Raw genomic sequence first — 144,179 nt, 5'->3', positions numbered from 1 at the left:
CCCCTTTCCTCCCGTCTCCCTCTGTTCTTCCCCCTTTCCTCCCGTCTCCCTCTGTTCTTCCCTTTCCTCCCGTCTCCCTCTGTTCTTCCCCCTTTCCTCCCGTCTCCATCTGTTCTTCCCCCTTTCCTCCCGTCTTACTCTGTACTTCCCTTTTTCCTATCGTCTCCCTCTGTTCTTCCCTTTCCTCCCGTCTCCATCTGTTCTTCCCTTTCCTCCCATCTCCCTCTGTTCTTCCCCCTTTCCTCCCGTCTCCCTCTGTTCTTCTCCCTTTCCTCCAGTCTCCCTCTGTTCATCCCCCTTTCCTCCTGTCTCCCTCTGTTCTTCCCCCTTTCCTCCTGTCTCCCTCTGTTCTTCCCCCTTTTCCTCCCGTCTCACTCTGTTCTTCCCTTTTCCCTCCCGTCTCCCTCTGTTCTTCCCCCTTTCCTCCCGTCTCCCTCTGTTCTTCCCTTTCATCCCTCTGTTCTTCCCCCTTTCCTCCCATCTCCCTCTGTTCTTCTCCCTTTCCTCCAGTCTCCCTCTGTTCTTCCCCCTTTCCTCCCATCTCCCTCTGTTCCCCCTTTCCTCCTGTATCCCTCTGTTCTTCCCTTTCCTCCCGTCTCTCTCTGTTCATCCCCCCTTTCCTACAGTCTCCCTCTGTTCATCCCCCTTTCCTCCAGTTTCCCTCTGTTCTTCCCCCTTTCCTCCCGTCTCCCTCTGTTCTTCCCCCTTTCCTCCCGTCTCCCTCTGTTCTTCTCCCTTTCATCCCGTCTCCCTCTGTTCTTCCCCCTTTCATCCCGTCTCCCTCTGTTCTTCCCCCTTTCCTCCCGTCTCCCTCTGTTCTTCCCTTTCCTCCCGTCTCCCTCTGTTCATCCCCCTTTCCTCCCATCTCCTTCTGTTCTTCCCCCTTTCCTCCCGTCTCCCTCTGTTCTTCCCCCTTTCCTCCCATCTCACTCTGTTCTTCCCCCTTTCCTCCGGTCTCCCTCTGTTCTTCCCCCTTTCCTCCCATCTCACTCTGTTCTTCCCTTTTTCCTCCCGTCTCCCTCTGTTCTTCCCCCTTTCCTCCCGTCTCCCTCTGTTCTTCCCCCTTACCTCCCGTCTCCCTCTGTTCTTCCCTTTCCTCCCGTCTTCCTCTGTTCATCCCCCCTTTCCTACAGTCTCCCTCTGTTCATCCCCCTTTCTTCCAGTTTCCCTCTGTTCTTCCCCCTTTCCTCCCATCTCCCTCTGTTCTTCCCCCTTTCCTCCCGTCTCCCTCTGTTCTTCCCCCTTTTATCTCCCTCTGTTCTTCCCTTTCCTCCCGTCTCCCTCTGTTCTTCCCCCTTTACTCCCGTCTCCCTCTGTTCTTCCCTTTCCTCCCGTCTCCCTCTGTCCATCCCCCTTTCCTCCCGTCTCCCTCTGTTCTTCCCCCTTTCCTCCCATCTCCCTCTGTTCATCCCCCTTTTCTCCAGTTTCCCTCTGTTCTTCCCCCTTTCCTCCCATCTCCCTCTGTTCTTCCCCCTTTCCTCCGGTCTCCCTCTGTTCTTCCCCCTTTCCTCCCATCTCACTCTGTTTTTCCCTCTTTCCTCCCGTCTCCCTCTGTTCTTCCCTTTCCTCCCGTCTCCCTCTGTTCTTCCCCCTTTCCTCCCGTCTCCCTCTGTTCTTCTCCCTTTCCTCCCGTCTCCCTCTGTTCTTCCCCCTTTCCTCCCGTCTCCCTCTGTTCTTCCCCCTTACCTCCCGTCTCCCTCTGTTCTTCCCTTTCCTCCTGTCTCCCTCTGTTCATCCCCCCTTCCCTACAGTCTCCCTCTGTTCATCCCCCTTTCCTCCAGTTTCCCTCTGTTCTTCCCCCTTTCCTCCCATCTGCCTCTGTTCTTCCCCCTTTCCTCCCGTCTCCCTCTGTTCTTCCCCCTTTTATCCCGTCTCCCTCTTTTCTTCCCCCTTTCATCCCGTCTCCCTCTGTTCTTCCCCCTTTTATCCCGTCTCCCTCTTTTCTTCCCCCTTTCATCCCGTCTCCCTCTGTTCTTCCCTTTCCTCCCGTCTCCCTCTGTTCATCCCCCCTTTCCTACAGTCTCCCTCTGTTCATCCCCCTTTCCTCCAGTTTCCCTCTGTTCTTCCCCCTTTCCTCCCATCTCCCTCTGTTCTTCCCCCTTTCCTCCCGTCTCCCTCTGTTCTTCCCCCTTTATACCGTCTCCCTCTTTTCTTCCCCCTTTCATCCCATCTCCCTCTGTTCTTCCCCCTTTCCTCCCGTCTACCTCTGTTCTTCCCTTTCCTCCCGTCTACCTCTGTTCATCCCCCTTTCCTCCCGTCTCCCTCTGTTCTTCCCCCTTTCCTCCTGTCTCCCTCTGTTCTTCCCCCTTTCCTCCCGTCTCCCTCTGTTCTTCCCTTTGCTCCCGTCTCCCTCTGTTCATCCCCCTTTCCTCCAGTTTCCCTCTGTTCTTCCCCCTTTCCTCCCATCTCCCTCTGTTCTTCCCCCTTTCCTCCCGTCTCCCTCTGTTCTTCCCCTTTTCTTCCAGTTTCCCTCTGTTCTTGCCCCTTTCTTCCCATCTCCCTCTGTTCATCCCCCTTTTCTCCAGTTTCCCTCTGTTCTTCCCCCTTTCCTCCCGTCTACCTCTGTTCTTCCCTTTCCTCCCGTATCCCTCTGTTCATCCCCCTTTCCTCCCGTCTCCCTCTGTTCTTCCCCCTTTCCTCCTGTCTCCCTCTGTTCTTCCCCCTTTCCTCCCGTCTCCCTCTGTTCTTCCCTTTGCTCCCGTCTCCCTCTGTTCATCCCCCTTTCCTCCCGTCTCCCTCTGTTCATCCCCCTTTCCTCCCGTCTCCCTCTGTTCTTCCCCCTTTCCTCCCGTCTCCCTCTGTTCATCCCCCTTTCCTCCCGTCTCCCTCTGTTCTTCCCCCTTTCCTCCCATCTCCCTCTGTTCATCCCCCTTTTCTCCAGTTTCCCTCTGTTCTTCCCCCTTTCCTCCCATCTCCCTCTGTTCTTCCCCCTTTCCTCCGGTCTCCCTCTGTTCTTCCCCCTTTCCTCCCATCTCACTCTGTTCTTCCCTCTTTCCTCCCGTCTCCCTCTGTTCTTCCCTTTCCTCCCGTCTCCCTCTGTTCTTCCCCCTTTCCTCCCGTCTCCCTCTGTTCTTCTCCCTTTCCTCCCGTCTCCCTCTGTTCTTCCCCCTTTCCTCCCGTCTCCCTCTGTTCTTCCCCCTTACCTCCCGTCTCCCTCTGTTCTTCCCTTTCCTCCTGTCTCCCTCTGTTCATCCCCCCTTCCCTACAGTCTCCCTCTGTTCATCCCCCTTTCCTCCAGTTTCCCTCTGTTCTTCCCCCTTTCCTCCCATCTGCCTCTGTTCTTCCCCCTTTCCTCCCGTCTCCCTCTGTTCTTCCCCCTTTTATCCCGTCTCCCTCTTTTCTTCCCCCTTTCATCCCGTCTCCCTCTGTTCTTCCCCCTTTTATCCCGTCTCCCTCTTTTCTTCCCCCTTTCATCCCATCTCCCTCTGTTCTTCCCTTTCCTCCCGTCTCCCTCTGTTCATCCCCCCTTTCCTACAGTCTCCCTCTGTTCATCCCCCTTTCCTCCAGTTTCCCTCTGTTCTTCCCCCTTTCCTCCCATCTCCCTCTGTTCTTCCCCCTTTCCTCCCGTCTCCCTCTGTTCTTCCCCCTTTATACCGTCTCCCTCTTTTCTTCCCCCTTTCATCCCATCTCCATCTGTTCTTCCCCCTTTCCTCCCGTCTACCTCTGTTCTTCCCTTTCCTCCCGTCTCCCTCTGTTCATCCCCCTTTCCTCCCGTCTCCCTCTGTTCTTCCCCCTTTCCTCCTGTCTCCCTCTGTTCTTCCCCCTTTCCTCCCGTCTCCCTCTGTTCTTCCCTTTGCTCCCGTCTCCCTCTGTTCATCCCCCTTTCCTCCAGTTTCCCTCTGTTCTTCCCCCTTTCCTCCCATCTCCCTCTGTTCTTCCCCCTTTCCTCCCATCTCCCTCTGTTCTTCTTCCAGTTTCCCTCTGTTCTTGCCCCTTTCTTCCCATCTCCCTCTGTTCTTCCCCCTTTCCTCCCGTCTCCCTCTGTTCTTCCGCCTTTCCTCCCGTCTCCCTCTGTTCTTCCCCCTTTCCTCCCGTCTCCCTCTGTTCTTCCCTTTCCTCCCGTCTCCCTCTGTTCATCCCCCTTTCCTCCAGTTTCCCTCTGTTCTTCCCCCTTTCCTCCCATCTCCCTCTGTTCTTCCCTCTTTCCTCCCGTCTCCCTCTGTTCTTCCCCTTTTCATCCAGTTTCCCTCTGTTCTTGCCCCTTTCTTCCCATCTCCCTCTGTTCTTCCGCCTTTCCTCCCATCTCCCTCTGTTCTTCCCTTTCCTCCCGTCTCCCTCTGTTCATCCCCCCTTTTCTACAGTCTCCCTCTGTTCATCGCCCTTTCCTCCAGCTTCCCTCTGTTCTTCCCCCTTTCCTCCCATCTCCCTCTGTTCTTCCCCCTTTCCTCCCTTCTCCCTCTGTTCTTCCCTTTCCTCCAGTCTCCCTCTGTTCTTCCCCCTTTCCTCCAGTTTCCCTCTGTTCTTCCCACTTTCCTCCCATCTCCCTCTGTTCTTCCCCCTTTCATCCCGTCTCCCTCTGTTCTTCCCCCTTTCATCCCGTCTCCCTCTGTTCTTCCCCCTTTCCTCCCGTCTCCCTCTGTTCTTCCCCCTTTCCTCCCGTCTCCCTCTGTTCTTCCCTTTCCTCCCGTCTCCCTCTGTTCTTCCCCCTTTCCTCCCGTCTCCATCTGTTCTTCCCCCTTTCCTCCCGTCTTACTCTGTACTTCCCTTTTTCCTCTCGTCTCCCTCTGTTCTTCCCTTTCCTCCCGTCTCCCTCTGTTCTTCCCTTTCCTCCCATCTCCCTCTGTTCTTCCCCCTTTCCTCCCGTCTCCCTCTGTTCTTCTCCCTTTCCTCCCGTCTCCCTCTGTTCATCCCCCTTTCCTCCCGTCTCCCTCTGTTCATCCCCCTTTCCTCCTGTCTCCCTCTGTTATTCCCCCTTTCCTCCTGTCTCCCTCTGTTCTTCCCCCTTTCCTCCCGTCTCCATCTGTTCTTCCCCCTTTCCTCCCGTCTTACTCTGTACTTCCCTTTTTCCTCTCGTCTCCCTCTGTTCTTCCCTTTCCTCCCGTCTCCCTCTGTTCTTCCCTTTCCTCCCGTCTCCCTCTGTTCTCCCCCTTTCCTCCCGTCTCCCTCTGTTCTTCTCCCTTTCCTCCCGTCTCCCTCTGTTCATCCCCCTTTCCTCCCGTCTCCCTCTGTTCATCCCCCTTTCCTCCAGTTTCCCTCTGTTCTTCCCACTTTCCTCCCATCTCCCTCTGTTCTTCCCCCTTTCATCCCGTCTCCCTCTGTTCTTCCCCCTTTCCTCCCGTCTCCCTCTGTTCTTCCCCCTTTCCTCCCGTCTCCCTCTGTTCTTCCCCCTTTCCTCCCGTCTCCCTCTGTTCTTCCCTTTCCTCCCGTCTCCCTCTGTTCTTCCCCCTTTCCTCCCGTCTCCATCTGTTCTTCCCCCTTTCCTCCCGTCTTACTCTGTACTTCCCTTTTTCCTCTCGTCTCCCTCTGTTCTTCCCTTTCCTCCCGTCTCCCTCTGTTCTTCCCTTTCCTCCCATCTCCCTCTGTTCTTCCCCCTTTCCTCCCGTCTCCCTCTGTTCTTCTCCCTTTCCTCCCGTCTCCCTCTGTTCATCCCCCTTTCCTCCCGTCTCCCTCTGTTCTTCCCCCTTTCCTCCCGTCTTACTCTGTACTTCCCTTTTTCCTCCTGTCTCCCTCTGTTCTTCCCTTTCCTCCCGTCTCCCTCTGTTCTTCCCTTTCCTCCCATCTCCCTCTGTTCTTCCCCCTTTCCTCCCGTCTCCCTCTGTTCTTCTCCCTTTCCTCCCGTCTCCCTCTGTTCATCCCCCTTTCCTCCCGTCTCCCTCTGTTCATTCCCCTTTCCTCCTGTCTCCCTCTGTTCTTCCCCCTTTCCTCCTGTCTCCCTCTGTTCTTCCCCCTTTCCTCCCGTCTCACTCTGTTCTTCCCTTTTCCCTCCCGTCTCCCTCTGTTCTTCCCCCTTTCCTCCCGTCTCCCTCTGTTCTTCCCTTTCATCCCTCTGTTCTTCCCCCTTTCCTCCCATCTCCCTCTGTTCTTCTCCCTTTCCTCCAGTCTCCCTCTGTTCTTCCCCCTTTCCTCTCATCTCCCTCTGTTCCCCCTTTCCTCCTGTATCCCTCTGTTCTTCCCCCCTTTCCTCCCGTCTCCCTCTGTTCTTCCCTTTCCTCCCGTCTCCCTCTGTTCATCCCCCCTTTCCTACAGTCTTCCTCTGTTCATCCCCCTTTCCTCCAGTTTCCCTCTGTCCTTCCCACTTTCCTCCCATCTCCCTCTGTTCTTCCCCCTTTCTTCCCGTCTCCCTCTGTTCTTCCCCCTTTCCTCCCGTCTCCCTCTGTTCTTCCCCCTTTCCTCCCGTCTCCCTCTGTTCTTCCCTTTCCTCCCGTCTCCCTCTGTTCTTCCCCCTTTCCTCCCGTCTCCATCTGTTCTTCCCCCTTTCCTCCCGTCTTACTCTGTACTTCCCTTTTTCCTATCGTCTCCCTCTGTTCTTCCCTTTCCTCCCGTCTCCATCTGTTCTTCCCTTTCCTCCCATCTCCCTCTGTTCTTCCCCCTTTCCTCCCGTCTCCCTCTGTTCTTCTCCCTTTCCTCCAGTCTCCCTCTGTTCATCCCCCTTTCCTCCTGTCTCCCTCTGTTCTTCCCCCTTTCCTCCTGTCTCCCTCTGTTCTTCCCCCTTTTCCTCCCGTCTCACTCTGTTCTTCCCTTTTCCCTCCCGTCTCCCTCTGTTCTTCCCCCTTTCCTCCCGTCTCCCTCTGTTCTTCCCTTTCATCCCTCTGTTCTTCCCCCTTTCCTCCCATCTCCCTCTGTTCTTCTCCCTTTCCTCCAGTCTCCCTCTGTTCTTCCCCCTTTCCTCCCATCTCCCTCTGTTCCCCCTTTCCTCCTGTATCCCTCTGTTCTTCCCTTTCCTCCCGTCTCTCTCTGTTCATCCCCCCTTTCCTACAGTCTCCCTCTGTTCATCCCCCTTTCCTCCAGTTTCCCTCTGTTCTTCCCCCTTTCCTCCCGTCTCCCTCTGTTCTTCCCCCTTTCCTCCCGTCTCCCTCTGTTCTTCTCCCTTTCATCCCGTCTCCCTCTGTTCTTCCCCCTTTCATCCCGTCTCCCTCTGTTCTTCCCCCTTTCCTCCCGTCTCCCTCTGTTCTTCCCTTTCCTCCAGTCTCCCTCTGTTCATCCCCCTTTCCTCCCATCTCCTTCTGTTCTTCCCCCTTTCCTCCCGTCTCCCTCTGTTCTTCCCCCTTTCCTCCCATCTCACTCTGTTCTTCCCCCTTTCCTCCGGTCTCCCTCTGTTCTTCCCCCTTTCCTCCCATCTCACTCTGTTCTTCCCTTTTTCCTCCCGTCTCCCTCTGTTCTTCCCCCTTTCCTCCCGTCTCCCTCTGTTCTTCCCCCTTACCTCCCGTCTCCCTCTGTTCTTCCCTTTCCTCCCGTCTTCCTCTGTTCATCCCCCCTTTCCTACAGTCTCCCTCTGTTCATCCCCCTTTCTTCCAGTTTCCCTCTGTTCTTCCCCCTTTCCTCCCATCTCCCTCTGTTCTTCCCCCTTTCCTCCCGTCTCCCTCTGTTCTTCCCCCTTTTATCTCCCTCTGTTCTTCCCTTTCCTCCCGTCTCCCTCTGTTCTTCCCCCTTTACTCCCGTCTCCCTCTGTTCTTCCCTTTCCTCCCGTCTCCCTCTGTCCATCCCCCTTTCCTCCCGTCTCCCTCTGTTCTTCCCCCTTTCCTCCCATCTCCCTCTGTTCATCCCCCTTTTCTCCAGTTTCCCTCTGTTCTTCCCCCTTTCCTCCCATCTCCCTCTGTTCTTCCCCCTTTCCTCCGGTCTCCCTCTGTTCTTCCCCCTTTCCTCCCATCTCACTCTGTTTTTCCCTCTTTCCTCCCGTCTCCCTCTGTTCTTCCCTTTCCTCCCGTCTCCCTCTGTTCTTCCCCCTTTCCTCCCGTCTCCCTCTGTTCTTCTCCCTTTCCTCCCGTCTCCCTCTGTTCTTCCCCCTTTCCTCCCGTCTCCCTCTGTTCTTCCCCCTTACCTCCCGTCTCCCTCTGTTCTTCCCTTTCCTCCTGTCTCCCTCTGTTCATCCCCCCTTCCCTACAGTCTCCCTCTGTTCATCCCCCTTTCCTCCAGTTTCCCTCTGTTCTTCCCCCTTTCCTCCCATCTGCCTCTGTTCTTCCCCCTTTCCTCCCGTCTCCCTCTGTTCTTCCCCCTTTTATCCCGTCTCCCTCTTTTCTTCCCCCTTTCATCCCGTCTCCCTCTGTTCTTCCCCCTTTTATCCCGTCTCCCTCTTTTCTTCCCCCTTTCATCCCGTCTCCCTCTGTTCTTCCCTTTCCTCCCGTCTCCCTCTGTTCATCCCCCCTTTCCTACAGTCTCCCTCTGTTCATCCCCCTTTCCTCCAGTTTCCCTCTGTTCTTCCCCCTTTCCTCCCATCTCCCTCTGTTCTTCCCCCTTTCCTCCCGTCTCCCTCTGTTCTTCCCCCTTTATACCGTCTCCCTCTTTTCTTCCCCCTTTCATCCCATCTCCCTCTGTTCTTCCCCCTTTCCTCCCGTCTACCTCTGTTCTTCCCTTTCCTCCCGTCTACCTCTGTTCATCCCCCTTTCCTCCCGTCTCCCTCTGTTCTTCCCCCTTTCCTCCTGTCTCCCTCTGTTCTTCCCCCTTTCCTCCCGTCTCCCTCTGTTCTTCCCTTTGCTCCCGTCTCCCTCTGTTCATCCCCCTTTCCTCCAGTTTCCCTCTGTTCTTCCCCCTTTCCTCCCATCTCCCTCTGTTCTTCCCCCTTTCCTCCCGTCTCCCTCTGTTCTTCCCCTTTTCTTCCAGTTTCCCTCTGTTCTTGCCCCTTTCTTCCCATCTCCCTCTGTTCATCCCCCTTTTCTCCAGTTTCCCTCTGTTCTTCCCCCTTTCCTCCCGTCTACCTCTGTTCTTCCCTTTCCTCCCGTATCCCTCTGTTCATCCCCCTTTCCTCCCGTCTCCCTCTGTTCTTCCCCCTTTCCTCCTGTCTCCCTCTGTTCTTCCCCCTTTCCTCCCGTCTCCCTCTGTTCTTCCCTTTGCTCCCGTCTCCCTCTGTTCATCCCCCTTTCCTCCCGTCTCCCTCTGTTCATCCCCCTTTCCTCCCGTCTCCCTCTGTTCTTCCCCCTTTCCTCCCGTCTCCCTCTGTTCATCCCCCTTTCCTCCCGTCTCCCTCTGTTCTTCCCCCTTTCCTCCCATCTCCCTCTGTTCATCCCCCTTTTCTCCAGTTTCCCTCTGTTCTTCCCCCTTTCCTCCCATCTCCCTCTGTTCTTCCCCCTTTCCTCCGGTCTCCCTCTGTTCTTCCCCCTTTCCTCCCATCTCACTCTGTTCTTCCCTCTTTCCTCCCGTCTCCCTCTGTTCTTCCCTTTCCTCCCGTCTCCCTCTGTTCTTCCCCCTTTCCTCCCGTCTCCCTCTGTTCTTCTCCCTTTCCTCCCGTCTCCCTCTGTTCTTCCCCCTTTCCTCCCGTCTCCCTCTGTTCTTCCCCCTTACCTCCCGTCTCCCTCTGTTCTTCCCTTTCCTCCTGTCTCCCTCTGTTCATCCCCCCTTCCCTACAGTCTCCCTCTGTTCATCCCCCTTTCCTCCAGTTTCCCTCTGTTCTTCCCCCTTTCCTCCCATCTGCCTCTGTTCTTCCCCCTTTCCTCCCGTCTCCCTCTGTTCTTCCCCCTTTTATCCCGTCTCCCTCTTTTCTTCCCCCTTTCATCCCGTCTCCCTCTGTTCTTCCCCCTTTTATCCCGTCTCCCTCTTTTCTTCCCCCTTTCATCCCATCTCCCTCTGTTCTTCCCTTTCCTCCCGTCTCCCTCTGTTCATCCCCCCTTTCCTACAGTCTCCCTCTGTTCATCCCCCTTTCCTCCAGTTTCCCTCTGTTCTTCCCCCTTTCCTCCCATCTCCCTCTGTTCTTCCCCCTTTCCTCCCGTCTCCCTCTGTTCTTCCCCCTTTATACCGTCTCCCTCTTTTCTTCCCCCTTTCATCCCATCTCCATCTGTTCTTCCCCCTTTCCTCCCGTCTACCTCTGTTCTTCCCTTTCCTCCCGTCTCCCTCTGTTCATCCCCCTTTCCTCCCGTCTCCCTCTGTTCTTCCCCCTTTCCTCCTGTCTCCCTCTGTTCTTCCCCCTTTCCTCCCGTCTCCCTCTGTTCTTCCCTTTGCTCCCGTCTCCCTCTGTTCATCCCCCTTTCCTCCAGTTTCCCTCTGTTCTTCCCCCTTTCCTCCCATCTCCCTCTGTTCTTCCCCCTTTCCTCCCATCTCCCTCTGTTCTTCTTCCAGTTTCCCTCTGTTCTTGCCCCTTTCTTCCCATCTCCCTCTGTTCTTCCCCCTTTCCTCCCGTCTCCCTCTGTTCTTCCGCCTTTCCTCCTGTCTCCCTCTGTTCTTCCCCCTTTCCTCCCGTCTCCCTCTGTTCTTCCCTTTCCTCCCGTCTCCCTCTGTTCATCCCCCTTTCCTCCAGTTTCCCTCTGTTCTTCCCCCTTTCCTCCCATCTCCCTCTGTTCTTCCCTCTTTCCTCCCGTCTCCCTCTGTTCTTCCCCTTTTCATCCAGTTTCCCTCTGTTCTTGCCCCTTTCTTCCCATCTCCCTCTGTTCTTCCGCCTTTCCTCCCATCTCCCTCTGTTCTTCCCTTTCCTCCCGTCTCCCTCTGTTCATCCCCCCTTTTCTACAGTCTCCCTCTGTTCATCGCCCTTTCCTCCAGCTTCCCTCTGTTCTTCCCCCTTTCCTCCCATCTCCCTCTGTTCTTCCCCCTTTCCTCCCTTCTCCCTCTGTTCTTCCCTTTCCTCCCGTCTCCCTCTGTTCATCCCTCTTTCCTCCAGTTTCCCTCTGTTCTTGCCCCTTTCCTCCCATCTCCCTCTGTTCTTCCCCCTTTCCTCCCGTCTCCCTCTGTTCTTCCCTTTCCTCCCGTCTGCCTCTGTTCATCCCCCTTTCCTCCAGTTTCCCTCTGTTCTTCCCCCTTTACTCCCATCTCCCTCTGTTCTTCCCCCTTTCCTCCCGTCTCCCTCTGTTCTTCCCCTTTTCATCCAGTTTCCCTCTGTTCTTGCCCCTTTCCTCCCATCTCCCTCTGTTCTTCCCCCTTTCCTCCCATCTCCCTCTGTTCTTCCCCCTTTCATCCCGTCTCCCTCTGTTCTTCCCCCTTTCATCCCGTCTCCCTCTGTTCTTCCCTTTCCTCCTGTCTCCCTCTGTTCTTCCTCCTGTCTTCCTCTGTTCATTTGATCCCCTTTCATCCTGTCTCGCCTATCACACTGTATGTATATATGTATACACATACATGCACACTCCTTTCATGTATATATTTGTTACAGGATAGATATATCTCTATTTCTCTATCTATCTATATATGCACAGTATATATATATATATATATATATATATATATATATATATATATATAATGTGATCTAGGAAGACTGTAGTAACTGTGCATATAGTACAGTAGGTATCACTGGAGCAAGATAAGGAAAACCTGGCCCTCCCCGTGTGGAAAACAATAGGCAGCATTCTTTTGTTTTCAAAAAAAGGTGTATTGATCACCGATGGATTAAATACTTAGTCAATGTTTCAAGGCCCTAAGACATTTTCGTCAGGATTAAGAGTGCTGCCTTTTCCTTTCCACAGATCGGACAGGTTTCTTTTGGAGAAATAAAACTATGTGTACAGTATATATATATATATATATATATATATATAATAATGATGCGTATATATAATATGGTGCATGTATATAATATGATGTGTGTGTGTCTTGCTCCAGTGACACCTACTTTAATATATGCACAGGATTGTTTGAGGGAGGGGGCCCCTAACCAATATCTTGCCTAGGGCCCCGTGAGGTCTAAATCCGGCTCTGCTTCTGGTAGTTGAAGTACTAATTATTCTAGTTAACTGATATAGGCTTGCACTTCCAATGAGATATATTATGTTATCACACTTCAGAAGACCAATGGAAAGCTTTCAGTGTTTTAAAAATATATTTCTGCCAGAAGCAAATGATTGTACCAGTGATCCTTTGAACACTGGAAGCCCAATGATGTTTTGTCATTAGGGAGGCCAGTCAGTCTGACCATGATATCTGAAAACAAAACATTTTAATATTTAACTAATGATATCGTGTAGTTAAAAACTATATTTTGTAACTTACAAAATTCACCTGGTGTATAGTGAACATTGTTCACTTGGGGTCAGTGAAATGACGTTTGGCATTGCACAGGGGTGTCCTGCCAGACATAATAACAAAGTAATCTTCAACTATTTAACCTAGCAAAAATATGAATAAATTGTGCAATACTGTAAGAGGGTTCAACAGGGTGAACATCATTTTGCCAAGCACATGCACCAACACTCCTGAAAGACTGAAGTACAGGAGAGGTACACATACAGCCAAAGAGGAGCTGAGTATGGAGGCAACAATCAATTGGACCCAAGAGAAACTCCTCATTCAAACAGATTCTGGATCTAATATAACTGACCACTTATAACTATATAATGCAGCAAATTTTAAAGAAAATGTATGATCTATCGGGACTTGGTCCCCATAATTATAATTTATTATTGCAGCTTACTGTGGCAAAAAGAAATGAAGGAGCACCAGGAGTTAACATTATTCACCTGCAAGGACAGAAGCTCAGTTACAGTAGGATCTCATAATATCCCAGAATAAATGGGATAATGACCCTTGGGGGTAAGTATGCTAAGTTGCTGCTTACAAATCATGCTCCTAGGCATGTTTTTACTTTCAAAGTAAATTTTCCCCTTGGAGTCGCAGTTTAAAAGTTAAGCAACACTGGTTCGGTAGTGAAAGAGATGTCTCATTGGTTGCTTTGTGTTTAGTACAGATTTTCTACTCTGGGCAATGTATATACTGTATATAAGCTGAATAGGCAAATAGCAATGTAATAAATAATAGTATTCTCTGGTAAACAAAAGAATGCACACAGAAATGGCATGAGCCCACCAGAAAAACAAGAAAAGTCCTAAAGTCGTGGTAACATTTTATTATACACAGTCAAGTCACATTATTATGACCACCAGCTAATAGCCAGTGTAACCGCCGTGTGCAGCATGGACAACAACTAGACGGGCTGGGAGTGACTCAATAAGGTGCTGGTAGGTAGGCACAGTTATGTGGAGCCATGCTGACTGTAGTGTGTCCCACAGCTCATGGAGGGTGTGTGGTGAAGTATCCATTGAGCAAACACAACGATTGAGGTGGTCCCACAGATGCTCAATTGGGTTCAAGTCTGGGGAACTAGGGGGCCAGGGAAGTACTTGGAAGTCTCGGTCGTGCTTGTCCAACCACTGTAAGGCATTTCGAGTCATGTGACATGTCGCATTGTCTTGCTGGAAGATCGCATCCACCTCCGCAGTTTCCACGTCGGTTATTCGCAATGGTGCCATTTGACCAGTCACAATACACCTTCACCACAGCAGCACGCGAACAATTTACAAACTGCGTTGTTTCAGAAATTCTGCCACCCTGGCCTGAAAGCCAATAATCATCCCTTTTTTCAACTCTGATAAATCGCCCCTTTTACCCATGACAGCAACAAGTGATATTTGTGCAGACGGCCTTTCGCACACCTTAAATACACACCAAGCCAGCGCACAGCACGTGACGTACTTCATGGGCTACACCCTGCCGACGTTAAATGTAGAAGGTGGTCATAATAATGTGACTCGACTGTGTATCTGATACATAATAAAAATAATTACAGAAGTAAACATACAGTTCTGGCATTGTCTGTAGCATATGATCTGGATGTGATGGTTTCTGGGTGTCACATGTACTTTTGCATCCATAAAGATGTCATTGATGTGCGGTGAGGTCAATGGCTGGGGATGCACACATGGAGATGGGTCTGAGTCAGGGACGTATCTTTAATGGGTGCAGTGTGTGCGGGGCAGGGGGGCCCCGCACCGCAAGCCCTGCACCCATATTATTTTAAACTCACCTGTCCGAGATCCCGTTTCAGGTGTCAGCGCTGCTCAGAACAGCGGAAAATGTCTGCCGTGGCCATTTTTCCGGTGTTCTGCGCATGCGCAGTAGACTCCGGGCACACTCTAGTGCCAAGAGTCTACTGCGCATGCACAGAACACCACAAAATGGCCGCCACGGCCATTTTTCCGGCGTTCTGCTCATGCACAGTAGACTCCGGGCACACACTAGTGCCTGGAGTCTACTAATGCTTCGGTGGCTGGCCAGCCGCATCAATCGGCTGCCGGCCTCCGGGGAGAAAGGAGGGGGCCCTGCACGGGCAGTGCACACGGGCCCCTTCCTTTCTTAAGACGCCCCTGGTCTGAGTGCTGGAAGCCTGTCTCACCCCCTACTCACTATAACTCTCCCCTCACTAAACTAAGATTCAGTGTCCATTTATTCACCTACCTGCATCACTGTGTCTTCTCTTGCTTATGTTGACTGGGCTCTGATCTCTAAATACTGCAATGCACTTCCTGGTCACATGACACATCCAAGGTGTCCATCAGTGCTCAAGCCACACCACCCATGCTCAGAGGCATGTCTTTATTAGCTCTTTCTGTGTAGCTTACTGCCTGTTGCGTGGCCCCGCCCCCAGCTCTGCAAGCAGTGTCTGAATATACAGAAGCAAGGCTGAGCTGTTGCTGCCTCATCTCTCAGCTCCCTGCAGTCCCAGGGAGCTCCACAAAGATGGTGAGTATTAACTATAAATATTATTACAATAAACAAAGAACATTTTTATAAGTTATAAATATCTTCTTTGTATTATTCTAATAATTTTTATGTCAAATCTCAGGAGTATGATTGACAGGGAAAGGTCTGCCTCACTTGCCTACTCTGACTGCACGTCCCTGAAAGATGCAGTGTTTAGAAACTACTACAGTGCTCACAGCAGTGATTGGGACATGTGATTTCACAGCGGAATCACTTCTCATGTGAGTGAGCAAAGGCTGCATGCAAAGAGATCCAAGACAAGATCCAAGGTCCATTGACAAGGAAACCACATTTTCCATTCACTGTTATGTAAAGCTTCAATAATGACTGTTATGCTGAGTAGACACTAGCCGATATATTGTCTGTTTAATTGAACAGCCGATATATTGTGTAGACGTTGGTCAGTGTGTACCAGCGATGTGTCTGTGAACGACGTCATTCACAGACATATTATGTCGGCTGTGCTTAATATATCTGCAGATATACTGATGCATCATGCTGTGTGTACGGGCAGTCAGCCGTCCACCCGTACACTTGCTGCAGAGGCCGCAGGTAAATGACGGCTCAACTGCCCGCCCAGTTGTGACATCAGTCACGATACATTGGGCTGGCAATTGGTAAGTGTGTAGGCACTTACTAATCGTCAGATAGGATGGTGGATTGGCCGGAAGGCCGATCCATCTTCCTTTTGTGTACCCAGCTTTATAGGAATGCCTTTATCTGGTTGGAAGGGCACAGACACAGGCCTAATATGTGAAGTGGAGAGGCAAAGTAAGGCACAACGGGGCTGATTATGATTTGCATGCTGCTGCGACCGCTTTAGCGTCTTTTGATGTATTTCCATCTAAAACTCTGTGCTAATGCTAGTATCAGCCCTTACCCTGTATCAGCATGTGACTCTGTGCTTCAGATGCAACCATTGCTCATATCATCGAAACTTGCACCAGCCCCTTCCTAGATGCAGACTCTCCGTCCAAGTATGGCCTCCAATGTGACCGATTAAGTATCTGAGGGTCTGATTCAGAAACTGACAGTGATGTAATCGCAACTGCATTCTCTCACGGATCGCAGTTGCTAATATATGCAAATGCCTTCCAAAGCACAGCCAAGCATGGGGCGCCTACTGCTGCCTTCTCATACGCATCCGACGATGTGCAACTACGTAAACATCGGTACCATCGACGCACATCAGGCAGCCCGTTAGTCAAGTCTGGCCAACCGCAAACACTGGAGCTCTCCTGACACACAGACAGTTCTCATGCTGCACAGGAGATCGCAATGACTAATTTATGTATGCCCAGGTAACAGGGTTGAAATGGTCAGACACGTCTGCGTTCTTCTACCCACGTTACCACCACCCACAAACGCTGACTACCTGTCACTCACTTTGAGAATTAATCCTCTATACGAATGTAGTCGCAAAACAATTGCTGCATATGCGCAGTACAGGATTCGCACATCTGCATTAGCAATCGTTTGTTCTGTGTAAATATCGGCATTGCGTCCATCTCTGAATCAGGCCCCAAGTTCACAACGACATGCCCGCAACACTCCCATAACATGTACATAAGACAGTGCATCTCTGTGCATCTGAATAGCCAACTCCCAGTCACTGTCCAGGGACGCCCAATAAATTTCTAATACATGGCTGGGGTTGTGCTTCTCAATAGCCACTGCAACTTTGGGCCTGATTCAGACCCAGCGGGTCGATGGTGACCTACTGCGCATGCGCACGATGGAGGGAGTTCCGTCGTGCGCATGCGCGAGACCCGGCTAACGAAGGGGTAGCCGTCGTTCCGGGTCTCGCACCAAAGGGGGCGTGCTGTCGATGTTGATTGACAGCACGCCCCCTTTGGTGGGCGTGCCGGGGGCGTTGCTGCCAGACGGAGGCATTCCCATGGGAACGCCTACCATCTGAAGCCGGCCCCACTGACATCAGTAGTTATGTCAGTGGGAGTGATTTTGGCTCTGATAGAGCCAAAATCACTCCAGGGCTTGCGGCAGCGAGACCCTACCGCAGGGTCTCTGTCGTAAGCCCGATGGTCGCGATGGCCTTGACCATCACGACCATCATGGACGCTCGCTATAGCTGTGGGTGGTCACCCACAGCTATGCGAGCGTCCAAGAGGCCGCTCCATTTTCAGGTAGGAGGGCCCTGATTCAGAGCGAGTGCTCTGGTCATACATCCGGCTTTGAATCAGGCCCTCTGTGTACATACCATGGGACGCATGCGCTGTGCAACTTTTTTACTACTAAGATGCGATGCATGCGCATTTGAAAAACGTAAATAACCATTTTCGTGAATATAGCCGTCTGAATTAGAATCAGGCCCATCTAGTACTTTGACGACTCTAGTGTCAATAGTGAAGTGGTGACAGAAGGACGGTAGGATATGGTTATTGGGTAGCAATAGTTTCACTGATTATGGAAAGGTGCTGATTATGAAAGGCACTAGTTATGGAAAGGCACTGGTTGTGGAAAGGCACTGATTATGTAAAGGCACTAGTTGTGAAAAGGCACTGGTTATGGAAGGCACTAGTTATGGAAAGGCACTGGTTATGTAAAGGCACTAGTTATGTAAAGGCACTGGTTATGGAAGGCACTAGTTATGGACAGGCACTGGTTATGGAAATGCTCTAATTATGGAAATGCTCTAATTATGGAAAGGCACTAGTTATGGAAAGGCACTGGTTATGGAAAGGCACTAGTTATTGAAAAGCACTAGTTATGGAAATGCTCTAATTATTGAAAGGCACTAGTTATGTAAAGGCACTAGTTATGGAAATGCTCTAATTATGGAAAGGCGCTAGTTATGGAAAGGCATTGGTTATGGAAATGCTCTAATTATGGAAAGGCGCTAGTTATGGAAAGGCACTGGTTATGGAAAGACACTAGTTATGGAAAGACACTAGTTACTGAAATGCTCTAATTATAGAAAGGCGCTAGTTATGGAAAGGCACTAGCTATGGAAAGATACTAGTTAAGGAAAGGCACTGGTTCTGGAAAGGCACTAGTTATTGAAAGGCACTAGTTATGGAAATGCTCTAATTATGGAAAGGCACTAGTTATGTAAAGGCACTAGTTATGGAAAGGCACTAGTTATTGAAAAGCACTAGTTATGGAAATGCTCTAATTATGGAAAGGCACTAGTTATGGAAAGGCCCTAGTTATGGAAAGGCACTAGTTATTGAAATGCTCTAATTATGGAAAGGTGCTAGTTATGGAAAGGCACTAGTTATGGAAATGCTCTAATTATGGAAAGGCGCTAGTTATGGAAAGGCACTGGTTATGGAAAGACTCTAGTTATGGAAAGACACTAGTTATGAAAATGCACTAGTTATGGAAATGCTCTAATTATAGAAAGGCGCTAGTTATGGAAAGGCACTAGTTATGGAAAGACACTAGTTATGGAAAGGCACTAGTTATGAAAAGGCACTGGTTATGGAAAGGCACTAGTTATGGAAATGCTCTAGTTATGGAAAGGCATTAGTTATGCAAAGGCACTGGTTATGCAAAGGCACTGGTTATGGAAAGGCACTAGTTATGGAAAGGCTCTAGTTATGGAAAGGCGTTAGTTATGCAAAGGCACTGGTTATGCAAAGGCACTGGTTATGGAAAGACACTAGTTATGGAAATGCTCTAGTTATGGAAAGGCGTTAGTTATACAAAGGCACTGGTTATGGAAATGCTCTAATTATGGAAAGGCACTGGCTATGGAAAGGCACTAGTTATGGAATGGTGTTAGTTATGCAAAGGCATGCTTTTTAGTGTGTGAAGTGGGTACATTTATTATACAGGATAAACTAGGATGTATGTTGGAAAAAATTGCTATACTGTATGAACTGGATGGAGAAAATCGTCCGCAAAAGCCGAAATCTTCACAATTACTTTTGCAACTCGTTTGCCGTGAAACGATGACAGATTTTGTAAAATTCTGAACATTGGATGAAAAGCAAGGGTGAAATGGAACAATCCTGTTTGTTCCCCTGGAACCGTCTCCAAAAGTCCCATTTACAAACAGTGAAGTGGTAGGGAGAGAATAAAAGAACCTAATTAAGGTTTGAAAACTCATTCAAAATCTTCTTTCTAGGATTTCATAATGGTATGGCCAGGATACCGTGTCAAATGTCTTTGTGGGTCATGGTCTAAAAGTTTGGCCGGGGATTTAGGTTGAAGACTGGTGGCTATTAATGTGGTAATAGCCATGCAATGCCCTTCACAGAGTGCCTACCCTTAATGACACTTAACTGATGGCCTGTAGGTACAGAAGAGAAAAAAAATGCAGTCTGTCATTATTAAGTCAACATTCAGCAGGATAATGGGACAGTGCGATGAAGGGAGGGTCAGATTTTTATTTGGTTTCGGGATTAGGTTGGTGAGCACTTGGTTGAAATTAGGGAAATATGGGGTATCCATCTTAATACTGCAAAAAAAAGTGCATGGAGAGCTGGGACAATGTTGTGCTTCAGGAGTGTATAATATTCGGCTACGTAGCCATCAGGCCCTTGAGATCTATTTGAATGCATAGCCGGTATAGCGATATCAATCTCAGACTCAGTGATATCAGCTTCCAAATCATCCCTCTGACAAGGCCTCGTCCAGCAACTTAGTCATTACAGTAGTGTCATATGGGGTAGCTTTATGTAAAATGCGGTAATAATCTTGAAAAGTCTTAGCAATGTCTAAGGTTTTGGTGAGCAAATTAGAGGAGCGTCTGTCACAAAGGGCTGCTACATGGTGCAGACGTTTAAAAGATTTAGGCCCTGATTCAGAGCCAGACGCTCTGACCAGAGCGCTCGCTCTGAATCAGGGCCCACCTCCATAATTATGGAGCGTCCTCCTGGACGCTCGTATAGCTGTGGGTCACCACCCACAGCCTATACGAGCATGCAGGTTGATGGCCGCGATGGTCTTGACCATCGTGACCATCGCCACTGTGAGCCGGAGCCTGCGGTTGAGCTTCTCAACCGCAAGGCCCGGAGTGATTTTGGCTCTATCAGAGCCAAAATCACTCCCACTGACATCACTAGTGATGTCAGTGGGCCGGCTTCTGACGGTAGGCGTTCCCTTGGGAACGCCCCCGTCTGGGAGGCACGCCAACCAAAGGGGGCGTGCTGTCAATCAACATCGACAGCACGCCCCCTTTGATCAGACACAACGAGCGAAGGAAAATCCTTCGCTCGTCGCGTCTGGCGCATGCGCAGTGCACACCATCGACCCACTTGCGAGCGGACAGCCGCTTGCGAGTGGGTCTGAATGAGGCCCTTAGTCATATTTGCTAACAGGGTTCCCATTTTGTTTCCCCAACAAAACTATTTTTGTTTTGTGTTATCCAGTTTTAATTGGGCCTGAGCCAAAACAAAACTGGCCAGTAACTTTCAAGACTGAACATATATGGGTAGTATCATTACGGTTAGAGACTAGCTTACATAGATTGCTATAGTTCAGTATGTTTGGCCCTAATATCTTTGGTAAGTTTTGCAACATATGATAAGATGTGTCCAAAGCAAACATAACAACTTTGGATGGTTCCCAAAACAAGACAGGGTTGTCCCAGTGCTCAAGATTGTTCTGAAAATTCAGCCCATTTTAATTTGAGGAATTTTTTTAATTGCTCAGAGCGAAATAGGTATGAGGAGAAACACAAAAGGAATGGCGCGAACAAGCCAAAGGAGGTTTCAGTATCACCAACACTGGGGCCAGAGCCGGCAACAGAAATCTTGGGGTCCGGTACACTCATATTTATGGGGCCCCTATTCCCTCCCAGTAGGTACATGCAAGTCAGCAATTGTCTCATCCCATGTCTCTCCAGCCTCATCCCCAACTGCATTATCCTCGCCTGTGTATCACCAGCCTCAACCCTCATTCTCCAGCCTCTTCCTCGTCTCTGTCACTCCAGTACCATCCATTTCTCCAGCCTGTATCTCTCAGCATCATTATCCCCCATCTGTGTCTCTCAGGCTCGTCTGCTTCACTGTGTCTGTCAGATTAATTTTACCCAGCCCATGTCTCTCATCTTCATTTCCCAGCCCGTGTCTCTCATTTTTATTCCCCAGCCCCTGTGTCTCTCAGCTTCATTCCCCAGCCCATGTGTCTCTCAGCTTAATTCCCCTGTCCCTGTGTCTCACAGCTTCATTACCCAGCCCCTGTGTCTCTCAGCTTTATTTTCCCCAGCCTGTGTCTCTTATCTTCATTCCATAGCCTGTGTCTCTCAGCTTAATTTTCCCCAACAACTGTGTCTGTCATACCCCTTTTACACAAATGTCCCGGGTTTGACCCAGTATTTGAAACAAGGTTCCAAACTGGGTCAGACACGGGATATAACCACTTCAGACCACGGTGCTGTCCCAAGTTATTCCCAGGTTGGTACCGTTCACGCTACACACAGGTGCAGTGGACTGGCCTTCTGGCACTTGGAGATGACATCATCTTCAAGTGCCGAGAAACCAGGAAGTCCTCATGTTGAAAACGGAACCCGAGTCAGACGACGTGGGTTACCCGTTTTCACTGCAGGGTTACACGGGTCATTCCCATGTTATACCCTGCATGCTACCCAGGTTGGATTGTCAGGTCAGCTTTATATTCCCAAGCCCCTGTGATTCTCAGCTTCTTTTTCCCCAGCCCCTGTGTCTTTCACACACACCTCTTCCCCAGCCCCTGTCACACACACCCCTTTTCCTTAGCCCCTGTGTTTGTCACACCCCCCTTTTCCTTAGCCCCTGTGTTTGTCACACACAACCCCTCTTCCCCAGCCCCTGTGTCTGGAACACACACCCCTCTTCTCCAGCCCCTATGTCTGTCACCCTCCCCCCCCTTCATCTGCAGCTCCCCACGACCTGCCCCGTGACTCTCTAGCCCAGCCTGTGTTCATCTTCCCTGGTGGCTCAGATCCAGTGGCTCATCTATTATTCAGCGGTGCGACGTCATGACATCACGCACGCTGTGCTGGCTGCCGACCTCCCTGTCTCTGTCTATGCTGGGTGGATCTAGCCTCAACCATGCCGGGTGCCCTGCTTACACAGCAGGTGGTAGAGACAAGGAGACACATGAACTGGGCTCTCGAGATTTCATGATGCCCTTTGTACCCCCCTGTCGCCAGGCCTGAATGGGGCATGATCTGATATGGCAATGTCACTTATAGAAGTAGCCGTGGTATCTGAAAGGAGTGTGGTAGATATTAGGATGTAATCATTGCAAGAGAGGGATCCAAGGACTCCCAAGTATAATGTTTAAGATCTATCGGTGAGGTTGACAAGTCACCAAGGGTACACTAATGAGACAAATGGGATATATGATTCCACTGAGGCGATGTAGGATTAGACGGTACTAGGAATTTGTTAATAGAAGGGTCCGATACCATATTAAAGTCTCTGCCAAGAATTAAGCTATTATTCACCCTGCTATGTAAAACTTGGGATATATTCTGATAGAAGGTCTGTAAGTCACAGCTAGGTGCTTATATATTGAGTAGAGTAAATTTTGCGTCATAAATCTGTACATTCAATTAGATGTATCCACTGTCCAGATCTAAGACAGTGTGCAGAATAGTGTATGGAAGATGCCTGGCAAAAACAACTTCAACTCCAAGGGATTTTGAATGATAAGAGGTGGAAAGTAACTCGCCAATCCAGAGTCCTCGTTTGCCTTCCAATAGATCTCTTGTAGATGTCCGGCCTAATCTTTTTAAGGGCTGAAGAGATTTGTTTGCTTTTGATTGGATTGTTCAAGCCTCCTACATTCCAAGAAGTGATTTTGATAGAGTTGGATGTGTGTCTAAGAGTGTGTTTCGGTGTAGATACGAAAGTTGTCATCCTACTCCTGGGGCTGATTCAGTAGAGAACACAGTTTGTAATACTCACGCATATTCACGATTATTGGGAAACTGCGCATGTGTAGAACCTGTTCTTTGCATGTGCAGAACAGGTCCTGTGAGATCGCACACAGGACCCCTATGCCTATGCCTGATTGACAGGCAGAGGCGTTTGTGGGGTGGTGTGGGGGTGAGTCGCTCCCATTTTCTGGGCTAGCTGAGGCTTACTCAGCTGGCCAGTGACGCAGAACATGGTCGCGATGATGATCCTTGGTTGCAGCGCTGCGGTCGCAGATGTTGACAGGAGGCATCCCTTCACTTCAGACGCCTCCTGCAGCAATTGAATTTTAGCAGGACAAAATTGCAAAGCCACTTATGTGTATCTGTACAATTCCGTCCACTGCTGAATCATCCCCCCTTAATGGATATATGTACTTTACAGAAGTAGACTTGAAACCCGTGCTGTATTATGTATTCTTTCATAAACAGAAACCTTTCAATAAAAGTGAGTAAAAGTTGAGTCCCTGACTTCTAAAGTGGTAACAATATTGTATTTTTAGCATTTGAACAAAGAAGAAAGAATTGAAGGCATACAGTAGGGAAAGCTATAAGATGAAAGTTCTGATTATTTCTGACTCTTTGTTTGGCCATCAGAGCTATTTAATACATTCTGAGTTTCAATATTCTCTGACTGTGCTCTAGTAGCTAATTATACACTCTGTTTCATTGGTCGTTAATTTTGTTTCCTGAAATAGTTGAAAAGACTAATTATTAGATTAATATAATTGCTTTTACTCGCTAGCATTTGCTCCAAACCTACATCTGGCTTAAAAGTTTAAGTAAGTGTAGTGTAAGAATTGCATTGAGATGTGGCTAATAAATCATGCAGTAATAGTGCTAAAGTTGCATTAACATTGTACACAAAATAATAATGCAACAAAGTGTTATATACATGATAATGAAAAGTGTCTTGGCAATTATTGATAAATGTGATAGTTCCATTTTCTGAATAAAAAGTATTAACCTGTAGACACAAAGGGCCTGATTGAGAGGTGCACGCAGTACCGATGTTTGCGCAGTTGAGCGATTATTTGCTAATGCGTATGTATAAAAAAAACTAGAGAACCGTTACTGCGCACATGCACAGCAATGTGTGTGATGGTGCACACATTTGCATATGATATCACTATGACTTCAGACAGCGCCTGCGATCCATGGGCATTTCCGGGTCAAGACTGTCATTGTGAGTTCATACATTCAACGGCTAGAACGGAGACAGGAGTCCCGTTTATTTGTAACATCTCATTGTGAGTTCAACATTCTCCGGTTCCCCTAAATCCATGTAAAGGTACTTTGCCCACTTATTTTTCATCTACAGGACTGGAATACATGCAGGGACAATACTGGACCCCCATTCTCATTCATAAATGTGAATTATGGGTCTCAATCAGACCCGCTCGCGAGCGCAGGACGCTCGCAAGCAGGTCGATGTTACCCCAATGCGCATGCGCACGATGGAGGGAGCTCCGTCGTGCGCATGCGCGAGACCCGGACAGCGACAGCCAAGCTGTCACTCCGGGTTTCGCACCAAAGGGGGCGTGCTGTCGATGGTGACTGACAGCACGCCCCCTTTGGTGGGTGTGCCGGGGGTGTGGCTGCCAGACGGAGGCGTTCCCATGGGAACGCCTACCATCTGGGTCCGGCCCCACTGACATCACTAGTGATGTCAGTGGGAGTGATTTTTGCTCTGATAGAGCCAAAATCACTCCAGGGCTTGCGGCAGCGAGACCCTACCGCAGGGTCTTGTCGCAAGCCCGATGGTCGCAATGGTCTTGACCATCGCGACCATCATCATGGACGCTCGCATAAGCTGTGGGTGGTAACCCACAGCTATGCGAGCATCCAAAAGGCAGCTCCACATTTAAATAGGACGGCCCTGATTCAGAGCGAGCGCTCTGGTCAGAGCGTCCGGCTCTGAATCAGGGCCTATGTCCTTATACTATATTTTTTTATATATTTTTTGATTTTTTTTCTTTCTCCTTGCATGTAGGCAAATTGTGCTTATTTCTTATGCAATATTGTCCACTATCCTTTTTTGCATTGAAGTGTATCCAGTTTTAAGAGTGTCATTGCAATTTGTATCTAAATATTCAGCTCTTTTAGATTAGGAACCTGATCAACTCCTTAATCTATTTACAATTTATTTCTGATTTGTTTCTATTTTTGCTACAATATATGACTAATTTTTATATGTATGTTCAAGATGAAATAAAACACTTATTTATATAATACATACTATTGCCTGTGTCCCAGCATAAGTATTAGAGCGCAGTGAAATTTATAAAATTCTTGTTCTCTGATGTGGTTGACAATCACCTTTTATCTTCACTGCTGCACTTTTATTTGACCTTTTTTGACATATTAGCACTTGGTTAATTTTTTCCAAGACTGAGAGGTGATCACAAAAAGAGGAGACACCATGGGCATGCTATGTGAGGGTCATGGGCGTGTTTTGGCATGCAGCTGCCTTCTTTCGCAGTACAGCAGGCACAGTGGCCATACTTTGAGAAAGTGCTGTGCACCAGAGACTGGCTGCTTAAAGGGTCGATGTTGCGACCGATGGTGCGTTGATGGTGAAGTGATCGAATCCACCAGCACAGTTGAGCATTTCTGAAATATGCAAAGAGGGCTTTACAGGGTTTGTTCAGTCCATCACACAACAGAACACAGGGTTAAAGTGGGAGGAACAGGGTGGAACTTAGGGCCTGATTCAGAGCCGCTCGTAAGTGGCCACTCGTTCGTTCCTACCGATGTTCGCAGAACTGCGCATGCGTACGGATTTTAATACGCATGCGTGAACCAGTCAGTGCGGCCGAAAATCGTGTGCTCGCTAAATAGCGAATGCCTGCTATTTTGAGTGACAGAATGAGGCGTTTGTGGGTGGTAACAGGGGAAGGTGCTTGAAAACGGGGAGTGGAGATCCAAACGCAGGCGTGCTTAAAGGTCAAAACGGGCGTTTTAAGGGTGTGCATAATTAACAAAGCAGCGTCATTGACCACGTCACTTGGTTGTTTTATAGTCAGAACTGCTCGCATGATTGTGGTAGGAAAAACCAACCACAAGAATAGCGAGCAGTTCAGACGCCTTTCGATGTACTCGATTAATCTAATAAATAGCGGACATGACGTATGATGCGAGCGGCCAGGGGGCGTTTTTAAATAGCGAATGCCTGCTATTTTGAGTGACAGAATGAGGCGTTTGTGGGTGGTAACAGGGGAAGGTGCTTGAAAACGGGGAGTGGAGATCCAAACGCAGGCGTGCTTAAAGGTCAAAACGGGCGTTTTAAGGGTGTGCATAATTAACAAAGCAGCGTCATTGACCACGTCACTTGGTTGTTTTATAGTCAGAACTGCTCGCATGATTGTGGTAGGAAAAACCAACCACAAGAATAGCGAGCAGTTCAGACGCCTTTCGATGTACTCGATTAATCTAATAAATAGCGGACATGACGTATGATGCGAGCGGCCAGGGGGCGTTTTTTTCAAAATTACGTTAGCATGTTTTGTTCGCTCGTTCAGACAAAGAGGCGTGAACAGACCGCAAAGAGCGAACGGTTCATTTAAATAGCCAGCCCCTTTTTCTGAATGAGCGAGCGCAAATAGTGTACGGCTCTGAATCAGGCCCTGAGTTCCATCACCTCTAAGGGTAAGTGGAACTAGTTCAACCTTCACCAAGTCCCTGCACAAAAGTCACACAATTTCGTAAGAGAAACCAGCATATAGGTAAGGAAAGAATCAAGCGAAGGCAATACATAGGGGTTGTAAAAAAACATTGGGCATCCAAGTGACATAGACTAGTTTGTGGGGACCCCATAAAAAAAACAGAGGCACAGCATAAAAATAACACTGATGATATACAACATTGTTTTTTATTTTTAAGTGATCTAACATTATAGTCTGTGATGGCAGGAGTGCTAAAAAGTGTTTGTGTGTGTGTGTGTGTAAAGAAGTTTTCGCACTTATTTTGGCCCGTGGTGGGGGAGTGGGGAGTAGGCGACGGGAGAGTTGAGTTCCACTACCTCTCTAGGACCACTTTAAGCCCTGGAAGTGCATATATTTCGCACTTGCGAATCCATGAGAAATGGCAGCATTGTATGACCTGCGTGCACCTCTGAATGAGGCCCAAAATTAGCTGGAGGGAACACTACACTTTCAACCAGTGCCATAACAAGTTTTCAATGCGCCCTGTGTAGGTCACGCCTCCTCTGCACGCAGAGGAGTCACTAGGGTTGGTGTCACCCGGTGCTGTAATGCGCGGTGACACCCCTCCCTCCACCAAAAAAAAGGACCAAGGTACACAGCCCCCACGAACTCTTCCCCTTTACCAGTCCAGCAGTCACACTTTGCTCCTCCCAGATGACGCCATGCCCGGTATTCTGGGTAGCAGTGCTTAAAGTGGTCCTAGAGACGTGGTGGAATGACCCCCCATCCACCCTTCCTCGGTGATTTATCAATAAAAGGACAGCGTGCGCCTATGGTCATACAATACTATCCCCAATTCAAATTATGCAACACAGTAGCACAATCTTATTCACATTACATCGCACATTGGACCTCATCCAGAGGCGGTCGTTAATTGCAAGTGGTCGCACTGAATCAGGACGGCCGCTTGCATCCTGAACGGCCGCCTCCTGGTCGTTAGTTAAGCTGTGGGTTACCACCCACTGCTTAACGACCGACCACGTTGATGGTCGCGATAGGGCAAGCTGTCGATCAACATCGACAGCCGCCCCTTTGGTAGCGAGCTCCAGAGCGTCAGAGTTTCCCTGTCACTCCGGGGCTTGCGCAAGCGCAGTGCGGCCGATGCGCGTGCGCAGGACTAACCATTGAGACGGTTAAGAGCAAATCGGCGCTTGTGACCGACTCTGAATAAGGTCCATAGTGCGCAAAGAGAAAAAAGAAAGATTCCTGCACTAGTTAATAATGAGAAATACATATATATTATAGAAAGCCCATATACAGGTTGAGTCTCCCATATCCAAATATTCCGAAATATGGAATATTCCGAAATACGGAATAATTTTGGCATGAATGAGATAATGAAACCTTTGATTTTTGATGGTTCAATGTACACAAACTTTGTCTAAGGCACAAATTATTAAAGATATTGTATAAAATTACCTTCAGGCTGTGTGTATAAGGTGTATATGAAACATAAATAAATTTAATTTCTGTACACAAACTTTGCTTGAGCCACAAAATTATTGAAAATATTGTATAAAATTACCTGTAGGCTGTGTATATAAGGTGTATATAACACATAAATGCATTCTGTGTGTATGTTGGGGTCCTATTCCCAAGATATTTAATTATGATATGCAATTATTCCAAAATACGGAATATTTCATTATCCAAAATACCCCTGGTCCCAAGCATTTTGGATATGGTAGACTCAACCTGTACTTCCAATTATCAGTAAATCTAAATAATGATATTTTATTAATGTAGGGGGTGCAGCCTGATGACAATGAGAGGTACATCAACATATACAAATATACACATAGTGCCCCTGATTCACATTACACCATAAAGTAGTGTCCCTTATTTATGTTATGACACACAGTAATGCCCCTTTTACACAATGCCCACAGTAGTGCCCCTTTTACACAATGTCCACATTAGTAACCCTTATATACAATGCCCACAGTAGTAGTGCCCCTTATACAATGGCCACATTAGTAGTACCCCTTATTCAATGCCCCCAGTAGTAGTGCCCATTATCCAATACCCCCAGTAGTACTGCCCCTTATGCAATGCCCCCTTTAGCTGTGCCCATTATGCAGTTCCCCCTTTAGTAGTGCCCCTTTATGCATTGCTCCCTGTAGTTGTGCCCAATATGCAATGCCCCCTGTATTAAAGCCCTTTATGCAATGCCTCCTGTATTAAAGCCCAGTATGCAATGCTTTCTGTATCAGAGCCCCTTAAATGTATCCCCAGTAGTGTCATATATGCAGTGCCCCAGTATAGCACCCTATAGAGTGCCACCAGTAGCGCTCTTTATGCAGTGCCCCTATTAGTGCCCCTTATACAGTGCCCCCAGTAGTGCCCTTAGACAGTACCCCCAGTAGTGCTCTTATGCAGTGCCCCCAGTACTCCCCCTTATACAATACCCCCAGGAGCTCCCCTTGTGCAGTGCCCCCACTAGTGCCCCCAGACTGTAGTGCCCTTTATGGTGTGCCCCCAGTAGTGCCCTTATACTGTGCCCCCTATACAGTACCCCCAGGAGTGCCCCATGCAGTGGCCCCAGAACGCCCTCAGTAATGCCCCTTATGCTGTGCCCCCTCCCCTGTGCAGTACTACTTACTTCTCTTCATGCAGTCACCTCCTTCTCTCTCCCAGAACCACAAGCAGAGCCGGCGTGCTGCGTGCGTTATGACATTACCGCGGCCGGCGTCCAGAGCTACACACAGGCACAGAGAGATACTCTGTGCCTGTGTGTGGCTCTGGACGCCGGCCGTGTTGAGAGAATGTACTGACCCCTGGCGGCGGTGTGCATGGCCAGCCCGTTTGGGGTCGGCAGGGGTGCGGTGGTGCCCTTCTGTGTGGGCAGCGGATGTGTGCTGATGGGGTGCGGCCCGCGGGTGTGTTTGCTGCTCTTTTAGGTGTCACTCTCTTGAAGGGTGACACCTGGTGCGGGCCACCCCCCCCCCAGTGATGCCACTTTCTGCATGTGTTGTCACTCATAGGGGGAGGGGTCAGCCAGCATCCAAAAGTTTGGCAGTGCACTGAGCATCTAGGAGATTCTTCGTGCAGCTGTAGCAGGTTACCGGCCTGTAGCATCCAAAGTACATTACGGACAGCACTGCTGCAGTGTTACTGGCTGTAGGGTGCCATTCTAGGCACCCTGCTAGCAAAAAGCAAGGGCCATGGGACAGCGATGGTGCAGCCCACAAAGCCCTGCGTTCTGGGTGTCTGCACCGGTCGCACACCTCTAGTTACGGCCCTGCATTCAACAAGCCTGAAATTGCTAGATAGTGCTGCTGATATTCATCATCATTGTGTAACATTGCATCAGACCTCCAACACCAGCATGCACACTCCTAAATGGCACATATACGGATGCATCTATTTCTAATTGTGTTACAATGACATGATTGCACTTTAAGGCTATGTACACACTTAGTGACCTGCCAATGCAATGCCTGTTGGTGCCGATGAACGATATATCGGGCGGGCGGTACACACTGCATGTTCCTGTGAACGAACACTCAGTGTATCACCGGCACCATTGACCTTGCCTGCGTTGGCAGCTGGGTCACGCCATTGGCCGTGCATACAGGCCAATGGAACAACCCCAATGATTGACCCGCGGGAGCGCGCTTATTGGGTACACACTAGACAATGCCATTCCATCTCTCCCAATGTAAGGAGACACAAGTCAACAATCTGCAACAACCTATATATGAATATATGTATTTGTATCTTTGGTGCACATGTACAGAAATGCGTATCTAATGCAAAAAATATTGACTTAAAGATACATCCAAATCTGGGTTACCCCATAAACTCTCTATAGCTGCCAATCTTCAATGAATTCCAGGGCAGTCTCATAAAATGTTGGTGTTCAGTATTGGGGTTATTAATGTAATGTTGTGGGTATATTAATGTAATGTCGCTGATGATTTGAATTATTTATGTAAATGGAGAGCTGGTAAGGGTTATTAATGTATTATGAGTGCTATTGATGTACTGTATTACCAGGTGGAGTCAATCAATGTAAAATGAAATCTCAGTTTATTAAGTGTGGGAATGTGAGGTCTATTTATGTATTATCAAGTTGATGGGGCTATTGGTATATTGTAGGGTCTAATAATGCAATGGGGGTCTTTTTGTGTTGGACAGATAATTTATTGACAGAGCTAGATGGGAGAAAGAGGCTTATTTATTAAATGTCATTAATTTAATGTTGGATGAGCTGGTTAGAGGGAGGTCTAGAGTTTTCACTCATCATTTGGATCAGCATCTGGCTCCTGGCATAGACTCCTCCCCTTACTATACCTGACTCCTATCACTTCTTAGTCTATTCTCTTACAAATATAATTAATATTAGAATAACATACAAGTTATACATCATTCTCTGTATTAAAATACACACAACCAGCGGCGGCTCCTTTCCTCTTAGAGGAGGGTGCGGCCGCCGCAGTGAAGAAATAGTGCACAGTAGTACCCCTCATTCGCATTACGTCACACACTAGTGCCCCTTGTTCATGTTACGTCTCACAGTAATGCCCCTTATTCACGTTATGCCACACAGTAGAGTCCATTCATGTTATGCCACACAGAGCCCATTCATGTTTTACTAAACAGAGCTCATTCACATTATGCCACACAGTAGTACTCCTTATAAACATTATGCCACACAGTAGTAGTGGCCCTTATACCACATTATGCCACGCAGTAGTAGTGCCCCTTATACATTATGCCACACAGTAATGACCCTTACACATTATGCCACACACAATAATGCCCCTTATAACACATTATGCACCACAGTAATGCCCCTTATAACACATTATGCCACACACACAGTAATGCCCCTTATAACACATTATGCCTCACAGTAGTGCTCAGTGGCTGCAAATCCAAAAGCTCTGATTGGCTCAAGACCTGCCCCAGATTAAAATGACAGTGACGCTGTCTCTTGAGGGCTCACTGCATGCCGGTGCGCAACACCTCTGACACCCAGGCCCCCCCTTGGCTCTTCTGGCAGTCCAGCTACGATAACAGGTGTAACAACTATATGCAGAATAAGCTATACTGGAACTCTTGGCAGAGTCAGCATCTTACTGGCTACACTTTCTTCATAAATTTCCCCAATGTAGCATATCTAATGGCCGTGAATAGCCATAAGAGATGTTAATTATAGAGGCAAATTTGCAAATATTAATAGATATGTCCTCTTGTCATATACAGTATATTCCCACACCATTCTCTTCCATGTCACATGTGAGGGGAGAGCAAGCACTACTCAGATCCACTAAATGACCTTGACCTGGGGCCTGATCTATCCCTTTTTAGCTCTCTAGCATTTATTAAGAAAACCAATATTATGGGAGAACCAGATGAATCCCCAGTAGTACAATGACTGTATTAATGTTGGGACATTAGCTTCCACAACTCTAAGTCATGATGAACACAGGAGCTGCAATTTCCATTTGTTTAATTTAATTATGTTTAAATAGTCTACAACATACAATTTACTAAAATATCCATTAGTTGATGTCACATTGTATTGCAGCACTTATGATTATTACAGCTGCTTGCAGGACTTGCTTTTTAATCTAAAGGCAAGGAGCTGCACAGAGCTTCATAAGTGGCTCAGTAACTAATGGTGCATACACACGATCAGATTTTTTCTTCAGATATGGACGATAACGATTTAAAAATCGTTCAGTCGTTCATATCTGAAGGAAAATCGTTCATATCTGACATGCCTGAACGATGGACGATCAACGATGCGCGTTCCCGTTTGTCAGATAACGATATCTGACATCTGATGGGTTTGCAGTCAGACTTGGACGATTCCATTCATTTTAATGCAGTCAAAAATCGTTCAATCGTTCAAATCGTTCAAAACTTTGGTCAAATCGTCCAAATCGTTCAAATCGTTTAATCGTTCAGTCGTTCATCTGACAAATCTGACAAGTCTGACAAATCTGACCGTGTGTACGCTCCATAAGTATGAAGTAACTGGATATTCCCATATTTTGTCTCATATATAGTGAGTGGCCAAATTATTATGACCACGAGGTTGTTGGGCCACCATTTGCCCTTAATATGGCTTGAATTCTTCTAGGCATGGATTCTACTAACTGTTGGTATCATGTTTTGTGGCAAATATTAGCCCAAATGTAATGAATTACGTCTTCATAATGTTGCTTCCATCAGCCTGAAGAGTCATGACGATGCAGAAGGATCTATGCTTTCGTGCTGTTGTCTCCATATCCTCACCCTACCATCTGCATGGTGTAATTGAAAAACAAGATGTGTCAGACCACATGATTCCATTTACTATCCAATTCCTGTGTTACTGAGCAAGTTGGAGGTGTTTCCCTCTGTTTGGAGCAGATAGCAAAGGCATACGGACAGGTCTTTTGCTTCTGTAGCCCATACGATGTAACGTGCAGCATATTGTTCAGTTGACCTATAGATGATAATCTACCCAACCTCCACAGCATAATGGGACAGGAAGTAATGGCATCCAGAAACTCAAAATTATGCCAAAGTGAGCCCTATGTCGTAACAGGTGCCAGCGCCTCCTGGTGTACCAAGAGAGTGGGTTTTTCCTTAGATCTCTGCGAATCTTCTGGTCATGCAAGAAGTAGACCAATTCCATACCAGGTAAAAAGGAGTGGAAGCATAAATATCCATGTCCCCCTACCAGTCCAACAGATATTGTAAGACTACTGCATGGTTATAGTTAAGTATGTTAGGGAAGTTTATTTCCTCATTTGATTTGAGTTGATATAATTATCTCATACTGATCCTGGAATATTCATTCCTCTAAAGAAAGGTCAGAAAAATTGTATTATTTTGTTGGACATCTTTGTACATTAAAATAATTGTGAGAAACTATAACATATAGGGCTGTATTGATCAACATTATTTTTACTAAAATCACATTATTTTAGTATCACCTATAGTTATTACAGGCAATTGGAGTAGAATTCGTAAAATTCTACTCCAACCCCTAAGTATCACTTATTTTTAGTAAAGCAGAATGCATTTCCCATAACTGTAATGGGAAATGTGATCTGACCATAGTTACTAAAAATAAATGTGAAAAAAATAGCGGGGAAAGCCCTGTGATAACAACGCCACCTGAAGGTGGCGTTATCCAGGGTCTCCCCCGGTTACCGGCCTCCTGCCCTGCTCTAACGGGGAGAGCAGAGCCGGGAGTCGGTCCCTGTAATCAGCTGTGTGGTCTAAACAGACCGCAAGCTGATTACTGTAAAAAAATAGTAAAAAAAAAAATTACTTACCTGACTCCAGGGACCGGTGATCGGGCCTCCGGTGATGACTCCCCTCTGGTCAGCTGGTCTCCCACAGTGCACTGCTGCCCGGTCATCAGGTGATTGGGCCCCAGTGCAGTATGGGAGATCACCTGAGGCCCGGAGCATGCAGGTAAGTGTAAGTAAGGGAGAGGGGGGTCACGGGGGGAGGGGGGGTCGCAGGGGGTCCGCGATCGCGGGGGGTGGGGTTTAGCACCGGGGGCGGGGCTTAGCGCCGGAGGGGGGTAGCAGCGGCGACCGGTTGGCGCATGCGCGGGCACTTAATCACGGTATTTTTTGCGAAAATACCGTGATAAGGCTCCGAAGGGGATTAGCAGGGACAGAGCTTTATCGCAAGCTCTGTCCCTGCAAGGGATTTGTAGTAAATCCCTGTGATATTGCCTGAATTCGCAATGCGAATTCACTCGGTAATATCACACTACAATCTGCATTACCAATGCAGATTGTAGTAAATAGAGCCCATAGAGTATCCTAGATAGAGATATAATTTTCATTAAACTCACTCTACCAAGATATAATAACATAAGGTGGCTCCATCCCCTCAACTAATAAGCCAAGTGTTTAATAGCCAAAGCAAATTCAACCCATAAAGATCAACCATATTTTTGGGCAATTAAATACCAGTAAAGTAAAATTATTGGCAGTCTATTGCAGGGGGAAAAACAATACCAGGAGGGGAAAACACTAGTATCAAGGAGATTAAACACAGCCTGCAAAGTGACAGTTAGGAGCTGATTGGTTGGTACTTTATCTACGTCTACCTTATCGCTCTCCAAGGCTTAGTACATAGACCCCATTGTTCCAATTGATACATGAGACTAAATGTAGGAAATGAGACAGAGACAAGTCTGTGACTGAAGATCCCAATAGTAAGACAGTGGCATACAATACTATATAAAAAAAATTATTCTACATTTTCCCAACTAATTGAAGAACAAGGCGGTTATTGTCGGGACAAGGTAACACGCAGCAAAGGAGATTTAAATCAGAAATATTCATGAGCTCTGAGTACAAATGTGAACATAAAATATATAGAAAACAAGTAACAAAAAATGACAACATTTTTGAATAGGACAACTGGAAAATTTCAACAGTAAAACAGTAATTATAGAAAATCCAAATGGAAACAGCCATACAATATAAAGATACCCTTCACAATACCCTAAATATCCAATACCCCTTTGAGTATGAAAATTTGAATGAAATGGATATTTGAAAGAGCAGAGCAGGTGACCTACCAGTCAAAAAGTGACGTTTGGCATGTAATAGGTAATCAGAGAAAACAGTCTGCCTATTTTCTATGACCTGCATCCTGGAAGGATAGAGAAAGGCAAATTGAGTATTATATTGATTTGGAGCCCGATGTCTTTTACTGCTCATCAGGGCCAGAATAAGGCTTGTAGGGTCCCCAGGCCCCCTTCAAGCCACACAGAGCCAACCCCAGCCCAGCCGTGCCTCCAGTAGCAGTCCCCCCTCAACATAGTCCCGTCAGTAGTAGTCCCCCCTCTATACTGTGTCCCCCAGTAGTGGTCCCAGCAGTGTGCAGTGCCCCCAGTAGTATCCCCGGCAGTGCCCCTAATAGTACCCCCAGCAGTGCCCTTAGTAGTAGTCCGTTCCCTCCCCAGCAGTGCCCTTAGTAGTAGTCTGTTCCCTCCCCAGCAGTGCCCTTATGAGTAGTCCGTTCCCTCCCCAGCAGTGCCCTTAGGAGTAGTCCCCCCCCCAGTCAGCCAAACACACACACAGGAAAAAAAAAAAAAATCTCCACTTACCTTAATCCCCGCTCCGGCATCTGCTCCTCCGTCCGGCGTCCTCCAGGGCCGGCCAGCTCTGCATGATGGGAGAGACGTCGACGTCTCTAGCATCAGCCACTGCGGGAGCCGGAAGAAGGAGGCTCCGGCAGTGGGCCGTAGCGCAGCAGCCGATGAGAGTCTGTCTGACTCTCATCGGCTGCTAAAACAAACAAACAGCTGCCGGCGCCGGCGGCTGTGTGTTTGTGCTGTGTAGTGCGGACGGCACTTATGTGCCGTCCACACTACCACCCTGCCCCAAGCCATACCTCCCAACATGACCCTCTCCAGGAGGGACACAATGCTCTGGTCCTGGACTAACCTGGTAATTTATGATTGGTGGCGGCTCCAGAGGTGGGGCTGCAGCACAGTCCAAAATTCAACTAGGAGAGTCACACCAACTGCCAGTGAGTCCCAGCCAGTGATGTGTGGCAGCGTGTGAAATGACAGTTGGTGTGGCTCCCCTATTTGAATTTTGAACTGTGCTGCAGCCCAACCTCTTACCAGGGAAGTCCAGGACCAGAGCATTGTGTCCCTCCTGGAGAGGGTCATGTTGGGAGGTATGCCCAAGGTGATGCAGCAGCACTGAATGTGCTGCTGCATGCAGTAGTGTGGAGGCCCTCTGTGTGTGGGGACCCAGGGACGACCGCCCCTCCGCCCCCCCCCCCCTTAATCCGGCCCTGCTGCTCATTCATTTAATAAAAGTATCATTGGACACAGAAACGTGTCTGTGCTGACTCCAATTTCCGCCAATCATTGTAAAGGCAAAACCAAGCTGATTTTGCCTTTAAAATGATTGCTGTTTTAAAATTTTTAGAAGACTTGCAGGAGTTCCCGCAGCGGCTGCTGCTTGCAACCTATTACATAAGCCTCTGTATATAAATATACATTAGTAAATAAGAAAAGGAAAACTCTAAATAATGAATATAAAAAATACATGTCCTGCCATATTTTTAAGATAATAATTATTTTGTTTGCTAAATCTAGCTAATGTATGAAAAACAGAACACGGAGCACAATTCATGAGATGTGGCCAGTTCTGTTCTATAATATATATAGTTGTTTTGTAGTTTTATGCAGCATCATCTTTTAAGGAATTCATGGCAGACATTGAAGTTTAATACTTAGGAAAGAAAACACATGAAATATTTATCCTCATGACTGAGAGCAGAGGAATAATTCTGATGTCTGCCTGTGGGGCACAGTTATGTCTAGAAGGAAAAAAGATCTTGAAGTCATGTGATAATGAGATTAAAACATCCAAGGAGAATGATTTTTTTATCAACACAAGCCTTATTTTCATTATTGCCAGCAGGCTATTGATTGGAATCTTTCAAGAATAGGGATATAAACGTTCTATTTACTATTGTAAAGGAAACATTCAATTCCTTCCATATTGTTGTTGCCAGACAAATCCTATAGTAGTAGTGAGAGAACATTCCAATATTTGTAAGTTTTCTACATATAAACTGTGTAAACTGTGAGGTACAGAGCAATAATTTTTCTCCCCTGGGCAGGGGCTGGCAGGCAACTTTCAGCCAGGGGGCAAACACAAGCAAGTGGCCCTGGCTTTACTACCATCATTTAGGAGCTTGACCCGATAGGGTAATGCCATCATCAGATTCAGTTTAGTTAAGGGCACACAGTGCACATGTATATCCTTACACTAAATTTATTTCAACCTTACTTCCTTTGTTTGGCTGCACCTAATTGGCAAGCAAAGGCCAGAACTCCAAATAGCAAAATAGGATCTAGGGAGCACATAGAGGAAGGAAAGGAAGAAATGAATCAGGTAAAACATTTAGGGAGACTGTGGATACACACAAATATTATTTTTATATATATATATATATATATATATATATATATATTATATATATGCACACACACGTCACTCTGGGAACATTTCTTTCCATATGCACCTTAATGCAGTGCCCCTTGTACAGTTCCCCCAATGCAGTGCCCCCAGTAGTGGTCCCCCTTATGCTGGCCCCCAGTAGTGCCCCTTATACAGTACCCCCCAGTAGTGATCCCCCCTATGCAGTGCCCCCTGTAGTGATCCCCCCTATGCAGGCCCCCAGTAGTGCCCCTTCTTATGCAGGCATCCAGTAGTGATCCCCCCTATGCAGTGCCCCTTATACAGTGTCCCCTGTAGTGGTCCCCCCTATGCAGACCCCCATTATTGCCCCTTCTTATACAGACCCCCAGTAGTGATCCCCCCTATGCAGTGCCCCCTGTAGTGGTCCCACCTATGCAAGCCACCAGTAGTGCCCTTTCTTATGCAGGCCCCCAGTAGTGATCCCCCTATTAAGTGCCCCTTCTTATGCAGGCACCCAGTAGTGATCCCCTCTATGCAGTGCCGCTTATACAGTGTCCCCTGGAGTGGACCCCCTTATGCAGACCCCCAGTAGTGCCGCTTATATAGTGCCCACAATAGTTGTCCCCCTTATGCAGGCACCCAGTAGTGATCCCCCTATGCAGTTCCCCAGGGCCAGCAGTGGTCCCCCCTGTGCAGTGCCCTTTGCATACTGCCCCCAGTAGTAGTTCCCCTATGCACTACCCCCAGTAGTGCCCTTTTATATAGTGCCCCCGGTAGTAGTCCCCCTATGCAGTGCCCCCAGTAGTAGTCCTAGCCCCAGTAGTGCCCTTTATCTAGTGCCCCCAGTAGTAGTCCCCTCCTATGCAGTGCCCCCAGTAATAGTTCTCCCCCCAGTAGTAGACCCCAGTAGTAGTCCTCCCTCCGATACAGTGCCCCTAGTAGATAGTCCCCCCATGATGCAGTGCCCCCAGTAGTAGTCCTCCCATGATGCAGGCCCCCAGTAATAGTCCCCCCCGATGCATTGCCCCCAGTAGTAGTCCCCCATGATGCAGTGCCCCCAGTAGTAGTCCTCCCTGTAGTTGTCCCCCCCATACAGTGCCCCCAGTAGATCCCCCCAATGCAGTGCCCTCAGTAGTAGTCCCCCCCGAATGCAGTGTCCCCAGTAGTAGTCCCCCCCAATGCAGTGCCCCCAATTGTAGTCCTCCCTCCCAGTAGTAGACCCTAGTAGTGGCGCCCCCGCAGGCACACACAAACGTAACAAAAAACCCCCCAAAAACTCACTTACCTGAATCCCTGCTCCGACTCCTGCTCCCGCCGCCACCGCCATCCGATCCTCAATACTTACACCTCGGGCCGGGCTGCTCTGCTAAATGGGAGAGATGTCATGACGCCATGATGTCTCTCCCATTACCCACTGCAGGAGCCGGAAGGATGGAGCTCATGAGTGAGCTCCAGCCCGGCTCCGTCAGTGGGTGCAGCAGTCAATGAGAGTCTGTTTGACTCTCATTGACTGCTAATTAAAACAAACACACAGCCGCCAGCGCTGGCGGCTATGTGTTACGCCACTTCCTCTAACCATCTGCCCACCCGTGTCCTCCCTTCTTCCGGTGGCTGGCCCCTCCTCATTCTAATTGCACTGTCGCAGCCTGACAGTGACAGCCTGGAGGCAGGCACAGGAACCTCCCAGGCTGTATACGCTTAAAGAGCGCAGCGGCTGCCCCAGTGCTGCACAATTGTATCGGCCCGCGGGGCAGATGGCACCCTGCTCCCCAGCCCTGTCCGCCACTGCCCCTGGGGCAAGAAACTAACACTTCCTTGTCCTCAACTATGAACAAATGACATCTTACTATATTAATATCTCTGCGTCCTCCCCCTTCAGCTTTACACTGTGTGCAGTTGATCACTAGTCACAACACTGCTGATCCTTGAAGTGAATGGGCCACAGCAGCAGAAGACCACACTGAATACCACAGCTGTCATCTAAGAACACGAAACTACTAAGACTACAGGGGGCACTGGTTCACCAAACTGGGCAGCTGAAATACACACCATCTTAAGCTGGTTCCACAAGCATGACTTCAGTGTACTCCAATAACCCTCACAGAACAGGATGAATAGAAAATGCATGTGGTGTATCTTATTAGCTGTCCTAGCCAATTTTCAAGCCCTATATTTTGAATTAACTAAATTATCCATGTTTGAGCTTATTGAGAGGTGAGTAAGTTCTAAGTGAGGGATAAGATAGAGCATTCATAAACTTAAGCTGGATACACACTGGCAGATATATTGGCCGATCAATTAATCGGCCAATATATCTTGTGCAGGTTGGCCAGTGTGTACGACGTCGTTCACAGACATACTGCATCAGCTGTGCTGCACAGCCAATGCCCAATATATCTGCAGATATATTGAGCATCTTGCTGTCTGTATAACCGACCAGCCGGCCGTACTATTGGTTGGCCGTTCAGGATGGGCTGGGTTATGCAAAGGAGCAAACTCCTGGAGGCCTCGTGGGATCTGCAGGCTGCCGGCGTCAGCGTGTGATCATCTTCAAATCCGGACCGTTCCTCTGAGAGGTGAGTGTCAGTTGCACAGCCACGGGGGACCAGACAATGTCAGAGGGTTGGGGGCATGTGACCAGCGGCCAGCGCAAAGGTGACATCAGCATGGCGGGATCAGAAGGCGTCCCGGCCTGTCAGAGCCCTAGCCAGCGGGAGGAAGCAGCCAGTGGGTGACATTGCCAGCAGGAGCCCCAGCCTGCATGAAGAAGACTTCAGTGTGTCCCGGCTGGTCAGAGCCCCAGCCACAGCGAGGGAGCTTAGAGCGCGTGTCCCGGTATATATACTGTATGCATATGAACATATACTGTATGTTTATGTGTATATATATATATAATGTATTTTTGTTGTATATGATGTGTGTGTGTATATATATATTCTGTATGTATATGTGTAAGTACACTGTGTATGTGTGTATATATATATATATATGCTGTATGTATATTGTATGTTTATGTGTGTGTGTGTATATATATATATATATATTAGTATGTGTGTATATATATATATATATATATATATATTAGGGGTGAGCGGGTTCGGATTTCTGAAATCCGAACCCCCCCGAGCCTCCCTGATCCGAGGCCGATCCGAGTCAGGCTCGACTTTTCCCGCCTGACTCGGATCTGAAATCGAGGCAAAATGTCATCATCCCACCTTCCGGGTCTCGCGGGTTTTGGATCCTATATAAGGTACCCGCGTCGGCACCATTTTCTCACTCGGCTGTGGACAGTGAAGAGGGAGTGTGGGAGTTAGGGCTGGCTGGGCTGTGTAGTGTTGTAGTGTAGTGCAGTGTAGTGTTGTGCTGTGCTGCGCTGTGCTGCTGTTGTCCATAGGGGCTGTGTCCACTACTTCAAAGTCCATAGGGGCTGGCTGGACTGTGTTGTGCAGTCAGTTGTCCATAGGGGCTGTGTCCACTCCAAAGTCCTGTGCAGTGTCCCAGTCCTAAAGGGGTGCTGTAGTGTTGTCCAGGGGGTGCTCTGTCCGTCAGGGGTGCTCCCCCCAAGTGCTAAAAAAAATAATATTTTTTCTGTGTTTGTGAATTGTGTGCACTGTGGCTGCACGTGCATCAACAAAGGAGCAGCGCCAAGCGTGCGCCTGTGTCCCATAAGTAAAAGGCCGACTGGCTTGTCCGTTAAAGGGTGCTGTAACCCCCAAAGGGCACTCCAAACAAAATAAAAAAATATATTTTTTTGTGTTTGTGAATTGTGTGCGCAGTAGCCGCACGTGCAGCAACAAAGTAGTGCCAAGCGTGCGCCTGTGTCCCATAAGTAAAGGGCTGGCTGGCTCATTTCTTAAAGGGTGGTGTAACCCACAAAGTGCACTACTCTCCAGCAAAAATAAAAAATATTTTTTTTTGTGTTTGTGAATTGTGTGCGCAGTAGCCGCACGTACATCAACAAAGTAGTGCCAAGCATGCGCCTGTGTCCCATAAATAAAGGGCCGGCTGGATTGACCGCTAAAGGGTGCTGTAACCCCCAAAGGGCACTCCAAACAAAATTAATTTTTTTTTTCTGTGTTTGTGAATTGTGTGCACTGTGGCTGCATGTGCATCAACAAAGGAGCAGCGCCAAGCGTGCGCCTGTGTCCCATAAGTAAAGGGCCGGCTGGCTCATTTCTTAAAGGGTGGTGTAACCCACAAAGTGCACTACTCTCCAGCAAAAATAAAAAAATATTTTCTGCATTTGTGTGCGCCTTAGCCGCACGTATATATCAATATAACATAAATGGAGGACCAAACTTTCTCCGATAAAAATAAAATAGGGAAAGATCAAGAACCACTTCCTCCTAGTGCTGTTGCTGCTGCTGGGAGTTGTTCATCATCCCAGAGAGGAAGTAGGAACACCACTACTTTTACTAAACAATTGACCCTCCAACAGTCCCTAGCGAGGAGGATGAAGTACGACAGCAGTCATCCTGAAGCAAAACGTATAACTGAGGCCTTGACTGCTATGTTGGTGTTAGACGTGCGTCCGGTATCCGCCATTAGTGCAGTGGGATTTAGACAATTGATGGAGGTAGTGTGTTCCCGGTTCCAAATCCCATCTAGATTCCACCTGCATCCTCAAAGCAGCAGCAACAAGCATGCGTCTGTCTGTTAAAGGGTGGTGTAACCCTCAAAGTGCTATCCAAACAATAAAAAATTCTTTTTTTTTCTGTCTTTGTGAAATGTGTGGGCTGTAGCCGCACCTGCATCCTTAAAGCAGCAGCGACAAGCATGCGTCTGTCTGTTAAAGGGTGGTGTAACCCTCAAAGTGCGCTCCACAAACAATAAAAAAATTCTTCTTTATTTTTCTGTCTTTGTGAAATGTGTGGGCTGTAGCCGCACCTGCATCCTTAAAGCAGCAGTGACAAGCGTGTGTCTGTCTGTTAAAGGGTGGTGTAACCCTCAAAGTGCGCTCCACAAAAAATTTTAAATTCTTCTTTTTTTTTCTCTTTGTGAATTGTGTGGGCTGTAGCTGCACCAGCATCCTCAAAGCAGCAGCGACAAGCGTGCGTCTGTCTGTTAAAGGGTGGTGTTACCCCCAAAGTGCGCTCCAACAAAATAAAATAATCTTTTTTTCTGCGTTTGTGTGTGATATGTATGCGCAGTAGCCGCACTTGCATCCTCAAAGCAGCAGTGACAAGCATACGTCTGTCTGTTAAAGGGTGGTGTAACCCTCAAAGTGCGCTCCACAAAAAATAAAAAATTCTTCTTTTTTTTCTGTCTTTGTGAATTGTGTGGGCTGTAGCCGCACCTGCATCCTCAAAGCAGCAGCGACAAGCATGCGTCTGTCTGTTAAAGGATTACATCGGTGACAGCATCCAAGTAGGCATGTCAGACAGTCCGTACCTGTACTGGCAGGAAAAAGAGGCAATTTGGAGGTCCCTGTACAAACTGGCTCTATTTTACCTGAGTTGCCCCCCCTCCAGTGTGTACTCCGAAAGAGTGTTTAGTGCAGCCGGGAACCTTGTCAGCGAAAGGCGTAGGAGGTTGCTTCCACAAAATGTGGAGAAGATGATGTTCATAAAATGAATTATCAACTCTTCCAGGGAGACCAGCCTCCAGAACGTACAGAGGGACCTGTGGTTGTGGATTCCAGCGGGGAAGAATTAATACTCTGTGAGGATGAGGATGTACACAACACTGAAGAGGGTGAGGAATTGGTGGATGAGGAGGATGAGGATGACATCTTGCCTCCGTAGAGCCAGTTTGTGCAGGGACAGATTAATTGCCAGCTTGTTTTGTGGGGGCCCAAACGAACCAATCATTTCAGCCACGGTCGTGTGGCAGACCCTGGCGCTGAAATGTTTGGTTTGTTAAAGTGTGCATGTCCTGTTTATACAACATAAGGGTGGGTGGGAGGGCCCAAGGACAATTCCATCTTGCACCTCTTTTTTTTCTTTAAATTATGTACTGTTTGGGGCCTAGTTTTTCAAACTGCCATCCTGTCTGCCACTGCAGTGTCACTCCTATGTGGACCACGTGTTTGTGCCGCCCACTCGTATCTCTTAGCATAGTCATCCAGCTACCTACTTTTGGACATAAAAACACTATTGTGAGGTGTGAGGTGTTCAGAATAGACTGGAAATGAGTGGAAATTAAGGTTATTGAGGTTAATAATGGCATAGGAGCAGAAAAACACACAAATTCTGTGATTTTAGCTGTTTTATGCTTTTTTAAAAAAAAATACAGATACAAAACCCAGAACCCAAAACACGGAAGGGTGGTTTTGGCAAAACCAATCCAGATCCAAAACACGAAGAAAGATCCAGATCCAAAACCAAAACACAAAACACGAAAAGTGGCCGGTGCACACCCCTAATATATATATATATATATATATATATACTGTTTGTATGTTGTTTGTTTATGTGTGGTGGGTATACATATATATATATATATACATATATTAGTATGTGTGAGTGTGTGTATATATATATATATATATATACTGTATGTATATACTGGGATGCAGTTATGTGACCGGTGGCCACAAGGCCTCTGGACACAATCCTAACGGTGGAATGCCAGCTAGGGATTTATGACAGGCATCGAGATACCGTCGCCTGTCATAATCCCGATGCCAGAATGCAGAACGAAGTGGGCCCGAACGAGGTAAGTATGGGTGCCCGTCCTCTTAGCCGTGTGGGGGAGGGTTAGGAATAGGGCACCCCGGGGGGACTTAGGGTTAGGCACCCCCAGGAGAGGGTTAGGCTAGGGGAAGGATGGTTAGGCACCCCCCCGGGAGGGCTTGGTTTAGGGTGTCACAGCATGGGACAAAGGAAGCTGTTGGGCGCGAGAGTGGTGCTGTTGGTGACTCTTGGTACCGCCCCATGCCCTGCACCATAAACCTGCCCTGCTGGCCCCTGACTGCTCCCTGTGCCACTGACAGCTACCTATGTCCCTGACATTTCTCTGACTGCTCCCAACCCTATGCCACTGACTGCTCCACTGTCCAGCCCAGTCTACCCCACCATTACTGACCCACCTCACTGTGCCCATCTCCCACCCCTTTCTCACTCACTTTCTCACTGCTCCCTTCCTAACCCCCATCCCAGTGTCTTCCCCTTCCCTCCCCCAACCAGCCCACTGCCCCTGAGAAATACCCCCCAGCCAGTCCAGTCAGTGTCCCCCCTCATTCAGCCCAGTGTACCCTCTTCTCCAGCCTAGTGTTCCCCCCCTTCTGCCGCCATCTCACTGTCCCTTCCCATGCAGCCCAGTGCCACCCTTTATATCACCCACTGCCTCTCCTCATCACCCTTGCCTGTCACTTACTGCCTCTCCCCATCACCCTTCCTGTCACCCACTACCTCTCCCCACCACACCCCTAACCCATACCTTCATCTTTTAAAGTATATCTAAACATAGATAGTATTTATTTTTATTTGCCTTATAACACAAGGTGCTATGACACAGATGCTGGTACAGCAGCAGAGGATAACAGGAGAATAGAGGGCTTATTTCCTTTCCCTGCTCTTCAATAGGCCAGCCCACTATGTAAATTACAGGAATATTTCACACATTTCACAAAGACGATCTGCCAGTGTGTACGGAGTAAAAGATTAATTGGCCAATGTCCTCACAACAGACATATCTTTAGATGGCAATGACGGTTGTTCAGTGTGTATGAACAACCATCATCTGCAGATATATCTGCAGATCGGTTGATCTGTAGATATATCTGTCAGGTGTGTACCCAGCTTTAGAGACTAAGGGGTCTATTTACTAAGTCTTGGGAGTAAATTTACTAAAGACAAACTCGAGTGAGTTTGAAGTGAGTTTTCTTTTTTCACTGTTAAAACTCATGTGAATTTGCAAACTCAAAAAAACTCACTATCGGCCAAAATCGGAAGTGCTTTAGATGACAAAGATGAAACTCGCAAAGTTACTAAGATTCAAGTTTCCAATCTCGTGTGAGATTGTGTCAAACTCACTGTGAAATAGAAGTTTTAAACACTCACCTCCTGAGTTGCGAGCTTGGGTGAAAACATACACAAATAATTTTTTTTTAACTTGTTTAAGTAGGGTTAATTATTTAAAAAAAAATTATGTGAGGTCCCCCCCCCAAAAGACTAACCAGCCCCGGACTTGCCAGCCTGTCCTGGTACCTAAAATTACGGGAACAAAATGAGTAGGGTTTCCTCGTAAATTATGTACCAGCACAAGGCTGCAGGGCCAGTCCTGGTTTTAATTTTAGAGGTAAAAAATTTAGCATAGGGGTACCCCTAAAATTAAAACCAGCACTGAACCCTTTCTAGCGGGGGGCTGATGTCGCAGCTAGGGGTGCCCTTTCACCGGGCCTCCCAGCCGCAGCTTCAGCCCTGATCGCTAGTCAGCCCAGGCCAAGGATCCCTGGGGAGTTGGGGACCCCTCCAATAAAGGGGACCCTCTCTGCAGGGCACCCCCAGCCCAGGCTGATAGCCCGGGGCTATCCACGCCACCCCTGGGCGGTGGGTGGCGGGTTGATAGTGTAGGTGTAGTGTTAAAAATTGAATTAACAACATTGGGCCTGATTCAGAGCCGTTCGCTATTTGCGGTCGTTCGTTCAAAAACAAGGGGTGGCTATTCAAATGATCCGTTCGCAAATTGCAGTCTGTTCACACCTCTAAGTCTGAACGAGCGAGCAAAACATACGCTCGGTTATTTGTTAAATACGCCCCCTGGCCGCTCGCACCATACGTCATGTCCGCTATTTATTAGATTAATCGAGTACATCGACCAGCGTATGAACTGCTCGCTATTCTTGTGGTTGGTTTTTGCTACCACAATCTTGCGTGCAGTTCTGGCTATAAAATAACCCAGTGACGTGGTCAATGACGCTGCTGTATTAATTATGCACACCCATAAAACGCCCGTTTTGACCTTTAAGCACGCCTGCGTTCGGATCTCCACTCCCCATTTTCAAGCACCTTCCCCTGTTACCACCCACATACGCCTCATTCTGTCACTCAAAATAGCAGGCATTCGCTATATTGCGAGCACATGAATTTCGGCCGCACTGACTGGTTCGCGCATGCGTATAACGATCCGTACGCATGCGCAGATGTGCGAACATCGCTCGGAACGAGCGTACTGCCGCTAGCGAGTGGCTCTGAATGAGGGCCATTGTCTTTACAGTAGAACTGCAGGTCCCAGCAAGCCTCCCCCGCATGCTGGTACTTGGAGAACCACAAGTACCAGCATGTGGGGCACTAAGGGGCCACTGGTACCTGTAGTTCACCTGTAAAGAAATGTGTAAAAAAAACTCAACACACACCATGAAAATAAAGATTTATTACTTACATACACACACATACTTACCTGCTCCCAGATGTTAACGTCCCCTTCTCAACGTAAAGTATTCAATGGTTGTACCTGTAAAAAAAAAAACAATACTCACCTTTTGTCCCACGATGTTCTCCGCGGTATTCCAAATAGGGCCACGGAGACACTGTAACAAGACGCTACAGCATATTGTTACAGTATCACTAATGACAGCTGCGGCCTTGAGCTATCATTAGTGCTGTGGCGCCAGTCAATCAGCGGCGACTTCCATTAGCGGCTGCTCATTGGCTGGGACCCACATGGGCTTAGCCAATGAGCGGCTCCTCCACGTGGGTCCCAGCCAATGAGCGACCACTAATGGAAGCCGCCGCTGATTGGATATAAGGTCCCACACGTGACAGTGCATGTCAGAGCACAAGCCAAGCATGAAGTCCAAGGAATTGTCTGTAGACCTCCGAGACAGGATTGTCTTGATGCACAAATCTGGGGAAGGGTACAGAAAAATATCTGCTGCTTTGAAGGTCCCAATGAGCACAGTGGCCTCAATCATCCGTAAATGGAAGATGTTTGGAACCACCAGGACTCTTCCTAGAGTTGGCTGGCCGTCTAAACTGAGTGATCGTGGGTGAAGGGTCCTAGTCAGGGGTGTAGTAGGTAATACCGCCAGCCGCATATCTGGTGGTTCAAATCCCGACAGTGGAAGCCCGGCATAGGTGAAGATCCCAATCTCTAATAAGGTAAGTATTTACTAACCCTACCCCCCCTAAATCTCCCTTAGGGGTGCCTAACCCTAACCTCCCCCCAAGTGCCTAACCCTAACCCCCCTCTAAGTGCCTAAACCTAACCACCCCCTTCCCCGCAGTGTAAACGTAAGTCTCCCAGGAGGTGCCTAACCCTAACCCCCCTTCCCCTAGCCTAGCACTAACCCTCCCGGGGGGTGCCTAGCCCTAAGTCCTTCCTGGAGCCCTACAACCTAACCCTCCCCCCCCCGTGACTGTACACACCCGGCTTACCTTCGTTCGGTATGCCGGGCATTGGTCTCCCGGCGTAAGTCTAATGACAGGCGTCATTATTTAGACCGTCAGCTTCCTGACTACATCCCCTAGTCAGGGAGGTGACCAAGAACCCGATGGTCACTCTGTCAGAGCTACAGCATTCCTCTGTGGAGAGAGGAGAACCTTCCAAAAGGACAACCATCTCTGCAGCAATGAACCAATCAGGGCTGTATGGCCAGACAGAAGCCACTCCTTAGTAAAAAGCACATGGCAGCCCGCCTGGAGTTTGTCAAAATGCACCTGAAGGACTCTTAGACCATGAGAAACAAAATTCTCTGTCTGATGAGACAAAGATTGAACTCTTTGGTGTGAATGCCAGTTGTTATGTTTGGAGGAAACCAGGCACCGCTCATCACCAGGCCAATACCATCCCTACAGTGAGTCATGGTGGTGGCAGCATCATGCTGTGGGGATGTTTTTCAGCAGCAGGAACTGGGAGACTAGTCAGGATAGAGGGAAAGATGAATGCAGCAATGTACAGAGACATCCTGGATGAAAACCTGCTCCAAAGCGCTCTTGACCTCAGACTGGGGTGACGGTTCATCTTTCAGCAGTACAATGACCCTAAGCACACAGCCAAGATATAAAAGGAGTGGCTTCAGGACAATTATGTGAATGTCCTTGAGTGGCTCAGCCAGAGCCCAGACTTGAATCCGATTGAACATCTCTGGAGAGATCTGAAAATGGCTGTGCACTGACGCTTCCCATCCAACCTGATGGAGCTTGAGAGGTGCTACAAAGAGGAATGGGCAAAACTGCCCAAAGATAGGTGTGCCAAGATTGTGGCAACATATTCAAATAGACTTGAGGCTGTAATTGTTGCCAAATGTGCATCAACAAAGTTTTGAGCAAAGGCTGTGAATACTTATGTACATGTGATTTTATTTTATTTTTTTTATTAAATTTGCAAATCTCAAAAAAACTTTTTACACGTTGTCATTATGGGGTATTGTGTGTAGAAATTTGACGACAAAAATTAATTTATTTCATTTTGGAATAAGGCTGTAACATAACAAAATGTGGAAAAAGTGAAGCGCTGTGAATACTTTCCGGATGCACTGTATGTGTGTGTGCATGTGATAGGGAACATAGATTGCAAGCTCCACTGGGGCAGGGACTGATATGAATTGCCAACTATTCTCTGTAAAGTGCTGAGGAATATGTGTGTGCTATATAAGTAACTGGTAATAAGTAAATAATAATGTTATGAATTGTGGGGTGTGAGGGACTTCTCAGGTTGAATAGCATTAGTTGAATAATGATCTGTCAATATGATATTACCAATGTATTATTGAAGAATTTATATCTGTGGTGATAGTAAATCCTTTGATCTGGCTGGTAGTCGTTTTAAGAGAGGGGAGTTTAGGAGAGAAATCTCACCCGAGTTTCTCAATGGAAAGAGAGAAATCTCACCCGAGTTTCTCAATGGAAAGAGAGAAATCTCACCCGAGTTTCTCAATGGAAAGAGAGAAATCTCACCCGAGTTTCTCAATGGAAAGAGAGAAATCTCACCCGAGTTTCTCAATGGAAAGAGAGAAATCTCACCCGAGTTTCTCAATGGAAAGAGAGAAATCTCACCCGATTTTGCCTTTAGTAAATTTGCGAGTTGAAAAAATGCCTAAACTCACCCGAGATTGCAATCTCGACCAAACTCGAATCTTTGTAAATGTACCCAATATCTCTCTATGGGGCTGATTTCTATTATATTTTATGATACTATATAATATAACATTATAATGTAATTAGATAAATTTATTTAGGATGTAATTCAATGATCAAGTGGTGCCAATAACTTCAACTAATCATAAAATTACAAAATAAATGAAGTCACTAATATAAAAGGATAGAATAAAATACAGGCACAAGCAAAGCTTCTTATTGTCGTGAATGATGAATATATCACACAAGTTCACAGGAAACTATAACTTCGAGAAACATTTCAGATTAAACTCATCATTCAATCCCTTCGGAAACAATGTACTCAATTTATCTGTCCAAAATTGACAAATTCTGCAAAATTCTCTTTGAATCAACCTCATGGGGCATCCTCACCTCCTCCTCCGCCAGATACAGTGTGTCTAATAATATAACAATTACTACTTACTGGACTTTCACAACTTTTATTTTTTCAGAAAAACTAAATATTCTAATATTGGATTTATGCTCATAAAACATTTATTTAAGCATCTTTTTTTTTTTAAATACACACACTTATTTAAAAACTGAAGAGCAAAAGTAAGAAACAGGGATGGTATAGGAAAGTTTTAAAACAAAATATATTTCCCACAGGTATGGAGGTTATTGTATATTACATTCAGAGAATGGACCTCAGTGCCTTGAAGCAAGACAGGTAAGAGAAGTAAAGTTTGAAGACGTACGTACAGGTAATGCAGGTAAACAGGCAGAGTGGATAGCACTGGAAACAGGATTAGAGAAACAGGAAGCAGGAATGGGAAGGCAGCGTATAGTGAGGCTGAACAGGTACAGGACTGAAGAAGCTGGCTTGTACGCTGACTAGATGGCACTAGTGGGTTAGAAGCAGAAAGATTACTAGGTATGGCATGGAGACAGCCCCATAACAAGAGCCAGATGAACCAAGACATCAAATAGAGAACATAGTCTAAAATGAAGCTGAAGTCAGGAGTTCCAGAAATCTTAACCTTTTGGGTCATGTTCTGTACAATCAGGCAGAAAATTAATTAGAAATTAAAGTGCAAACACTCAATGAGTATGTTAGGTCACAATATTTGACGATCAGAATACTGACAGCGGTATCCTGATGTTTAGAATACTGATGGATTTTGGTAAGTATTCTAACCCCAATCCTAACCCTAACGCACCCGTCCTGCAGCCTAACCCTCACCATCCCCTTCCACAGTCTAAAACTAACATCCCTTCCCGCAGCCTAACCCTAACTGTCCCTTGCTACAGCCTAACTCTAACCATCCCTTCCTGCAGCCTAACCCTAACGCTCCCCCTAGTGCCTAACCTTAACTCTAAACCTAACCCTAACTCTAATACTCACAGTCGGAATCTGTCGGGATGCCGCTGTTGGTATTGTGACCATCAGCATTTTGACTGTCAGAATCCTGACTACATCCCCAATGAGTTTCCAATGCTACAGTAAAAAAATGCCCATTTCTAAAGGGTAAGGAATGATCAGAAGCAGCAGTATAATGATGAGCATAGACTGAGCGAGCTCAAGAACTAGACAGTCGTAGAATTATACACTGAACAAGCTCAGGGAAAAGAAAACTGAAGGCTGTCTATGGCTCCCCAATGGGCCACATCAACACTGGTGACATGTAGTCTATGGCATATAATACAAGCTTACAGTGAAGCCTAAATCTGGCCTATCTCTATCTGTGGGGTCTGTTTACTAAGCAGTGTTAGACGACAGAGTAAAAAGTGATAAGGTGCCAGCCAATCAGCTCCCACCTGTCATTTTTCAAACACAGCCTGTTAGATGGCAGTTAGGAGCTGATTGGCTGGCAGCTTATCACAGACTTATCACTTTTCACTCTGTCTCCTAACACTGCTTAGTAACTAGACCCCTCTGTCTCATTCTCTTCTCTCTTATCTGTACTAGCAATTCATTGAATATCTATTCAGTTTCAATAAAATTCGAAGCTTCCAAATCAGCTGCTTTAAAGGTATAACATGCAAAATACTTCACAAATTACTTCTTGCTAAAGAATAGTTACAATAATTTAAAATACTGTACTCCACATACATTTTCAAAAACGATTACAAGCAAGTGTGTTTATGTGTTCAAAGCTGCCTATCTATATAAACACACACACACACGTACGTTACATACGGTATACCTCTATAAAACCATGCATTACACTCTGAACCATTTTAAGACCATATGGGGCCCTAGGTAACATACTGGTATGGAACTACCGTGTTTCCCCGATAATAAGACACTGTCTTATTTTTTTTTCTGTTCAAAAAAACACCATAGGGCTTATTTTTGGGGTAGGTCTTATTTTAATTAACATTGACAGCAGTGACCCTTATGCAGGCTCCCTTGTAGAAGTGCCCCTTATGCAGGCCCCCCTTGCAGGCCCCCTTGTAGAAGTGCCCCCTATGCAAGCCCCCCCCTGTAGCAGTGTCCCTTATGCAGCCTCCCTTGTACGGTAGCAGTGCCGCTTATGCAGGTCCCCCCTGTAGCAGTGTCCCTTATGCAGCCTCCCTTATTGCAGTGCAAGCCCCCTTCTAATTGATCCCCCACCCACCAGTACAGTATGGTACTTACCTGACTCGCCCGCCATCGGGGATGTCCCTCTCACTTGCGCGCTGACTGGATCTAACATGATCCAGCAGGCGCGGCCACACAGGATCCTCAGCGCACGGGTGACGTCATGACGTCACCCGCGCACTGCATGACTGGGAACGCTGGCCTCTGAAGCGTTCCCAGCTCAAAATGGGATTTTGGTAGGTCTTATTTTTGGGGAAGGGCTTAATTTGGACCGGGTTACAAAAGTAAGGGTAGGGCTTATTTTCGGGGAAACACGGTACTACCCTTTCCTACAGAGAATCAGGATAATCTTCAGTAGGTATCACAAAGAGAAGGATAGTGATGTGGTGCACAGGTCTCACAATCAATTTAAAATATAACTTTTATTATTACTATTAAAATGTAATCCTCAAAAAATGGTGAAATATCTATATAAAATACTGTATAAATTCGGTGTCAGGGAATATTCAACTAATAAAACCAGGGGATCAGAGAAAATGTACTCGGTTGGTTTCTTATGCCAGTAGGTTTGAATATTCTATTTATGCACAGCTAGGGGTATATTTACTAAAGTGAGAGGTTTTAGAAGTGGAGATGTTGCCCAAAGCAACAAATCAGATTCTAGCTATTATCTTCTAGAAGGTGCTAGTTAAATGTTAAGTAGAATCTGATTGGTTGCTATGGGCAACATCTCCATTTCTAAAAACTCTCACTTTAGTAAATATACCCCCTAGTGTCTGTGTTGCAGTAATTAGTTACTTCAATTAGGAACTAGCAACTGTTTCAAAACACTGCGAGCTGGAATTTAGAATGTTATAAAATCCAGTTACAATTCATGTACTGTCCTTCCATGGATGATATTCAGTAAATATTTTAGTGTCATGACACCTGTCTTAAATACCTTATCACCTCCCTGTATTGTTATTTACACTGCAATGATTATATGCACTTTATTTCCTATACTGTTATGTACTATTATAAAATAAATTTCTCTATCACAAAATGTGTGTATAGTCTATGTTATGTATCCAAATAAATGTTATCATGGATTCGTAGGTGTCCACCAGTACTGTGGCTTGCAGTTCTATTATTTAAATTAACACTAATGGTATCACCTTAATTTGGTTATCCCTATTAACAGGGGTACTTTAGGAGAACTACTAATAGTTAGACAGAGAGAGAATCTCATGTTAAACGGGCATTTGCTGCAGTAATAAGCTGTAAGTTGTCCACCAAAAGATCACCCTTGGCTACAGATGCACAGTCGGCCCATTAAGGATATGCGGTAATGGGACGATTTTCAACTGGTTCTGGGGTGAATGAGTAATGCGGCTGTGTGATCTTCTATACAACATGCAAACATTGCTGCATTGAATACGCTATTCTGAGTGTGCCTCAAGCACACTATCTGCCCGTACAAAGTATGCAGTGGTAAAGATAATTTTGAGCTTATAATAATAATCCTCAGTAGGCCCTGCTGGCCAAGGGCTTGAAGCACAAGCTGCACAGGACAGTTTTATTGTGGGAGGACTTGATTTGTAATTGTGAAGCATGTAGCATTAAGAAATTGTCTGAACAGACATGGCCTAGCTCCGGACAGCTCCACAGGCTGCAGGGTGCCTGTCCGGATGTCCCTTGGACATTTGTGGATGCCGCCTGGAGCCGACTAGTCACAGAGAGAGAGCAAGCATCGGACAGTGGACAGTGGCGAGGACACTTGTCCACAACTAAAAGAGGGTCAAGGGTGCTTGCACTAGATCAGTGACTAGGGCTGAAAGATTCTGGTTGGGTTGCTTGCACTGGATCAGTGACTGAGGCTACACTTTACAAAGATTACAGGAAGAGGGGTCCTCCAGAACCTCCCCAGCTATGGCCGCCACACATGTGGAGTAAATAGAACACGCATGCTCAGGAGTCTCAATAGAGAACTGAAGAGACCACTAATGCGGTCACTTCACACATTGCAGGGTTAGACTCCTTCCTGAGCCCCTGTCCCTGCATGTGGTATTTTATACATTACGGTGGTGTTATCATAAACTGCAATGCGAGTTTGGGCACTAGTATCACGCCCATATCGCATTGAGAATGTGACTATAAATAAGTGGGCCCATAAAAGTTACCAGTATGAAGTGTGCAACTCATTACATTGGTCCCTTCGAAATTCTGCAAGTTATCAATCCAGTGGCCTACAGACTCGAACTAGCCTCAGCTCTTCGAATTTGCAATGTTTCACATTTTATTACTCAAGCCTCTCACCAGTAATCTCTTTACCTCGCCTTTAGCTCAACCTCTCAGAAAAGTTTGTAATTAAGCAACTTCTAGATTCCAGAGTTTTCAAGGTTAATTGCAAATCCTTATGGACTGGAAAAGATTGTGCCAGATTAATGGAGTTGTGTAGAAGCTTCTGACATTCTTGCCATATGACTTCTATGATTGTATCACAAGAAATTTCCTCAAAAACATTTCTGGGGTGTTCCCACACTTAAAGGACAGGGTAATTTCACAAAAGGTTGTACTTAAGAGTGTTACTTGTGACTACCAGGTACGTCTGTGACATCTATTTCTGCTTCTTTAGCATGCTGACCTTGTGCCCAATATGGAACCTCAAGTGTATTAGATCTCAGCTTTCTGACTTCTCTTAATGTTCACTACCACCTATCTATCACACCATAACCAGTACTAGTAGGGACCGAGTCCTGCATATCAGACGCAGCGAAGTTCAAGCCTCCTTGTGGGGGTCCCTGGCGAACACTATCAGTGCTTTAAACCCCGCATCCTTGATACTGGAAGCACATGTCATAACTGGAGTGCAGAGGAAATGTAAGTGTATATTGGGGATTAGACCAGTGGGAAATTTATCAAACAGCTATTTTGTAATAATTATTGGTGTGTTTATCAGTAGTAAACTTTTTTTTTTACACTGCAGATTTCATTCATCATTCTCAAAACTCCATTAGTACATGGGCTAATGGTGTTTTTGCTGGTCAGAGATTTCTCACTGATGATTTTTCATACACCAAGGGGCCGATTTATTAAAAGGGAAAAATCCCTTTAAAAAATTCAAGAACATTATATAAAATGAGCATTTACACTACTATGTTGTGTGATCCGCTGTTCAGGGATGGGATGTATCAAGCATTGCATTATAGATGCGGTACATCCCGCCACTTACTGCATGCATACCAGAGTTGATAATGCCGGGATGCATGTACAAATGTGATTAAAATCACAAAGGACAGCTCTTCCAAAAAGAACCGTCCTGTCCAATGAAAGGATTTCTGGGTTTATGAGCCGGGGGTCCTTTTGTGCATGTGTGTGCTGATGCGAGCCCCAGGCGATCCTGTTGGTCCTATTGGATCCCTCACTGGGGACATTGGGAAAAAGATGTCTGTAGGCTTCTATTAAGCAACGCCATCTACAGATGACATTACCTACCATGTACAAGCTCTGGAAAGTTTCCGGAGCTCTGTACATATGCATATGGGGAATTTGGTCAAAAAAGTTTTGGCCGCATTTTCAGATTAGTACATCCTGCCCCAAAGCAGGAGGATTACATTTCATGAATCTTTCATGTTACATTGTGAAGATTGTCTTCAGTATCTGATGTCCATTTCATCCCCCATAAGTAAAGGAAACCACTCCACCACAGTTCAGATAAGATCTTCAAAGGAACATCAGCTCTCTCCTAGAAAAGTAAACATAAGCAGTACTTATAGTAATTGACAAGCTTTTCTTTTCTTCATAGCTTATATAATGGCAAATCATTTCCGTGCACCATGCTTAATTAGTCTGTTTGTAGAGCGGGCTGGACAGGTGTCAGCATCTTGTTCCCTTTATCTGTTAAGATGAAAGGCTGCTCTAAACATTTTCACACTTTTCTTGACGTTGTAATCAACAACTACATCATCTAGTGTAGCACAGTAGAGAGGAAGGATCCATTTAATGAATTGCTTTATGCTGGATTCCCTTTCTGAGATCTAGGCTCTGAACAAACAATCTGCTTTAAAAATAAAAGTGCTTAGTTTATGTGGGAACAAAGGAAAATCAAAATAAAAGTTAAATTCTTGTCATACCCTGCATGTGGTGTAATATGTTATCAGACGGTGGCATGCATGGCAGGGAGGTATATAAGGATGTGCAGTGTGATTTTGAAGTTCTAAAGGATAACTTAAAATGTACTTTAAGGTAGAGTTAAATAGATTATGCTAGAATGCGTAATTCTACCTACTTGTATTGTATTACACCTGTATTACTGGCATTCTACCTGTATTATTAGCCTTTCTACCAATGACATCAACAATCCAGCTGTGGGCTCCTCCTGTATATGGCCCTCTTTCAAACATATGGCTGCTTGTTAATGGCCCTTAATGTGACCTTTGCTTCTACATCATTGCTATGTGTTAAAGATAGATATTTTGGATGAAGGCATGTATTTATATGTTACAAATTACAGATTGGTTGAATTAGATTTTATGAGATCTGATTGTATAAGATCTGATTGTATGCTATTATGATCTATAATATTACACCATTCCTTGGGCTTCTTCTGTTCTGTATTCCAATAGGATAACTTTGGTGACCCTGCAGAAACCACCACACCGTGCTGTTATGGAATATCATTAATAAAGTTCTTAATAAACTAAATGTTTAGTCTTATTTAATTTGTAGCGTATTATAGGTAAACACTGCATCCCTGTTGTAAACATAAATGTAATATTAATGGTATAATGTTTTAGATCCTGATTAGGTATAGTTAAACAATGTAATGTGCTTAACCTGAAATTTCCCCATCTCCAATGATAATGTGAGACAAAGGAATTCCAGAATGGGATAGTTTTGGCGTGACCCTCAGGCTAATGAAGTTCTGACTGCTCACACGCAAAGAATAAGAAAGAACTGACCTATCCTACGTCGAGTATACACAGATCCCTGCCTGTATCCAATCATCTTATTCCCTAAGGACTATTTGAATGTGAACTTATAAATTGTACTGCAGTAACTGTTGGAAGTCAGTGCATTCAGAATTGAAGCCTTGTATTGGTGCCAATCGCGCTTGCGTATTGTAAGGGGCGGTACGCTATTTATTTCTGTTTGCAAATAAATCCTTTGGACTTTGGAACTCCAAGTGAGCTGAGCAGACTTCAAAATTATTTACCTTTGATAGATGGGGGCTCACAGAGAACTCTCACTTCTCTATTCGTGGATGGGAATTTGGGGTATCGCCAGAGCTGGAAGACGCGTCACAAAAAAGGTAAGAACAATTTGTTCTATATCTTATACCATCTGTGGTGATACATCAGGTTCCTACTTTATGAATTGAGAGGATGCCGAGAGAATTCGGGAAAAGGTAACATAAATTGCATAGTCTGTTTAGATATTAGTGGTATTTTAAAATAACTTTCTACCTCATAGTTACGTTGTCTTATCATTTAAAATTGTCTACAGTAGCTCTGTGTTTCAAATTACACCATTTTATTATTTCTGGTCAGACTTGCTAGACAATTTAATTTAGCATATGAAAACATTGAGCCAGGACACAGACAATAGAATCTGAGGCCTTCTAACAAGACTGAAACTGGCTCATAGTTTAGTTTTATCTCAGGCAATACATGTTTTAAATATAAATTATTTTAAATAAAAAGTACTGCCCCAGAAGTAGTTTTTATCAGCACAAGGGTGGAAGCATCTTTAAGGTAAGAACATAAATCGTTCTTTTAAAGTGAATCTGGTGCTGGTAAACCGAATTCCTACAAAAGTCCTATTGCGATTTTTTTTATTATGAAAAGAGATTGTGTACTTAAATTAGTGGTTATGTTCAAGCGCAAGTGGCTGAGTCTTTAAGTTAAGTATACTGCATTTCCTGTTTGCCACTAAATTCAAACATTTATATTTGTTCTGCTATAGTATAGTATACTGAAGATTTGTTAGGAGTTTCTGGAAATAAGCTACCAGCAATAGAAAAAAAATTCCTGTACAGGAAAAAAAGTGTGTATGTGAATTGTGTGTTGGAAATATTGTTAAAAAGTGGAGGTCACGTCGCTTTGAGAAACGTGGGATACCCAGTGAGGTATCAAGCTGAATGCCCAGGTAAGAGGCATTCAGGTTTTTGAAATATACAAGATACTGTAGGGATTAGAAGTATTTTTGTTGTGTTGTGAGGTTAGATTAAATTTAAAGTATATTTCAGAAACGCAAGTGATTAAAGCAAGTTTTAATCTGCTTGAGTTGTTTACAACAATCATCAAAGCTTGCTGTAAATAGTACCAACGAAAGCAGGTGATTGGCCCGGCTCAGAGACAAGTAAATTGTAACGGAGTGACTGTATCAGTCTTCAAATGGGTGAGTTTTAGGGACCACGCTGGAAAGTACCCTGAGGTTGGCTTGGTTTGCTCCCAGTTGTGAAGAGTGGAGGACACGTCGCTAAAAGGAACGTGAGCTTGTGGATGCACACCGCGGACTGTTTGCATATGACAGGAATAAGATTTTCCGCTACGGGAGCAAAGCAGAGGTGGCAGGAGCAAATTGTGACCAATGTGCAGGTCGAATTAGGACCAGTAGGGTCAGCAAGGTATATGATGCACAAAAAGTATGGTGTGAAGGCAATACTGTATTGTGATAAGTGGATGAAACTGTGAAACTGACTGCAAAATGTGAGAAACCATTTCCTAGTGTTGGTAGTTTTGACCCAGAAATATTGAGCACTGTTAAAGATAAGATTTGTACGTTAAGATTGCTGAAGTGGCAATTTAAACATAATACGTGTTTGAATTTGTGGTATAAACAATTGGTTACACAAGTCGCAAGCGCACCACCTCCGCCATATGCAGATGATGGCTGAGGTATCGCTGATAAGAAAGTAAAATGTAATTTGTATCCAGGGTTGGAAAAAGAAAATATGATGACTGTAATGAAGACAATGAACCTGTTTTAATTTCTGCTCTTTCTCATATCATCTAGTTACAGGAGGGCCCAATGGAGGGGAGGGGTAATTTCTGTTTCAAGTGGACATTGTTGAGGATCAGGAGGTGCTCTCAGACGTTAAATAAGCCCAGGGGCATTCATGTTATTGAAACAATGGCCTCTACAATCAGACTAAACAATAGCTGTTCCTAATAGTAAGCCTGCTGTCCTTGGAGTAGATCTGAAATTACGGTTAATTATCACTGAATTCCCTGATCCTAGGAGAGATCTAACCAATTGTCAAAAATGTATTAAGGATTTGGGTAATGCCCATGAACCCACAAATAAAGATTGGAGAATAGTATTAAGGGCATGTCTTCCTCCCACAATTGATGAGCAAAAATCTATTAAGGATAGTCAACTGGAGGAAGACAAATCTTAACTGATGAGAATAATCAAGCGAACATTATTATCATTAACGCCCAGTTAAAAATGTACTTCCCTGTAGTTGTTGATTGGCATAAGATTTTCTCCATAAAGCAAAAAGATAATGAAAATGCTTTAGAATATTTACATAGATCTTTGTTGGAAATTGCCAAGTATACAGGAATATCTGACATAAAAGACGATGTAAATCACAGGGAAGTGGCTGTTTCAAATCTTATGTATGCCCTTAAGGAGAATTTTAAAACAAGAGTTCAGACCTCTATTCCAAATTGGAGAGGAATTACAGTAGATGCCCTTAGGGAATCAGCTATTGACCATGATAAAAATATAACCAAGACAAATGAAATGCAAAGTGTGAAATTACTGACTATGAGTATACAGGTCCTACAGGAACAGCATCCACAGCAGCAAAGGTACAGTGCACGGTATGGTAAGAAAAGACAGCCACAGTCAGGTAAATGTTACATATGTGGAAAAATAGGACATATGGCCAGGAAATGTAGATTGGGACATTTACAAGAAGGAAAATAGAGACTCAGGTTATTCTCAGGTACATGGGAGAAATTACCCTATACATAAACAGGAACCAGGTAATTGGCCTAGAAGGGATCAAGGATTAGAAAGAGGCCCACCACATGGGAATTATTCAGAGAATACCCAAATACCTGATGCTACATACCAGAGACAAGCACAAATGTTAGCCACAAATGCTACACGTGAGAATGTCAATAACTCTTGAAGTTTAGGTCATACCTGTGTGCTACAGCTAGTTAGATTGACAGAAAACCTCAATGATGAACCTAATGTAAAAATGAATGTCTCTGGTACTAATCAAACTTTATTGTAGATAGAGAGATGACCAGATCCTTAATAACCTCTATATGTATCCATCTTTAATCATATGGATGAGTTATTGTTATGATTATTTTTTTTTTGTCTAACACAAAAACAATTGTTTCATCTCTTGCAAGCAGGACACAAGGTATAGGGATAAGCTACAGCCATATCAGTCAAAGGATAAATATTTGGGGCATATCTGACCCAGGGGACGAGACACTTGACATCGGACAGAATTTAGGGAAAACGAAATATAAGGGTGTGATCTAATGTTATATGCACACTATGCAGTATCTGCTCATTCTAAATTTGATATAAACGAGCCCAAGATGGAAGTTGTCCCTTATGGCATTATCAAATATTAACCATCAAAAGATATAATATGTTAAATCCTGTAATTTATTTACCATATGTATCTCATAAGTTACAAAGGGTGGAGAGTGACGAGGATTTAGCAGTTACACAGATATGCATGATTGTATGGGACATTTATATAAGTTTGATTTCATATAATATAAAGTTGGGGTCCTATGATATAAGATAATGATGTTTGAAGTTCTCAGTGTACAGAAACTAATTGAAATGCAAGATTTGTGTTCCCAGCAGGAAAAGGCCATCTGGAAGGAGAAAGAATGTGGTCAGGAGTCCTTGGGACTCTGGAAGGATGGACAAGGTAGGCCAGTAGCCCCCCAAGACATATCTTCCAAGCCTAGCAGAGGCTGCACATGGTCTGACTCATTGGGATAAGGAAGGCATGTGTAAATTTGTGGGTGCGTATTGGTGCGCACCAGGATTCTCTTCACAGGCTATTAAGAGAGCAATGTTCTGTCTTACTTGCTTGAGAAAGAACACTGGGAAAACAATACAGAACCATCCCATATTTCTCCTACAGATGGACCTTTTCAGGTAATACAAATCGACTTCATCCAATTATCACCCTGGAGGTAGTTAAATTGACATGTATTAGTTTAAAGTGACATGTATTAGTTTGTATTGACATTTTCTCTAACTGGACAGAAGCCTATTCAGCTGCCTCTAATATTGCTGTTTTTACTGATAAGAAAATTGTTCAGGAATTTGCGTGTAGTTGCGGTATTCCCAAAGTGATTGAAAGTGATTGAGGTACTCATTTTACTGGTGAAGTTTTCCAGAACATGTGTAAATGCAGGGGTATTGGTAGCAGGTTGCACACTCCCCCTATGCCCAAGGCTAGTGAACAGGTGGGGAGAGAGTCAATGGGACTATTAAGTACAAACTGAGCAAACTGATGGTTGAAACTGGGTTAGCATGGCCAGAAGCATTGCCACTAGTCTTGCACAGCATCAGGTCCACTTCCAAAACTACCTCTTAATCTGTCACCTTTTGAGATATTTTTTGGTAAACAACCCCATGTGATGATAGATCCTCAAGAATATTTAAAATGCAACAATGAAGTGACTGTGCAGTACCTCATAAAGATGAGTAACCACTTGAGGAAGCAACAAAATAACTTGAAATTATTGTCTCCTGAGAGGCCAGAAACAAAATGCCATGAGATTGAGCCTGGAGAAAATGTTATGACCCGAAACTTCTTATGTTCAGGTTGTTTAGTAGACAGGTGGGAAGGAACGTGCCAGGTTTTGATGATCAGCACTACAGACTTGAAGGTAGCCGAAAGAGATACTTGGATACATGCCACCCACTGCAAGAAAGTCAGTAACACTGAGAAGATTCCAGACCAAGCAGAAATTGAACCTGTTACACCGTCACTCAATAATCTATTCCATGAGAGTTAAAGAGACAACTGCCATTAAACACCTGAAATCAAGATCCAGCAAAAGATCTACTTCTACAGCATTGAAGACCACAGTTCTTTCAGACTTTTTATGTCTCTTATTTTCTATTTCCCTCTCTTTTTTTCCCAATTTTTGTTTTTTCCACAGGACAATCTATTTTTGCAAAGGTAATCAGGTGATGGAGAATGGGTTTGGTGATGGTGCTGAAGGTGTGGAATCAGAGGAGAAATTGATAGAAAAAATTGGTACAGCTTAACGCATTGTTCAGTTTCAGTATAGTAAATAGACTTGATGAAACTTTGGGATTTTGAAACACTATGGAAGGTTTGTAAATAATATGAGCCCATAATTGAAGAGGAAAAAGGTCTATATATGCTTAATAGTGATTTGAATATTCTTTAGAGGATTAGTATATATTGGTGGAGGGTAAAGAAATGTATGTATACTTTGAAATATTTCAATTGGTTCAATTAAGGAAATAAATGTGAATAGATTTAGCCATACATAATTATATGTATAGTGAATGTTACACCAGACATCATAGAAAATGTAGTCCTAAATTCCCCCAAGCATCCTTTATAGGTTAGATGAGTTCCCACATCCTACCATTGGTCCCTAGGGGATACGCTGTGCGCGTATAAGGGTTGTCTTACCCTTTCCTCCTTTGATTTGTGTTATACTGTATATATATATATATATATATATCAAGATTTTATGTCTGACTGAATGTCATAAGAAGGTATGATAGTGTTTCGTGAACTATCAAAGGGTGGACTGTTAAAGATAGATATTTTTTATGAAGGCATGTACTTATATAGGTTACAAATTACAGATAGGTCAAATTAGATTGTATGAGATGTGATTGTATAAGATCTGATTGTATGCTATTGTGATTCATAATATTACACCATTCCTTGGGATTGTTCTGTTCTGTATTCTAATAGGATAACTTTGGTGACCCTGCAGAAACCACCACACCGTGCAGTTATGGAATATCATTAATAAAGTCCTTATTTTAAATATACTTTAAGTATATTTATAATGTTACATAACTGTATATTGATGTTTAGTCTCATTTTAATCAGCATTTAATTTGTAGCATAATATAGGTAAATACTGCATCCCTGTTGTAAACATAAATGTAATTTTATTGGTATAATGTTTTAGATCCTGTTTAGGTATAGTTAAACAATGTAATGTGCTTAACCTGAAACTTCCCCCTCTCCAATGATACTGTGAGACAAAGGAATTCCAGAATGGGATAATGTTGACGTGACCTCAGGCTAATGAAGATCCGACTGCTCACACACACACAAAAAAGAACTGACCTATCCGACGTCGAGTATATACAGATCCCTGCCTGTATAAAATGATCTTATTCCCTAAGGACTATTTGAAAGTGAACTTATAAATTGTACTGCAGTGACTGTTGGAAGTCAGTGCATTCAGAATTAAAGCCTTGTATTGGTGCCAATCGCCCTTGCGTATTGTAAGGGGCGGTACACTATTTTTTTCTGTTTGCAAATTAATCCTTTGGACTTTGGAACTCCAAGTGAGCTGAGCAGACTTCAAAATTATTTACCTTTGATAGTGTTTGGAAAAGGCTAGAAGTAGAAGAATAGATCAATGCATCTCTGGATGTTTAAAGCCTCAATGAGACCCACTGGTTTGGTTGTATAATCCTCAGGAATACTGAACTATTAACTGGAGAATAACTTAATCAATTTTAAAGGCTAATCCCAGAACTGTTGCTGGAATGAATGGCTGACCCATTTGGCCCCCTCCCCTTCCCCAACACCCCCACATTTCTTCTAGGTCAGATCTATCGTTTGCACTTTTATCGAACACCTGTGTTCTCTGGAAGGGACATTACTTATTGACAGATCAGGAACAGTGCCCGCTCAAATATCAATAATTTGACAAGGCAGTCAAAATGATTAGGAAACATGGCAAATGCGCCCTTATGGCAAAGGTGAAAATTAAGTTAGCATTTAGACTCTTACCACTGTACCTAGATAGCTTCAACCTCATGGGTTTCCATTTCTATGGATATTTTTTCATAGACAAACTATTGCCGATGGTCTGCACCATATCGATCACCTTATTCAAGGCTTCAGCTCATTCATACAATGGTGCTGGAAAGCATGCACTGGATTGAAATTGGTAACTAATTACCTAGATCATTTCTTACTAGCAGGGACAGCATGATCAGACCAAATTGTTGCTTGAGCTTGAGAGGGTGACTTCTGGGAACTTCCCCATTGCATGGGTCAAAACTGAAGGACCCAAGGCAGTCGTATCTAACCATGAGCATTGAGGGTAGTGCACAAGCTGGAGTGCAGATTCCTAATAGAAAAAGTTGAACACTGTGCAAAAGCCAAGAAATTAGCACTGGCGCAGATGCAATCCTTGCTGGGGCTGATAAATGTTGCATGCCATACAATCCAAATAAGTCATATTTTTAAAAGTTACCTAGAGAGGGCCACAGCAGGCATAAAGAAGAGGCATCACTTCGTATGCATTAGTAGTGAGCATAGAAAGGATATGAGTGTGCGGGAAGACTTCATCTGACAGCTTAATGGCATTAGGATTTGGGTGAGTGCAGTGTTGCCTAACCATTGCATAGTTCCCATTAAACTAACGTAGCTGTGGCTACAGGCTTTGGGACATATCTACATGGAAAATGATAGGCCTAAACATGGCCAGCTGAGTTGATTGACAAGGGAATGGCCAAAGATTTGGCTGCCCTGGAGTTGTTTCTATTAGTGGTGGTCACATTGGTGGCACAACTGACCAATATACACATTCATTTTTAGTGTGATGACTTGGGAGAGGTAAGGGGGGAGAATTAGACTGCACCCCCTAATTTTAAACATAATAAGAGGTGCTACAATGCTAATGCTTGTAGTACAATGCAGGAAAAAGAAAATGCAGGAGCATACTCTAAAGAACAATAATAGTGAAAATAATCTTGATAAACCCTACAATTAACATGGAGTATAAGAGAGGTCCTTAGTACATGTTTGGGCTAATATGTTTGCCCATCCACCACATCAAGGTGAACCCCCATCAGATGGGTCCCTAACATCCCTAATATGCAATGCTAATTAAAAACAGCGAGATTAAATTGCTCCCATGCGAATGCGGGGCGGGTTCCTAGTATAATAATAAAACAATATATCATATGATATGTGCACCACTTGCTGGGGGTGGGGTGGCACTCAGACACTTGTTTACTATGGTCACTGAGAAAACTAAAACAAGTTGATTCATGGTTACAGTCTGAAAATTCCCAGTAACTACAAAATATTTCTACTGTACCGTATTGTTGGCCCTCTTAATTGGATTGTGGATGAGTCACCTATACTACTGCTTTTGCAACCCAGTCATAGAAATGCCAGTCGGCCGATCCTTGCACATACCATGAACAACTGCTAATTGGCTGGACCCCAGGCCTGAGCGCATGCTGATTGGTCTATCTCAGTAGATCCCAATTTTTCTTGAATCACAGTGCCCTATAGTATCAGCATTTTTTCACAGCACAAGCTTTCTTATTGTGAAATTCAGAATAAATTATTAAATTAAGTAAATTGTGTTACCTGTTACTCTTAGGTTCAGCTATATGGTGGTAGACAGTGTTGCGCTTCTGTTTGTCTACATATTTTATGAAAGGCAGCCACCAACACTGGTTTTATTTGGTCTTGTACCACCAACCTGTGGCACCCCTGTAAGTGCCCCGGTGCCACAGTTTGGGAACCACTGGTGTATATATTCCTTATAACTACAAAATATTTCACTATACCGTACCATGTCCTAACCATACACATTCCACTCAAGATGGCACACGGTAAGGTGCAGTGGAAATATTTTGTCGTTACTGCGAAATTACACACTGACAGTAATAAAACAAGCATCCGAGTGGCGCCCCTAGGTATGTGCCTCACATGCCTAACAGGAAATTCTCTACTGGGTAGCAGTTTTTTTCCATTCATTTTTATTCCCCTTAATTGAAAATACAGTAATAACCAAAGTTCCTGCTAGATTATTAGAAGGTGTGGTGCTCAGTTTACATGTTTTATGCAGCCATAGTAAGTAAAAAAATAATTTTCACCTTGCTTATTTCAAGTACCTTTACAACTTCATTAGGCCACCCTGTTTTCTTTTATCTACCAAGCAGTTTGCAAGGCAAGGGTGATCCAATTTAACACATCTTCCTTAGATATAACTTCAATGTCCTCCTGTCATTGTCACATCTCTTTAATGTCACTTTGTCACAAATCTTTTTAAAAATTGACCTTTTTATGGCCTTTTCAAAATATTCTTTTTTAGAACCTAACAGTGTGCGTGTGTGCTCCAGCAACTTATTTTCCTTCATTATTCTGAACTCCATCTTTAATGGGAAGGGCAGCCTCGCAAGGATTCTTGTAGACTCTATTATCTCCTGCTCACCTCTCTGACTTCACTGTTAAAGCCAGTGTGACTGTGATGTTCTTATCCAAGGCGTCCTCTCACCACCCGCTGGTCCCTCTCTTTTTGAAAACCTTTTAATACAATTCTTCTTTCATCCCATTTTTTACATTTTTACCACAGCCTTATATGACTGCCTTCCACGCAGAATGCATGCATTTGTAGATGCAACCCTTTCTCTGCCAGGAGCAGACTATACTGTTTTTGCATGTGTTTATCTATTGTTTTCATATGCTATTTTTATTACAGAATAGGTTATGTACTCAATAGCTGGTTTTAGCCACAGACTTTTTATTACCAGTGTCTGTTTTATTATAGTTACTATATGTCTGTTGGGCACTGATACCCAGAAAGAGCATTACAGGAACATTCATATGCTCCTTGTTTAATCTCTGACTGATGAAACATGCTTTCTGGAGACTGATGTATCGAACGCAGCCAACATGAAAGTCATATGGTAGAGTAAAACATTATTTATTGAAGTCTCTTTGTGTAGCTGGTGAGTGAAAATTGTATTTAATCCTTCAGTGCCAGAATGATAAGCAAGCTCTTAATGCAAGGATTAGATTAATTAACCTAATTTAAAATGGTTTCATTAGCGTTCAGTTTACTAGCCACTAACATCTGTGCCAACACCCCATTTTTTTCGTAAAGAAGAAAATGAAATAGATGCTGATAATTACAGTCAGTATAAATAATATAAGATTATATACTGTACATATATCTAATAAAGCAAAATAGTACATGTGTACATAAGCAAAATACGCTTTTTGCCAGGGAGCATTTACATCTAGCAATTCAGGCACAAGTTCAGTCCAACTCTTGATAAACATTCTTCTTCCTTTTCCTCTTCTTCTTCTCTATATCTTGATAGCAGAAAGACGACTTTTATGAGTGACATATTTCTATGCAGTGGCATAACTTCATCCCAGGTGCCCGGAGGCAAGATAAATATTGGTGACCCCCCCCAAACTAAAATGTACCACCCCCCAGCACCTATGCCAGCCCCAGCTGCCGCCGCCCCCCTTATGCAGTTCCTTTTATATAATGCCCCCAGTAGTGGTCCGCCTATGAGTGCTCCCCAGTAATGGTCCCCCTATGCAGTACATCCAGTAGTGAGCCCCTTGTAGTTGCCCCCAGTAGTGAGCCCCTTGTAGTTGCCCCCAGTAGTGAGCCCCCTGTAGTTGCCCCCAGTAGTGAGGCCCCTGTAGTTGCCCCCAGTAGAGAGGCCCCTGTAGTTGCCCCCAGTAGTGAGCCCCCAGTAGTTGCCCCCTGTAGTGAGCCCCCTGTAGTTGCCCCCTGTAGTGAGCCCCTTGTAGTTGCCCCCAGTAGTGAGCCCCTGTAGTTGCCCCCAGTAGTGAGGCCCCTGTAGTTGCCCCCAGTAGTGAGCACCCTGTACTTGCCCCCAGTAGTAGGCCCCTGTAGTTACCCCCTGTAGTGAGGCCCCTGTAGTTGCCCCAGTAGTGAGGCCCCTGTAGTTGCCCCCAGTAGTGAGGCCCCTGTAGTTACCCCCAGTAGTGAGGCCCCTGTAGTTGCCCCCAGTAGTGAGCCCCTGTAGTTGCCCCCAGTAGTAGGCCCCTGTAGTTACCCCCAGTAGTGAGGCCCCTGTAGTTGCCCCCAGTAGTGAGCACCCTGTAGTTGCCCCCAGTAGTGAGCCCCTGTAGTTTCCCCCAGTAGTGAGGCCCCTGTAGTTGCCCCCAGTAGTGAGGCCCCTGTAGTTGCCCCCAGTAGTGAGGCCCCTGTAGTTGCCCCCAGTAGTGATGGCCCCCACCGCGCGTGCACACACACAAAAAAACCAAACAAACACTTACCTTTATGCCCGCTCCAGTGCTGCTGCCGTCCATCCCTGGCGTCCGCTCCTCGGCACTATGGGAGTGACGTCATTACGTCACTCCCATAGTGCACTGCGGTACCCGGAAGACGGAGCTCACTCCGGAGCTCCGTCCCCGGCGTCCGCTCCTCGGCACTATGGGAGTGACGTTATGACGTCACTCCCATAGTACACTGCGGGACCCGGAAGACGGAGGGAGCTCCGTGCTCCGGCTGCCGCTGGGGGTTTGAATAGGTGCCGGGCGCCCGCTGGTAACACACTCAGCGGGTGCCCGGCAAATGGAGGGTGCAGGGGGTGCGACCGCACCCTTTGCACCCTCCGTAGTTACGCCAATGGAGGTGGAGAGCCGATCAGCGGCGCTCCTTCTCCATGCAGCTCCCGAGGACAATGGAGCCAGGTGACGCCCGGCGGCAAATTACTCCATTGTCTCCGGGAGTTCCGCCACTGTTTCTATGGTGCCATTGTCTGAGCATCATATACCAAATTGAAGGTCTTGGGGCCTGATTCAGAGGTGCACGCTATTTGCGTGTGCTCGCGCTGAATCACGGCGTCCCTTTTTAAAAAAATTCCGGCCTCCAGGCTGCTCGCACAGCTGTGGGTAACCACCCACAGCTTGTGCGTGCGGCTTGGCGATGGGCGAGATAATCGCAACCATCGGCATTGCGAGGAGACCCTTGTTGTAGGGTCTTGGCACTCGCAATGCCAAGTGGACTTCCTGCTCTAATAGAGCAGGAAGTCCACTACTGACATCACGAGTGATGTCAGTAGGACCGCCCACAAACGGCAGGTGTTCCTTCGGGAACGCTTCCATTTGTACAGCCACTCCCCCTCCCCGCCTGCAAAACGGGGCGAGCTGTCGATCAACATCGACAGCCACCCCGCTTTGTTGCGAGCCCCAGAGCGAGTGACTTCTCACTCGCTACGGGGCTTGCGCACGCGCGTTGTGCACACCGCACGTGGACATTGGCCCACCATTGACCTGCTGGCGAGTGCTATTTGCAGCCACATATATCAGCGCACCTTGCGGAGACCTTAATCAATGACTGCTCTTATTTTACTATTTACTTATCCACGCTTTGTTTACACCAAACATGCCTAGAGGCCTGGCTCAAGGACGTTGACGTGGTGGAACCCTTACAGGTCGCTCAGAGCGTGCAGTTAAGAAATCTTACAGTGAAGAATATTATCATCACAACCAACATATAAGATCAACTGAAATGCCACTTACATTGGACATGACATGTTCACCATAATACTACACTTTGGGTCCTAGGCACGTGTTATGTGTACTGCGGTGCCCTACAGTTCTTGGTAGAGGAGATTAACGGCCATTTTTTACATTTGACCATATGGTCCCAAACACTGGAAAATGGACTAAAACATTGTTTAAATTGGTTAAATTAATTTATTTAACCAAGGTGGCGAGCAGAAATGGTGAGCAGAAATGTGTGATGTTAGTACTTTGGGTGCCAAAAGCAGTACTTTAGATGGGTTTAGCCACGTTGCACCCTATGGGGGTAACAATTAAAATGCTCTGATGGGCGCCCACAAAAGAAATGAATCGCCCACTAAGAATTAGAATATTATCAATTCATATTCACAGCACCCAATAACACCACTGTCCACTCTGCCAGCACCCATTAACCGCCCTCACCCAGCATCCATTAATCAATTCACACACTCGGCACTCAATAACCTGTTCCTCTCAAATCCATCAATCAAATCACCCTCACAGCACCCATTAACTCATTCGTCCATACTATCAGCGCCCCTTAACCTCCCCCCACCCAGCACCCATTAATCCATTCACCCCAAACACCCATTAGTCCACTTACCTATGTTACTTTTTAACCCCCCTTTCAACACCCATTAATCTCATTAATCCCCCCACCCAACACCTACCAATCCATTACTCCTTAACCCCCCTCTCAGCACCTATCAACCTTCCCCTACACAGCACCTATTAATCCATACACCGGCAGCACTCATCAACCCCCCTCACAGCACACATTAACCCCTACCCAGCACTGATTATTTCATTCACTCTCAGCACACATTAACCCCACCAACCAACACCTAATATTCCATTCACTCTCAGCACACATTAGCCTCTTAGTCTCTCCCCACCAAGCACGTATTAATCCATTTACTCCCAGCACCCATTAACTGCCCTTACAGCACACATTAACCTCCCCATCATCCAGCACCTATTAATAAATTAACTCTCTGTACCCATTAATACATTTACTCCCAGCAGACAATAACCCCCCTCTGCACCCATTAATCCCCCTGCCCAGCACCAATTAATACATTCCTCCCCAGCACCCATTAAACTCACCCCTCCCCCCAGCACACATTGACTCAGTTACAGTAATCATGATAAGGATCCCTCAGACATCCTTCAGTTTTTGTCCCAGTCAGCCTCTGCGGGCCACCCCCTCAAGTCCTGGTGCCCCTAGGCAGCTGCTTAAAGTTGCCTACTGGAAGAACAAACCTTGTGTTCATCCATGAGAAGACCCCACTTACTTGATAATTCCCCTTTGAATAGTGTCCCAGCAAATGGAACCAAGATAAGTGCAGAAAATTGAAATGCCCTTTTGTCTGTAATAGTGCTAATCTTTTTTTTTTAATTTAATTTACCAACAGTGTGAAATCTGCATTGTTCTGGGTAATTGCATAATTTATTCAGGGGCATAGAGAGCTGGCCTGGGCCAAGGGGTGTGGCCTAATTGTGGGTGGTGTGGCCACACCCCCTTCAGAAAAAAAAATTGCAGCACCATAAGGCAGCGCTGCATGCTGTTGGAGGGGGGTGATGTGAGCCCCTCAGCCCGGCGCAAATCCTGGGGGGCACGATCAGTGTGATCACTCTTCTCCACAGGCAGAGGAAACCGCTGCTGCTGACAGGTAAGAGGGAGGGGGGCGACATCAGACCCAGGCCCCACCAACAGGCTCAGATCAGGGTAATTAGTACTCACCCCCCTTCCCTCTCTACGCTCTTGTATTTACTGACTACTCTCCAGTTGAATGAGGTGCAGCGGTGGAACTGACGGAGACAATGGAGGCGGTCATATCTGGGTGCCAGCCCTGAAGGGGACACCCCACCTCCATTGTCCCAGCACTGGAAGCCCCTGCTATGTTACTGATTTGACAGGAGCTGAGTGCTGATCAGCTTCAATGGTGGCCCCTTCATATTTTTTGAAAGGCAGAAACAGTCTGGACACTGGGGCTCACCGTGTCCACTCTGGACCTGCTATATTACAAGCTGGCCTCTTGACCGTGGATTGTTTCCTTGGGCAGACCCCTCCTCAGGAACCAGTCTCCTGCTTACGTCGGATCCATCCCTCTCCTTCCTTTTACTCCCTGCCCTCTTCTTTCCTCTCCTCTCCACTCTCAGGGGTCTATTTACTAAGCCAATAGTGGCCAATCAGCTCCTAACTGCCTTGTCACAGGCTGTGTTTGAAAAATGACAGTTAGGTGCTGATTGGCTGGTACTTTATTTCTGTTCACTTTATCTAATTCCAAGGCTTATTAAATAGTCCCCTTAGTTCCTGCTCTCCCCCCTCTACCTGTGGCTACCCCCTCCTCTACACAGGCTCAGCTTTCCTGTTCACACCGACAAAATTCTACTTATGCCCCTGCATAGGAGATCAGACTGGCATGTGGGGGTAGGCATTAAGATAAAAACTGTCTAGGGGGTATCTGGAGCACTTTAAACTAGGGTGGCCTTTTGCTGCTCCTTCATCGGCTGAAGCATATAGAGGGTATAATTGTACCTAGTTACTACCTCTTACTTCAGCTGATGGCAGGGCAAATTCAACAGTACTTGCTGGTAGAGATGAGCGGGTCCGGTTCTCAGAGAACCGGACCCACCCGAATTTGTAGATCCAAGTTTGGCTCGGGTTTTCCTGTCTGACTCGGATCTCCCGCTGTGTTGGATTCTGTCTATCCAGTCTCTACTGTGTCCATCTCTGAGGTGTCCATCCAGGGGTTGCTGTTGCTGTGTCCATCCAGGGGCAGTGGCTGCTGTGTATATATACACGGGATGCTGTGTCCATCCAGGGGTTGTTGTGTTCATCTAGGGCACGGGCTGCTGTGTATATCCAGGGTCTGCTGTATCTGTCTCTGCTGTGTCCATCCAGGTGTTGCTGTTGCTGTGTCCATCCAGGGGCAGTAGCTGCTGTGTACATCCAGGGGCTGCTGTGTCCATCCAGGGGATGTTGTGTCCAACTAGGGCAGGGGCTGCTGTGTCCATCCACGGGTTTCTGACTGTGTCCATCCAGAGGCAGGGGCTGCAGGGGTGCATTCGTAAAAAATATTGACACTGTAAGTGGAAACGCAGTGTATTCATAAAAAATATTGTGACACTGTAAGTGGAAAACGCAGTGTATTCGTGAAAAATATTAACACTGTTAGTGGAAACGCAGTGTATTCATAAAAAATATTGTGAAACTGTAAGTGGAAACGCAGTATATTCAAAAAAAATATTGTGACACTGTAAGTGGAAAACGCAGTGTATTCGTTAAAAATATTGACACTGTTATTGGAAATGCAGTGTATTCATAAAAAATATTGTGACACTGTAAGAGGAAACACAGTGTATTCGTAAAAAAATATTGTGACACTGTTAGTGGAAACACAGTGTATTCGTAAAAAATATTGTGACACTGTTAGTGGAAACGTAGTGTATGCATAAAAAATATTGTGACACTGTAAGTGGAAAACGTAGTATGTGGAAAAAAGGATATATCTCTTTGGCAGCTTGTGACAATGACAATTCTCTCAAGATGTATAAAATGATCGCTGGCAGCTACTATGAGATGATCTTTCCCAATAGGAGTTAATCGTAATGGTGGTGAGGATCCGATATCCCACTGGTGTCAAATAAATTGTAGTGTATCAACAATAAAGTGATAATACGGGAGGTTGCTCCATAGATGCAGCAAGCCGCCCAGTGGACCGCGTCTCCCGCAGCGTGTGCACCGTCTGTGTGGGTGCCTGGCAGAGTGGAGCGGTCTCCCGCAGCACGGGCACCGTCCGTGCAGATGCTCGGCAGAGTGTAGCAGTCTCCAAGGTGCAAGTCCTGCAGTGGGGCACCTGCTGCTGGCGGCAGGAGTGACCGTGGTGTGGAGAAAGTCCAGCCGTGACTGGTGTGACTGGCGGTCTCCCGACACTCATCTGAATTCAGCACTGCCCAAGGTGGCAGGGGATGCCGCGGTGTGTGCGATAAAGGTGAATATGCATCCGTCTGTGAAATGGTCTGGTAGTGAGAGTTCTATCGCTTTTCTCGGCCTAAAGCACTTGCCATTTCCCCAGGGGCAATGTGTCTCACTGTTGCCAGACCTGGTGGTGGCCATCTTCTCCTCAGACCATTTCACAGACGGATCCATGTCCACCTTCCTTCATGTTTGTTAATATGGAGAACGATCAGTTGAGAGGAGAGCAGGAACCACATAATAGTGGTGGAGCTGCTGCCAGTGCCACCAGTCATACTCATGACGATACTAGTCCATCTACATAATCTTCTAAAGCCAATGCCAAAGGGCATACAGGGCTTAACTCAGGGCATCTAAAATGAAGCAAGCAATGTTTTACAGTGTTAAAGAAAAAAAATTAAAAGCTAAGTTAGCTGCAGAGAAACAAAAAATTGGCAATATGCCATTTACTATACGAAGTGGCAAGGAAAGGATAAGGCCTTGGCCTTTATTTATGACTGGTGGTTCTGCATCTTATGACGATGTAAGCCCTTCTCCTGGAAGAAGTGCCAAACAAATGAAAATCGCTAAAGCACATGAACCAACTATGTGCTCAGATAAGTCACAGATCCCCGTTGAGAGTCCAAGTGTGTCCGCGGTTGCCATATGTGAGCCTGACCTTTCTAATACTGTACTTGAAGAGGATCCTCCTTCCACCATTTGTGTGCCCTCTGCAAATGTGGGGCTGAGCAGCACAAGTCAACATGTCGTTGTAGAAATTGAGGATGCTTCTGTGGAATTGCACCAGGAGGATGAGGAGGATATTTCTGTAGTTGGCGTTAACAAGGATGATGAGGATGTTGATGATGAGGATGTTGATGCCGAGGATGTTGTTTGTGTAAATCAGGCAACAGTTGATGCCCATGATAGGAAAAAGCCCATTGTTATCATGCCAGGGCAAAAGACAAATAAAGTCAGGTGCATAAATATTGGGACATTGACAGAATTTTCATATTTTGGCCTCTATTCACCACCAAATTGGCTTTGAAATGAAACAAACAAGATGTGTTTTAACTGCAGACTTTCAGATTTAATTTGAGGGTAATTACATCCAAATCAGGTGAACGGTGTAGGAATTACAACAGTTTCTATATGTGCCTCCCACTTTTTAAGGGGCCCAAAAGTAATGGGGCAAACTAAACAATCCTAAATCTAACTTTCACTTTTTAATACTTTGTTGCAAATCCTTTGCAGGCAATTACAGCCTGAAGTCTGGAACGCATAGACATCACCAGACGCTGGGTTTCATCCCTGGTGATGCTCTGCCAGGCCTCTACTGCAAATGTCTTCAGTTCCTGCTTGTTCTTGGGGCATTTTCCCTTCAGTTTTGTCTTCATCAAGTGAAATTCATGCTCAATCGGATTCATGTCAGGGGATTGACTTGGCCATTGTATAACATTCCACTTTTTAGCATTAAAAAACTCTTTGGTTGTTTTTGCAGTATGCTTCAGGTCATTGTCCATCTGCACTGTGAAGCGCCGTCCAATGAGTTCTGAAGCATTTGACTGAATTCTGAAGTGTTTCGGGTAATATTATATGCTCATATTCATTCTGCTGCTTTTGTCAGCAGTCACATCATCAATAAATACAAGGGAACCAGTTCCATTGGCAGCCATACATTCCCACGCCATGACACTACCACCACCATGCTTCACTGATGAGGTGGTATGTTTTGTATCATGAGCAGTTCCTTTTGTTCTCCATACTCTTCTCTTCCCATCACTCTGGTACAAGTTGATTTGTGTCTCATCTGTCCATAGGATGTTGTTCCAGAACTGTAATGGCTTTTTTAGATGTTGTTTGGCAAACTCTAATCTGGTCTTCCTGTTTTTGTGGCTCACCAATGGTTTACATCTTGTGGTGAACCCGCTATATTCACTCTTGTGAAGTCTTCTCTTGATTGTTGACTTTGACACATATACACCTACCTCCTGGAGAGTGTTCTTGATTTGGCCAACTGTTGTGAAGGGGTTTTTCTTCACCAGGGAAATAATTCTTCTGTCATCCACCACAGTTGTTTTCTGTGGTCTTCTGGGTCTTTTGGTGTTGCTGAGCTCTCTGGTGCGTTCTTTCTTTTTAAGAATGTTCCAAACAGTTGATTTGGCCACACCTAATGTTTTTGCTATCTCTCTGATGGGTTTGTTTTGATTTTTCAGCCTAACGATGGCTTGCTAAACTGATAGTGACAGCTCTTTGGCTCTCAGAGTCGACAGCAACTGATTCCAAATGCAAATGTCACACCTAGAATCAACTCCAGACCTTTTACCTGCTTAATTGATAATGAAATAATGAGGGAATAGCCCACACCTGTCCATGAAATAGCTTTTGAGTTGATAGTCCCATTACTTTTGGCCCCTTAAAAAGTGGGAGGCACATATAGAAACCGTTGTAATTCCTACACTGTTCACCTGATTTGGATGTAATTACCCTCAAATTAAATCTGAAAGTCTGCAGTGAAAACACATCTTGTTTGTTTCATTTCAAAGCCATTGTGGTGGTGAATAGAGGCCAAAATATGAAAATTCTGTCAATGTCCCAATATTTATGCACCTGACTGTAAATCCACTTCTCGTGTGTGGAATTATTTCCACCCAAATCCAGACAACAGTTGTCAAGCCATCTGTAAAGTTTTCCAAGCAAGAGTGAGTAGAGGTAAGGACCTTAACCATCTAGGAACCTCCTCCCTGTTACGTCACTTGCAGCGCATTCATCAAATTCCAAAGTGTTTGCAAAATTCAGAAACTTTGGCTAAAAACGTAACAATCAGTCCAGTGTCACCTAGCTGCTGCCTTCTCTCTGTTAGATCAAAGTGCCTGCAATCTCCACCTCCAAAACCTGCATCATCTACATCCTCACTCGTAATCAGAAATAGTCCTGCTGCATCCAATTTCATTAGCATGACTGGCTCCTCTCCTATCCGTGTTTCCTCAGAAGGATCCTTGAGTGCTACACCTGTTGCTGCTGCAATTGACGTAACATGGAAGAGTTGATGGTTAAGGTTCTTACCTCTACTCACTTTTGCTTTGCAAATGTTACAGATGGCTTGACAATTGTTGTCTGGATTTGCATGGAAATAATTCCACACATGAGAAGTGGATTTTTTGGTCTTTTGCCCTGGGATGACAATGGGTTTTTCATACCATGGGCAACAACTGTTGCCTGATTTACACAAACAACATCCTCGTTATCAACATCCTCATCATCCTTATTAGCACCCACTGCAGAAATATCCTCCTCATCCTCCTGGTGCAATTCCACAGAAGCATCCTTGTTTTCTACATGAGCATGTTGACTTGTGCTGCTCAACCTCAGATTTGCAGAGGGCACAAAAATTGGTGGAAGGAGGATCCTCTTCAAGTACAGTATTGGAAGGTCAAGCTCACACATGGCAACCGCGGAAACACTTGGACTCTCCTCGGGGATCTGTGACTTTTCTGAGCACACAGTTGGTTCATGTGCCTTAGCAATTTTCATTTATTTTACACTTCTACAGGGAAAAGGGCTTACATGATCCTAAGATGCAGAGCCACCAGTCAAAAATAAAGGCCAAGGCCTTATCCTTTCCTTGCCACTTTGTTTAGTAAATTGCATATTGCCAATTTTTTGTTTCTCTGCAGCTAACTTAGCTTTTGCTTTTTTTTCTTTAACACTGTAAAACATTGCTTGTTTGATTTTACATGCCCTAATTTAAGCCCTTGGGCATCGGTCTTCGTTCATGACGTTGGCGGCCTTGTATAGTCATCATGACTGCTGGCAGTGCTAGTATGTGGTTCCTGCTCTCCTTTCATTTGATAATCCTCCATATCAACAAATTTACACTGTGGTCTGACCGGCAGTGTCACCGAACAATAATAGCATAACTACTAACTAGCACACACACAAAAAAAGATCTTTTTATTTTTTGTGGAATGCTAATTTATTTAACTTGTATTTTTTTTTACACTTGGGAAGAGCACCCCTGGACGAGGCAGCATCCCCTTGATGAACAACACAGCACCCCTTTATGGACAACAAAGCACCCCTGCGGAGCAGCGGAGTGCGGACAGACCATCTGCAGAGTCACAAATACGTGGATGATAAACTACGGTCTGGCCGGCAGTGTCACTGAACAATAATAGCGTAACTAGTTACTAACTAGTAACTACCTAGCACACACACACAAAAAAAATATTTTAACTCTTATTTTTTTTACACTGGGGAAGAGCATCCCGGGATTGACAGAGAACCCCTGGACGACACAGCACCCCTATATGACCTGCAGCCCTAGATGGACAGGACAACACAGCAGCACCCCTTTATGTACTGCAGCCCAAGCCCCTTTATGAACAACACAGCAGCAGCCCTTTATGTACTGCAGCCCCTGCCCTTTGATGGACAGGACAACAGTGAGTGACAGCAGTACCCCCCACTTTATGTACTGCAGCCCCCAGGGCCGGTGCGAGGTTCGCAGGCAAAACTACACAACACTCCCCACCCCCCCAATAAAGTAGAAGTATTCTATATATATATATATATATATATATATATATATATATAATGTAAACAAGCACTGTACAATACATACTTGTTAATATATATATATATATACAGAGTATATATATATATATATATATATATATATATTGTTCATAGCAACTTATTGCTTCCTAATCAGCAACAAAAGACCAGCACCCCACCTTACAAAATATTCACATCTTTAGTAGAAAAGAGCAATAAAACAAAGCCATCTCATCTTGCAAAATAGTGCATGTCATATATGTATACATAGGTATAATCATATGCCCCATGACATTATGCATCCATCATATCCATACATACTGATTACAAAGTCCACTCTGTTACAACGAGTTCCACTCCCAGCGCAGGCGGCATCCGTTTCCCACTCCTCGTCACTGAATGGAAGAGAGGAGGAGCAAAAGGAGGGGCAGTATAGCGAGCGCCAGGGAGGAGGGGAGGGCAGCTGACACGGACTGTGATTGACACAGCATAGCATAGCAGGCAGCTTGAACAAGCCAGACGCTGCGGCTGTCCCAGGAAATGAGGAGACAGTATACAGCGCTACTCCTGCACACTGTCTCGTGCCACTGACAGAGCGGTGGTGGCGGCCGGCTTTACAAATGCTGCATCTGCCGCTTGGACTGTACACAGGGGGTGCGGTCACTGCTCAGACTATACAGTAGTGACAGGAGGTCTGTCACTACTGGCTTTACAAGTGCCGTGGCTGTATCCTGGCTTTACAAGTGCGGCAGCAGGGGTCTGTCACTACTCACTAACATAATAGGGCGGCAAACGTCACCCTCCAGTGGCTGGCGCCCTTAGGCAGCTGCCTAATTCTGTCTAATGGTGGCGCCGGCCCTGGCAGCCCCAGCCTGACAACACTGCACCCTTGAACAAATTGTGACAAGTCACTGACAACAACACTGACTGCACCCTAGAAGAACAGAGCACGTCTGCTCTGTACACTTTCCACAGCTGGAGTGAAAATGGCGCCGATCACCGGGACCTTTATAGAATCAAAAACTCGCGAGAATCCAACAGCAGGAGGATGACGTATTGCCTCGTTTTCAGATCAGAGTCACGTGGGAAAACCCGAGCTGGACTCAGATCTCATCTCGGATCACGAAGGTCGGGTGGGTCCGGTTCTCGGAGAACCAGACCCGCTCATCTCTACTTAAACTAGGTAGTCACTGATGGGCACAGTAGTGGGGATAAGGGCACATTACAGAACATACAGAAGGAGGGGTTGAGTAGCACAAGAAAAGAAAAACAATGGGGGTTGTGTCAGGAGTTCATTTCGGTAAACACCAAATGGCCCTGCCAGCGCACCCCAAGCCACTGCGGGGTCTGCGGGGACCGTTGCTACATCACTGATGTAAACCAACAAAACACTGCACTACTAAATGTCTTTTCAGATGAGCATCCCATACACACAGTGCCGGCACTACCATTTGGCAGCTATAGGCAGCTGCCTAGGGTGCTGCTGAATCCAAATGAAATATGTTTCAGGGTCAACCTTCTTCCACACTTAAGCTGCTGTTATGCATGCCCACAATGTTATTATTATTATCCTTTATTTATATGGCGCCACAAAGGCTCCACAGCGCCTTACACAGTACATAAATGAGCACACAAGAAAAACAGTTATTAGCCGTACAATACAAGGCAGGACAAGGACATGGTTTATAGACATAGCTGCATAACACAAGCAGCAGGACATAAGCAACCAAGGGGCCCATTTCTTAATGATCGCATTTTGCAATGCGATCAGGGCATGCAGTATCGCCCCTGATCGCATTGCAAAATGCGATCCTATCTGCCGGATGTATTATCCGGGACATGCAGGGAGACGGGCTCCGAAAAGAGCCCGTCCCTGCGATGTCTCCGGAGGGCAGTCGGGGCTTCTGCGCATGCGCAGTCCCGCGGACTGCACATGAGCGGCGCCCATTGACGGCGGAGGGATCTGGCAGATCCCTCCGCCGGCTGATATGTGGTAAGTGCCCATAGGAAACAGCGGCTAACGCTATCTTTAGATAGCGTTAGCTGCTGTGGCCAATATCGGGAATGCTTCGCATTCCTGATATTGATACATTTGGCAGCATCGCATCCCTCATAGAAACCTATGGGGGAGGCGGCTGCCGGCGGCAATGGAGGGATTGCAGCAGGTATCGGAGATACCTGCTGCGGTCCCTCCTTCATACATTCGGGGGATACTAAGTATTTGAGGTAAACCCCCGAAAACAGGTGTTTTCGGGAAATTTACCTCAAATGCACTTTGATAAATGGGCCCCCTAGTGTTAGGTGCTGTTGTGGGGAGTTAGGAGTAAATTATACTATAAGTAGGGGGAGGAGAAGCACATGAGGGATGAGGGCCCTGCTCGTGAGAGCTTACATTCTAAAGGGGAGGGGCAGACAGACAGGGGTGACACGGATGGGGTAGATAGTGAGGAAGGAGCATGGAGCAGTGGGTTAGGATGTGTGTGCTGCGGAATGTGTGTGTATAAGATGACATGATATGTCAAAATTAAGTCCTTCATTCATCTATCTCTATGTCAACAAATAGATTTTGATTATGTGTTATTTACATGAGAGATGTACAAAATAAAGTTGTAGCACCTTCATTATTGTGTGTTACATTGTAGCATCTAAATACAGTACATCCAGATAAAAATGCAGCTATTATGGGACTGTCCCGCCATCCTAATACAGTAGAGACTACTTTAATCCCAGCTGCTGGGTGCTATGCCATACTCCTATCAGTGGGTGCATCTCACATGCTAGACCCACCCACAAATGGGTGCAGCCATGCCCAACATGTTGTGGTCCCACAGGTTGTTGTTGTGCCTGGGCCCAGAATTTCTCTTAGCAGCCCTGGAGGTGACAGGCAGAACCAGGAGGGCATAGGGCTTAGTGGTGGGGTAACAAGACCATGGAGGGAGGGAGGTGGCTGAGAGTGGAGGAACAGGAAAGGCAGGGGAAAGGAGCAGAGGGTTGGAAGGCAGAGTGATGAGAGAAAAAAGGGGGAACAACAAGTGGAGGAGACAAGAGGGGGAGGATAGGGATGGATAAAGCAGAGGATTGTGTGGGCACTGAATAAGGGGGGTGTTTAAAGTAAGTGTGTTCATGCTGTGAACAAGGTAATAAGTGAGATGAAAACTGGAGGTAAATGTTCAGAAATACAGGTAAAAGAACAGTGATGCTAATGTATTAGTGCAGCTACAAAAGTGATATATAAAGAGAGGTGTGTGAGTAGTGGGTGCAGGAATTAGTTATTAAAAGAGTGATTAAGGTGAACATATGTGATGCAAAGGAAAAAGGCAATACAAGCGAGATTTTTTTGTAGTATGAGGGGAAAAATTAGAATGTACAGAGACCATCCAGTCAGAAATTTTATGAACAACAAAGATCAATCAATAGGAGCAGCAGCAGATAGGGGGGTACTTGCAATGTCCAAGCAGTGAGTGCAGCAAGGAGAGTCCTAGGTATTCATACAACGGCAGATGGTGAATTTGGAAACTCACATAAATATGTTGCTTGATGTCGGTCAGAAGATGTTCTGGCTTTGAGGATGTTTTCCCTCAGTTTTCCTCCAGCTTAACTCCAGCGTAACTGCGTCTTAGTTATTAAATTGTAATTACACTTATAATCTAACAATGTTACACCACAACAGGGATGGGCTGGGCTGGGGAGCATGTGCAGGGTGCAGGCATGTACGGGGCCCCTGCTGTTCACTGCAGCAGCAAGTCAAGTGGTGGTGGGGGGGGGGCAGGGTGTCTTCTGCCACCCAGCCGGGAGACATTATGTTATTTACACTAGCAGGGCTGGCCACTTACTTACTACTGGGCTGGCTGCTGTCGGGCTTGGTGAAACTCAGCACTGCTGCCTGATGACTCCTCGATCTCTCAGACAGGAGAGCGAGGAGTCTGATGTAATTGGAACTGTCTCCTTAGATCACTGGCTGAGAGATAGAAGCAGTCATTAGGCAGCCCCACCCCCATCCCAGTGCTCTGCCTCTCTCCAGTTCCGCTCAGCAGCAGCAGTAGTCAGGACCGAGAAGGAGGAATCAGCAGAAGCTACCCAGGAAGCTCCAGCTGGTAAGTGCAGCCTGGGAGGGGGGAGGGTATACAAAATGTTGGATAGGATTGGGAAGCACAGTGTGAGGGGGGATGGGAGAGCTGTGTGAGAGGGGGGGATGGGATAGCATAATCTGAGAAGGGGGATGGGAGAGCACAGTGTGGGATGAGGGATGGGAGAGCAGAGTGTGAGCGGGGGGATGGGAAAGCACAGTGTGGGATGGGATAGCACATAGTGTGGGATGGGGAATGGGAGGGCACAGTGGGGGATGGGATAGCACAGTGTGGGATAGGGATCACAATCGTGAATAGGAGAGCACATTGTGGGATGAGGTAGGTATGAAAGAGTATAGTGTCAGATGGGGGAGCACAGTAGGCTATGGAAGCACAGTGTGGAATGGGGAGCTTGTGTGTAAAAAAAGAAAAGAAATATCATAAATTATAATAATATATATATATATATATATATATATAAAGATCAAAAGATGTACTGTTTCTAATCGAGGCAGAACACAGAGGATTTTAAAATGTGAATACATTCTTCTTCAGTTCAACGTTTCAATGCCCTTACGGCGCCGTTGTAAGGAAATATACACATACAGATGCAAAGAAAGCACTTACCTATATACCCCACCCGATAAGAAATGAAGTGTGACACTGCTCCACAGCCATGATCACGTGACCGGAGGGTGCGGGTCGACCGTAGATGACGTCACCTGTCTCACCTCCGGAGGTTGTCATGGCAACCTAGGATGCTCCTGTGGCTGGGAGCTGTCACTGGGCGGAATCAATTGATTTCGCGGCCCGCATCTCCCGTCTAAAGTGACAGGAGATCGCGGGCCGCTATTCAATTGTGCCAGCGTTTCACGCTGATCGCACCCAAAGTGGTCGGGTTTAGCTGCGTAAAACGGCTAACCCCGACCAAAGTGCTGGGCGCGATCGCGAAAAGTGCCATTTGGGCGCCCAAACAGGACACTTTTCGCCGATTTCAGCCCGCACCCCTCTGGGGCTGCGAGCTGAAATTGAGCGCTAGCAGCTGATCGCACCCGACAGGAGCAACAATAGAATAGCTCCATCAGGTGCGAAGGGGGGAATAATCAATTGAATTCCACCCACTGAGAGCAACAGTGCCCGACATCAGCGATTGCGTATCCAGAGGGCGTGGGTCACCCGAAGATGACATCACCCAACTCACCTCCAGTGGCTGCCATACCAACCTTAGACGCTCCTGCGGCTGTGAAGTGTCTATGAAGAGAAGTATGAATACCCTTAAATTGCTAGAGAGAAATAATCGCTGTCCAGACAATAATTATGGTTCCAAAGCACAAAAAGTTCTTATTGCAATAAAAGAAAGTTACATGCTTTAATCTAGCACAATTAGCCCAAAGACAATTAAATACAGAATATATGATACAGCCCAGTACATACGCATGCGCACTGGTACCAGCATACAGTCATCAGTCCAGAAGCCTGTGGTCATCCAAAGAGAATGGCTGTATACTAGAACCAGCACGCAAGCTATATACCCTCGCATAACAAAGAAACTACTTAATGGATTTCCATTGGGTCTGGCTCCTGGACATTCTGGTATGATGCAGGTCATTGGACAGTTCATATAGCATCACTAGGGGTATATCCCAGTTCCTCAGATGTTGCTTTGTGTGGTTTTCCTGTCAAAGAACTGGTTTAAACTAGTAAAAACACTTCATAGAGTTTCACATTCTAACCACTATTTTCATATTGTTCATATCTTGTGAATGCATTATGCGATTTCCTTGCAGGTCGAACCGGAAATCTGCAAATAAACAGTGATTTAGAATGGTACCAAACATGATATGTCTACTAGCTTATGTACCTTAAATATCATATACATTACATTTCATAACATAAGTTCGCTAGAATAACCTCTAATATTTCACTTTTAATGTGGAGGAACCTTTTTATAAGTTTTGGTATGTGTAAGTGTGAGAATATTGCGTATAGTCGCTAATATGCATGGTGCGTTTATGTGTAGAGTGCTTTGATAAACAGCGCAACTGTGCGCTGTGCATCTTATATATTTTATATGTATGATTTAATGTGCGTATAGGTTATGGTAGGACTTTTAACAATATATGGTAGCAATGCAGATGCACTACACTAATAATCTAATAAAGCATCGTACTCAATGGTTTCGTGCTGACAACGCAAGATGGCATCATCAGGGGCAACACAAGATCGCATCGCCCGATATTAATTTAAGATCTGGTCTCAGCCAATCATCCGGCTTCGGCAGTCCACCCTTTGATAGCAAACAATATGCTATCACACTCTGGTCTTAAATTTATTTAGTCATACACTATGAAATATTATTTAAAGTTATGTTATGGGATGGCGCAATGTGGTCATTAAACCATCAATAATGTGTCCCTGGGAGGGACATAAATCTACCCTTATACACACACCGCGGATCTTGGAAGATCATTGGAAAGATGTGGCGATGCACCTAACCTATAAAGGAAGTCTTGAAGGGGATAGGGACTTACATTATTTAGGATGTTTAAAATAACATTTAATAATACATTTCATGCATGGCTAAATCTATACATCATCTGATGGTACATTCTAGTTCAGGATTGTAATGCAGTTCTTCATTTACCTTAGTATGCATACTATTACTACTAACCACCATCATAATTTAATTCTCCCGGTTTACCTTAGCATTAAATTTTTCACACTTCAACACAGCAGGAACACATCTGACGCATAAGAAAATTTCCTGGACCCACTCTCCTAGACCGGAGAACCATTTTACAGGGTTCAACCAAGAGAACCACTCTTCTACCTTTTCCTCTACCTCAGTCAATGAGGCATTATGGTTCTTTCAAAATTCCCATTTCAGCTGCAGAATCTCATCCATCTTCCGGTCTATCACCTCCTTGGGATTGCCAGTATTATTTGTGATGTATTAAATTAAATAATTTAATATTAGTCTATGTTGCACAAGTTCTTTCTTATAGGCCTGTAGCTCCTTACCAGTGTACCTGAATGTGTCATCATAAATCTCGGTGATATTATCTATTAATTTAGCAAGGTCTTGGATGTATCTAAAATTTAAAGTACCCCGAGCGATCCTGGTGGGATCTAATGCTGCCAAAATTTGGAAGCCAGTTTTTTTGCTAAACAACTGTGTAGCTGTATGTACTTCACCAGGTATCATATTTCTTTTGTCTCTGTGTTCATACTGTGTGTGAAGATATGGTGATGGTGTGTTTTTATGAATACCAAGCATTTCACCATGTGTAAGGGTCATAATCTCTGGGAGTACCCTTCCCAGATAACATAAACCTTCAGAACTCGGAGTGAGCCACTTGTACGCTTTCCTTCCACATATAAAATACACATCGTCTGGGAGTACATAAGGGATAGAATGTATCATTATCATCGGGCACAATTCTTTAACAAATAATCCTACCCCAGATTTTTCCATCTGTCTATGACAACTCCCATCCGTGTAAAATGTCACATCTACATTTTCTAAAGGTGTATCACATATGTCAGGTCTTGCAGTAAAGGTCTGATTAAAATATTCCATACAATCATGTGCATCAGTATACCTGCAGAACTCCACCAGCGACTCACCTCTCTCCACCCTTTGTGCATCCTGAGGCACATATGGTAAATACGTTGCTGGGTTTAACGTACTGCACCATTTAATGATGATATTTTCAGGTGCTATTAGAGCTAGTTCCCATTTCAAGACCCTAGCTGAGGAAACATGTCTGGTTTGGGCAGAATTCAGCAAAGCAGATACAGCATGGGGTGTATAAACAATCATATCATGGCCTAATACTACATCCTCACTCTTACTGACCATAAGAGCAGTTGCTGCTACACTTCTTAAACACATTGGGAGTGATCTTGCCACAGTGTCCAATTGTGCACTGTAGTATGCTACGGGTCTACTAGCATCACCATGTTTTTGTGTGAGGACACCTGCTGCGCAACCATTAGCCTCCGTACAATATAGATCAAAAGGTTTTTCTCGACCATCGCGACCATCTTTTTGGCCGCTTGCTATAGCTGTGGGTGGTCACCCACAGCTATGCGAGTGGCCAGGAGGCCGCTCTAAAATTCAGAGGGACGGCCCTGATTCAGAGCGTGCGCTCTGTCAGAGTGTCTGGCTCTGAATCAGGGCATAAGTCCTGCAATGGTAAAGCCAAAACAGAAAAACCTGGGATCCATGATCTGCAGTATCCACACATGCCCAGGAAGGTATGGATTTGCTGTTGGTTCTGCGGCAGTGTCATGGTCTGTATGGCTTGGATTCTGTCATTAGTCAGATGTCGTAGCCCTTGGGTTAGGCAGTGTCTCAAGTCTGGCATGGCTGTAATTTGTCCTTAGCAACCTTGTGTCCTGTCTGTGAGAGATGAAGCAACAGTAGTTTAGTATCATTTAAACATGACATAAATGAATCAGAGCACAACAACAAATAGTCTACACATTGTACTAGAACAGATCCATTGGCAAGTTGAAAAGATTGTAAACAGTCATGTAAGGCCTGGGGAAGATACTAGGGGATTCTATGAAACCCTGGGGCAACCGTGTCTACGTGTATTGTACCCCCTTGTATGTGAAGGCGAATAAATACTGACAGTCAGGATGAAGGACAGAGAAGAAGGCAGAACAGAGGTCAATAACAGTAAAATGGGTTGCATTTGGTGGGATCTGCATAAGAATGACAGCTGGATTTGGCACTACAGGGAATTGGCTCTCAACTACCTTATTAACCCCTCTAAGGTCCTGTACTAGCCTTTAACCCCTCCCACCACTCTTCTTCACAGGGAAGATGGGGCTGTTGGCTACACTAGTTGTACAGATTAAAATCCCCTGCTGGAGCAATCTCTCAATTATGGGATACACCCCTAACTCCACCTATAGTTTTAAAGGGTACTGTGGGATTTTTGAAGCCTGTCTTCCCACCTTTAAGTTGATCATTACAGGAGCTACATTTGCCATTAAACCAGTGTCCTGTCCATCTTTGGTTCAAAGGGAACCCGGTATTTGAGATAACATCTCATTTACCTGTGATGGACTTTGCTCTAGACTGGCAGAGTGAAGCATTAACCTTTGTGGAGTGTCCAATATATCCCTTACCTCATGCGCAATTCTCTCTGGGATATCTAAAAATATACCATCAGGGGTACAATAAATGACATCCCATTTTACACAACAAATCCCTTCCCAGTAGGTTAGTAGGAGCCGCTGCTGCCAGGAGAAAGGAATGCCTGGTATGCAATGGCCCGATAGTAACCTCTGCAGATTTGGTTAAAGGATAATGCTGCACTTTACCCGTTACACCCATTGCTGGTACTGTCTTGCAGGTCACCTGTAAATTGGATGGAGATTTTAACACTGATCTGGTCACCCCTGTGTCTACAAGAAAAGTATGTTTAGTTAGTACCAGCTAGATCAACCATCATTACAGGTTCTTCCCTAGTACTCCCAGTTAACCTGACTGGCTGTAGACTACAGGTGTGACCAGACCCGTAGAGCTGACTGTCCTTCTCCAATAAAGCATTTACTGCCACTATGTTAGCAGGCAATTGCTGAAAGTTTCCTGCATTCTGGAGGTGTTTTGGAGTTCCCTGGTTAAGTGGTCCCTGTTTACTTGCTTTACAGTCCCTAATTAAGTGTCCCTTCTGGCTGCAGTTATAACACCTTCGTGGTGAGTATGGTTTCAAAGGTTGTTGTTGTGTGGGTTGGGGAGTGTGGAAAGATAATGGCTGAGGATGGGGATATGGGGGTTGTGGCTGTGTGTGGAATGTGTTCTGAGGCAAGGTATGTTGACATGTGTTTTGTTGCCGAGTGTGATATGTGTGGTATGGCTGTGCAATTTGTGACTGCGGAGGATGATATGTATTGAGAACTTGTAGTTGCGCAGGTGAGTAGATGTCTGGTGACTGTGGGTGCATAGGCCCTGATTCAGAGCCGGACGCTCTGACAGAGTGCTCGCTCTGAATCAGGGCCGGCCTTCTTGTTTTTTAGAGCGGCCTTCTGGCCGCTCGCATAGCTATGGGTGACCACCCACAGCTATAGTGAGCGGCCAGGAAGATGGTCGTGATGGTCAAGACCATCACGACCATCGGGCTTGCGACGAGACCCTTGTGGTAGGGTCTCATTGCCAAAAGCCCAAGAGAGATTTCAGCTCAAACAGAGCCGAAATCTCTCCCATTGACATCACTCGTGATGTCAGTAGCGCTTGCGAACGGGTCTGAATCAGGCCCATTGTTTCAAGAGCTTGAATGCTAACAGCCATTAGCTTCTCACTCTGTGTTTCACACTTCCTGAGGATGTTTTTGTCATGTTCAATAGCAGTTTACCTGAGGGTGTCTACCGTAATTCCCCTCATCCAGGATGTGAGGTCTGAAACCTGATCTTTAGATTGTCTTTAAGACCATCCATAAGTACCGTGATGACCATTTCCCTGTGGTATGTGCTATCTTTTATGTCCTCTATCCCAGTGTACTGGGTAATAGTCTGCAGTGCTCTTGTGAAATAATCTTCTGCAGACTCACTCTCCTTCTGTTTAATTGTAAAAATTTTACTCCATTTAACTACCACTGGAAAATATACGGCTAATTGGGTGATTATGCGGGTTATGTTGTCCTGATTATTTTCGTCAGTTAAGGGACTATCTCCATCCAATACACAAGCCATGACAAACTTTTTCATGTCGGTATTGTGTGGAAGACATGCCCGTAATACCACTCGCCAATTGTTGTTGGTTGGCTCATGAGCATTACCTAAATCTTTTATAAATCTCTGACACTTTGTTAACTCTTTTCTAGGGTCAGAGAAATCTGTCATTATGGAATGTAGCTCCGCTCTCGTCCATGGACAATGCATTGCTACCTCGCTTGTAGGCACTACACCACACGCGTCCGGATTCCCATTGGGAACTGTTATTGTCAGGACTGGATGCATGCCTACCACATGGTTACCTTTGGCCTTGGTACTTGGTGGGTTCAGTCTATTACTGCAACGTATAATAGTATTTACACCAGATTCTGAAACGGCTTCTGCGGGTGGTAGCACTTCTGCTACTGCCATTGGTGAGGGCACTTCCTGTACCTGCTGTGGAGGAACATTTAACATTTGAACTGCACGAGAAATGGCTGACATTACAACAGGTTCATCATCTGCTTCATGAACATTTTCCTTATAATTACTCAGGAGTGGGTACAAGTTACTTGTTACATTTTTATCATTTTTGGTATGGGCTGTATCTTCACCTCCCACCGCGTAGGGCGGTGGAGGTGCGCCTGCGCTACTAACTGTACTTTCGGCAATGCTACCTTGCTGTGTGTACGCTCTCCCTTATGGAGCACACGATGCTATTTTGCATTGCGTGCGCACTCCCTTGCGTCGTAAGCGTGACGTTATTTTGCACCGCTCACACTGCTAAGCCATGTTTCCCTCATGCTACCACAGTTTCAAGCAATCATTATATTCTACTCTTTTCTTCAGAGATTTCACCACACAGATGCTATCTCTAACATTGTTCAATATTTCCTCATCAAAACTGCCAATCTTCGGAAAAGGTTTCACACACTTCCTCGTCATCCTAACCCATACATTACAGTGTGTAGTTGCATACGCTCTGTACTTCATATGCATTATATACCCGTGCCGACCCTGTCGGCCCTTCCAAAAGCAGCACATCGTCCACCATACCCAGCGTTAGCCTGGCACCCATCTGGGAAAATGCTAAGCACTTTTTGCTAGTATGTGGACCGGTGGACGAATTCACAAGCTGCGTCCACTCACCTTCACCCGCTGTGTACAACCAACTTTGCTTATCGTTACAGTCAACCTACACAACAAGCAGCAGAATGCTGCCTATACAATATCCTGCCTTCCGGATAAAGAACACACAGTACCCCTAACCAATGGGAACACACAGTACCCCAAACCAACGGGAACACACAGTACCCTGAACAAAAAAAAAACGAATCCCTTTTCGAGTACTTTCCACTGCTAGCAGTGATTTCCTCCACCACAACTCAGTTCACAATCACGGTCTGCCCCAACCGTGTGGTTAAATCGCAACGCCCAAAGAACCTAACTGATCAATGGATTTTGTGATCACACTGAGAGCCGATTTCACCTCTAGGGAACACACAGTACCCCTATCAGTAGGAAACACACAGTACCCCTTTTTGCAATACACCTGCTATGTGTACCCTAGAAAACACACAGTACTCCTAGCTCTAGGGAACACAAAGTACCCCTAGCAATAGGGAACACACAGTACCCCTATTCTCATCACAAATATACGTCTATCATGCACCTTTTCTGTGCAGAAAAGAAATTAAACTTTTTCTCAGATATGGCAGTATGATCAAAAGACTTAAAACAAAGTAATCACGCTATCAATACAACAATGCAAAATTTGTTTAAACACGTGGCAGCAATACCGGAAACACGTATGTGTGCCTAGTCGCATACACAATAAAGCAACTGATACACAAAAGCACGGAAATAAAAATGACGCTATTTTGCGACTAGTTGCATACACAATAATGCGACTAACACACAAAACACGGATAGACAATAAAAGAAATAAACCTTCCTCTCTTGTCCCCAAGTTCCTAATCAGCGCCCCTTAAGATCACACAATAAAGGATATCGATTCCACAACACTGAATGGTAGCAGGGTTTCGAACACAGTGCATTCTTGCCTGCTTATGGCACCTTCCACCCTTCGTTGCGGAATCGAGGTACGTTTGCTATCGTGCGAATCACGGTGGCATGATATCAACTGCGAGTCCCTATCTATGAATACCCTTAAATTGCTAGAGAGAAATAATTGCTGTCCAGACAATAATTGTAGTTCCAAAGCACAAAAAGTTCTTATTGCAATAAAAGAAAGTTACACGCTTTCATCTAGCACAATTAGCTCAAAGACAATTAAATACAGAATATACGATACAGCCCAATACATACGAATGCGCACTGGTACCAGCATAGAGTCATCAGTCCGGAAGCCTGTGGTCATCCAAAGAGAATGGCTGTATACTAGAACCAGTACGCAAGCTATATACCCTCCCAGAACAAAGCAACTACTTAACGTATTTCCATTGGGTCTGGCTCCTGGACATTCTGGTACGATGCAGGTCATTGGACAGTTCATATAGCATCACTAGGGGTATGTCCCAGTTCCTCAGATGTTGCTTTGTGTGGTTTTCCCGCCAAAGAACTGGTTTAAACTAGTAAAAACACTTCATAGAGTTTCACATTATAACCACTATTTTCATATTGTTCATATCTTGCGAACACATGATGCGATTTCCTTGCAGGTCGAACCAGAAATCTGCAAATAAACAGTGATGTAGGATGGTACCAAACATATGTCTACTAGTTTATGTACCTTAAATATCGTATACATTACATTTCACAACATAAGTATTCGCTAGAATAACCTCTAATATTTAGCTTTTGATGTGGAGGAACTTTTTTATAAGTTTTGGTATGTGTAAGTGTGAGAATATTGCGTATAGTCACTAATATGCGTGGTGTGTTTATGTGTAGAGTGCTTTAATAAACAGCGCAACTATGCGCTGTGCGTCTTATATATTTTATATGTATGATTTAATGTGAGTATAGGTTATGGTAGGACTTTTAACAATATACGGTAGCAATGCAGATGCACGACGCTAATAATCTAATAAAGAATCGTACTCAATGGTTTCGTGCTGACAACGCAAGATGGCGTCGTCAGGGGCAACACAAGATGGCGTCGCCCAATATTACTTTAAGATCTGGTCTCAGCCAATCATCCGGCTTCGACAGAAGAATAATATATACCAAATAGGTGAATCCAGAAAACCAGCATATCGTAAGCATGTGATCATAAAAATAACTAAGGATTAAAAAACTAAATAAATAAATAAATAATGTGAAATAGATCATGTAAACATTAAAGAATATCAAAATAAATAAATAATAAAAAATTAAAAGACTGAAAAGAGACAGTGACATTATGTGAACTGAAGGAAACAAAACAAATGCCTACCATGAACCAAATAAGTATGAACAGACAATTAAATAATAATGTCCCCATACAGAAATAAATCACCCACATGTGAAACCAACATATGGCAAGAAAAAAAAAATGGAGACGGGCGACTGGGTATACAAATTGGATGAAAGAGTTCCAAGCAATGCGCTCATTAAGTCCACCAGGCTGGACTGTGTTCATATGCAGAATCCATTTTGCTTCCAGTTTCGTGAGGGCTGCTACACGATAATCTCCCCTTCACCTTTCGGGACGTGGTCAATAATTTTGTAGCGCAATGTTGATAATTGGTGTCCTGCAAGTTTAAAGTGCTTCGCCACTGGCTGGTCCATATCTCTGCCATTCAGAGCCATACGTATGGCAGACCGGTGAAGGGCCATACGCTCTTTGAAAGTCCTAGAGGTCATACCAATATAACACAGTGCACAGGGGCATGTGATCAAATAAATTACAAATTTAGAACTACATGTCAGCACGTGTCTAATTTTGTATGTTTTGCCCATGTGTGGATGCTGGAAGGTGTTGCCAGTTTGTAAGTAACTGCATGTAACGCAGGTTGGGCATTTGTAACACCCAGGTTTTTTATACGACATGGCACTTGCTTTCTGTTGGTAATCAGTAATATGTGTGTGGACTAAAAGGTCCCTGAGGTTTTTAACATGTCTATAACACATCATGGGTTGCATCTTAGATAAGCCTGGAAGGTCCCGATCACTTGTAACAATTGGCCATAGAGCTCTGGATGCTTTAGGAAGTACCCCACTAGAGGTGCAGAAGGTGGTCACCCAAGGGAATGTTAAATGTTCTTAGGTTTTATTGATAATAAATCATCCCTATTGAGTGCAAGCACGCATTGTTTCATCGAAAATAGCTGTTTTAATGGGTATCCCTGTGTCCAGAGTTTTTGTGTACCACTTCATCCAAGCGTGTTGGTAACTCATCCAAATTGTTGGTGATATGCGCGGTTCTTATTATCTTTAAGCGATTGTGGATGATGGCTACCCGCAGTCAAAAGCATATTCCTCTGTCGGGTAGGTCCCTAACATACTAGGGTTCAAATCCAGAGCGCAGGACACCCCCAAACTAGCCCAGCTAAGCCACCCCAAGACACCGCTTTAATAAGAAAGGTGAAGTGTAAAAGAAAGTTAAGAGCAGCCACAGCTGCATATAAAGAATAAAAATAAAAAAGTGAAATACATATATAAAAAACAGACAGTGGAGCGTTAAAATGTGTTGAAGGAAAAATGTGTTATACTGCAGTGCACTGAGGCACCGCAGTATAACAGATCAACCAAAGTAATCCAGAGGGACCCACGCCCCAAAAATTAACCAAAGCTGCACTACACAGTCTAAACTCTGAGTGGAAAGTGTCTCAGGCTTTCCAGGTGTGCAAAGCAATGCACTGATTGGATTCATATAGAAAATGGGCCTCAGACTGCACACCCTGAACATATATATATATATATATATATATAATTGGAGGTACTACCTGTGGAGACAATTGATATATACACAAAAAAATTACAGGTGCTCAACTCCAAATTAACTGATTGTATATAAATAAATACATTTTTGCACTGAATAGAGGTTTTTGGCTTTATCTTGGCCAAGGTTATGGGCCTACCCACCACATCTGGGTAACCTCTGTTGGGTAACCTCTGCACACTCTGAACATATATATATATATGTTCAGGGTGTGCAGTCTGAGGCCCATTTTCTATACAAAAGCGTATTTCTGTCCGTGTCTTTCTGAAAAACTGAAGTTGAAATTACACCTTTGGAGACTGTTATTTTTACATCCAAAAAGTCTATTTCAGTTTTGCTCAACCTATAGGTAAATTTTATGGGGGAAGCAGAATTGTTAATAGCCATCATTAAAGTGTCAAATGTCTCTCTGCCTCCAGACCACAACATAAACATGTCGTGTATGTAGCGTAGTGTAGAGCTTTATATATTGATTAGTAGTGGCAGACTGAAAAAAATAGCTCCTGTTCTTGTTGAAACATGTAGACATTTGAGTAGGATGGGGCCACATTAGACCCCATCACAAAGTCGGATTGTTGGAGGTAATGTTCCCCATCAAATAAGAATAGTCACGGGACAACGTGAGAGCCAGCAGCTGTAAAAATAGCTCCTTATCTAATGGTGACTCCAGGTTATCCAAAAAAATGTCTCATAGCTGTTAGTCCTGCTGCATGTGGAATGGATGTATATAAGCTCTGAACATCTAATACACACATCATTACATTCTGATCAATCCTTTGGATATTCTTTAATAAATTTAAGAATGTTGTTGTATCCTTCAGACATGTAGGTTGTTGTATAACGTGTGGCTGAATGAGAGAGCCCAATAGTAATGAGACAAGTTGATACATTGATCCAGGGCCAGCTCTAGGGGTGTTCGACCAGTGCGGTCGCACAATGGCGCCACCCCTAGAGGGCGGCACCCTTCCCCAGCATCCCGATTATAGCGGGACAGTACTATCCCGCTGCTCCATCCGCGGGCAGAAGTGGCCCGCGGGTGGTATAATTGGGAGGTTGGGGACCCCCACCGCCACAGCTGTGCGGCGGTGCAGGACCCCCGGAGTGTGAATGGATGCTGCGTGCATGCGCGTGGCATCCATTCACTGACGGAAGAGGGCTGGGGGAAGCCCAGCCAATGACAGATTGCTGGGCTTTACCCCCAGCCTGACGTTATTTGGAGGCTTGCCATGCGGGCACACCTCCAAATAACGTCACATAGGGGTGTGTGGCCTATGATAATTAGGCCACGCCCCCAAATTTGGTGCTCTGACCCCTGGAGCCGGCCCTGCATTGATCCATGGGCTGAGATGATTGGACGCCCCGGTGGACACTGCAGGTTTTTGTGTATTATAGGGACGGTGTAGATGATAGGACTAATGGGATTTTTCCATTGGATGGCTTCATATATTTTAGTCAATCATCTTTTCATCTAGTGCTTTTTGTAAAACAGCCTGTAATTCCTTATGAAATTCACACGTGGGATCCTTAGGTAATTTCACATATGTGTTAGTGTCAGCCAGCTATTTAATAATCTCGTTCTTGTATGGTTGTAAGTCTTGCAATACAATACCCCCACCCTTGTCTGCCGGTTGTATTACGATCGAGCGGTCTTGGCGTAAGGCACGCAGGGCTTCCACTTCTGCTCTAGTTAGTTTAGCATGCTTATGTATATTTTTTAACAGAATCGTTCATAAGTCATGAGAAAGTTTTTATCGAGGGATTGACTGATGGAGGGTCATATTTGGACCTGGAGCACGATGACAGAAAGGAATTTAAAGGGCCCGAATCATTTAGTGGAATTTGATTTTTAAAAAATAATTTGAGGCGCAAATTGCGTCCTATTCGATGCAGGTCAACCTGCCATTCGAATTCATAGTGTGAATTAGTTGGAATAAAGGATAACCCTTTATTTAAAACACATTGTTCCACTTTAGATTAGGATCTGGATGACAGGTTAAAGATTACTTTTTCTTCTTCGATGTGTTTTTTGAAGATTCTTTCATTTTGGCCACTTCTTCTGGTACTATTAAGTTTTTTGATCCTTTTGCTCGTGTGTGAACTCATAAAGGGGCCCTCTGTGATTGAGATGATTCATCAGAGTCACCAACTATGAAGTCACTATCGCTACGTGAGGATTGCTGGTCTCCTGTGGATCGATCATATTTTGTATGCCACGATTGGCGACTCTGGAAGCAACTAGATTTTTGAGGGGCATTGGTGCCCGTTAACGAACAGTACACACGTTTGTCCTCATAGTCCTCCTGTACAGTTTGTAGCTTAGTCTTCTTAAATTTCAGTAGCGCCTTTTTGTACGTGTCACACTGAGCATTAAGTTTATTCCACCTGGTGCTATATGCTTGATCTGCTAAGGTGGAAGCATAAGATGTTTTAATAATTTCGATTTTGTTCCTTACATTGACTAGCTCCTTCCCCGCCTCCTCAGTCACGTGATCGCGGCTGTGGAGCAGTGTTACACTTCATTTCTTATCGGGTGGGGTATATAGGTAAGTGCTTTCTTTACGTCTGTATGTATATATTTCCTGATGATGGGGCCATAAGGGCCTTGAAATGTTGAACTGAAGTAAAATTTATTCACATTTAAAATCCTGGAGTGACACTGTGTGTTCTGCCTCAATTATAGACAGTACATCTTTTGATCTTTATTCAATTGTATGTGTGAGCGCCCAGGTACTTCATTAGTGAGCGGAGTATTGAGTGCCGGATCAAGTGCAGTATATAGATTATATATATATATATATATAAAATATGCTTATGCAAAGGAGCTAATACCAGCCCCCATGCTGCTTAGGTTAAGTCCTTCGAGAATCAAGTAGCCGGCGGAGTCAAGCCAGCACAGAGAGACAAGAGGATACGGCGCATGGCGAGCAGAGGAAAAGATACACAAGCAGAGACACTGCAGCAGGCATACATAGAATAAGGTAAGTGTGGGGCATGGAGGGAAACTGTGGGGGCTCAGAGGTTCCCCAGAAAAGCCACATATAGGCATACCTCCCAACTGTCCCACTATTCAGGTACTGTCCCACCATCCCACCCACGGACCGCAGTGTCTTCACTGTGCAGGGAGGGCAGACTCAAGCAACTGGCCTGTTTCTGCTAGGGACCCTGGAATGGGGGGGCCCCTAAAAGAGTGGGTGTACAGGGCCCCATGATTTCTGTTGTCGGTCCTGCCTACAGGGCTCCCTATAGCCTACAGGAGCCCTGTATTAGTGAATGACGTGGAAGTGCAATAATGACTGTGTCTAGATCCCCTTGAGTTAATGGACCTGGACGTGACATTGAGTGAGGGCGGAAGTGCGGTTCCATGCCCTTAAAGCAATGTTATTTTGTCCCAAATGTAGTGTCTGGCCACCAACAGTAGAAACTTGTACCCTTGCGGGCTCACTTCACTCGCCATGCTTCGGGCATAGATGACCAAGTGGATAGTAAATGATGGCATCAGGGTCCGTTAACTGAAGAGGATCTAGCCATAACCATGCTATATGTGCAGAGGTTACTAATTTTCACGTTTGCATCCAATGCGACCGTACAGGTACAACCATCCCAGTCAATCTAGCTGAGCCTTTGCACAACAGGGCACATTATCTACATTCCCAGTGTTCAACCGGTAGGTACATTTCTCCCTTAACATTGGAACTAGGGCAATTACTGACTATCAACCTGTCTACAGAAAACAAACAAATGAAGAACCAGACCTGATTACTGCACACAAGCATGCGACCTAAGCTAAGGGTGAGCAGCTGTATATAGGGAGACCCTGGCAACTTAAGTCCTTTTTATGATTCAGTGCTACCAACAAGCAGCAAGTAAAACCTACTGTACATATTGCATTACTGGTCAGGGTCAGAAAATTATTTCTATGTCTGCATGTCTCTCCTTCAACTCACTCCAATAGGGGTAATGGGCCTGATTCAATATGGATCGCTATTGAGATCGCAGCTGTGATTACACATGCAGGTCTGCTGCGAAAATATGCTAATGACTGCAATCACAAAGCTAATATAGAGACCCCCAAAGCCAGCATGGAGACACCCATTACAACTTTCGCACATCCATAATACTTTGCAATCCTGCGTATACATCAGGAACATCGAGAAACATCGGCCTAGTATGGAGCTGGGTGTCTGCATCTTGTGCTGCAGTCCTCATGCATATGCATTGATCAGCATATTGTCATAGCAGATGGGTGCATGCGTCTGCATCCATATTCCAGCTTGTGTAGTTCCATGGTCTGTCTGTGATTCTGCAAGATTGGGATGATTGCCTGATTCAGCAGCTGTGGGTTGCACCTGTGACTCCCTAATTTAATATAAAACAGATTGGCTGCGCAGTCTAGTCAATTAATAAAAACATTTAATGACATATCTCAAAAAAAACAAAACAATCATAATACATGTTCAATAAATCATGTTCAGCAGTCTATCGCAGCAGCATCGGCTGTCCTGCTGCACAATAAAATATAAAAAGCAGAAAACACACAAGAAAAAATATTAGGTGAGATATCTATTCCAGTCACGTTCTTGTAGCCCCTCAATGGGATTTATTTATATCGCTCTATTTACAGTCACGTAAGCAGTAATATATCAACGACATCCTATTTCAAATTATCACGGCACCTATTTAAGAAGACAACATTGAATATCCATCATTTATATACTTTGTCTTCTACAAGAGAACACCAGTGATACTGTTCCAGGACTAATACTATTTAGCATCGTAGCTAATTTGAATACCTTTTATCATCATCCCTAATATTTTTTCTTGTGTGTTTTCTGCTTTTTATATTTTATTGTGCAGCAGGACAGCCGATGCTGCTGCGATAGACTGCTGAACATGATTTATTTAACATGTATTATGATTGTTTTTTTTTTTTTTGAGATATGTCATTAAATGTTTTTATTAATTGACTAGACTGCGCAGCTAATCTGTTTTATATTGTTTATTGGAGATACTGCACTACTTCTTTGTTTGGCAGCTGCACTCTGGTTCAATAATTTATTTAATACTTTAGCAGCGGTGAGCGCCATTGCCAGCAATATATTCCATTTGATTTTCTCCCTAATTTAAGCCTACTCCACACAGTGCTTCCCTTGCCAATTCATCGTGTCAGAAACTCAGTGTTGGACTCCCAGATCAGTATCCTAGCTCCTAATTACAATAAATGATTCCAGTCCTCAAATGTTTGCCTTACCAAGTGCTTCTGTTATTACAGTCTCCAGGTTTGTCTGCATCTACCAATTGCTATTTGCTTGTGCATTGCCAGTAAAGTCTGTAATATTTTACAAGTCTGAGCAAACATGCATTGCTGGATAGAGTACAGTATGTTATTTGTTACAAGACTCTGAGCAGACCTGCATTACCTGATACAGTCTGCTATATGTTACAAGACTCTAAACAAACCTGCATTTCCTGTACAGTCTTTTATTTGTTACAAGACTCTGAGCAAATGTGCATTGCATGATACAGCCTATTTGTTACAAGACTTTGAGCATACTTGCATTGACAGGTACATCTTGCTATTTGTTACAAGAATTTGAGCAAACCTCTATTATTTTGTGATTTCTATTATTATAAGGTTCCTGTTCAAACCTGTATTGCTTTGTGCTTCCTGCTATTTTTACAAGGCTACTGTCCTGCATTAACTTTGTGCTTTCAATTATCGTTACAAGACTACTATTCAGACCTGCACTACTCGTACATTTTGCTATTCTATTTAAACCTACATTGGAAAGTGCTTTGATACTGTCAAATGTGTATTATATCGGCATTGCCGTGATTATGTTTCTGCACTTTACCAAATGTGATTGCTTCACTCATATCTTCGTGGTGCTACAGCTTCCTCAGGGCATGCACATACAGGGGAATTGTCTGTGAACTGTGACAAGTAGTAATCCAGGCCTTTGGTGCAAGTATCCGCAGCTAGTTTTATAAGCAGCACATAGATAAAACATAAAAGTAAATCCTGGCCTGTCTGGCTCTAATTAAACAAAATTATTCCCTCTCACAGAGTGGAAGGACCTAATGTCCATCTCACAAAACAGAATGCTTTAGCACTGTACTTATATCAGTAATCACAGGGACCTCAACAGGACTAGGCAATGAGAGACTGACTACAGAGACTGTTCCCCCCCCGATAGCCTCTCACAGGTGGTCTGGCAATTATGACTGCTAATCAGCCACTGTCTATCAGACAAAAGCGAAAAACCTGAGACATATATATCTCCCCTTGACAACCTTTCCAGTGTTTTTGTGACAATATATGCATCTTTTACAGAGCCACGGTGGTGATAATATACAAATGCTAGTTTCAACCTTCCTCTTGTGTACTGGGGTGCGTCGGAATGTGTAAGCCCTGAGGCACCCACTTTCAATGTCTGTGATCAGTGTAACCAGTGGCGTAACTAGGGTATTTGGAGCCCAGGGCAAATTTGAAAATGGAGCCCCCCCCTGAAGGTGCGCGTGGCAAAAAATGGGCGTGGTCACAAGGGGCGTGGCCACTGAAAAATGGGGCATGTCAACATGACACACCCTTTTCTTGCCACTGGGAACATTTCTTTCCATTTGCACCTTAATGCAGTGCCCCTTATACAGTCCCCCTTATGCAGGCCCCCAGTAGTACCCCTTATATAGTACCCCCAGTATACAATGCCCCCAGTAGTGGTCCTTCTTATGCAGGCCCCCAGTAGTGCCCCTTATACAGTACCCCCAGTGGTGGTCCCCCTTATGCAGCGCCTGATTTCTTCCCCTTATACAGGCCACCAGTAGTGATCCCCCATATGCAGTGCCCCTTACACAGTTCCTCCTCTAGTAGTCCCCCTTATGCAGCCCACCATTAGTTCCCCTTATACAGTGCCCCCAATAGTGATCTCCCATATGCAGCCCCCCAGTAGTGATCCCCTATATGCAGTGCCCTTTATACAGTGCCCCCAGGAGTGATCCCCCTTATGCAGGCCCCCAGTAGTACCCCTTATGCAGGCCCCCAGTAGTTATCCCCCCTATGCAGTGCCCCCTGTAGTGGTTCTCCCTTTTCAGTGCCCCCTGTAGTGGTTCTCCCTTTTCAGTGCCCCCTGTAGTGGTTCTCCCTTTTCAGTGCCCCCTGTAGTGGTCCCCCCTGTGCAGCGCCCCCAGTAGTAAGCACCTTATATAGTGCTCCAGTAGGAGTCCCCCCTGTGCAGTGCCCCCAGTAGTAAGCCCCTTGTATAGTGCCCCAGTAGGAGTCCCCCTTGATGCAGTGCCCCCAGTAGTGGTCCCCCCCAATGCAGTGCCCCCAGTAGTAGTCCCCCCTATACAGTACCCTTTATATAGTGGCGCCAGTAGGAGTCCCCCTTGATGCAGTGCCCCCTGTAGTAGTCACCCCCAATGCAGTGCCCCCAGTAGTATCCCCCCCAGTAGTAGTTCCCAGTAGTGGTCCCCCCCAAAGCAGTGCCCCCAGTAGTAGTCCTCTCCTTAGTAATAGTCCCCCCTATCATGACGTCTCTCCCATTACCCACAGCAGGAGCCGGAAGGGAGCCGGCTCTTGCAGTGGGCGCTGCGGCTGCAGCAGTCAGTAAGAGTCTATCTGACGCTCATTGGCTGCTGTTTAACTACACATTGCCGCCAGCGCTGGCGGTGATGTGTGTGCAGCAGCAGCCAATGAGAGTCCCTTTTTAAGGTCAACCACGCCTGCGTCCGCACCACCCCGTTCACAAGCACCTTCCCCTGTAACCACCCACAACTGGCACGAAATGTCAATCACAGCTATGACCTCGTAGTGACTAATGAGCAAGAGGATTGCAGTCGGAAAGACAGGCTTGCGCACGCACACTGCCATGTACACGCATGCACAGTTGAAAAAAACATCGCTCGCTACGACCAATCGCTCCGTGAGACCGCCTCTGAATGAGGTACTGAATCTTACTCAAAATCAAATATAGGCAAAACATTGATCTTTTCCCATAGTTGAATATAGGATCCCTTCATTTACTAACCTTTGCAAATTGAATGTAAATCAAACTCAAAATTGAACTTCAAATCCCCAAATGAGTAGAATAAGGAGAGACAGTCGATTTGAGCTTCTAAACACCAACCTGTTGGCTGGAAATTGATTGTGATGCCTTTAAAAGTTCCAAAAAGCATGTGGGGCAGTCTGGCTGTATGTATAACGGTTGCTGAAGGCTATGTTTTGCTGTGCACCTACCTGCGGTATCAGGGGTGTAACTATCTCTTTGGGGGCCCCATAGCAAAGGTGCATACAGGCCCCCCCATGATGGGGTTCAGCCGACATAGCCAGACAAACAAAAAAAATGTTTGAAAAAAAAAATTATATGTATATACACATGTATACAGTATATATGTTTTTTTCTCATACCTGCGTGTGCTTGTTTACAGTATATCCCTGTTTTTATTATTTTGGTCATACCTGCGTGTGCTTGTTTACAGTATATCCCTGTTTTTATTATTTTATCCCAAAATTAAAAAAAAAAATTTTTATTAAAAATGTTTTTCTCCATCATTTAGGGGCAGAGCGGATAGTCAGATGGCGCCGATGTGGCTTGTCCCCTATCCCCCACTCCCACCCAAACATCCCCTGCCCACTCTTCCCCAAATTCCCCCTCCACCCCAGACCTTGCCATCCTTCAGTCCCCTCCCTCTCCTCACCTGACCATCCCTCCAACTTCCCCCTCCCCTCAAAACCCACCTCACTTTTCCACACCCTCCACTCCCTCAGCCATAACCCATCCTCCTTCACTTACCCACTGACCCACCTCAGATGAGGAGGATTTCGTGGCTCCAGGCCCAGTCCGCAGTGTGGCTGGTATGTTTACATTGTAAACTATGGGTTTTTTTTTTTTTTTATTGTGTAAATTAATTTGTTTGTCCTTTAGCCTGTGCAGTTCAAAATAGTAAAGTAGTTCAAATGTTTTTTATATATATCTTTGTGAAACAATGTCAAGGATGTTTTCCCCATACACATATGACACATGTCCAAACACTCCCACTTGTGTCTTTCTTGCTTACGGTACCAACAAATGTCGTAGTTTTGCTTAGGTTTAAGACATATGTTTTTTTAGGTTATTTCTAATTTTTGGCCCCTTATTTTTTGAAAATCTGTTCGTTTGGCATTCCTTTTTTTTGACATGTTTTTGTAACTGATGTTTTTTTTTGGTATAGCCTGAATTTTTTGTGGGTTTGAACATTCTAAATGAAGGTGTCATTTTAGTAACCCGCACATTTTTTTCACCATAGAGGCCCAGAGGCGTAACAAGGCGATTGCAGGAGGATTGGTGGAACTCCGGGGCCATGTAATTGGCATGCTGGTGGCCTTGGACCACCTTTTGGCGATCCTGCGCCAATAATTTTTTGTATTTTGACAAAATAAAAAAAATTAAAAAAAGTTTATTTTGATTTATTTAAGTCTCATTCCTTGTCTGTAAATCTTAGATTGTTGAACCTTACATAAGTCTACTATTTGTCCCTGTGTTTTTAAGTAATGTCAATTTGTTTGTAGAAAGGTCAAGTAAGTATGTAAGCTTGCACATTAAACACATAACAATACCAATAGGTTTTTAATCTTAACGTAAAAAATAGATTAAATATTTTTGGTGGTAATGTAAAAATTAAAGCAACCTGCTTAGGCCTAGAATTGTAAACATACTGATTCACCATAATACCTTTGGTTTTTGTTTTTAGCCACAAAGCAAGGTACTAAAGTTTAGAAATTAATAAATTACAGTATTAGGCATTAAGCATGTTTGCAATTTTTGGAGCAGGTTTCACTTGTTTGTAATTTACAAAGGAAATGGTTGTTTAATGAAAAAAATAAATTTATTGCACACAAATAATAAACACCAAGTGAATTGTCAAAACAAAATCACACAGTTAAAACACACACAAAAGACCAAAAAATTCCAAAATCCCCCCCCAAAGAAAATCAAGAACTGTTTGAAGAAGTAGCATGCCAACATGAATCTACAAATGAGAAGAAATCATTGTTCCCGAAGTTATATCCAATGTGTCCACATAAAGTCATTTGTGTTGATCAGGTAGTATGCATGGATTTTTATGGTCATTTTAGGGAATAAAACAAAAACAAAATTAAAAAAAAGTTAAAAGTGTACATTAAAATAATACATGTCTACATTGTGTCAATTAAATAACTTTGTGGAAATAATTACCTAAAAAATCTGGCAACAATTTGATCGCGTATGGCCCCCCACATACTGACCTCCGACCAACCTCGGAGGGGCCGTCCTCAGGCAAGGCATCCTCTTGATGCATTGGGACACCACTCCTTATGGCGATGTTGTGAAATATCCCACACAGGACCACAATTTTGGAAACCATAGCCGGCAAATACATGAGGTCACCACCAGAGCGGTGGAGGCATCTGAATCGGTCTTTTAAAAGACCGATACAGCGCTCCACCACCTGCCTGGTGGCTGTAAGTGCGGAATTATACTGACTTTGTGGCCCTGGTGTGGGTACCAAATAAGGAGTGAGCAGCCAGGGCGTGCAAGGGCAACCACTGTCTCCTGTGAAAATATAAAAAACATCAGGACCATTGTGTACCAAGCTTTGCATTTGTTTCAACAGAAGGTGTCAACTTACCCAGAAGCCATGCATCACCAGCTTGTAGGTTGTTTAATTTGTGCCAAATCCCTGATTGCCGGATGATGAAGGAATCATGTGCACTGCCTTGGAATTTGGCATTCAGGGACAGGATCTGGAGGGAGGCATCACATACCACCATTACATTCATCGAATGAAAGTGTTTTCGGTTCCTAAATATAGCCACCTAACACCGCTCCGATCGGGAGCCTCCAACTTGCCGGCTAGGTCTAAGGGGGGGGGGTTTCAGTCACGGCTATGAGCTCCAGCCGCAACTGACTGCCAGACGAATCCACCACCTGCCAGAGACTTACCCTTCACTCTATCCTCTCTGCCGTCTGCTCCGGTTCTCACCGTTCCTATGCGTCTTCTTTCTTCGGGCGCCTACTGCTGTCTGGCCTCCGTACTTCCGGGTTGCGGACGTCAGCCGGCGGGCACTCCGGCTAGTGCAGGGAAATAACAGCTAGCTCCTCTTTCTGTGCAGATCCTAGGTTAGGTAGTCAGTCCAATGATGTACCCCAACGCGTTTCAGCCTCTTGGGGCTTCCTCTGGGAGTGATTGTAACAAGTGGGTAAAGTCTCTGAGTATTTATAGCCAAGACAAGCCAGGTGTTGTAAATCAACAGGGTCTGGCTAAAGCAATTAGACAATCCCATACTTATCTAGGATAGTCAGCTGTCTCATCTACTGATTGAATGGTCTATGGGTTAAATATTTATCATGTTACTAATAGGCCTTAAATTGATATCTATCTTATTGATGAATAAATATATGAGTATATAAATAACCATTGAATTAACAGATATTAAGCACTATTAGGACTACTTGCATGGTAATCAAAGATGAGGGGCAATACTAGAGAACCTACCAAGTATAATTAGTTATATATAAATATATATATACACATGTATATACATATATATACACATACATACATACAGACACATTGGCCCCACCTATTGTACCCAGATGGGAAATAACTATGCATACAGATAACAGAACAGGATGTTAATAGAAATTGTATAAATAGATATAAATACCAAGAATGAACACACATAGTGGTGGAGTACACTCGATTTGGAATGAATGGGAGACTAGTTGTGCGACCTGAAGTTAGGCATTCTATTCTGTGTTTCTGTTAGTGTTTAAGTAATAGTGTGTGAAATTCAGAGGTAACCCAACACTGTGTTATAGTCTTTGTGAGTATGTTGACATTTCATTAAATCAATTCCCATATGATGCTAATTCAAATCCAAATCGGATAGTTCTGTGGTCTATCTTAGAGAAGCCATGTTTTACTGTAAAATTGTGCTGTTGTGAGTATATGCGAAAATCATATATAGATGATTTCCGAATCCAGGTCACTACATATAAATAAAACTAAGATTATCTAGTTTGTTTGCAAAGAATCGATCTTACATCATTGTCCTTGTTTAGACCTCATGGAGTAGTTCATACATCCATTTAAGTTCAAGTTTGTTCATTTTATTGAGGTAATCACCTCCTCTCCAGTTGTGGGGGACCTCTTGTATCCCTATGAACTGTAGTGTTGAGGGGTCGCTATTGTGGTGTTCTTTGAAATGTCTAGACAAATTGTGTTCATCTTGTCCCTTTTTGATGTTGCGAATATGTTCATGTACCTGTACTTTAAGGGACCTTAAGGTGCAACCTACATACTATTTTTGACATCCACATTCTAAAAGGTATATTAGCCCTTTGCTGTTGCAGTTTAACTGATTCTTAATAGTGTAAATTTGTGTCATTTGATGGGACACAAAAGTTTTAACTGGTTTAGTACTTTGTTTATTGCCAGTGCGGCACCCTACACATGTTCCACAGTAGAAGAAACCATTGGTGGGAATCTGTCCATCAATGGTTAGTTGTTTTGATTTTCTCGGGGAGATATGATTATGGACCAATTTCTGTCTTAGGTTCGGGGCTTTCCTATACACCACAGTTGGTTGTATTGGTAAGCTATCTGCTAATACCTCATCCGTTAGTAGAACTGGCCAATGTTTTTTCAAGATCTTTTTGACATCTCTGTATTGTCTAGAGAAATCTGTGATGAAGACAGTCTGTGTGTCTTTAGGGTTATTATCTTTATAGTTAAGTAATTGATCCCTGTTAATGATGGCGACTTCGTTCAACGCTTGATCTATATTTGTGGGGTCGTAGTCTTTTTCCAAAAACCTATTTTTCAATTCTTGACTCTGTATGTTGAATGTTTCTTTTGCTTCTTTGTATGATTTTATACAGAACAAGCACACATTAGTTCGCAAAATAGTACGCTACATTTAGACTTAAGACATGATTTTACACAGAACAAGCACACAGTTCGCAAAATAGTACGCTACATTTAGACTTAAGACATGATTTTACACAGAACAAGCACACATTACTTAGCGAAACATATGCTAAGACCAACACATCTAATTTGTTAATTAATAAAACCAAAAACACTTACCAAAAACAGACAAATATCAAAAAGTTATAAAAGGTCACTTGGGTTCCAGCCAAAATAACTTTAAAAAAAACAAAAACAAACAATATAAAAATGTTGCTACAATTTATTAATAAATGTTTATGGGAATTATTGAAATACTTACTCAAAAATATAAATAAAAATAGCAAATAAAAAATACGCAAAAATGCTAACTTGAACAAAGAAAGTAATAAAAGAAAACGCTCCTTCAAAAAAAAAAAAAAGACTCCTTCACATTCCACCAACCAAACAACAAATCACTCTACACTGAAATACCTCCAAAAATCAAAAAATGCCATCTCGAATGGAGTCACACCAAGCCATAAATAGTCTATATTTTCCCGCTCAAATTAAGGACGGACAATAGGAGCGCACAATGAATGATGCGGCCGAATAATGCTGACGCATGTATAAAAACGTCACTGAAGGCCCAAATCGGTCTGCTGCATTGAGAAAAAACACAATGAGTACAGAGCAGCAAAGTACTAGCCAAGAGGCGCCATGTAAGTATTTGGTTTTTTTATGGGAAAATGCTTATGTTTAACATTACATATTGAAACATTTTACATTAAATTTTTTTAAACCATTTAAAAAAAAGGTGTGGAGGATGCCATGGAAGAGGTTGCTGGGCCTAGTAGGCAAACTAGGGCCAAAAAAAAGGCAGCCACAATTCACAAGGAAGGAGATGGAGGTTTTGGTGCAAATGTGCAACGACAACCTGGCACAGGCACCAAGGAATATGGGTGCAACCCAGAGATGGAAACTGTGGGACGACATAGCCAGTGCTGTCAATGGTGTGGGTGAGTTTGAACGTTCAACCCGGGAGGTCAAACGCCGCTACGTAAAAACTACATTTGACTAAAAAGTGTTTACAGGTCCAAATACTGCAGTAATAATGCCAACTTTTTAACCAACAGATGGAGCGACTTCAAATATCGGCTTAACCAAAAACTGGCTGATAGGGCTAGGCATGTAGGGGGGACAGGTGGGGGTCCCACCCCTGTGTCACTTGAGCTCACGGATTTGGAGGAGCTGGCACAGGGGTGTGTGAGGAAATCCCGATAGGAAGAAACGCGTCAGGACATTGCATTAGCGGCCATCATCACTAATACATGTGAGAGACTTGCCATCCTTTAACCCCAAGCACTGGGACACACAATCCTTTGAGCCCGAGACAGCTGCACGCCAGTGATACTTTCTCCATCAGCGGCTGACGCCGGCTGTGGCAGCAATCTCCGATACCACACTGAAGGGAAAGTGCTTGCCGTGCACACACAGATTGAGGCAGGGTCTGGAGACCACACGCGGCTACAAGGTAAACGGAGTCCGGAATCCGCCACCGAATCATCTGCACTACATGTGAGGTACCTTGCAGCTCATTGTGGTGTGCATTTATATCCCCATTATACGGGCTCATATGAGCCGGGAAAAGTGAGAGGCTCATGCTACAAAGCCACTGGTATTTGGCATTTTTGCACAATACGGAACATTTTTATTTATATCTTTTGCTCAGGACTTTGATTATATAAAACAAGTTAATAGACTTGCAGTCTTGCACATACGAGGAACTCCATTTCTCTCACACACGCACAATGAATGATTAATGAGCCATTTGAAGTTAATATCACTGCTCTCTAAATATAAGCAGATTGTTACTTATTGAAACATTTAGATATGGTGTTTCTATAAAATGTGACTGTTTATTACATGTTACATATTTTTATTATTATATTGTATATGTGTATCATTGGCCAATGATATATTTATTTTTATTTAATTTATGAGCATATTAAATTTATTTTTGACATAGCTGGTTATAATTTAATTATTGGTAACAGGTGTTCCACAGCGCTGTTATTTCTTCTTGTTTTATTTTTACATACGGTTGGCAACCTTAACAGCAGCGTGAAACACCAGTTTTTCTATTATTTTTATTTTCATTTTTTACATTTAATATAATTGTGATTGCGCGTGTGTCCTTTTTGCAGCGCCATTGGCTTTTTTCTTGTCCTACAATTTGCAGGATGAGGAGGTGTTTGGCGTGCCGAACATGGATACCGACATGCCAGACTTTGCGGCTCCTCATGTTGCCCCAGGTAAATGTTGTAATGTTAACTCAGAAATGTGTTTTGGAAAATATCTAGATTATAATTTTACTCTTTTCTCTTTTTTCTCACAGAGACACAGGCAGATGAGTCTTCTCCAGAGGTGAGCTTTGGCCGCAGAATTTCTTCTGGCTCTGCAGGGGAGGAAGCAGTAGATCCAGCTGGGGACCCTGTGGCAGAAAGTCCAGGGCATTCCCCCTCGCAGGCAGTGGCCCTCCTCACTGATCTCAATGTTAAAACGGATCAGCACACCAAGATTCTGCTGAGGATGGATGCCAATCTGCTACGGGTGGCGGACGCCCTGGAGGAAACTGCTGCGGCCAACGTGAGAATTGCAAATGCCCTGGAGCAGCTCGTTCGCCAGCACATGTTGGATCCGGCCTCCCTTCCTGCCGGAATATCAGGACCCTCCACCTCTGGCACATCAACAGCCATCCCTCCAAATGTGCCTAGCCCTATGCCTAGTCCAGAGGCCACAAAATCTGCCTCTGGCCAGGCCAGCCAAAGGAGATCCCAGACCCGTTCTAGCTCCCTCCAACCCCCGGCCAAACGGCCTAAAAGGCAATGACAGCACTGGCTAATTTCCCCACAATCCATCTCTGTGTTTGCCCCATATTCCTTCATGCCAAAATCCTCCCTCTCCTTTCTTGTGAATTGTTTTTATTTGTTTTTATTTTTTTAGTTCAAATGCCATTTTTTTTGTTTGTGTGTGGCCAAAATCATTTGTAAATTTTTTTACCTTAAAATAAATATGTTTATGACAAAAACAAAAAAAATCCAAAAATGGACACAATCATTTAATAAAATTATGTTCAAAATCTGCAAAATTCTATTGTTGATTTATTCAAAAACTGGTTAAAAGGTAATCTCTCAAACAAACTTACAAACAATACAACGGAAATAGAAACATTTAATTTTTTAAAAAAAAACAAGGGTTAAAAACAATTTATGAGTTTTAATTAACACTTAGCAAAAAACAAAAGGACGATTGGTTTCTTGGCCAAAAAAAAAATATGAAAACAAACAAACATGCGTACAATATTGTTTCCCTAAAAAAGAAACACTTACAAATATTTTAAAAGCCCACAAAAAAAATCCATTTGTTAGCTAATTGATTGTGACCCAGAAATTAGCAGCTGAGTAGTTCACCTGCGTTCGGTTTTTAGCTACTAAAAAAGGTCTATTTGCTATACATCTTACAAGCAGTTTAGCAATTAAAAGATGATTGTTTTTGTGGCCTCAATTGATAAATTGCTACACCATCGATGAGCCCAGGGAAGTACGAAGAGACCATCGTCATTGCGGTAGACTATACCAGACCACAAGCTGAGTGAGCAGTCTTAATGGAAATTGGATCAGACAGTGACGTATCACTTGTTCCGTTCACATTTGGCGCTCGCATAAGATAATTTATGTACGCCCAAAAAACGCCTCCACACGCCTGCGTTTTCCCATCTCCACCCCCGTCACCACCCCAAAATGGACAGTTCTGTCAATCACATTTCACATGTCACTTCCTGTTCGCTGTGTATACGATCGACTGAAAAATCACAGCATTCAGACGTACGCACATGCGCACTACTACACCGATGCATGCGTGGTTGGACAACATCGGCTGACTACGAACGAACGGCCACTAAAGAGCGCCTCTGAATCAGGGCCACAATTCACAACACAGAAAAAAATAATTTTTTATTTTTTGTGGCGCGGACTTTGGGGGTTACACCACCCTTTAACAGACGAGCCAGCCGGTCCTTTACTTACACAGGCGCACGATTGGTGCTGCTCCTTTGTTGATGCACGTGCAGTTCCTTCGCATACATTTCACACACAAACACAGAAATAAAGAAGAATTGTTTATTTCTTGTGGCGCGCACTTTGGGGCTACACCATCCTTTAACAGACTTATGACACAGGCGCACGCTTGGCGCTGCTCCTTTGTTGATGCACGTGCAGCTACAGCGCACACAATTCACAACACAGAAAAGAAGAATTTAAAAAAAATTTTGGAGTACACTTTGGGGGTTACACCACCCTTTAACAGACTTATGACACAGGCGCACACTTAGCGCTGCTCCTTTGTTGATGCACGTGCACCTACAGCGCACACAGGCCCTGATTCAGAGCCGGACGCTCTGACAGAGCACTCGCTCTGAATCAGGGCCGTCCTTCTTAATTTTAGAGCGGCCTCCTGGCCGCTCGTATAGCTGTGGGTGACCACCCACAGCTATAGCGAGTGGCCAGGAAGATGGTGGCGTTGGTCAAGACCATCGCGACCATCGGGCTTGCGACGAGACCCTTGTGGTAGGGTCTCATTGCCGCAAGCCCTGGAGTGCTTTCGGCTCTATCAGAGCCGAAGGCACTCCCACTGACATCACTTGTGATGTCAGTGAGGCCGGCCCCAAACAGTAGGCGTTCACATAGGAACGCCTCCGTCTGGGCAGCCACGCCCCCGGCATGCCCACCAAAGGGGGCGTGCTGTCACTCACCATCGACAGCACTCCCCCTGTGGTACGAGACCCATAGCGAGGGCTTGGCCGTCGCTATCCGGGTCTCGCACATGCGCACGACAGAGCCGGGTCTGAAACATGCTCCTTTGTTCATGCACGTGCAGCTACAGTGCACACAATTCACAAACACAGAAATAAATGTTTTTTTTGCACTTGGGTGGAGCACCCCTGATGGACAGATCACCCCCTGGACAACACTACAGCACCCCTTTAGGACTACAGCCTTTATGGGACACTGCACAACACAGCCCAGCCAGCCGCTATAGACTTTTGGGGTGGACACAGCCCCTGTGGACAACTGACTGCACAATACAGCCCAGCCAGCCCCTATGGACAACAGCAGCACAACACAGTCCAGTCAGCCCCTATGGACAACAGCAGCACAACACAGCCCAGCCAGCCCTTATGGACTTTGGAGGAGTGGACACAGGGCCTGATTCAGAGCCGCTCGTAAGCGGACGCTCGTTCGCTATAAGCGATGTTCGCACATCTGCGCATGCGTATGGGTCATAATGCGCATGCGCCAACCAGTCAGTGCGGTCGGAAATCGAGCGCTCGCAAAATAGCAAGTGCCTGCTAATTTGAGTGACAGGATGAGGCGTTTGTGGGTGATAACAGGGGAAGGTGCTTGAAAACGGGAAGTGGAGATCCGAATGCAGGCGTGCCAAACGGTCAAAACGGGTGTTTTAAGGGTGTGCATAATTAACAAAGCAGCGTCATCGACCACGTCACTTGGTTGTTTCTTAGCCTGAACTGTTCGCATGATTGCGGTAGGAAAATCCTACTACAGGCACTGCGAGCAGTTCAGACGCCTTTCGATGTACTCTATTAATCAAATAAATAGCGGAGATGACGTAGGATGCGAGCGGCCAGGGGGCGTCTTTACAAAATAGCGAGCGCATGTTTCGTTCGCTCGCTCAGACAGGCCCACAGCCCCTATGGACAACAGCAGCACAGCACAACACAACACAGCCCAGCCAGCCCTAACTCCCACCCTCCCTCTTCACTGTACACAGCCAGAGTGAGAAATGCACCGACGCGGGGACCTTTTATAGAATACAAGAACCCGTGAGATCCGGAAGGCGGGATGATGACGTTTTGACGTAATTCCTACACCTTTCACCTGATTTGGATGTAATTACCCTCAAATTAAATCTGAAAGTCTGCAGTTAAAGCACATCTTGTTTGTTTCATTTCAAAGCCATTGTAGTGGTGAATAGAGGCCAAAATATGAAAATTCTGTCAATGTCCCAATATTTATGTACCTGACTGTATATATGTATTTATTTAAGATGAGCATATTATATTTATAAAGACATTATAAATCACTTTCACTTTTCTAAATAGTGCACAAGTGCTTTCAATATTTCTCCTGTTATTCAGTGTGCATGTGATACATTTGGCCCAATAGGAAGTAATGAGGAAGTTGAGTTCGATTTTGCATTTGATCTTAATGGGGATTTGAGATTCAATTTTGGAAGGGATTTCATAAACTGAACACAAAGTGCCTGATTCAGACCCGCTCGTAAACATCCGCACGCTTGCCCTGAGTGATGGTCGCACAACTGCGCATGCGTATGGTTCGCAATGCGCATGCGCAAACCAGTCCTTGCGGTCAGAAATCGTGCGCTCGTAAAACACAGAGGGGCTGCTATTTTGAGTGACAGAATGTGCCATTTGTGGGTGGTAACGGGGGAAGGTGCTTGAAAATGGGGGAGTGGTTGTGCGAACGCAGGCGTGCCCAACGGTCAAAAGGGCGTTTAATGGGAGTGCATAATTAGCAAAGGAGCGTCATCGATCACGTCACTTGGTTGTCTTTTATCCTGAACTGCTCGCAGTGATTACGGGAGGTAATTCCTACCTCAAGCGCTGCGAGCAGTTCATATCCCGTTCGATGTTCCCGATTAATCTAATAAAAACAGGAGATGACGTGATTTGCGAACGGCAAAGGGGCGTCTTGAAAAAATAGCGAGCATATTTAGCGGACGCTCGCACAGACATAGAGGCGTCCTCACACCGCAAAGAGTGAGCGCTCAATTTAAATATCGGGCCCCTTTTTGAAAGCGTGGCCGCAAATAGCGTCCGGGTCTGAATCAGGCCCAAAATCCCTTCTTACAAATAGACCAAAATCACATTTGATTTGAAAATTGAATGCAAAATCAAATATTAGTAAATTAGGGATTTGTTAAGGGATTTTGCAGTTCAATTTAAATTTTATTTCAGTCGATTTATCGATTCATAAAATCAAATACAAAATCGAACTTTAGTAAATTTACCCCCTTAACTGTAACCTATGCACTAAGCAAAATGTATCAATACCCTCTTAAAATTTAAAAGTAGACACTTTTATAAGAATCTAGGAAGCTATGATTTACATTAAGAACTATTTATTTTGATACATCAAAGTTACAAAATTGCACAAGGCCATGAATGGTGGTGCACTTTAAAGATATTGCAGAGCTTTGTATCATTATCCAGACCACTTAAAGATGCTTGCTGGGAGGTTTCTTTCTACCTGATTAAATTTGGTACTGTAGTTGCAGACGAGCCATAAGGTTATTGACTACAATTCCCTTTTGTAGTACTTGTTATTTAACAAACTCTTGTGTTAAGTGATAATAAAGCTAATCCTCAGTTGCATATCAATGTAGATATGACCCTTTCTTTTGTGAAAATTTATGGTTTTAAGTATGTACAGTCCTACAGTAATTTAGATTATCTGTGCACTATTATAATTTAGTCCTTCAGGGTAGGGCTTAGGATATATCCAATACTGTTTACAAATGAATTAAATTCAGTGTCTTCAGAGCTGCTTTGTGTGGTTACTATACACATGCAGAACTGATCCTGTTGTAATGTTAATGTAAAGCTGGGTGCACACTGATAGATATATCGCCCATTCTATTGAACAGGCGATATATCTATAGTGCATCGCCAGGTGTGTACAGCGTGTATATCCGATCTGCTGTACAGCACAGCATATGGCTGATATATCTGAAAGATATCTGAAAGATATATCGGTCATCTGCTGGTGTGTACAGGCGACCCGCCGATCATCCGTACACTTGCTGCAGGGACCCGGCGGTGATTGACAGCTCAACTGGGTGGACAAGTTTAAATGCCCACCCAGTTGAGCTGTCAAGCCTGGCACATCAGGCAGACGATTAGTAAGTGTGTATACCAATCGACAGATACGTTGGTGTGTCGGCCTAATCAACCTAGTGTGTACCCAGCTAAACAGAGTAGAATAGTTCCTTGCTATTTATGACAAAATGCAACTTCCCTATGATTCAATTGTGTTAGTAATCTGAGTAATTAGAGCGCTTGTACAGGTGTGTCTGTTTATACTAGAGATGGGTTCCGGACTATAGATAGACAGTAAAAAGGTCGACAATGTCTAGATAGACACCAGATGATAGACAGTCAATAGGTCGACTGGGACAAAAGGTCGACATGGACAAAAGGTTGACACACTAAAGGTCGACATGTAAGAAGGTTGACAGTTACAAATGGTCAACATTGTCAAAAGGTCAACACAAAGATTGTTGACACTTTTTTTTTAGGGTTAGGCAATTACCGGAGTGTTAGGGTTAGGCATTTACCCTGACGGTTAGGGTTAGGCACTTACCCCGACAGTTAGGGTTAGGCACCAGGAGGGAGGGTTAGGCACTTACCGGAGGGTTAGGGCTAGGCACTAGAAGAGACAGTTAGGGTCAGGCACCTACCCCGATGGTTAGGCACCAAGAGGGAGGGTTAGGGTTAGGCACCAGGGGGAGGGTTAGGGCAGGGCCGGATTACCAATGGGGCGGGTGGAGCTTCAGCTCCAGGCCTCCCATCAAAATAGGCCCACAGCATCTGTTGTGCTGCGGCAGAGAGGAAAAACATTTTTACTGCTAAGCTGCTACAGCCAGCCTCCCCTGTCTGCGGCTGTTGAAAGCTCCGGCACTCGACCACCCCCTCCCTGCCCTGTCTGCATCTGTCTGAAGCTCCACCTCGAAACTCGACCACCCCCTTCCTACACTGTCTGCGGCTGTATGAAGCTCCGCCCCTGCCACTCGATGACCCCCTCCCTGCCCTGCCTGCAGCTGTCTGAAGCTCAACCCCCGGCACTCGACCACCCCCTCCCTACCCTCTCTGTGGCTGTATGAAGCTCCGCCCCCAGCACTCGACCACCCCCCCGCCCTGCCTGTGGCTGTCTGAAGCTCCGCCCCCTGAGACCCAGGCAACCGACGCCGGACTGTGACATGGACTTGGATGCACAGTGGAAGGGTTCAATAGTCCTCTCTGCACCAAGTGTCTCAGCTCCGCGCCGCATGCCATCACAGCTGCCACCCCCGCTGTCGCAACCTTAAGCAGCTGAGCAGTAGGAGGAACTTATTGTCGTGAAGGCAGCCTGTGCTGGTGACTGGAGATTGGGATGAGAAACTGCTGACCCTGAGCCTCATACAGTTAAAAGGTATGCAAATACTGACTGTATTTTATTCATATATATCAATGTGTGTGTATGTACTGTCCATATGTATGTATGTATGTATGTATGTGTATATATACATACATACATTATATATATATTATATATACAGTCAGATGCATAAATATTGGGACATTGACAGAGTTTTCATATTTTGGCCTCTACTCACCACCACAATGGCTTTGAAATTAAACAAACAAGATGTGCTTTAACTGCAGACTTTCAGATTTAATTTGAGGATAATTACATCCAAATCGGGTGAACGGTGTAGGACTTACATCGGTTTCTATATGTGCCTCCCACTTTTTAATGGGCCAAAAGTAATGGGACTATCAACTCAAAAGCTATTTCATGGACAGGTGTGGGTTATTCCCTCATTATTTAATTATCAATTAAGCAGGTAAAAGGTCTGGAGTTGATTCTAGGTGTGACATTTGCATTTGGAATCAGTTGCTGTCGACTCTCAATATGAGATCCAAAGAGCTGTCACTATCAGCGAAGCAAGCCATCATTAGGCTGAAAAATCAAAACAAACCCATCAGAAAGATAGCAAAAACATTAGGTGTGGCCAAATCAACTGTTTGGAACATTCTTATAAAGAAAGAACGCACCGGAGAGCTCAGCAACACCAAAAGACCCGGAAGACCACAGAAAACAACTGTGGTGGATGACAGAAGAATTATTTCCCTGGTGAAGAAAAACCCCTTCACAACAGTTGGCCAAATCAAGAACACTCTCCAGGAGGTAGGTGTATATGTGTCAAAGTCAACAATCAAGAGAAGACTTCACAAGAGTGAATATAGAGGGTTCACCACAAGATGTAAACCATTGGTGAGCCACAAAAACAGGAAGACCAGATTAGAGTTTGTCAAACAACATCTAAAAAAGCCATTACAGTTCTGGAACAACATCCTATGGACAGATGAGACAAAGATCAACTTGTACCAGAGTGATGGGAAGAGAAGAGTATGGAGAAGGAAAGGAACTGCTCATGATCCAAAACATACCACCTTATCAGTGAAGCATGGTGGTGGTAGTGTCATGGCGTGGGAATGTATGGCTGCCAATGGAACTGGTTCCCTTGTTTTTATTGATGATGTGACTGCTGACAAAAGCAGCAGAATGAATTCTGAAATGTTTCGGGCAATATTATATGCTTATATTCAGTCAAAAGCTTCAGAACTCATTGGACGGCACTTCACAGTGCAGATGGACAATGACCCGAAGCATACTGCAAAAGCAACCAAAGAGTTTTTAAGGCTAAAAAGTGGAATGTTATGCAATGGCTAAGTCAATCCCCTGACCTAAATCCGATTGCGCATGCATTTCACTTGATGAAGACAAAACTGAAGGGAAAATGCCCCAAGAACAAGCAGGAACTGAAGACATTTGCAGTAGAGGCCTGGCAGAACATCACCAGGGATGAAACCCAGCGTCTGGTGATGTCTATGCGTTCCAGACTTCAGGCTGTAATTGCCTGCAAAGGATTTGCAACAAAGTATTAAAAAGTGAAAGTTAGATTTAGGATTGTTTAGTTTGTCCCATTACTTTTGGCCACTTAAAAAGTGGGAGGCACATATAGAAACCGTTGTAATTCCTACACCGTTCACCTGATTTGGATGTAGTTACCCTCAAATTAAATCTGAAAGTCTGCAGTTAAAGCACATCTTGTTTGTTTAATTTCAAAGCCATTGTGGTGGTGAATAGAGGCCAAAATATGAAAATTCTGTCAATGTCCCAATATTTATGTACCAGACTGTATATATATATATATATATATATATATATATATGTGTGTGTGTGTGTGTGTGTGTGTGTGTGTAAAAAAACAAAACTATATATATATATATATATATATATAATTTAGCCAGCGCCTGTCTCAATCCCCTGTTCAGCCTCACCTCCTCTCTGCTGCCCTCCCCCCTCACATGGCTCCATTACGCCTACACCCCCTGTTGCAACTCCGTCCCCACCCACTTCATCACGGCTCCGTTCTGACATCACTGCCACCATTTACCCCAATGGCTGATCCTCTACTAATGCTGTCCTGTCTACCATTGAGGAGACGTGATGGCGTTGCACAATTATTGTGTAGCATATATGAATATATGTTTGGGTGTGTGTGTATGTATATATATATATATATATATATATACATATACACGCACCTCAGGGTACACACGTACATGTTGTAGCATATATTTTAATGCACTATAGACGAGTAGCGACTTTTGTGTGTATTTTTGTGTATCTGGGACACTACAATGTGGCATAATGTGTGTCTGGGGCACTGGAATGTAAAGTCAACTTTGTCAGGGAGCCCATGCAGACTGCGTCCAACAGGGAGGGGTTGGATGAGGACTCCGATGCTTCAGACTGAAGGTAAGAGGCCAGGGCTCGGTGCCTTCCTAGCGCTTCCTAGCTAACACATCGTAGAGTAGATAGACCTGTAACCCCATCATGGGGCTCTTACAGATGTGCTAGACCAGGGGTAGGCAACATGTCGCATTCCATCTGATGTGGAACAACACTTCCCAGCATGCCCAAGCAGCCAAATTGTTGCAGCGTATGCTGGTATGCATAGTTCCACAGCAGCTAGCAGGCCACATGTGGCCTACCCCTGTAGCTAGCTAGTACTAGATAGATAAACCATTGCTAGTGCTCCTCTAAGTGTGGGCACTTTATTAATTCATGGAACAGGTCTCTGCTGTGTGTAGTAGCGTGAATAGGCTTCAATGAATTGGGACAAAGTGTGCGGCATAATATGAATTTGGGACAAAGTGTGTGGCGTAATATAAACTTGGCGCATAGTGTGTGTCATAATATGAATTGGCGCAGGTATGCTGGCATGTGAGGAGGTTGAGGGGCATTGATGGGGCATGTTAAGGTGGTCTATACAAGTTTACATATATTTTGGTAGTGGACAATGGTATGGCTCCTGAACTTTTAAGCTGGCTCCTAGATTTAAAAAAAATTGTCGAGCTCTGGCATAATGTGTACCTGGTGCAGTAAAATGTGGCATAGGGCCTGATTTGATGAGTGGCATGTATAAGTGCACACAGCAGCATCTATTGGTGGTCACCAATCTGCGACTTTATGCAAATGCCACTGGAAACTCCATCCCTTGTGTACATCTGTGTAGACAAACTTGCCAGGACTGAGATGCACACTTTTAGTGCCCAGACATGCAGTAATAACGATTGGTGCGTCCTTGTTCACACCATCCAAACTCGCTTCAGCCCTACGGCATCTGCAGTGTCTCTGTCTGCCCATGGCCTCCTATGCCTGTCATGCCCATAACACTACCATAACTCCCACTTAACGGACCGTGTCTGCGTGTATTTCCAGCCACCTCCCAGTCACCGCCCAGGAGCGCCCATCACTTTTCCACTACATATCTGCTACCATGCGTCTCTTTCACAAAAGCACCTTTGTGTATACACTCTGTGTAATGCATGCACCATAGTGGTTTTTAGGAATTATAGGGCATGCATAGTTGCAAGAAATTGCCTAATTACGTCAACAGCACATAATGTTCAAAATGTGATTGCTGTATGTATATATAGATAGAAAGATATATGCTTGTGTGTTTGCACGTTTGGTATGTATATATATATATATATATATATTATCTCTTTAATAAATAAACATTTTATTCAATGCTCAATAATATAGCAGGTGGTGTATACTTCAATGAAGCGGAGGGGAGGGGAGAGAGTTTGAGGTGGTCGATGGTAGGTGGTAGCTATGTCCTACACGGTACTAGTCATATGCCCTATGCAGACCAACACCCCACAACTGTAATCACAACCCACTCTGCTGATCACACCCCCTGCGCAGCATACAATAGGCCCTTCATAAATTTCTGCTCCAGGCCCATGTGGACCTTAATCTGGCACTGGGTTAGGGTGAAGATTAGGGCTAGAAAACAAAAAAAAATCATGTATCCACCACTTTTTGTTGACCCTTTGACCCTGTTGACCATTTGTACATGTCGACCTTCTTACATGTTGTCCTTTTGTCCCTGTCGACCTTTTGTCCCATTTGACCTACTGTCTGTCTAACATCTGGGGGTATAATTACTAAAGTGAGAGTTTTTAGAAATGGAAATGTTACCCATAGCAACCAATCAGATTCTAGCTATTATCTTCTAGAAGGTGTTAATTAAATGTTAAGTAGAATCTGATTGGTTGCTATGGGCAACATCTCCGTTTCTAAAAACTCTCACTTTAGTAAATATAGCCCCTGGTGTCTATGTAGACAATGTCGACCTTTTTACTGTCTATCTGTTAATCCACACCCACTAGAGATGAGCGGGTCCAGTTCTCTGAGAACCGTACCCACCCGAACATACCTGATCTGAGTCCGGTTCAAGGTTTCCTGCCAAATGAGGCAAAATATCATCAATCCCGGAGTTGGATTCTCGTGGGTTTTGGATTGCATATAAGTCCCTTCCTGAAGTGATCGGCGCAATTTGCTTCACTCCGACTGTTCTGCCCTCTGCTGTATGGCTGAGCTGTGGGCTGTGCTGGATCCGTCCAGAGGCTGTGCTGTCCAGGGGCTGTGCTGTGTCCATCCAGGGGCTGTGCTGTGTCCATCCAGGGGCTATGCTGTCTGTCCGGAGACTATGCTGAGTCCATCCAGGGGCTGTGCTGTTCATCCTGGTGCTGTTGTGTCCATCCAGGGGCTGTACTGTGTCCATTCAGGGGCTGTGCTGTGCTCTGTCCATTCACTCCAATGGTTGCTCCTGTGCTCAGCGCTGTGCTGTGTCCGTCCACTCCTATGCTGCCAACATACCTGTCCAGTGTCCATCCGCTCCAGTGCTGCCAACGCTCCTGTCTGTGTGTCCATCTGCTCCAGTGTTGCCTATGCACCCTTCCGGTGTGCATCCACTCCAGTGTTGCCGATGCATCTGTCCGGTGTCCATCCGCTCCAGTGCTGCCGATGCACCTGTCCGGTGTCCATCTGCTCCAGTGTTGCCGATGCACCTGTCCGGTGTCGATCTGCTCCAGTGTTAAAAAAAAATGAAAAAAAAAAATAAAAGTTAAAAATGTAAGTAAAAAGTAAAAAAAAAAAACTTTTACAAAAAAGTCAAGAAACGTTTTTTTTTGTGTGTTGTACCCCAGTGTATTCATAAAAGTTCTTTGATGCTGCAGGCCGTACCCCAGTGTATCCATACAAGTACTGTGACACTGCAGGCTGTACCCCCGTGTGCATCCCTAACACACAAGTACTATGACGCTGCAGGCCGTACCCTAGTGTATCTATACAAGTACTGTGACGCTGCAGGCTTCACCCCAGTGTATCCATACAATACCCCAGTGTGTATCCCTAACACACAAGTACTGTGACGCTGCAGGTCGTACCCCAATATGTATCCATATATCCATAACACAAATAATGTTACTCCTCAGGCTGTACCCTTAGTGTGTATGCATAACACAAGTACTGTGACCCTTAGGGGTCAATCCTATTACATGTGAAGAGTGCGAGTTGGCATTGCAATGGTGTTAAAATGCCGCCAATGGACCTGCACCTCGCACCCTTTGCTTGCTGATCCGAGCCCGACTTCGCCTAAATTTGCTAGGGAGCCTAAAGGGGCAGCAAGTGCTTTTAGGCTAATCCGGTAGGCCGTCAAGCTCGCACCTGCGAATACATAGCATGTAATAGGATTGACCCCTATGCAGGGGCGTCTTAAGAGAGGAGGGGGCCCGTGTGCACTCCCCGTGTGGGGCCCCCTCCTCTCTCCCCGGTGGCCGGCAGCCGACTGACGTGGCTGGCCAGCCACCGGAGCATTAGTAGACTCCGGGCACTGGAGTGTGTCCGGAGTCTACTACGCACGCGCAGAACGCTGGGAAAATTGGCCGCGGCGGCGTTTTTCCGGTGTTCTGAGCAGCACTGACACCCGTCGCGGGACCACAGACAGGTGAGTTTAAAATAATATGGATGCAGGGTGTGCTGTGCGGGGTCCCCCTGGACCCGGGTCCCATGTGCCCTGTGTTATGTTCTGGGTTGTTTGTGGACCCGGGGTGGTAGCAGGGGCGATCACAGGAGCAGATTTAAAGGTAAATGTGGAACTTTTAATAATTGGCTTAACAGACATGGGAATGGCAAGAAATAGTCCAGGTATAGCACTAAAGTGCCCTTAATAACTGTAGTGGAGTAAATGGGAGAATGTGCAGAAAGTGACAGGCAGGAACAGTCCAGTATGCAGGTATGGTGAGCTGTAACAAAATGCAGGCAGAGGTGACGAAGTCCAGCTGGGTGTAAATGGAGGTAAGGTGCAGGGATATACAACAGCAGGTTCAGGTTCTCAGGCAGGGGAAAAGGTAAATGGAGGGTGCAGGGTAAGTCTAGCCGACACAGGTGCTCAGGCAATAGGAAAGGAAATTGGAGGAGGCAGGGGAATCCAGCAGGGTTGGAGCAGGTCAGGTGAAGCAGGCTTAGGCAATGAAACCAGGTGAAAGCACAGGAACTCACTCAGCTCTCTCTGAGAAACACATTGCACTGGCAATGCAAGGGAGCTCTGAACTCCCTTAAATCCCCAGTGCTCAGCCGTGACTGGTCAGAGAGGAGCATGTGACACAACAGGACAGGGCAACTAGGTTACCTGACTGGAGACAAGATGGCGGTGCCCATGCCAGAACGGAACAGAAACACCACCAGGCCTAACCAGACCAGAGTGACAGTATGCCCACACGGAACCATGCACAGCCAATGCTCCCCACCAGGCACCAATGCCACCGCCAGACGCACCTCGCCATAGCGTCCTCACAGGTATTACCCGTCGACTACCATGCCGAGAAACCCTGGTCGTGACAGTACCCCCCCCTTTATGGGTGGCCTCAGGACACCTTCTAGGCTTTACAGGGTGAGCCAAGTGAACTATGTTGACAGGACTGGAAGCATGGACATCCTCAGCTTTGGCCCAACAGGAACCGGAACTGGAAACTGAAAACCCCTTCTGGGGTACGAGACTTGAGGCCCCTTCCTGGGGTGCTAGATTTGAAATCCCCTCCTGGGGAACAAAACTTGAAACATCCTCTCGAGGTATGGGGCTAAAAACCCCATCCTGGGGCTGGACACTCAGAAATCCCTTAAGGGGCTGAGGCTCTGGAGTCACCCCTCCTGGGGCTACAAAGGACCTCCCAACAGGCGGTTGTAGTTGTATAGCTGTGAAAACTTTTGCCCCAAGCATGGGTGTATTCCATAGTGTTTCTAGACCACTATCAGGGGATAATGACCGTGACAAGGCATCGGTCTTCGGAAGGCAAGACACTTGACATTCCACACTCCATGACTGAACCTGCATAGTGTTCCAATCAATTCTGGGGTTGTGCTTATACAGCCACAGGTATCCGAGTATAACTTCATGGGAAGTCTTGGGTATAATGAAGAAACTGATATGTTCAACATGGAGGTCTCCAACACGAACTAAAACAGGTTGAGTTCTCTTAGACACAGTTACATTACAAAGAGATTAACCATCAATGGAGGTCCAGGAGACAGAATGATCCAAGGTGCTGCAGGGAATTTGTAATTTATCTGCCAACCGAGACGACATGAAATTCCCCGCTGCCCGGAGTCCAAAAGGGCAGACACAAACACAGGGCTAGAATTAATGTCTAAGGCTATGGACAACACAGAGTCAATATGTTTAGAGGACGGAAGAATTGCTCCTAGCTGAGTGCACCCAGAATTAGCTAGAAACGGGACGCTCCCCGGCTTGCGGGAACAGAAAGCCACCAGGTGACCCGAGTCTCCACAGTATAGACAAAGGTTCTCTTTAAAGCGTCTCTGTCGTTCTTCGTTAGAGAGACGGGTATGATTTACCTGCATGGGTTCTTCCTCGGAAAGGGAGGGAGTGGGACGGGTAGGGGAAGGGAAACGCTTAGCTCTGTGTTTTTCATCTTGGCGCTCTCTAAAGCATATATCAACTTTATTACAAAGGGAAATGAGATCACTAAGACTAGAGGGTAATTCGAGAGTCACTAGATCATCCTTTAAACGATCTGATAGACCTTGCCAAAAGGCCAATGTCAAGGCTTCTTCATTATACTTGAGTTCAGATGCCAAAGTCTGAAACTGAATGACGTACTAGCTGACAGGACAGGCCCCTTGTTTTAACTTCATAATACTGGAGGAAGCAGAGGAAGTTCTTCCAGGCTCGTCGAAAATCCTCCTGAATGTTGCTAGGAACTCTGGGTAATTGTCCAGAAGCGGATCTGAACACTCCCAGAGTGGAGAAACCCATTCTAGGGCAGAGCCGGATAACAAGGACACAATGTAAGCCACTTTGGTTCTAGGAGCAGGAAAATTAGAGGGTTGCAAAGTAAAGTGCACATCGCACTGATTGAGAAATCCACGACACAGTTTTGGAGTACCATCAAACTTATCAGGTGTGGGAAGATGCAAACGAGGAGTAGATCCAGAGGAAGAAATCACAGGAATGGGGCTAGGAGTAGCTGCAAGCACACTAGGAGCCGTTGATGTAGCTTGTACAGTATCCAGACGGTGTGCAATGTCCTGCACAAACTGTGCCATCTGTCGCTGTATAGTCTCCACACTCTCCAAGCGAGTTGCTATGCTCTGAATTAAGTCCATGAACTGAGCCATTTGGTGCTGCATAGCTTCCAAGTTTTCCAAACGACCTGCAATACTTTGGAATAAATCCGCACCAGACTCCTGTCCCGTGGCCGGATCCATGGGGCCAGTGCAAACTGTTATGTCCCGGGGTGGTAGCAGGAGCGATCACAGGAGCAGATTTAAAGGTAAATGTGGAACTTTTAATGATTGGCTTAACAGACATGGGAATGGCAAGAAATAGTCCAGGTATAGCACTAAAGTGCCCTTAATAACTGCAGTGGAGTAAATGGGAGAATGTCCAGAAAGTGACAGGCAGGAACAGTCCAGTATGCAGGTATGGTGAGCTGTAACAAAATGCAGGCAGAGGTAACGAAGTCCAGCTGGGTGTAAATGGAGGTAAGGTGCAGGGATATACAACAGCAGGTTCAGGTTCTCAGGCAGGGGAAAAGGTAAATGGAGGGTGCAGGGTAAGTCTAGCCGACACAGGTGCTCAGGCAATAGGAAAGGAAATTGGAGGAGGCAGGGGAATCCAGCAGGGTTGAAGCAGGTCAGGTGAAGCAGGCTTAGGCAATGAAACCAGGTGGAAGCACAGGAACTCACTCTCTCAGTTCTCACTGAGAAACACGTTGCACTGGCAATGCAAGGGAGCTCTGAACTCCCTTAAATCCCCAGTGCTCAGCCGTGACTGGTCAGAGAGGAGCATGTGACACAACAGGATAGGGCAACTAGGTCACCTGACTGGAGACAAGATGGCGGCGCCCATGTCAGAATGGAGCAGAAGCACCACCAGGCCTAACCAGACCAGAGTGACAGTATGCCCACACGGAACCACGCACAGCCAATGCTCCCCGCCAGGCACCAGTGCCACCGCCAGACGCCCCTCGCCATAGCGTCCTCACAGGTATTACCCGTCGACTACCATGCCGAGAAACCCTGGTCATGACACCCTGCACATACTGCACCCATTATAGATACGCCACTGCCCCTATGTGTATATACATAACACAAGTACTGTGACGCCTCAGGCCGTACCCTTAATGTGTATCCATAATACAAGTGCTGTGACGCCTCAAACCGTACCCCAGTGGGTATCCATAACACAAGTACTGTGACGCCTCAGTGCAGCACTCACAGAGCTGACTCACTGACTGACTCCAACTGCCAGTCAGCTGCCACTCAACTGCTGATGCCTTAAGATGCATACACATGGGACGATTTTTATGAACGATATGGACGATGATATCGTTCAACGATATATCGTTCAGTGTGTATGCAGTGAACGACCAATGATGCGCGCTCCCGCTGGGCGATAACGATATCTTTGGCTGTCCATACATGCAGCCCAATCTGACAGTATCATCAAGAATTGCCTGTTCAGAGTTGTGGCAGGATGGCTTCACTGAAAGATATCTTTCAGTGTGTACACCCAATATTGTTTGTCCTGCACTACAGAAAGTTCAAGGGAAATCTTTCACCAATATCGTTCATTCAGCACATCATCCCGTGTGTATGCACCTTTATATCACACTCCCCTCATACCAACTGCCTTCAAAGTTTTATCATGTGTCTTTGCCCAGTGTGCAGTGCTTCTGAAACACTTTCAACCGGGCAAGAACTTGTGTCACTTTTTGCTGTATTAGCAATGTCCACTGTCACCAATGTGAACAGTTACATCAAAATTACATTTAGAGTGATGTATGACTTTTTTAATGGATGACGGTGTTATGACCTTGGGATCATAGTAACAATGTTATTTTAAATGTTGGTAGTCTATTTACTGATATATTTTGGTGCTATGTCTAATTACTAAGTCAGTTTTTAGTCTAATCATTTATCTTTAACTCTAAATATCTCAGTTTCTAAATGCAACATAACATCCTCATTTGCTCGCCTCTTCAAATATAATATATCTTTAGACAGCTGTCTGGTGAACCCTATCAGAGGTTACTTTCTTCCCCTGGTGCACAGGCACTGAAACAAAGTATTTTATAATTTTTTTAGACCTAGAGCACCATTTTAACATTTTTATACCTTACTTTAGATAGTTCTACATAATGCAATCATTACTTTCAGATATTCTTTCTGAATTGACTACTCCCGAAATAGGGCCATGAATATACAAAATGTCACTGTACCACCCTTGATACATCTACTGATTCTCCAAGTTTTTTTTTATAAGTAAGCATCATTTGAGGTTTACACACCAGCACAGGGCAGTCGCTGAGAGTACAAACAGGTTCAGGAGTACCTACTATCAGGGCCGGCGCTAGGCAGCGCTGCGCCCAGCGCCGTCCTGTGTTGCCGCCCCTTCCCTCCTCCGCTCCCTCCCCCCTGTGCTTAAATATCTCCTATACCGCCGGGCGGGTGGTGGGCGTTTCCTGCGCCCTCCGGAAACAGTAGCGCTCCGGGCGATGGACCGGCTTGCCCGTGCCTGGAGCCGCTACTGCCTACTATCCTGGAGTTTCTTGGTGATATGCTCAATAGTGATTCTTCCATAATACCCTCAGTGCATGAATTTCCCTCCACAACCCCAAACTCTTGAAAACAATTTTAGAAGCCTATATCAGGGTCATTCTGGTGATTGTTATTTGTCCAGGAATCTTTCTCACCTAACAAATGGGGTAAACTCTATTTGAAGTAATATCCACCAGTACTAAATTCATAGATGTACTCCCCCATGTCACTGCTTTTATTATAAGGGAGTGACTCTACAGAGGTACGGTTGGCATCTGTGTTCTACCCATTAATCGCTTGGCAGGTCTGGTACTAGGTGTATCGACACCCAGCACCGTCCCGTGCTCCCTCTCTACCCCTTCCCACACTGTGCCCTCCCCCTAATATAAAATAATTACAGCAGCAGGTGGGTGGAGGATGGGAATCTTCTACAGCCGGACCCCAGGGCCCTTGTGCCGCCACATGCATGGAGCATGCCTGGAGCCGGCCCTGTCGCTTGGTCTGCTCCCTGTTTTTAGGGATCTGTTGAGCTCCATTATTAGATCTAGTGAAACGAAATTCATGACTGATAGGTAAGAGATGTTAGAGATATGTCACCACTGATACTAAACCATTTTCCAACAATAAACAGAAACATCGGGAAGCTTCTCAATAATAGCATAGGGTTCTTTAATCCATTGGTTAATTAACTTCATTCTCTTGGGTAAACCCAATTGCCATAGAAGCACCCTATCTCCAGGACTCAATTCATGCCCTCTTACTTTCTTGGCATAGCGAATCTTATTTCTCTCCCCCGATTTCTGAGAAACTTGGTAGGCTAGCTTGTAGGCTTCCTTTTATTCTCTCCTTAATCATTCTACATATTTAGTATGGAGCCAGAAAGAACTCATGTAAGCAGAGACTCCCATTCATACGTACATCAATGGGCAATCAGGCATCACACCCGACACAGCATATAGGGGGAGTACCCATTCAACTAAATTTTTGTGCAATTATATGCATGCACTAGCTGGCTTAGATAACTACTCCACTGGTGTTTGGACGTGAGATCCAGGGTGCTTAACATATCAAGTAATATCCATTTGAACCACTTTGCTGTGGGTCTCCTTGGGGTGGTAAAGAGTAGTGTGTGATTCGGTTATCCTGCACATACATAGAGTTCCTCCGATTAATTGACTTTCAAACTCCCTGCCTTGGTTGGTATGAATTCTTGCTGGCAATCCATAATGGACAAAAGAATTTGTCCCACAATGTCCTGTCTAGTTAGAATAATCAGAATGTGATACTCTTTACCAGATGGCCCTTCAAAGGAGATTAAATCCAAGCAAATTAAATCTAATGGCCCTAATGCACTATGCTGAGGAAGTGTTTTTCTCAAAGGGTAATTCTCAATGTCTTGCAGTAATGGACAGGTGCGTTGGCAGCACTGGAATGGATAGACACCGGAAGGGTGCATAGGCAACACTGGAGTGGATGGACACACAGACAGGCTCCTTGGCAGCACTGGAGCGGATTGACACTGGATAGGTGCATTAGAAGCACAGGAGTGGATGGACACCGATGGTGGCCAAGTTTGTCATGAAGAGCTGACAGAACTAGGGGTCTGTACACCTGAGGTAATACTAATTTATAACATGCTTGTCCTTGGAATTTCGTTTGTCTACAATATAACAGCCCTCTTTTCATAGTCAACTGCTTTCGCTATTTCAACAATATATTTGAGTCTTTAAGGAGGCTACTGGAATCAGATAAGGAACACTTCCCTTGCATCATGTTCAACACTTGGCCAATAAAGGGGCCTATCTGTTATTTCAATCTAATTTGTGCACAAGTTATCTTGGGCAGGCCATGCAATTCCCCTGTACTGAGCCAACAATATGCTGGGGGAATAACCAGAGACTCCCAGAGACCATACTGATGCTAGACGTGAACCACTACTATCTCGTAAACACTGATATGAGCCTTTAACTGAAGAAGCAGGAACCACCACCCACTCATTTCCATATGTTCCTGCAGGTTGATCAGGAATAAGGAAAAGACTGTCGATGTTGCTTACTTCAGAATTATATTTTAGGTTAAAATCGTATATACTCAGGGCAACCAGCAAGCGATGTTCTGTAGTGTCTAAGTTGGCACTAGTGTGAATATAGTCCAGAGGGTTATTGTGTGTACTTCCAATATAGCGAAAAATAAATAATCATGTATTCTGGCAACTATAGCTCACTTCAAGGCCAAAAGTTCAAGTTTGTGCACAGGATAATTTCATTTGTTTGTAGTCAGTCTCCTGCTTATATATGACACCGGGCAAAGCCTATTCTCATGTTGCTGACACAGCACTCCCCCCAACCCATCAAAAGAGATATCAATGGAGACGATATGGCAATTTTGGGTTTGTGTAAGCTAGCACTGGAGCTTTGGTGAGGCTTTCCTTTAACTTCTCAAAGGCGTTCTTACTGGCCACTGTCCATCGATCCTCCAGACTCTTCTGAAGGTTGGAAATAAGCATTCTCAGAGACTTGATCTTTCTTTTTTTGTTTGTGTAGAGGGGCATACCCATTGGTTTATTTGGTAAGGGACTTGAATAATGGGGTACACTTTTCCTGCAGTACGTGCAAAATCCCTAAAAAGATCTTAAATGTTAGGTTTCTAGGCCAATTAACGACTGTCTCCATCTTGACAGATCTGTGGAAACTCCATCCCTACTCACCATATGGCCTAAATAAATGATGATTAAAAAAACCTGCATTTGTATAATGACAATTTGAGTCCCCAAGAAATCAGCTGGTCCGGCACCGAGAAATCAACCGGTCCAGCACCTTGATGAGACATTGGTTATGCTCTTGCAAGGTGGTTCCAAAGAAGATGATATCATCCAAATAAACAACTACTACATGATAATTTATGTCTCTGAAGGTTTGCTCCATAGTTTGTTGGGACGTGGCCAGAGCTCCTTTCTTTGCGCCATTTTTTAGAAACTCAAAAAAAACAATGGGCAGATGAAAGCAGTTTTGTTCCTATAAGGCGAATGCATTGGAATTTGGTAAAAGTCAAGGACAGAGAACCCGTTACTGCCTAGGAGGCAGCCAAGGGCTTCCTCTATTCATGATACTGTGTATGAATCAGAAACCATATGATTATTGAGAGTCCTATAATCTATGCACATCCTTATCTCCCCAGATTTTGTCCTTGCGACAACAATAGGGGAAGCATAAGGACTTTCTGACTGTACAATTACATGAGTTTCTATAAGTTATTTTTTAGATGCTCCCCCACATCTTCAAAGTCAGCCAGAGCCAACCTCCTGGATCTTTCCTTAAAAGAAGTATCATCGGTCAACCTGATATAATGTTATTATTATTATTATTATTATTATTATTATTATAATCATCCTTTATTTATATGGCACCACAAGTGTTCCGCAGCACCTTACAAAGTACATAAACAAGTGAACAAGAAACCAGTTACTTACAGTACAATACAATACAGTACAGGACAAGGACATGGTTTATACACATTGCTGAGTGTTAGGTACCCTTGTGGGGAAAAATTTGTAGAAGTATAAGGAGAAGCAGATAAGGGAAGAGGGCCCTGCTCATGAGAGCTTAATTTCTAAAGGGGAGGGGCAGACAAACAGGTGTGACACAGATGGAGTAGACAGGGACGAAAGAGCATGTGGTGGGTTAGGATGAGAGCTGGAAGGCCTTGCACCCCTTTGGCTGTACCAATATCACACTTGTACCATGATAAAGCTTGGGGTCGCTGTTCAGTTTTCTGCAACAATTGACTCTTGACAGTGGATGAGATATCAGTATAAGTGTAAGAGGGGTGCGATGCAGTGCCTGCTGCCGTGCAGGTGTATATCTGTTTCTTACCTTGCGTCGCACCCTCTCACCTTCAGGCCGTATGTTGAACAGACAGTCCTGGAATACCCAAACAGAACACGGACACGATGACCTAGGAGGAAGGAGATGAAGTGAGTACCGTCCTTCCTCATGTCGACCGACGCGCCCTACCGAACTGAGGAGTAGAATCAGGTTTTAAGTGAAGATCATCACTGGCACTTTTGGCCTCAGATCCCGAGTTTTCACCTATAGGTACTCGCGCACCAGGTGAAGACTTGCCCTTGCACCGGGATGCAAGGTTCACTGTCCGCCCAGAAGGAAGGAGGATAGGTAGAGACAAACAAACAGTGAGAGACAGTACATACAGATATTTCTCACCGTGTCCACACTTGTTCTTCATCTGCTCACTCACCTACAGGTCCCTGTAAGGAGATACACAACACAGCCATGCAGGGCCTAAACCTGTGTCACGCAACTACACAAACTGAGACAACATCGCCCTTCAACCTACAGTGTGTGTAGTGCGACATGTATAACAATAACTAAACTTTTGCCCTGCACGGAACAACAATCACAGACGGAAATCACGCAAGAGTATAACACGGTGCTGTCCCTTTAAATGCTTGCTACCTGCCTATCCAGAGCTGGCCAGCTCCTCTTCTTAGTGGCGGGGGAAACACTACCTTATTGGTGGGAGCCTGACAGCTCTCCACGGGGGTTCAAGTCAGGGTGAGAGTCGCACAACTGCTCACACCTCTAATCAATTACACAGGGGCTGCCTTTCTATACCAGTGGTACACTCTTAATGGGCTCAGTGCCCTGGGCCTAACGCCCAGGGTCTTACCAGCGACACAGGCCTTATGCCTGCCTACTGCAGGCACAGGAGGGACTTGGGTCTAATGCCCAGAGTCCCCTTTATATTGCAATGTCTCAGGCCTACAGGCCTGCCTACTCTGGGGATCACCTCAGTGATCTGGGTCTAGTGCCCAGATCCACTATACTTAGGGCTCAGGCCTACAAGCCTGCCTAATTGTGGGTTTAACTAGTGGCCTGGGCCTAATACCCAGGCCACTTTTTTTAATCTGGGTGGCTCGGGCAGGCTGCCCGCCTATTTTATACCTTAGTGACCTAGGCCTAGTACCCAGGTCACTTACACCTAAATGGGGCAATTGTTCCCTATAGGGCCTAATGCCAGCTACTGCCCCCGGGCCTTTTGCCCACCTACTGTACATGGCCACAGGCCTAATGCCTGTATGTGCCCCATGGGCCTAGTGCCCCACAACCCTGGTGGTCTAGGGAGGGGGTATATGGTAGGCCTCACGGAGGGCCTACCTGCTCCGTTGTAAGAGGCTGCAGGGGGGAGCTTTGTTAGCTCTTTTACTTTCCACCCCCACAGTCCTCTCCGGTCCTCAGCCGCATTCTTCTGCCGCTGGCCCGTTCTGGCCAGTGGCGCCGCCTCTTCTTTTCTTATTTCAGCTGGCGCTGCCTATCTTCTTCCTTGACAGTGGCACCATCTGGCCTCTTCCGCGGCCGCGGGAACTCTTGCCGCACCTTCTTCAGGAGGTCTCTCCTCCCACTCCGCCGCCGGACTGCAGTTTCCCGCTCAGCGGCATCTGATACAAGACGCATCAAGTGGGCGGGGCCGCGATTGGCTTGTCGTGTCTGCCTCCTATTGGCTGCTGGCCCGCGAGCCTTGTTTGGCTCGCTGCCAGAACTAAGTACACCACCGCCGCTGCACCAAGGCTACTGGGTGAAGAGCTACAGTAAGCCCACACCCGGGGTCAAGTCCTGCCCGCCACGCCCGATGATTGACCGGTGCTGGGAACAGATACTCTATCCCAACGCTGGCTACCCGCCACCTATGCCTCCCCGGCGCTGGGAGCAGAAACAGCATCCCAGCGCCAGACCCTGATGTGCCGATGCTGGGATCAGAGACTTGATCCCAGCACGGCTTTCCACATCAGTGAAACAGGTCTCCAGTAGATTCTGTATTGACGGAATAACATTAGATTTGTTTAATTTTCAGTTTAATTTATGTTTGTCTTTAAACAAAGAGATAATACATTTGAACCTCTTGCTTGTAGTCCCTGTATCCTCATGTATGCACCAGAAGGCCAGGCACTTTAATAGGTGTGTATTTAGTATAATGCATACCTCTTCTTCATCACCTGGGTTCAGGGCAGATTAAAGCCATCATCAAAATTTTCTCTACCTTGCCAGTAGGGGTGAGCGGGTTTGGTTTTACTCGGATTTACTCGGATCTTTAAACGGCATTTTATTGGCTATCGCCTATCATGTGTTTTGGATAGCCAATATAATAAATCCGAATTTGCGGTAAAGTGGCGATAAGAACCGAGTAAATCCGAGTAAAACCGAACCCGCTCACCCCTACTTGCCAGTCATATTTTCAAATAATTCTATATTTCTTCTTCAGGGTCCATAGGGCTCCACAGGGAGACCTTGGTTGTGAAGGTGGTGGATGAGGACACCGGGGTCCACGCAGTTAAAGCTTTAGGTCCCATGATGCACCGGTCCATTCCCCTATACCCCGACCCCGAGGCCATAATGGGTCACCATACAGGTGTATTCAGGGTTTTTCCTGTGCCTTACATCTATAGAACTAAGTATTTGTGAGGTTTGTCACATACAGTTGTTCGTTGCACTGTGCCATATTTGGCCTGTGTGCTCCTGTAGCTTACTCAAGCATCAGGAGCAGTATATTGCATTCCTACTAGTATCCTACATACACAGTGGTTGTATTATACCCAGTACCATATTGTGTGCCATATTACACTGCAGCTACGTCTAGCAAAGGTAAGGGTAACAAGCAGGCATCTGCACCCATACTGCTATCATGCAAATTATATGCTGCAGGCTTAAGTGAGGAGGATTTGATACAAGATGGGTTATGTACTAAGTGTTATACTTCACCAGGCCGAACAGACCACCTAGCGCCTGTACAAGAGCCCCCCTGGGCTTCCTATTCTTATTATTATATTATATTAGCAGCATGCCATAATTCCCCCTTTGGGGTTGCCACAACAGGTTCAGGCAATACAGGTACGTACTCTCTAACTTGGTAGACGTACTCTCTAACTTGGTGCAGAGTCTGGTAGCTACATTTAATGCCTTTCAAACCATGTTGCAAGGTGAGAAAACCCTACCCAGTAAGCCCTTTAAGCGTCCTGTGTTATCATCACAGTCCACGCAGCTCTCAGATTCTGAGGTATCATCCGAGGAGGCAGAAGATGTAGGCAGAATCATCCCTCGTGGACAGCTCGCCATGGTGCCTCAACTAAACAGCTTTGTAAGCACCTAGCTTCATATGGTCTTTGTTTCTGGTAACCAGTTTCCCGTCTCCTCTGTGAGAGTGTGATTCTTGTGTGTACCAGTCTTCCTTCTCTCTTATCCCCTGGCCTTTGGCTTGTCATGAACTGAGGTGCCTCTGGCTCAGGGGCGGGGTATAGGGGGATGGACTGGTGCATCCTGGGGGCTAAAGCTTTAACTGCGTGGTGCCCGGTGTCCTCATCCACCATCTACACCCCCAAAGTATCCCTGTGGACTCTGTGGACTTCAAAGAAAGAGTTAACAAAGGTAAATTTTACTATAACACTAATTTTACCACAATATATCCCAGGTAGGGATATTTATGTTCACTAACTCCCCAAATGGTGAGTCCTGTAAGAGGATGAATAGGAACACTGGATAAATGCAGGCGGTATGAATATTCAAAAACTATTGACACCTGTGATCCACTATCAAGTTCATTTTGCATTGGTGGCCATTTACTGCTGCTATCACTAGTGGAGTAGGTCCTGTCAAGCCTTCAGGTAATAAGCTGCTCAACCGGAAACTATCCATCATGTGGATTTTACTGCTCGGCGGCTCATGTGGACTCCATGGGCTCCCCTTGATCATTTCCCAACACCATCAAACTTTGGGAGGAAATAACTGTGGCAGGTTGAGGTGGATTTTAAGCCTGCACACACTTAACGGCATGGTGTCCTTGCAACCCACACTGAAAACATCCCCTTAACTGAAAACTCTCTCTTCTCATAATTCCTCATCTGCTAGTTAATGGAAACCTCCCAGTGCTATTTGACAACTTCTCATGATGTAAAGCAATTAGTTGGTCTATCTTATCAACTTCACAAATCTAGCCTCTGACTAATTTTTGTCTGGGATGGGCATTACCATTTTAAGTTTCCCAATGGTCTTTCCCCTTCAATCAACATTTCCTTCTGCTTCACCTCTATAATGAGGGCATTAAAGGTCAAGTTACTCTTCCTAAGTGCTGAACAACAACTTATCTTAGCCACTGTGGCTAAGATCCCGACGCCAGTCATTTTACCTACGCCAGGAGCTTGATGCCCGGGATACCGATCGAAGGGAGGGGGTTAAGTTAGGGGCTCCTGGGGGGGACTTAGGGAGGGTTAGGGTTGGGATAGGGGAAGGGAGGTTAGGGTTAGGCACCCCCGGAGGGAGGTTAGGGTTAGGCAGCCCCCCTGGAGGGTTAGATTTAGGCAGCGGGGAAGGGGGAATAGGTTTAGGCACTAGGGAGGAAGGTTAGGCACCCCTAAAGGAGGGTTAGAGAGGGGTTAGGTTAGTAAGTACTTACCTCTAGAGCAGTCGGGATATTTCACTGGTGCCGGGCTTGCAGTATTTCACTGGTGCCGGGGTCCAGCGGTATTTCATACTGATCCTGCCAGTACTGTATGCTGAAAAACAGTCCCACACCATGATGTTTCCACCTCCAAACTTCACTGTTGGTATGGTGTTTTTGGGGTGATGTGCAGTGCCATTTCTCCTCCAAACATGGTGTGTATTATGGCATCCAAAGAGTTCAATTTTGGTCTCATCTGACCAGACTATATTCTCCCAGTATTTCACAGGCTTGTCCAAATGTTTTGCAGCTAACTTTAAATGAGCTTCAACATGCTATTTATTCAGCATTGGAGTCTTGCCGGTTGAGTGCATTACTTATTGTTTTATTTGAAACAATTGTACCGGCTAATTCCAGGTCTTTCTGAAGCTCTCCACAAGTGGTCCTTGGCTCTTGGACAACTCTTCTAATAATTCTTTTTACTCCTCTGGTCGTGGCCGGTTTATATTCTTTCCACTTCCGGATTATGGCCCCAACAGTGCTCACTGGAACATTCAGAAGTTTAGAAATCTTTCTGTAACCAATGGCATCAGTATGTTTTGCAACAATAAGGTTGCGAAGGTCTTGAGAGAGCTCTTTGCTTTTACCCATCATGAGATGTTTCTTGTGTGACACCTTGGTAATGAGACACCTTTTTATAGGCCATCACTTGGAACTGAACCAGTTTATATTAATTTGCACTGACAAGGGGCAGGATTGGTTTCAGCTGGTGTCTTGGCTTTCCATGCCTTTTTGCACCTCCCTTTCTTCATGTCTTCAATACTTTTTCCCTGTAACATTTAATATTATTACACATAACTTAATTTATGGACATCTATGGTTTGATTTCTTTGCATGTGTGGATTGCATGGGTTGTTGCTGACATTTGGTGAAAATTTCATTACAATAGCTCGATTACAAATATATTTACTGAAAAAAATGTTGATGTGTTCGATAACCACTGTGTGTGTGTGTATTATATATATATATATATATATATATATATATACAGACGAACAAAAGACTGCGGCACTCCCAACGATGGATGATAAACAAGTAATTTGTATTAGGCCATCAGATGCCGACGTTTCAGGGCATAGCCCTTTTATCACGGCGGCCCAGATACATACAACAGATCAAATAATAAATTATTAATAAATTATATAAATAGAAAAATTATTATTTGATCTGTTGTATGTATCTGGGCCGCCTTGATAAAAGGGCTATGCCCTGAAACGTCGGCATCTGATGGCCTAATACAAATTACTTGTTTATCATCCATCGTTGGGAGTGCCGCAGTCTTTTGTTCGTCTGTATATATATATATATATATATATATATATATATATAATACACACACACACAGTGGTTATCGAACACATCAACAGTTTTTTGTTCATCTGTGCATATTTTATTGCTGAAGGCACCCATCATTTACTGCTTTTACTCACCACACGAGTGCCAGTCCGCTTGTCTAGTCAGTATATATATATATATATATAAAACTATATATATATATATATATATATATATATATAATTTTCAAAAGGCAGGCACTCACAGACTATATAAACTGTGGAAAAAACTAATGCTTTATTGCATTAGCGCATCTACGTTTCGGGGTACATTCCCCGTCATCAGGACACCTAGATATATATATATTTATATAGAATCAGGCAATAGCATCCAAATGAACAAAGATGTGGTGATGGGACTAGATCCCCAATAGATCTCAGTGCTGGGCCTGGTATCACAGAATTATCAATTTAATGTATAGTAAATAAATATTAATAGATTAATAAAACAATCCCCATACAGCGTATACTAAATATCTGTATCATCATTGTTTATTTGTAAGGAGCAACAAAACTCCTCAGCCCGATAGAATAATAAGAAAAAAATACAAAATTGCCCACAAAAACATTACAACTACATATGAGTTTCACAAAGGAAATGTATCCATGAGACACAGGATAGAGGGTTCTACTCAAAAGGACAAAGATGAGACAATAGAACGTAATGGGACTCAGAGTGTACATGGGACTCTAGCTGGTAGAGTACACACATGGAGTCATATCAGATTAAGGGATCATATGTTAGAATGAAGAGGTTGGCTTTGAGAGAGAGCTTGAAAGATTGAAGGTCAAAGGAGTGTCTTATCAGGTGAGGAAAATAGGTTGATAAATTGAGAGCAGCAGAGGAGACTGCTTGGAGGTTATCTAAAAGCAGGAAAGATGTATGTCAGAGGCAGATTTAAGAGAATGAATGTACCATGCTCTGAGATTACTGAAGGGTAGGAGTTGTGAGAACATTGAAGGTAAGAATGAGTATATTTAATTGAATTCTGGAGGTATTGGAGAGATAGTAGGGATTAGGATGTAGAGAGGTAGAGCACTAGGGACTGCATGTGTGGTGTGAAGTATCCAGGATGACACCAAGGCAGCAGATGTGGGGAATGGGGAGAGTGCAATGTTGTCATACTTGAGGGATACTATATAAGGGGTAGTGACACTAAAAGAAGGGGTAAGATGATGAGCACTGTTATGAACTTGCTGAGCTTTAGGTAGCTTTGACAGACAGGTAGTTGCACATACTGGATAAAAGAGAAGGAGGCCAGGAGGAGTAGTAGATTTGAGTGTCATCTTTACAAAGGTGGTAGTGGAGGCTGACGGAGTGTATTAGTACACTGACAAAAAATGAATAAAGAGATTAAAGCATAGTTTGGAGAACATAGGTATATATATATCTTATATAGATATAGGAAGTGAAGGGAGAATGAGTCAAAAGTGGCAGAGATGTCAAGTAGTATCAGTAGAGAGACATGACATTTCGGCTTATCTATGAGCAGATCATTACTCATATTAGTGAAGCCAGTCTTACGTGAGTATAGAGGGTGGAAGCCCAATTGCAGTGGGTAGAGAAGAGAGCGAGTGGAACGAAAACTGGTCGGGTAGTTGTATACAATGCGCTCAAGTAGTTTGAAAGCAAAGAGGAACAGAGAAATTGAGTGAAAGCAGGAGAGGGCTGGAACCTTGGATAGGAGAGGTGAGCGCATGCCTGAAGATGGAAGAAAAGGTGGAGAGAAACAAGATGAAGAGGAGAGCTAGGAGCAAATATGCATTGGGGTGAGAGAGTGGAGGAGTTATGTAGGAACAGGGTCTAGGGAACTGATTAGATGGAAAAGAGAAGTGTAAGGATATAATTCTTCTCAGCGACAGGAGAGAAAGCACTGATGGTGAGTAGGTGAGTGGAGGATTAGGTGGGTAAGGGCTGATGGATCTGACTAAAAGAGATTTTTTGATATAGTGAAGTGGATGTTGAAGTCATGAATAGGGAGGGCAGAAGGTGAGTGATTGTGGCAAAAAGACATTGGGTGTTAGTTGACTGGGTGGACATTAGGTATTTAAAGTAGTTTGCTTGGTAACAGAGACAGAGAGTAGTATACTGTTGTAAGAGCAGGGGATAAATAGAAATAATTATATTGAGAGCAACCCCACCCCACATACACACACAAATTGCATTCTGCAATTCAGCCAAATTTCAGTCAAATATAGCAATTCAAAAAATTCTTATAATTGCACTCAATATGAAATTAAGAAAATAAATTAAATTGTCTCCATCCTCCAACCAAACAAATTGTAAAATCAGGATTGATGCTGATTAATGTATAAAAAAATAATATAAATCAAGTGACCCAATTCTTTAATGGTAATATGACCTGGTCACCAGAGCAGCCTATTTGCAGGACAATTTCCATACACAATGCAATATGTTATGATATACAGATGAGGGGGTAGCACAATAATGAACATACAGATGAAGGGGTAGCACAATAATGAACATAGAGATGAAGCTACGAAGGAGTGGAGGAGAACAGTACTAAACATATAGTTGGGGATAGCATAATACAGAACATATTAGGCATAAGGGGAGAAGAAACTTAGTACAACACATACAGATATGGACGGCAGGGCTGTAACAGGCACAATTGCGCATAGTGCGAGAAGCTCACCCGTGAGCGGATACACGCACTGCGTACGCGACAACGCCTCCATAGGAATGCATGGCGCGATCACAGTGCGCACCATAGCTTAGTTTAGCATATGCAGGTGCGGGGGAATCACATGGCGCGATGCGTGCGCACGTTTGTGGAGCGATCAGCCGCAATGTAACTGGGCACATCTGTACTTACTTGCTGCATCATTTGTGCAACCCAGAAGGACAGATGCCATAGGTATAACTTGTAGCAGAAGCTAGCTGGGTTACTCCCCATTCCTCTTCATATAAGGCTGCACGCTACAGTTCACATACAGACAGCATTCAACCACGCTGTATATACAAGAGGGCAGCACCTTGATGTGCATACTGTGCATGCACACCCCCTGACTCCAACTAGTCTCTTACTATCTCTACTCCTCCAGAATGCATGATTTCTAGGCAGCATTCGTGCTCGCCCTGGTTCCCTCATTGTCTTACTGTTTTCACTTCCTCATTTATCTATTTATTGGTAATTGTGTTTATTAAGACAAACTCCAGACTTATCACCAGTAACAAAAGATATAACAAATTAACAAAGAGGGTGATTTCTCTCTAACGTGAAAGAACTAAAACAGATGACAGAGCACACCTGTCCCTAATAATAGAGATTACCAAGGGTATAACTTGAGTCTCTTGTGAAGTAAGGTTCATAACCTCTGAGGAAACGGTCAGGTCCACAAAGGCCGAGAAGCGCGCTAATTTCACCTTACTCTTCATCTCATTTACGAGGCACTAAAGTGCTTTACATAAATCAGATACTCCAGGACCTGTCCACTACCCGAGCGCCACCTCAGTAGAGAGTTCACGACGTAGCGGGACTTACCACACTTGCTTATTACCACCAGTCTAGTGTTCAGCAGCGAGAGCTCCGCTCACAAAGCACGGGACGGGGATCCCAATAAGCAGCCGACTTACACCTTCTGAGCGGCAATCCGGACACTGCCCTCCTAATGCTACACCCCTCTGGGACAACTTTGATTACAAGTTAGCGCTAATGGATTACAAAACATGTTGTTTATCATAACCGAATATCAAGAAGAACATCTTTGTTTTTCCTTTACTCATCTATTCAAATAGGATACATTTAAATTACTTTTTATTAATAGTTTCCGCTGGCATTTTCAAATCACCTGTAAAACAGCACATTCATACATTTTTTCCATGTGTGCTCTATTTTGAAAAATATACACATGGGTACATGGACTTAACATCAAAAAGAGCGACATTGTTACCTACGACTCCACACAAGACTCCTTTTATGTATATTTTTTATATAATTTATTTACTTAATTTAATTTGCTGTCTATATTCATTTATTCATTTATTTTGAGCTTAAACACATCCGGAACTAGAGGATGTGCATCAAGGGATAACATTTATGAATTAAACATGCACTCTTTCATTGGTCCTATTTTATTTATCTATATACAATATATATTTTTTATCAATTAAGAATACATCAATTGCTCTTTATTATGTGTATTTATGTCAACTTATTTGCTGCTGACATAGTGTTACTCAATGATCTGATTGTTTTTAGCTGTATCAAATATACGATTCTACTTACATTATTTTAAAGTATTTGCTATTAATTAAATATATGCTTTTAATTGACTAATATTGCGCTCCCAAATACTTTGTTATATTTGTTTCTGCATATCCTTAGAGGTTAGCCACCTAATTTTTGGTTGAGCTGTATCCAGATTACACATTTAATTCTGATTTAAACTACAGTGCCCATTTTATTTCTTCAACTTCCTCATATCTGTTTATCTGTCTGTATCTATCAGCGGGTTGGGTATGAGATGCCGGCGGTCAGAATACGGACACCGGTATCCCAACAGTCAGAATCCCGACGCCTGAGAGTATGTAGCCTAACCCTAAACTCTAACCCCTAACTCTTGCCCTTACCGACCTTTCCCAGAGCTTAACCCTAACCCCCCCCCCCCACGCAGCCTGACCAATACCATCCCCCAGAGCCGTAACTAGACTTTTTGGTGTCCTGTGCAAGAGAGAGCATTGGCGCCTCTCCCTTCCCAGTTTTTAAATATGGACACCTGAAAAATGGCCATGGCTTCATGGGGAAGGGCCAGGGAAGAGATAGGAGGCCAGGAGATACTGGGGATAAAATAAGAGGAAGCTACAAGTGAGAATGATAATAAACAGGAAAATTGACAGGTCCAAATAGCGCCCCCTGCCCTGTGGTGCCCTGGCACTGGTTGCACTGCCCTCCCCACCTGCAGCCTAACCCAAACCCACCCCCCGAAGCCTAACTCTAACCCTCCCTTTAGTGCCTAACCCTAAATGACTGTTAGAAACTGATCGGTTGGTACTTTATCACTCTCCAGTTTATCACTTCCAGAGCTTAGTACATCTGCCCTATATATCTGGACTGGACCTCTCTTTCTTTTGCCATAAACAAAATTGATCAAGCTTCCTGGCCATTTTGATAACACTAGTTTAGACAAGTATTATTAAAATGATGTTGTGAATGCAACAGAAATAATCAACATTATTTTTTAAATATAGTTCTTGTGAGAGACCTTAAAATATCATGTGATTATATAGCATATTTATTTTGCAAAGTGAAACTCATTTTCCAGATAAATGGCCTATACCACCTTCAGAGAAGCGACAGAGATAAAGAACAGAGCTGTAGCAGAGCATTTCCAAGATGCCCCCCATCCCCCATGAAAAGGAAGGGCATGGAGCTAGAAGCAAGCTGCTGGTCGTGTCATATGGGCACATGATCCTGACATCGCAAAAGCTTGTGACTTGGGCCACTTATGCAGTGAAAGTGGAACCATTCCCATAGCCCTAGTGAAGATGACTGACCAAAATACAACATACAAGGCAGGTGGGCCTTTAATCCAAGGCATCATTTCAGTAACTCTGGGCCCGATTCAGAGATGGAAGCAATGCAGATGTTTACGAAGTTTAAGCAATTATCGGTAATCTGCGGGTGCGTCTGAATCACACTGCGCATGCGTCAAGTTTCATTACCAATGTTGCCCGCAGTGAGGATTTATTCCCAAAGTGACTGATAGGCAGGTACTGTTTGTGGGTGGCAACAGGGAGGTGGCTCAAATACAGCTGTTCCAGGCACCCTGCTAGCCAGGGATGACGGGGTAGTGATGGTGCTGCCCACAGGGCCCTATGTGGTGGCACTGCTCCCGCAGCCCTGACAGTACGACTATGATAATCCATTCTTTCTGCTAGGGCGTGTAGTTGGGTAGGACTGGGGACAAAATTGAGAACATGTCCAGTTTTTAAAACTTTGCCTCTCTTTTTTTGCAAGCAAAAAAGCTTCCTTCTTTGTTTATCGATGTGTAAAATCTGGGTCCACTAATCCATTTGTGAACACCTGGCATCAGGCTAAGGGCCGTATTCAATTAGAAGAGAAAAGTATAGCCGATTGCAGCTTTTTGCGTGGTCGTAACTTATCTCAGTATTCAATTCCAGCTTGTTTTCGCCTACGCGGAAAGTCAATACAATATAATAGATGAAAAAGATTCGCCTCTGAATAGCAGGTGATAAGAAGTGCAAAATTGTTATTTTGAGGTGCAAAGGTGGGGAAACCACTCAGAACCCTTGGGACAGCCCCCAAAGGACAACTGCGTACAAAAATCCCAGGAAAAAACTGAAGAACACCCCAAAAAAGTGCTTTTATTTTGGGGGCAAAAAAGCACAAAGTGGGGGGACAAGCATAAAAACTAGCGAAATAGACTTCTTGGGGGGCTGCAAGGATGAGTCAGGTGTTTTTTTGATTGCAGGTGCTTACAACAAGCGTTTTTCAAGTTTTTCACTTTAGAGACTTTAAACCATGCTAGCCTCCATTTTCAAGTACCCCAAATTTGACAAGACTACTTATTTTCACCAAAAAATACTGCTTAATGCCATTCTTCACCACTTGTGCAAAGATGCTAATAAGAAGCTATTGAAACAACTTAAGTACCCCAAACAGTTTTATTAGGGCTATACGGACACATCTACATTGATCCCCAATGTTAGTGCATCTTTTTGGGGGGTTCAGGCTGATATCCCCAATTCTGACAACACTTTCCGCCTGATCTGAATTTACCGCTTGCCGTTTTCACATGGCTTGTAAATGATTATAGCGAATAGCCGGGAAGCGCATGGTAAGTTTCCGCATCCAAAACACATGATGTCGGCGAAAAGTAGGGCAGGCGAAAGTTTCCTGCGGGTGCGAAACTAATTGACAACGGCCCTAAGTGGTCTTCACTTACAGTAGAGATGACCAGTTCGGTTCTAGTGATCTCCCAGGTCCAAAACTTCATCGTTGCAGAGCCAGGGGTCCCACAATGATTACATTTTGGCCCAGGAAGATGACACAGACCATGTACTTAAATCTGAACATGGCGGGTAAATACCGAACTAGAATTGAACCGCTCATATCTAATTTACATCAGAGCCTCCAGCATAAAGAAAGCAGGCTTACTACTACTACTCAGTTTCTCCAAGATATGAAGCATGTGTCAGCAGCCATTCACCAATAAGGCAGATACCACCAGATAGGGTCCAGGGAACACATGTCATAATCAAACAGGCCAAGTTCAGCATTCTCACCGTCAGAAATGTACACTAGACAGAAGTCAAGTCTGATAAGGTGCAATCAGATCTGAGTTCAGGTCAGAGGATGGTATCAGAAGTGTAGCATTTTATTTCCAAGCCCCATAACAAATTAGTGAGGAACAGTGGAAATTCTGATCCTTCCTCCAGAGGCCCCCGCACTGCTCTTCTGAGCATGCATGGGGGCCAGTGCATCAAGAGTGAAACATTGTTCTGTTTGTCATATTGTACTGTGAATCCCGATGTGGGCTTACAATTACAGAACTAAAATCCCATATGGGGCTTTTCTGCATATGTGCTTGTCCCTGTGCTTGCACAAAAATGCAGAGCAGGGGCCAAAACGACTGATGAATCAGCATCGCCAGACACCACTCACTTCAGACCGCATAACCAACACACCACATAGCAGTAATTCCAGTTGTAGAAGCATCAAAAAAACTCATCAAGCAGGCATACATGGACTTATAGAAGAACTTTGCAGTATTTAATTT

Source organism: Taudactylus pleione, unplaced genomic scaffold (assembly GCF_031769625.1).
Source record: "Taudactylus pleione unplaced genomic scaffold, aTauple2 ptg000282l, whole genome shotgun sequence".
In the NCBI taxonomy this organism is placed as follows: Eukaryota; Metazoa; Chordata; class Amphibia; order Anura; family Myobatrachidae; genus Taudactylus; species Taudactylus pleione.
The sequence above is the reverse complement of the archived record's forward strand: the minus strand, read 5'-3'. Positions refer to the sequence as shown.